Here is a 107,056-nt window from a genome sequence, read left to right as displayed (position 1 = left end):
TGCTGGGATGGGGCACAGGAACCAGGAGATGCTGCCCGTGGGACTGGGCCTGTGACATGGTGCTGCCAGTATTAGGGTGAGAAGGGCAAGTGAAAAACACACACCAGGACAGATACAGAAACTGTACAAAATGAGGATCAGCCCTTTCCAGCCTCCATTTCCAGCTTTCCAGACTCTTTTGCTCCAAGCACCAAGCTCAGGTTGCTGCAGCTGTGCACACACCAAATCAGCAATTTGTTCTTTCCCCACATCTCTGCTATCAATTTATTCAAGACAGACCCTTGACTCCTTCTCCTGGCCTCAGCTTCAGTTTTATACACCCTTTACAGGAACACTGTAGCAGAGTAAATTGCAAAATTCCATAGTAAAAATCCCTATTGTGTTTTCCAGTTTCCTTAAACTAAAATTTCTTGGGTTTAAAGTGAGAAGTGAATATTCAATATCCACGTTTTGACACAGACTACCGAATGAAGGAAAACAAGCCTTTTACTGTAGAAATTAATCAAATTAGGAAAAAACCTCGAAGTACAAGTCTATCATATCTTGATCTTTCATGTTAGAACCACAAGCTTATGATCAGCAACACATTGAAAGAGAAAAAAGCAAGGGGGAAAATCTGGTTAAAGTTTGTCATTTAAATTCACTGGGAAGAGATTTCACAAGCATTTAAAAAATAGATTTTTTTACAAAAAAGAAAATATTTATATTTAGAGAAATCGATAAGCCAGTACTTCAGAGTACCCAGTCACTGACTGAGAGCTATAACTTATGGGCTGTTTTCTGTGGCTGATGTATTAAATCCTTTCTGAACACTAGTGAAGGATGTAACAATTAGCAGCAAGGAAAACATCCTGTAAACCCATCCCATGGTTTTATCAAGGGAAAGAGCCGAAGTTAAGCAATCTTCTAACCACTTTAGTAAAAGTTGTTTGTCTGGATTTGTACCCTGAGCAGCCTGTCCCAGTGGAAGGTGTCCCTGCCCATGGCAGGGGGATGGAATGAGATGAGCTTTGAGGTGCCTTCCAACCCAAAGCAGTCTGGGGATTTCATGATTCCTCACAGCTCTCTCCACAAAAAAAACCAACCCAACTTTGGACGGCACTACCAATATTTGAAGGTTCTTTGGGAAAACGCTGAGGTCCTGTTCTGCACTGAACTCAGTGGAGCGTCTTCTGCATCTTGAAAGGAGAAGAGCAGCCCTGGAGGTGTCACACTGCAGGCTGGATCCCCCAGCTCCAAGCCCTGGTTCCACGAGGAGTGCTGCAGGCGTTTGAATGAAGCCATTTCCATGGCACAGCAGCAGGGCAGCAGAGCACTGGATCCCACCCGGCCTTTCCCTCACACGGAATTCCCACAAAGCCCAGGCGTTGTTTCTATCCCCGGCTCAGGCTTTTCCACACATTCTCCCTCCTCTCCCCCTTGGATTGCTCTCCAGGGAGCAGCAGAATGGCAGCAGCCTCCAAAGGACGACGAGCCCTTCCCTGTGCCGGTGACAGCAGCCGGGGCACACTCTGCCAGCAAGGGCTGATTCCCCCGGCAACCCTGCAAACAGAGATTGTCCTTATCCTCTCCGTGGAGCTTCACAATATGGCTGAATTATTTCGCTGAACAAGGGAGTCTTTCATGCATATATTCACACACCAAAAGCCTATTTACCTTCCCCATTCCTTCCAGCACACTTTCATTTGACTGATGTCTGAAGTCACCTCCAGTTGCCTTTGCAACTTGCTTGATCTGCAGGCAATCACTGGGAAATGCTACTGCCTTTTGTGTCCTCCACGTTTCAATCCGTTGCAAAAGTCTGTCTCCTCCATCAGATTTTTATGGAAAATGAACCTCATACCCAGCCCAGTGCATGCTCTGTGTTTATTTACACCATTTCTTCTCAGTGCCAAGCAGAGCAACAGATAAACGAGTTTCTTCAAAGTACTCCCCAAAAAAATGACGTTTGAATTTAAACACTTCACCCGCTAGAATGAAAAGTGCACAGTGCCTGGAATGACATCTTTCCCTCCCTGAGTTGCTGGATCTGCCTAATAATTATTCTGATTTAAGGACAATGTACAGGGGACAGCTGAACACTTTTGGGAGGGTCACCTGGACAGACTTACAAGTAAACATTTTGTTTAGGGGACAGGGAGCAAAACAGGACCATTGCTGCAAACACAGGATCTAACTGAACTTACAAGGGGGAAACAGGGAAAAAATGTTGGACTTCTGGGCCACTCCACAGATTTTGTGCCCACTGAAACCACCCCATTTCCACAGTGCCACTAACCAGTGTTGGCTTAGTGCTGGAAGGAGCTGTCATTGAAAATTTACATTCATGTCCATTCCAGAGCAGCAACAAAACATTCTTAAGAATCTTTTTTTTCTTCTTACATTGAAGAAAAATATCCTGTATTAATTCTAAACCAAGGAAGTGTTAATTGTTAGCATTTCTCACCATTACAAATTCATGACTTTTAGAGATATTTCTTGTAGTTTTTACACAATTCTGAAAAGTTCCTTGAATTCCAAACCAACTCTCATTGTGGAGTTATTTGCTGAATTCCAAAACAAATTTAGCCACTAAATGGAGAGAGATTGCACTGGATAAAAATACAAATCCTGCACAACTGTCCCTAATCAGAATCCCAATGGATCTGAGCCACACTTTGATACAATATTTGAATGTCTTCAAGCCTCAAGATTCTGTGATTCGTTGTCAGGAAGACAAAATAAAGCCAGTAACGATTACAAACCAACCTGTGAAATAATCCAGCCTCATTTGTGCAGGTAAATATTAACTGAGAAGGAACGAAAAGTTTGTTTAGTTCAGGGCTGGAGACTTAAAACAATGCTGTGCACGCCTGGGAAAAACCTGATGGCTCATTAGCACTCCTGTTTGGCTGAAGGGTCGGGAGCTTGGAGGTGCTGCCAGCCAGAGGCTACGGAAAAAGGCTGGATGACTTCCAGTGGCATTTTGATGGACGTCAGGCTGTTAGGGATGTCCGTGGCAATGTGGGGAAGAGATGCTGAAATTTCTTCTCTTTTCTTGGTTGGCATCCATTCCTCCTGCTCTTCATAGAATCCCAGACTGGTTTGGGTCGGAAGGGATACTAAAGCCCATCCAGTGCCACCCCCTGCCATGGGCAGGGACACCTTCCACTAGCCCAGGCTGCTCCAAGGCCTGTCCAGCCCAGCCTTGGACACTGCCAGGGATCCAGGGGCAACCACAGCTTCTCTGGGCACCCTGTGCCAGTGCTCTTCCCCCATCCCTGCCTCTGTGAGAGTCCCATCACTATGGAATTCTGACACAGAGAATGTTTAATCTGAGATTTCCCCTTGCTGCTTACAAAATGCAAAAAGTGACAGAGGCCACTCTGTGGTGGGATGTGTGACCCTCAGGACCCTCACAGGACCTGAAGCAGGGGAAATAAAGATGGGAGAGAAGAGTAAACAAGTTTAGGAAATAGCAGCAGGAATTTTTGCTCCTGATAAAAAAGAAAAGGGGTTGAGATAAAACCTCCCATCATACTATCAGCACAGGAAAATAAATGATCTACACTACATCTGAGTCCTCCTCGTAAACCAGCAAACCAACAGATCTTATCCACTGGAAGATGTCCTTGCTCATGGCAGCTGCTGGAACCAGACAAGCCTAAATGTCCCTCCCACCCAAACCATTCTGGGATTTTTATGGATGAATGTATGGAATGTCAACCACAGCAGTTGAAGGACTGCAGTAGAGCACACCCAGAAAACATTACCCAAGACACAACCCAAAGCTCACAAAAAGCCAGGGGTTCTTCCAAAATTTGCTGTTAAATCTGACACATCTTGAATGTTATGTTGGTTCTGTCACTTCTAAAGAACAACTGCTATGAATAAATGTGTTTATCTGCATCTAAAATGCTTACAGTTTAAAATTAAGCCCAAGTAAAGAGTCTCATTTTCTATCTTGCCTTCTCAAGAGTGATACATAATAATTTATGAGCTACTTATCTGTTAGGTCTTTACAGATGAAAATACCTAAAGGCAATAAAAAACAATAAGGCACAGAGAAAAATATGAGACGCGCGCTGCAATTCCCAGCCACAGTGCCAAGGTCTCTCCAGGACACTCACTGACTCCTGCAATTCCTGCTGGGTGAGAGAAAGGGCCAGCAGCTCTCCCTTGGTTTGTCAGCACCACAAAATCATTGGAAATCTCGATTTTCCTACTTTTAGATGCAGAGGTTTATTTTCTTTTTATTTTTACACACAGTTGTCCATGTTCATAACGTGAGCTGCGGGCTGGCAAAGGTTTTCATAGCCACAGCCCCTACGAAGTGGATGGATTGATAGGTAAATCCCTTGCCAATTAACCGTGCATTAACTAACTAATCTTAGAGCCTCGAACAGCACTCACAGGTGGACGGGGCCGGGTTAAGCTCGGGGGCTCAGTGAACAGAGGCACTGAGAGTGCCTTCTCCATGTTTTCCTTAAACTTACCTAGAGAATCCCGAAACCAAAAACAAAGCTGCTCAACTATTCAGTCATTCATGTCTTGTATCCATGTGCAGAATTCTGCTGCAAAAAGAAAAGACTTCCAGTTATTTTCCCTGCATTATCACTGAGAAGTAGAGAAAGAGGAAATCAAGCTTTGGGGTAAGACTGCTGAGGAAAATCTGATGACAAATGAGCAGCCAGGCCTTCCTGTAAGGGACGACTGAAACCTGTCCAGTTTTCCACTGAAATGATTTCTGTTCCAGGGTTAATCACCTTTTTTTTGCAGCTTGAAGGACGACTGTGGTGTCCCTGAGCCACTCATTCGGTTGCAGAGGTTCCTTGAGGGACGGCCAGGTTGCTCAGAGGCACCTGGTGTTAATGTCCTGCAAAAAGCTGTTTGTGCATCCAGGAGGAATGTCAGGAGTCATTAAATCCCCATTTGTTGGCCTCGGCCATCACAGCGTTTAGCACCTGGTGCTGGTCTGGGAAATGGCTTTCTCACCTCTGCGGGCTGGGGGGGGCTGCGACTGCCCAGGTTTTGCAGGGAGCAGCCCCTGGCTCCCGGGACTGCCCTTCCCACTCCGGGTTACATCGCTCTGCCAAAGACCTTCATCCCCCAGCAGCGAGGGGGGCTGGGGACATGGGGACACAGAGGAACCAAACTCGAGCACTGTGCTCTCCTCCTGCCAGCAGGCGAAGGCTGGATCTTCACATTCTTTTTATTTTTCCTAAACACCCTGTGTTTATTTAGATGCCAAAATACCATTGCTTGGCTATTACCTGTGGATTCATAACACCAAGTTCTCTGTTTTGCAAGAGCTTTCCTCGGTGTCCCACCACACAGGGAACTGGGAAAATATGAGCAAGGGCTGTTTTCCACTGTGAGGATTTGCCATCAGAGAACAGTGATTCAGTTGCATCCTTTAAGCCAACAAGTATTTGTTAAGTGCATCTTACAACACCACGGTCAATTATAAAAAACCATTTCAATGGAGCTGAATTTGGCAGTCTGACATTTATTACATTGCACAACAGAGCAGAAGAGCTGGCTTTGGTCACACTGTGGGACACAAATGTTGGAATTTTACGTTGGAGCGAAACATTCAAACTCACAGCAGAAGGATGGTTGGGGTTTAGTGTAAAACACAGTGTTAGACCAAAGTCTGTTCCTTCAACTTTTCACTCAGACTGATGGAAATTTGGCTGATATTGTGGGCAGTTATCACTGCCTGGAAGAAAAACATCTATTTTAAAGTGTGTGCTGTACAAAACACCTGAGGCTGCAGCCTTCAAGGCAGAGAGAGGCTTTCCGCCTCTGGGAGTGTGTAAAGCCCACAGCAGGCAACCCAGCGTCCCTCAGTGTTCACCTGCTGTTCACATCCTCACCGTTTTTAGCCATTTTGTTGAATTTAGGTCACTCTCATCACATTTTGCTGCTTGCAAAACTCACCCCCCTCCCCACTGGTACCAAATCATTTACAAGCAAAAAAACCAACCCTAACATCAACCCTTTCCTGACACAGGAACTAAAAAGCAGGGCAACGATTTGGGGGATTTTAAATACTTCCTTTAGCTGGAAATGTGCACTGGACCCCACGGGTGAGAAGAAAAGTGGGGTGGGTTTGGTCTTGAGCAATAACAGTTCATAAGTTGGACATAAATTTTAAATACATATATTGAACTGTATAAATACCTGTGTTCTTCATCTAGAAGATTGGATTTCCTGTATTTCAAACAGTTTAGACTGAAACACTGCTGCCTCACAGCACCCCACCTCTGCTGCTGGATCTTCCAGCTATACCAGCTCACAGCCGTGTGGCAGAGCATGGTGGAATCACCATCCCTGGAGGTGTTCAAAAACCACGTGGATGTGGCACTTGGGGACAAGGTTTAGTGCTGAACCTGGTGATGGGCTGGTGGTTGGACTTGATGATCTGTTAGGTCTTTCCCAACGTTAATGATTCCATGATCCTAAGATTCCAAAATAAAATAAAAGGAAGTGAGCAATAAAGACACAGAGGATCTCAGATGTCAGATTATTCTCTCGTTTATTTTCTGGAAGCCCTTGAAAAAAGAGACAGTAAGGACACAGAAGCAACACCAGAAAGAGGCCTGTGGTCTGGTGGGGTATTGAAACCTGCTCTGTATCACCTTGGAATAAGTTTCTTTACCTAAAAATGGGTTTAAAACGTGTTTTTAAACAAGGTGTTAAAAGAGGCTTGAAGCTGAGGGAGGAACAGCAAATGAGCATTACTAACTTCTGGACTTCTGCAAGGTGAAAAAAGTTCAGGACAGCTTCCTCCCAGCCTTACAAAGGGACATCCTAAACAAACTCCGGGACCGCCCACGGCACACGTTTGGAGTCAAACCTCCCTCGTTTCAGCCTCTGCTCCCGTCCCTCATCCCACCCCACAATCAACAACCAGCAGCGAGAGCCGCACGGAGGAGCAGAGGGACCTTCCCCTGCCAGACCCGATCCCAGCCCTCCAGGCTGCCTCTCTCTGTGCTGGCAGCATCCAGGGATTAATTAGTGCCAGAAGCAGGGGCTGACCGTCACACAAAAATGTCCTCAGGCAAATCCCTGGGGTTTGGTAAAACCGGACCAGAAGGATTTGCATTGAATCCACAGCTGCAAAGCATCAGTGTCTCTGCTTCCCAAACACGCTGGCGAAACACTTCCTTCAATCTCTTTTAAAGCCATGGCGTTAATTCCGGTTTGTGTTTTCCAAGCACACGCCCTAAACGAGCTGTGAGAAAACGTCTGGAAGGTGTTAAGCACCAGCGGGATGTGGAGGGTGCTTCCTAGTTCTCCTCCTCATCTCAGAACTTAGAGACCTGCCTGGCACATGTCCCGCGTCCCGTGCTGTCAGTGCTGGCCCAGCCATCCATCCCCCTCAGGCCATCCAAAAAGTTGGGTGAGGAGCAGAAATGCAGCTGTGTTAACAAAATGGTACCAAGCAAGTGATATGACTTTAGAATCATAAAATCGTGGAATGGTTTGGGTTGGGAGAGACCTTAAAGCCCGTGCAGTGCAACCCCCTGCCACTGGCAGGAACACCTTCCACTAGCCCAGGTTGCTCCAAGCCCCATCCTACCTGGCCTTGGACACTGCCAGGGATGGGAGGTGTAGCTTTACCGGTGTCGTTTATTCTTCAGTGGCAGAAGTTACAGCTTCACACCCAAATAAGCCCAGAGCTGCCTGTTTTTCCCTGCTCACTTTTGACTTGCCTAAAACAGTACACCTGGGTGAGAATTTGAGAGAGACACAAAGGCCAAAACCACCTCAATGTTTCCAGGTCTCTGTGGCCAGTTTGGCCACAGCCTTCAAGGAGGGCTCACTGGAAGAGCATTGTACTGATTAAAGAGAAAATGTTTAAGTATAAAGTTGGTTTGATGTTAGATTCCTCGAGGTTTTTCTGACAGGTCTCAGGAAAACTTCAGAAATGGGCTGCTGGCTCCAGGTGAAGACGGAGTAGCAGGGAAGCCCCAGGTGCTGCAGAACATTCTCCTCTGCAGACATCAGACCCGGCTCCCAGCCCAGCACCAGTGACCCTGTCACAGCTGGGATTCCCCTTTCAGTGCCCCATTTGTCCCCACCTGTTTCTCAGACCTGGCTGTATTTTTGGAACCCTCGAGATCCAGGTCCATTCTCCCACATGGGTCTCTCCAAGCTCATGTCTGCCTTCTTTGGGAGTTCTGTTCCCAAACATCTCCTGACCAAACCTAACGAAACCAGGAGCCTTTTGGCTTGGCCTTTGATCCCTAATTTCAAGTTGGTGGGGCTTGGCAGTCATGGGTTAAACAGCCACATAAGGAATTCCTGTTCCTGTTGGACCCAGTCCTGTGGGGTTTGGTTTGTCTAAAGTTTAAGGAGTCGCGTGTCTTTGCCTTGCCCCAGAGCCTGCTCCTCGCATGCACAGCAGTGCCGTGTTTGTGTTGCCATGGGGAATTCCTGGGAACCCGCACAGCCCCTGCCTTCCACCCTTCGTGAGAAGGGCCCTGTGTAACCTCCCGGGTGAGTCACATCCCTACACAAACCTGTCCATCCCAGGTGCCAGCAGCCAGCGAGGGGTGAATTTACAGCTCCAGGAAACGTCTGCTCGGCTTTGCTTCCAGCGAGCACCAGAGCAAACCCTGTTATGTCAACACAAGCGGTTGCACAACTGGCTCTGGCATTCGAGCGCACATCCACTCCCGTGCACGAGCGGCTCTCCTGGAAAAGCAGCTCTGTGTGCTCTGTCGGAACAGCTCTGCAGGTGACCGATCACACTGAGTGCTCAGGTTTCATCCCACAGACAAAACATGCCCAGGGGGATGGGTAAGGGCATTGGCTGCAGCCCCATTCCCTGACAAAGGAATTTTCTTCTCACCAACACAAACACACCGAGGGTGTGTGTGCTCCAGAGCTCCAGTGCTTCCCGGGTCCCTGGGATTTAGTCTTGAGCATTCACTTCTGCTGGTAAAGGAAAAGGTGGGCAGAGATTTCCAGAGCCCATCCTGGCACTGGAGCCTGTCCCAAGGTCCCAGGGAAGAGAAGCTCAGGGCCAGGCTTGGTGCTGGGTGTCCCAGAGCCCACCAGAGCTGTTCTCCAGAGGCCACCAGAGCTGGTTTCCAAGGAATTGAGCTCACCCCTAAAGCCTCACCACCAGACCTGCAGGGTGGCACTTCCATGTCCTTCAGGCATGAAGGATCTCCCATGTGCTGCCCCTACAGTAATGTTTGAAGTCCGAAACAATTCATTCTCTAAATCCACCTTTTTCTGCCTCCTAGGGATCACACGCTCGGTTGGAAAAAAGTACTGTGCACACAAAGCAGAATAACCAGGATTAAAGGGAGGGGAAAATGAGAAACAAAGGATTACATTTCAAGGTATGGGAAAACTCTCTGTGGCTGGTGTCACACCGTGTGTCAGAAGAGCGTTCTCCCTGCATTATTATTCTCCTTCCACATTACTTTTAGTAATGTCTAAGGAACTTCCCTGCTTTATAAGGAATCCAAGATTAAAGGCAGCAAAGACCCATCCTGTGCACTGTCAGTCTTGTGAGCTGCCTCACACCATCCAGCTGCGCCACATCCCTTCACAAAAAACCTGAAAATGGCCCATAAATTATCAAAATAAAACTGTCTGAAAACAGCAGCTGCCAAATATAGTTTTACTTTTTATCATCTGGTAACACTATGATAATATAAACTGTATAAAGCATGATAAAACTCTTCCATGAAACAGAGTAGGTACATATTATAAAATAAAAAATACAAATATTACATTACTGAAAGGAAATACAACATTTAAAAGAAAATATTACAATAATATAATGGTACCAGTTCCTTTCTGTATTCCAGAATTAATGGAAAATGTTTAAATTATCCAGCACTAAGATAAGTTACTTTTATTTTCTCTCTTGATTTTAAACATGCACTAACTCAAACAGAAATAAAACCTATTGATCAATAAAGGAAATGTTATTTAACCAGAGAACTTTGCATGTAGACTTGGACCAACCTGGGCTAGTGGGAGGGAATGAGATCAACTTTAAGGTCCCTTCCACCCCCAAGCATTCCATCATTCTTTGGTGCAGTGGCTGTTAAAAGAAATGCATTGTAATTATTTCCCTTCCCAGGGATTTACTGATTTTAGCAATTAAAGTTTTCAGAGGTGCAGCTGCATTTTCTGTGTGTTTGCAGAGTTACAGCAATACTGGTTGAGATGGCAGTAAAATAATCTCTGTCTATGCACAGTCTTTCATTATTCGAAGTACTAAGAATATATTTTTAAAATAGCCCTTAAGCCTTCACATTCTCACCTGGGCACGTTTTACCAATCCCCAGTAAACGTTGCCACTGTTCCTTTGCAGAAATGTGTTGTTTTAATCATGCTCAAATGCAAAATCACTGTCAATTTATGAAGAAACATTCTGATCAGAAGTACACAAACTGACAAATAATTTAATACATGGTTGCCAGTAGGTCAAGAGTTCAAGCAATGTAATTTTGAGGATTAAATAAGAAAAAGAAGATATCAGAGGTTTAGTTTTTTGCTGAGTGGTACAGGCATTCTCAAACAGCAGTAAAGTGGATTTCAATTTCTTTTTTCTAATTCCATCATACCCTTCAAGCCATGCCCAATTTACATCAATTAAAAATCAATTACCCCCCAAAGGAAACCAGTGTTTACAATTTTATAAGAAAACAAAAAGACACTGAACCCAATGATCTCCAACTAATTCCAGAGTTTTAAAAATGAGGACCTCAGCCTACTGAAATGTTTTTAGTTTTTAAAAAAGCAGTACAAAATGCTATTGGAACGTGAACGCTCACAAGAAGACGTGTTCAGGAGTGTTGCACAGCCCTGTGAGGAGCAGGGATGCTCCACTGAGGTCCTTTTGACTCCAGTTCCAAAGGCAGGAGCAGTTTCTGGGAGGGCACAGCCTCTACGTGTGGTTGTTGTTGAGGTTGCTCTTGTTGAAGAACCTCCTGGCCTCCACACTGCTGAGGGACACGGAGCAGCGTGAGGGGTTCTGCTTCCTGTACTCGATGCTCTCCATCATCGCCTCCCTGATCACCTGCAGGGAACAACACAGCCAGCAGGAAAACTCACATCTGAACCACTTTGAAACAGACACAAACAGCCCCTTCTGTTGTTAAAAGCTGCTGTTCCCACTTTTAGCCCTGCTCCATCACTGAACAAAGGGATCTATGAGTTTTATTACAAATAGTATTTCTTGAGTGTTTAAAACACTGATTTTAATGTGGTTAGTAAAAATATGAGGGAGGCCACCAACACCAAAGAAGTCACACAAAAATATACAGTATTTAAACAGCCTCAGTGAAACTGAGAAGGGTAAATCCAAACATTGAGAAAATCCGTATTTCAAGGATGTAGAAAGTAATTACTATATTGAGAAAGATTAAATCTTCACTTTTATTTCCTTTGTGCTGATGTAACAAGTTTTCTTCATTATATTGATTAAAACCCCCATATCTTTATCTGGGATGATCATTACACTTGTCAGATGTTGGGATCATGATGTCATGCTATGCCAACTATCAATTACAAATAATTATTACTGAGTTAGCTGATAAAGAAATTTCCTTCAGAGAAAATTTCCAGTGTCCTTTTTGTCCAATTACACAAAAAAACCCGAGTATAAAATCCTGCACATCATGTTTATATCCGCCACAGCCCCCTTTGCTCAGTTACCCTGAATGGCTTGTGATGGTAAAATGGCAAAACCAAGGCAAGAACCGAATGAGAAAATCAAACACTGAGGCAAAGCCCTGCACCTTCTGTAGGGCAGATTTAGGGCTTTACTCACATCACCCACTTCCCCCTTTAACAGTCCAGCCCCTTCAACCCCCATACTTACATCCATGTTTTTGAGGGTGTTGAACTCCATGAGGTCATGGAGCCTCTTGAAAGCCTCGTTGGGATACTGGAAGTTGAAGGTGGAGAAAGGTGTATCTGGATCATCAAAAATATCAAAGTCTGCAAAATCCTTCTCTTCCTGTGTTTCTCTGGGAACGCCTGCACAGGACAAATACAAAAATTCCATCTAAACATTAGGCCTGAGGATTTATTACCTTATTTTTAACGGCTCCTTCGAATTCCCTAAGGATGGCAGATAGAGTTCAAGAGTTGTTTCAGAGACAAAACATTCTTAGTACATAACCACAAAGTGATTCCAAAGGAACAGGTGGATTCAGCATCAGGAATTGTGAGCTCACCTGGAGCTTTGTACTTCCTGAAGTCGATGTTGGCCAGCACAAAGTGGATGATGGTTGGACAGTCCTTCTCCGAGGAGGTGTCCTTTGGTTTGAACACATAGCACTCCTTCATGCCCTCCCGGTCAAACACGTTGGGGTCTATCTTGGGGAAAGGAAGCTTGTTCATTTTGGCCCATTTTTCAGCCAGCAGGATTTCCTGGAAAGAGGAGAAAGACTCAGGTGCATAAAAGCCTCCACTGCAAAGTGAGGTTTGCAGAGACAGGGATCATGTGGGGTGGTTAAAGCAACCCATAAATTTTTAAATCTCCAACACAGGAAGGACATGGAAGGAGTCCAGAGGAGGCACCAAGATGATCAGAGGGATGGAGCAGCTCTGCTGTGAGGAAAGACTAGGAGAGTTGGGATTGTTCAGCCTGGAGAAGAGAAGCTTTGGGGTGATCTAATTGTGGCCTTGCAGTGCCTGAAGGAGCTGACAGGGAAAGATGGAGAGAGACAATTTACAAGGGATGGAGTGACACTGCCAGTTCCCACTGCCAGAGGGCAGGGTTAGATGGGCTGTTGGGAAGAAATCCTTCTCTGTGAGGGTGGTGAGGCCCTGGCACAGGGTGCCCAGAGAAGCTGTGGCTGCCCCTGGATCCCTGGAAGTGTCCAAGGCCAGGATGGATGGGACTTGGAGCAACCTTGGCTAGTGGAAGGTGTCTCTGCCCATGGCAGGGGTGGGATGAGGTTAATGTCCCTTCCAGCCCAAACCACCCTGTGGTTCCCAGGACTAATCAAGCCCATCTCAGCACGGATGACCCAGCAGGACAAACTGAGCACCTCACTCACCCTGCCCATGCTCCACCACCTGCCATGAGTCACAGGAAGGAATCTGATCTGCCCCAGAAACCTGGGGGTGAATTTACAGAGCTGACAGTGAGGGAAAAGCCATCCATAATTTTACTTTGCAAAGGAGTACCAGTGCTGTGGAAACCATGAGAGTTCCTAAACACCGGGCCATGCATTGTTGTACTCAGAGTCGATCCCTGCACACAGCAGCCTCTCAAAGCACACCGAGTGAAGAAATCTGGAAAACAGGCTTCTTTTCCCTCATGACAACTCAGTAAACAAGATAATTTGTAAATAATGACTCAAAAGCATGTAATGAGGGTGTGTGAGAGGGAGGAGAGGGAAGGTCAACATCTTTAATCTTGGTTTTCAATGAAATAGGACCCTTCCTTGGGCGGCTGTTTTGGATACGCAAGAGATTAAGAGATAGTGGGTGTAAAGTGATAAACCAAGGCTCGAGTCATTGAGTTCAGCTGGCTGATTTCCCCACGGGAGTAAAATATTAGAGTGCTACCATAGATACAAGCCCACTCCTGAAGTGCCATTTGCTCTTTGTAATGCACCAATGGGACAGAACTGGTTCCTGTTCCTGTCCTCTACCTCAGGAACACACCAATGTCTGCCTCAGCACACACCTATTTGTGCCTCAGAAACAATGGACCATTCCCTTCAACAGAGCCTTCTGGAAAACCTGAGGCACCATCTAATTTTCCCACCATTTTTTATTGTGTCAAGGGATTTTTTGCCTTTTGAAAATGACAGTTTAGAGGAAAACCTTCAGCATGCCACTTGAGTGGTAATTAACCTCTCCATGTTCCCTGAAACAACCCAGAAAATTGCAGCTGACAAAGACAGAATGCTAAGAGTAGCAGGGGTGACCATACACAGCCTTTTGCATGGACGCCACATGTGGAATGTTAAGAAAGGGAGGAAAAGGATGTTTCAGAGGCAACGGCAGTGCTTTGTCAGCAAATTTAGCTGCTGGGGCAAACATTCACGACAAAAAAAGGAGCTATATTCTTATGCAAATACAATATTAAAAGGAAGAAACAGACTCTGGGATTCAGCAATTTAAGGAAAAACAAAAGATCTCAAGCACTAGGAAGTCTCCTCAGTGCTCTATTCTCCCCAGTAGCCCCAAAAGACCTACAGATTACAGGAATGTCTCCTTTATATTCTCCTGAAATTTGTCTTTGCAGTTGGCAGCACTGGTCTCAAGCTCATTTTGCTACTGCTGTTATATTCTAATGTTGTTTGGGGGTTTTGTCACTCCATAGCAGCTGAAGGAGAAGTATTCTCTGTTCTAACTGAAACTTGTCTGTAAAGCAACAAGGAATGCCAGCTGTTTCTCAAACAGGAATGCTTTCTGAATTCTTTTAAAAATTATTTTAAAAATTCATTTGGGTTTGAAATAAATAATGCCTCTTTCTTGAGGATGGTAGAATCATTAATGTTGGAAAAAACCTCCAAAATCACACAGATTGACCAAATCCCACCATGCCCACTAAACCACAGCACAAAGAACCTCACAATAGTCTCTGAAGCACTACTTTTTGGTAGCAGTTACCAAAATGATCCGTGTAAAGGCTTTGGGATCAGCTGGAGCTGTATGGATGTGCAGGATGTACAGACTGACAGCTGTGCTTTCCACACCTGCTGCGGAAAACACTTAATCCCTGTTTTCCTGTTGCTGTTTTGCTCTGGCCTGGATGGATTTGAGTCCCATTTAAACCAGTGCTGGGATCATCCTGGTGAGATGTAAATGAAAAGTTAGCCCTGCTTCCAAAAGGTTATTTATTTAGCAATCCTGAGATGATGCATTTCTGCAAGATGATGACATGAAACCATCCATTTACATCACAGCACACAAAGAAGAGCAGCTGGGCAGAGGGAGAGTACGGCAGGGAAAATGACTTAATTGTTTAATTCTGACAGAAAATAAAACTCTGCAATCAGTGCCAAAGCAAAACTTCCATAAAAACAACTGACCTCCTACTTCAAAGGAATTTCATTATGCCTCTCTGTGCCAGTTGCCTCATGGAAGGCATGTAAACAGGAACTGAGGCACAGGGGAATATTCTGCCTTGACGTCGAAAGAAATATTCCAAAGCTGTAGATACAACAGCACCAAGGCCTTCTGGGACCATGTGGAATAGAACTGAGTCACCTTAAACTCCTGAACCCAGGAAGAGAAGGGCCTGTGTCACTTACTTTGAAAGGAGGGCTGGAATCACTTGGCCTGGCTGAGAAATCAAAGGAGATGATGAGATCCACACCTCTCTGGGGCCTTAGGATGAGCGGGTAGGGCAGGTTAAAGGTCAGCCCACTGTCCACGATGTGGATCTTCTTGCTCTTCACATCCAGGGGCTCATAGATCCTCTCAAACTCATCAGGATCTGCAAGGAACATGGGAAAACTGAGCCAAGCAGGGACAGCTGAGTTAAGAACTGAGGTTCTGAAGGGCTTTTCAGTGTCTCCCTAGGTTCTGGAGAGAGCATGCAATTTGAACTGCATAGTGTATCCCAGTTAAACACACCATGAACTCAAGTGTAACTAAAACTCTTAAAAACTGGAGAATGAGGTGAAAAGCCAGATCTGGAAGAGCCCTCAGGAGGCCAAGTGCACAAGGCAGACCCAGAGGTCTTCAGGCAAAACCAAAGGGGACAAAAGCCCAGGTTTGATCCCAGCCCTCCCACTTTCACTCCATCATCCCAAACAATCCATGCACAAAGGAAAAAGTTTATGGGATGTTAAGAGACAGCTGGGGGTGTCAGAGGATGGTCCCAGACTGCTCAGTGGTGCCAGAGACAGGATGAGGAGCAATGGCCATAAACTAAAACACAACAAGTTCCACCTCAACACGAGGAAGAACTTGTGTTCCTTGGAGGGTGCAGAGCCCTGGAACAGCTGCCCGGGGAGGGCCTGGAGCCTCCCTCTCTGGAGCCATCCCAAACCCCCTGGATGTGTCACCTGCTCTGGGCAGAGGGCTGAACTTGGTGATCCCCAGAGATCTTCCAATATTCTGTAATCCCTTCAGTGTCCTACAACCCCTGCCCAAACCTATTCCCCCAGGTTCCCTCCCAACCCCACTCTCCCAGTCCTTCCCAGCTCTCCCAAACTTGCCCAAAAAGCCTTGATGTGGATCTGCCCTCCTGTGACACTTGTCTGTGTCTACTTCTGCTCATTAATTTGGGACCATCAGGTCTTGTTTTCCAATCTGCACCAGACCTGACGACCTCACACTCACCACTCCACTAGGAACAAAGAGAAATAGTGACCCATATCCATAATTTAGGCACTGGACAGAATTCCCTGTCAGCCACTCACTGCTGGTGCTGTCCCAGTGTGGTCCCACCAGTTTTCTCTCTAAGCCCAACCTGATGATGTTTCTCTCTAACCCCAACATTCCCTCAGGTGCAGCTCAGGAAAAACCAATCCATTTCTCCTGGGTGTCTTCACACTTATCCAGGTCTCTGGATACTAGAAAATGAAAGTCTCTGGACACTACTAAACTATCCTTGCTGTACTTAAAACTTTTCCCCTGACAATCTTTTCTTGTTCTAGACCTTACAAATATTTCCAGTGCGTGGTTTTGCTTTTTAACAATAATCTAATGTCCATATCTGTAGAGGGCAGTGTAATGTAAGGAATGCTGGATAGGGAAATAATTATTCCTGCTATCATTGAATTTCCTGGCATCTACTTATTGACAATGGTAGTAATCTGAAAAAAAAAGAGTATTTTTGAAGCAAAGAAAATCCATCAAAAATAATTCTAACTCTTGTCCCTGTCATTTCAGAAGCAGCACGTTGTGAGCACCAAGCAAAATCTTAAAACAGATGATTTCACTTTTTATTTCTGTTGTTATTTATTAGAGGACCCTTTTCTAAGTAATGAGGCACTATTTTCCCACTATTTGCTTTGATTTCTAAAGAACACTTTTAAATCATTGCCTATTGCTAAAGGGCTAAGTGTGTTTATAAACCTATTTTAGAACCAGATATATTTCATAATCATGAATTAGCATAAATCAGTGAAAATATATTGGTATTTATGAAATTCATCACAATTAAAAAAAAACTGGTAAAAAACCCACACTGACTACAGTTCCCTTTAGCACAAGTAGATCAATTTGGTTTTCCCCTTCTTGTTTAAAGATAACATGTCAAATATAATGTAACCCTTGTTCTCACTAGAACCTCTAAAGAATTGCAAAAATATTTTTGTTCAAGTTTCATCTTTTCTTATGTTACAAAAATAGAATTTGAAAGATCCTTTAACCAAGGACAGCATCAGCTATAACAGTGTTTGTGATGGGAGTGTATTTCTGCCACACAAACTCCCTCCCAACACTGAGGAACGAGACTGATCCTATTGCTTACAGCCCTCGTGACTCTAAAACCAAATTCATCAAAATAATCTTATTATATTTTAAAGCAGAAAACATCTTAGTGTGGTCAATAAATTTATAACAACCATATAAATGGGTTCACATGAATTTTCAGCCTTTTTGGAAAGATGCATCCCTATTACCAGCACCTTCCAGTCCATCAAACAGCAAATTGGGACAAAATGTGAGGATGTGGCACTTGAGGACAGGGTTTAATGGTGGTGCTGGGTTGATGGTTAGACTTGATGATCTTAAAGGTCTTTTCCAGCCTTAACAACTCTGTGGGTCTGTGTTTACCAGGCCAGCTCCATGTTCAGCCAGCCCAGCCCTCTCAGCTTCCCAGCAATGGGATACACAGACTGGTATTTGTTTGGAAATCATAAAGAGGGCATGTCCTAGAGACCAAATCTGCCACAGATGGCAGCTCCAGTGGAAGGAGGGGAGATGAGAAGGGCATTTGCTACTGACGTCCATCTACTGCAACAGTTTCCATAAATACTGAAGTAAGGAAGCAGAGATTAGGGGTTATTTTCCCCCATTGTTATGCAGTTGGCATTTTCTCAAGTCATTCTGGTGTGTTGTAACATCAGAAAAGAAACAGAACAACTCTGAGTTCACAATGAAATCATTCCTGATGAAATAAGAAAATGCTCAGCATAATTTCCACAAATAGAGTCTGTGGAAAAGCAAAGCCAAGGGTTTTGTTTCCAGACCAAGCAGCTGGGATCTCTGCTGCAGGCACTGCAGACCCTAAATTCAATCCTCAGTAATGACTGTAAGACTGCCTTAGGTCAGCCACAGTTCATCCTCTGCAGAGGGCTTGGGACAACTGGAGATGGAAGTATTATTGATATCCTTTTTTATTCACTTATTTCTCCTTTGGAGTGTCTGGCAATAAAGGAGAGTAAGTCTTAAAGCAATACAGACTTCTCTGTGCACTCAAGCTGACAGGTAAACTGCCAGTGCTAGGAATAAATATGCACAGCTTAAATGCATCCAGTGCCATGATAATCTAAGGATTTAAATTTTACACCAAAGTCTCCCTTCTGTCTGCACCTCTGGGCTCCTCCATATATTAGGAAAATTCACAGCATTAAAATGTGTTTACACTCATCACACTACTGAATGATCACATTTTATATTAACTGCTGACATTTCAAGGGGTTTTTAACTATTCTTGACTATAATATTGCAACCACTTGCAGCTGTCAGATCTGAGTTGTTACTGCAAGTTTATGAGTGTGGGCTTCAGGTAACAGCAAAAAACTGCAGTCATGCCAAACTTTTCCCATTTTAACCCAAAGAAGTTTCAGGCACTCCAAAGTAATTGTGTCAGAGGTGTAGAGTTCCGTCAAACCAGCATTTTATTTCCACTGAAATCAAATCCCAGGAAGCTGATAGTTGATTCTGAAGACTATCCACGTGCCTTAATTATGCAAAATTCTCATCAACTGTCATTTTTTCCAACCATAAATTTCCTACCCACTTTCCTGCCTCTTTTCCAAGTACTATAAATATTAAGACTACCCAGTTGTAAACACCTCTGAGATGACAGAAATATTTAGAAAGTGGAGTCCAGATGGAAACTACTCTTCAAGCCCTGCATGGGATTTGTTGCATTCACAAATACACATTAGAGCACGGCTGCTTCTTAAGCTTTTAAATGACTGTTGCTTAATGAGCAGTTGGGACAATCTCCTTCCTCTGAATAGGAAATGAGGGCTGAGGGGAATGTTGCTGTCACCAAGAGATGGTTGGTAGGGCTGTGCTGGGAGGAAGAGCATGGAAGAACACCCCCTTCAGAGAGGTGGAGTTGTTCTTGTCTTGATGGATCACAGAATCATGGAATGGGTTAGGTTGGAAGATCACCCAGTGCCACCCCCTGCCATGGGCAGGGACACCTTCCACTAGCCCAAGTTGCTCTAAGCCCTGTCCAGCCTGGCTTTGGACACTTCCAGTGCCAGAAGAACACCAAGAAATTAATTGCCTTTCACTGGGCAGATTGCAGTGAACACTGTCCATGGCAAAGGCTTCAAAACCCTAATCAAACACAATTATTCTTCACAGCTCCTGTCCCACACACCACATCCCTCATGGAGTAGGGGAAGACTTTGAACTTCTTTTGCAAATTCGTATTTTTTTGAAATTCTTATCATCCTGGAATGGGAGTGGTTTTTCAGGTGCATCCACATGGGAAGAACACGGTGTCAGCAAAGTAAGAATCTATGAGCTGTGTCAGGGGAGGGTCAGGCTGGAGATCAGGGAAAGGTTCTTCCCCCAGAGGGTGCTGGGCACTGCCCAGGCTCCCCAGGGAATGGGCACGGCCCCGAGGCTGCCAGAGCTCCAGGAGCGTTTGGACACCGCTCCCAGGGATGCACAGGCTGGGATTGTTGGGGTGTCTGTGCAGGGCCAGGGGTTGGACTGGATGATCCCTGTGGGTTTCTTCCAACATTCATGGATTCTGTGATCCTACAAGTGAAGAAGTGAATTGCCTCCAGGGGTTTTTCAAAAGACAAAGACAGCAGATGAGCTACAAAGGTTTTGCAACAGGGAAGCCCTGCAGGAGAACAAGGAATGGTTTCATTTCCACCTTAGCATCAGTAAGAGCCAAGGAACAACCTGGACACCCTTTAGAGAAGGCCAAGAGAGTGAGAAAGTGGATGTAACAAAGGGTACCACACACAAAAGAAGTTTGATCCCCTCTGCCAAACCAAGGACCACTGTCCATCCAGTGGCTGTGCCACAGCCTGTACCAGGGGACAGGGCAGGGAGCAGACAGAAGTCACCGTGTGGTGCCCTTTGATCCTCCCAGATCCCTCACAAGCTCTGTTGCTGGACACTCCCCAGCGGTGCTGCTGTGACCCTCCTGGTGTGATGTTACCACGCTGGGAAGTCGCTGCCTCTGGCTTCATTAATAAACACACATCACGCCAGCGTTCTGGGAACTGACCTGCCACTGCTGCCGGCTCCTCCTCCTCCAGGGACTCCTGGGTGAGCAGCTCTGCCAGCGGGGACAGGGGGTAGCAGCTGTTGAGGTTCAGCCCCAGCATGAAGTTGTGCACCTTGCCAGCGCGGCCCTCGCGCGTGTTGAACAGGGCGCTGTCCCCCACCAGGGCCATCAGCATGCGCTGCACCCAGCTCTCCTGGCTGCTCTCCTGCAGCCTCTCCTGGCTCTCCTGCTTTGCCTCAGCGCTCTCAGTGCCTGCACACAAAAATGAAAGCAACCAGCAGTGATATTGAAACATAGCAAGTGTAATGCCAGAATTTCAGGGGCTACAAAATAAAGGACCTACGAAAATAAAACACTTCTTTCAACAAGCCAGGGGCGGGATGATGGAGCTTTGCTGCCATCATTTCAGAGGAGCGCAGAGAATCCATCAGCCAGTGAAACCTTCAATCTGCACCACAATAGTGTGGATATCAGGAAAACAGACTGGGAATGTCTTAGATGACCTGAGGAAGACTTAATTAGTCTGAGGGCTTTCTCTGTAAGTTCTGCTGGGCTCAGGGACAGACCTGAGCTGGTAAGAACCATACTTGATGTAGACATGAATTCATTTGGATGTGCATTGACAGCCTTCTCCATCTTTCCTGCCTCTTAGAAACCCAGCTTTCCTCAGGAAAGCAGTTAGTTTGCATAAAGGATAATGCTATAGCATGGGAATGCTAAAATACCTGAAAAGATCTTTACAGTAAACTGTAATCTACAATTAATATCTGGCTTTAATTAACTAAAGAGTACAATCAAAGATCCAGACTTAGATGTCTGCAGTTGGAGCTCGCAGTAAAAATGACCTGAACAGGTACCACCCTGCATTCATTCACCTGTCAAAACTTGACTTTTTTTGGGGTGTTTTGGATAAGAAAATAGTTCAGGCTCAAGCTTGATACTTTAAATCCAGCTTTAAAACTTGCCTCTTTAACCCAGGCTTTAAAGGAACTGAGTTTTATATAAGTAGCAAGAAAACAAGCATCAAAGAAGTCCAACACCTGTCCAATAGCACTCTATGGAAGCAAGAGGGATTTCCAAGTGTTTACAATCCCAGATTTGTTGGTTGTTCACTATGGCTACAAACTAGGAGAGAAATGTGTTTGGTGCTGGCTGTAGTGTTTAAACAGGAAATCCACACATAAACACAAAACGTGGTACCACCTACGATAAGGGGAGTTGAAGAAGCAATCACTGAGCTGAGTTAGTGACATAACTCCCTGTCTCACCATAGAGGATTTTCTTTTCTTCTGCAGATCCTGAAATGACAAACAGCTGCATCCCCATCTTTGCTCCACTTGTTAAAAATAAAACCAGGTTTTTGCAGGTGAAAATCACTCTTGTCCCCAAAATATCATGAAGTACAGAAAGCTGACTAACACCCCAGAAATATCCAGGTGCTTTAGGTACTTAGAGATAATTGTCAGTAGGATCTTTCCTTCCCACTGCCCAAGATTCCCTTTGTGGTTGTGCCTCTTCAGGGAACCTGGATTTGGGCATTGTTATAAACACCGTGCCAAACACAAAGAACTTCCTGTATCAGATGTCATTTGTAAAGGTGCTAGAAGACACCTGTGAACGCCTGAAACACATTAAACCATTATCAGGAAAGTATTTGATCAGGAAACCCTTGAAAACAATGGGTAGTGTTGGTTTGGGGGACTGGCAGCAATTCCAAGGTGCTTCTGAGCTCAGCAGCTTGCTGGAAACAGACTTCTGGAGAGCTCTGGCCCAGCAAACTACATTTTTGGGTGTATGTGGAATTCCAGATGTGTGAGAGCTGATGATCAGCTTGAGCAGGAGACATGAAGTCAAGCCCAGAACCTCCTGGGGTCTCTTGTTCTCTGTTTTGCTGAGCCACACAAAAGCTGATGGAAAAAGGAAATTATGAAATGAAATCTGAGCATTTCCTTACCTTTTGGATGCTGTGATTCATCTTCACTGTCTGAGCTGTCGTTGCTTACAAGGTGCTTTAGCCTAATATTTTCTGTGAAAGAAATAGAAACTCCTTTAAACTGATGGGGTTTAACTGGCAGAACACTTAAGAATTTCAAAACAATCTGAGTCATAAAGTTCTCACAGTCTTTATAATAGAAAATACAGCTGAAGAGAGTGGCTCTGCTGTGGACATTAGAATGTGAGCAGCAGGTATTGGCTTTAGCCCGAAATTTTTGGGCTGGAAAAGAAAATGTAACCCTGAAGCAGTACCTCCCACTCCTCCCCTGCACCACATGCCTGACACACTTTATTCACCTTCATTAAAATTTAGATGTTTTGCTTCTGTCCTCTCAACAACTCCTACAGAAATGTTACTGTGGTGCCAAGGTGCCACTGGGACAACTCCAGCTCTGCTCCAGACTGTGGTTCAAGCCACATGAATATTTTCACATCTGAACCCGCTTCAAAGAATAGTTTTTAAATGATATGTGAAATGAGTCACAGATGACAGATAACGTTCTGCCTCTCACTATGTTTCAAAAGCAGACTTTTCCATGATCACATTTATTGACAGGGATCCTCCATGAGGAGGCGTTAACACTCCTGAGGGGCCTCAGAAATAGGAACCTGAAGGTCTCATTTTCATCCATAAGTAAGAGATTATCAAACAGCTGAATTCCATCCATTAGGAGGCAGAGGCAGACAGAGGTTATTATTTAAAAACTATCTCAGTCTACATTTTCTCTTCTTGCTCTTCAGAAAGATCTGGCTGTCTAGGACAATTTATTTATTGGTCAGATCTTCCCCTGTGATGCTGCCTTCTGAATAGGAAACAAAAGTGTAAAAAACCTTTCATCATTAACTACATTCTCAGATAAACTCGATAAGTCCATCCAAACCAAGCCACAACTCTTTACAGTCATCTTGCCACTTGTGTGCCAAGAGTGAAACCAAAACCATTCAATTTCCAAAGGATCAGATACCAACAGGCTGTGATTAGAATGGAGCAATCTAACAACCCAGAGATGAGAGTTTAGGTGCATTTGCTAATCCCTTCAATAACACAGCCCAGTGTCAAGAGATGACACAAGTAACTATCAAATGTTTGTCAGCTTCTGCTCTCCAACAATCAGCATAACAACATAGAGAGAGGATTCTATTACCTTCCAGAAAAGAGCTGGATGTATGCATGTGACTGTCAGCAGCTCTGACTGATCAGAAGCAAAAGTGCAAGAAAGAACATTCCCAATGCTCTTTCTCCACCTCAGCAGCATCCAGCAGTGCCAGCAATTAAAGGTAATTAATTCCACATTCTTAAATGACCACCAGTGGTGCCACCCTTCCACAGAGGGAGAATCTTGCTAGTAATTGCTCTGCATAGAGGAATTATTTACTAAAATTACCTAATTCTTCTTCCATGGTGGGCCCTTTATTCTGAGAATTGGAGACACCAAGGACTCTGTTAAATAATATTGAAAATGCACTGCCCCAGACACCTGAAAGAGGAAAAATACACAATGAATGGTGCTTGGCAGAAGGAAAATAAACCCCACATATCTTAAAAAGCACTATTTAAGCAGTTGGTTGCTCTCTGAATACACCTCTGAGTTTGGAGTGGGCCAAGTCATAAGCTCAGATGTCCAAATCAGAACGAAAAACCATGGAAATAAGAAACAAATAAACAATGTGTATCCGTATCTCTGAAATCTTTCAAATGAATGTCTTCCAGCAGACTGAGAGCTCCACTTCTTGTCTTACACTTTCTGTGACTGAATTTAGAAGTCCATGAACTACTGAAATTGCTTTTATTTTCAAGCCTCTTCCTGTCACATACTCACCCATCAGGAAATGCAAGGGATTTTCGTTATATTTCTTCACCACTGTGCCCATAAAAAACTTGCTTCCAAACAGATCAGGAGACATGAAAGTGCCATACTTGGCCATTCCAATCTCATATGGACTGAATTCCACCCAGTCTGCAAAGTCAGAAACAAAATTGTGCTCAGTCAGAAATCTCACCCTGAATAGAAACAGAGGAGGAAAACACAGAAATGAATGAAACCTTTCTCCAAGCAAAGACATTTTAGTGAAATGGGAAGCCAAATAACCATCAGGAATATCAAATCAAGGTCAGTGATATCTCAGCAGGGGAAGAATCCTCATTCTCTCTTATCACCATAAACTTTGGTAAAAAGAATGAGGTTGGAAAACCAGAGGTATAAAAGGAGAGATCACAAATGAGGAACACACAATGACATCTGCTTTTCATCCCCTGCTTCAACATGATTCCCTGCCACATGTGGGTCTAAGCTCCAAGCTGCTTTTCCTTCACTGCAATTCCACCAAAAATATGGAGAGCAGTGACAGAGGTGGCACAACAATCACTGAATATCCCAAGGGTTGTGAAATATTCTAGGAGAGCTATTTGGATTCCACCCAAACCTAAAGTTTCTGGGGAAATCCAGTATCAAAAGGCAAAGCTGAGAGGCAGCTGATAATCAATTCAAACATTGCTAAAGATATCTTTTAAAAGTCCATTTTATTGAACAGAGAGCTCAAGAAAAATTCAGAATAAAATGTTCAAATGCATTTTCTGATTGGAGCAGAAAATTTCAGAAGTTATTTACATTCTACTGATGTAGGCCTTTGAAAATGGATCTTAGCTGACTTGGAAACACTTTGATACCAGTGGAGCTGCTTCCATCAGAGAATTCAGTTCAAAAAGGGAGCAAATAACAAGCAAAACATAACTTCTCTTTTTAGCATTTCACTCATTCATCTATTTCATCTTCCCTATCTTTAGCAGGGATTGATTTGACTCTAAACAAATCAGAAGTAATTCTGAAAAAGAAAGGCAAAAGAGAGCACTTTGAAAAATCCCCACATGTCATGGAATGCCATCCACCCTCAGGATATTCCTGCTGATCTGTGGAGCAGGTGAACTCTTGTCCTGAAAAGGAAAGATTTAATCACAACTGCTGGGAGTTTCATTTCACAGGGTAATGCTTATCTGAGCTAAGTCAAATACAACATCCTATTTTTCCAAATAAATCACCCACAAATCTTCACATTCACTGGAACCGAAGGAAATTCCTTTGAAGACCCAGTCCAGGAATTGCATATCTCCTTTTGGCTGTATAAACATGAATTGGCAGATATGTATTTAGAACCAGGGTGACAGCAAAGCTGAACTGAGAATTAGAATTAATTTGTGTTAGTCCACTTCCAGCTTGCATTTGCACTGAAGAAGATTTCTCAAATCACAAAGCCTGCTCAGGAAAACAAAATTTCTACCTTAAAATCAATGTAAATTAGGAAATGTAAATATTTCTGTTCAGGATCTAGCACCCTCTATAATAACAGAGATGTCAGCCTCAAAAGGCAAACCCAAGATCCACTAGCACAAGGAATACCTCTTTTTAGAGCAGAGTAAAGCCTTCAGGTGCTTCTGATCTTGCTTAGAGAAAGACATTATTAACTAAAGATCCTTTTGGTTTTAAAATTTACTGAAAAACAGAAGTTCATCTAAAATCCAAAATACTCCTATTTTCAAACAAAAAGTTATCAGTTTCCTAAGTAGCAAAGTTAAAGACACATTTTCCCATGAAATATTTAGCCTAATTCACAACCTCATTTTCATTTCCAACCAAAGCTTTGACAGCAACTTCTCCAAATAACTATTTCAGGAAATACAATGACATAAACCTGGAGAAACCACCTTGGCACTTCCCTTTTCAGTTCTGTATATAACTATATATAGATGCACACATCCTTATCTTTGTGTGGCATCTTCCACAACTGGACCCACTCTCAACTGAAGTTCCCAGAGAGGACTAAAACCGATGGAATAAATACAAGAAAAACGGATTTTTGTATTACCAACAGCACTTTACATTGGGCAAGAAGTAAAAAAGAGGCATTATATCTAATTTGTTTGTCTAATTTTAATCACAGAATCATTAAAGTTGGTAAAGACCTCTAAGATCATCAAGACTAATTGCTGATTTCACCCTTCTCTGAAAGAGAAGGTGACTGAGGACATTTTCCTTTCCCTGTTTGATACACTAATTTAAACATCTTTTCCCTGGTGGAGTCACCAGGTTCCTCTTTGGCTTGGCACTCCTATCTGAGTATGTGATCACCTATCCCTGAGTAACTTCTTATCACTCTGTCAGATTCCCAGAAGTCAGATGCAATTAGTCTCAGGTGCATTAAAAAAAAGGGGATTTTAGTCAGCCACACACCTCTCTCCTTGCCACAAGTGACTCAACACAGATTGGGAACACACCTGCAAACATCAGCTCTGAGACATCTGGTTTGACGTGCAGACAGGTGAACAGTGGCAGAGCACACTGGGCATTATTGATCTTCTCTTTCATGTTGCTCAGAGTGGTGTCCATCCTCTGCAAGGAAAGAAAGACATCCTGTAAAGGCTTGCTGATATATATATATATATATGATATATAAAAAATAAACATCACATGTTTTTATTTTGTATAAAGATCTGGGAGACTCCTCCTGTCTCTGAAATTTGAGAAAAAATGTAGGCAAACTCAGTTACTTCTATGAAAAACAGAAGAATTGGTAAAAGGAAGTAATCTGCCTGGATGCCTTTTTTCTGCACAATTAAGGAAGGAAGGAGTGGGAGGCAGGAAGAGGAAATATGCTTATGTTCCACAAGCCAAAGGGACATGCCCAAAAAGCAATCAGCTCTGCTGGACGAAGCCAGTGCTTTCCTTTTCTTACTCTGAAAGATGAAAGCAAGGAAATATCTCGTAGGAAGAATTAGGTAACGTTTTTCAACCTGGGCTGTTTCTGAAGAGTCAGCCACAAGGTAACTGAGAACACCAAATGCACTATGAGGAGGCTTTTCTATTTGCTAACCACCTGCATCTCTCCTGGAAAACATTCTGGAGCCTGCAATCAAATAAAGGCTGAAGTCATTATGATGCAATAGCACTGACATGTGTTATCTGTAAATAACCACCAGCCTGAGTGCCATTTTTCACTGATGTGTCAGGTTCTGATTTAAACTAAACATCTGTGCATTTGTTTCATCCCTTGGTAAACAGGGACTTCTAACCAACCTCACATAATCATTAACAGCCCTTCAGCATCAGAATTCTGCACATCTGCCACTAAAAGCTGTGCTGCCTCTTTTTCAGTGTTATAATTGTTTAAAATAAAACCCACTATCAGTGTACACTCATGAGAGATAGAAGTGTATAAAACACATCTGCAAATCTATTAACACATTTCAATCTTGCCACAAGACCAAATCCAGTTACTGCTCACCTGACTCATTTGAACTCTGAAGTCTGTGTGCCTGACTCAGCCAATCAGGAATTTTCAATAATAGAATACAAGAGTGTGAAGCTCTCCTGTTGTCCCTTTTCTCAAAAAACCAGGGGGATCTTTCAAGTAATTTTTTAAGCAAACGCTGTTTTTCTTATAGCAAAATGTGCACCCTTCGTTAAATGTCGCTAAGGTCATTCCAGAAAAAGGGTAGTGGTGGGAATGATGGAAGAGTTTGACAGCTTTAACAGCATCAGAAGCCGAGCACTCACATCGTGGATGAGTGTTTCCCCTATGAGCATCCCGAAGATGTCTGTGAAGGTGACGGGCTGCCCCGAGCTCTTCTTGTTCCACAGAGCCTCGATGTAGCGCTTGACCTTCTGCGGGGTGAGCAGCAGCAGGGGGTTGTGGCTCACGGAGTTCATCAGCTCCTCGTTGATCTCCTTTGGGCCCTTGGCTGGGAAATCCGGGTGGGAATACAGAGTTGACATGTACCTGCAATGGCAAACAGCCTCTGTGAGCATCAAACCTGCTGCAGAGTCAGCTGCCTGAAAGCTACAAATAGCTCATAAATGATTTGATACAATTACTGATTAAATCAGGTTAATTAACTCTCCATTCACACAGGAAATTGTCATTTCCTTTTTCTCAGAGCACAGAAAGCTGAGCAATTTGTTCTAAATATAAGCATAGGATCAAACACTCAACAGGCATTTCCATAATGTGTATGAAGTAAATGATTACAGTGTCCTCATTTTTCCAGACAGAGCATCCTAAGCTGAAAGGAGCTCTTCCAGCTGGCATAGCTCAGTTTGGCAGACTGGAGGTCTCAGGACAACACATGCAGTTCTCTCCCTGTAAGATGCACCTCTCTGCCCTCCAGTTCATTATCACTACTGAAAAATTCCTAAAATATCTCAGTGTATCACAGAATCCCAGAATGGTTTGGGCTGGAAGGGACCTTAAAGCCCATCCAGTGCCACCCCCTGCCATGGGTAGGGACACCTTCCACTAGCCCAGGCTGCTCCAAGCCCCATCCAACCTGGCCTTGGACACTGCCAGGGATCCAGGGGCAGCCACAGCTTCTCTGGGCACCCTGTGCCCGGGCCTCCCCACCTTCACAGGAAAGGATTCCTTCCCAATATCCCATCTAAACGTACTCTCTGGCAGTGGAAAGCCGTTCTCCCTTGTCCTGTCACTCCATCCCTTGGAAATTGTCTCTCTCCATCTTTCCTGCAGCTCCTTCAGGCACTGCAAGGCCACAATGAGGTCACCCCAAAGCTTCCCTTGTCCAGGCTGAACAATCCCAGCTCTCCCAGCCTTTCCTCCCAGCAGAGCTGCTCCACCCCTCTGATCATCCTGGTGCCTCCTCTGGCCTCTCCAGCAGCTCCAGGTCCTTCCTGTGCTGGGCCCCAGGGCTGGGGCAGCTCTGCAGGTGGGCTCTCACCTGAGCACAGGGGCAGAATCCCAATCCCCTTCCTGCTGCCCATGCTGGGGGCTCAGCCCAGGGCCTGAGGGATGGATATCTGGGACGGATATGGCCCCACTTTCCAGGAGATGATGCTTCCATAATAAACTGAAGCACAACAACTACAACCTGTGCAGAGAGTTAATTGACTGTGAGGATGTGGAGAGGCATATAATGAGTTTGTTACTGAGAAACAAGTTAGTTTTACTGCAAACAAAGCTCAGACACACAGGGTCATGCCCAGCCATTTCTGTGACAGCACAACCAACCCTGTCCCACATGGGCTGCCAGGACTCGATCCATGGGCTCCAGGTCAGCTCCTGGGTGCAGGGAAAGGGGAATGCAGCTGGAGAAGTCAGCACAAGGTTGAAGCAAGATGGCAGAAAAGCACTGCTCCAAGGTTAGGCATGCAGCTGAGTGGACAAGCAAAAACCTGCCTCTCCAGGAAAGGAATTCTCCACCCTTCAGGAAAAAAAGAAAAGAGAATTATTCCCAAGTGATAGACTGCATGGAAAAGAAGTAAAAGAAAGGGAGTGCCTAGGTGTCAATTTGTTTATTCAACAAGCAAGGAAAGACTGAAGGGTGACATCAGAGAGCAAAAGCAAATTTGTTCAAACACAACTGCCTCCAATCTGTTTCTGACTGCAGAAGTTCAGATAATCTCGCTATTTTAACTCAGATTTTATAGGTTCACATTAGACCAACTACGTATTCACCCTTGGGTTATCCCCAAAGGAGACCTCACAGCCAGCAGACTGACATCTGTCCTGAGCAGGGTTGGCAAACCCTTCCCCAGAAACACAGGGAATGTTTTAATACCACGCTGCACTATTCCATTGCTCTTCATCCACCTTCTGCTCTCCACAACTGTGACCAAAGTGCATCCATCTCTCAGTGGACAGTGATAAATCTGCCCCCGCCACCAGTGATAGAAAACTCAGGTTCCAACCTTTTGTAGTCCAATCTAAAGGAGAAACTGACTCTAGTTCACAGACACTTCTGGCATTTCAAAACCTCCTGGCATTCTGAAAGCTTGCCTCTAGTCTGGGAGGGGGGAAGCAAGCTTCACACAATGAAAAATAATTGACAAAAAAACCCATCCAAGGAACAGAACTGATCATTACCTCCTTCAGGAGTCAACTTTGGAGTTAGAGTATTTGCATGGAATTAAAATTCAGGTGCTTCCTTAGAGCTAAATCAGATGATAAAACTCATCCCAGGCAGACTCCCTGCTCGTTTATATTCCAACAAGTCTTTTCCTCTCACAGAAATAAGACATTTGTTTAATCTCATCACTGAGTCTGAAAGGATCCTGGAGGTTTCTGCTCCAGCCTCCTGCTCAATGCAGAGCCAGCCTAAGTCAGATGAGGCTGTGCTCAGTCAAGTTCAGCTTTCACATGAGCACTGCCTGAGTCAGACTGAGAAGATGACACTGCTCCCAGCCTACTCAAGTGAGGATGGCTCAACACATTCCAGTGCTTGGCCACTCTCACTGCAACATAGTTTCCCTAAGAGTTAATCCAATTACTCCTTGTCCTTTCTCTGGGCATCTCCAAAAAGAGTCTCTCTTCTTCACAGTGACTTACCAGGAACTGAAGACAACACTAAGATCTCCCCCATCAATACCTGTGCCTGCTCCTCAAGGCTAAATGAAGTATTTTAAAATTTTAGTATTTTCTAAATTAAACAGTGCCAGTGAGACTGAGACAGGGTAATCCACAGTGGGATGCTCTGCAGAGTGGCAGCCAGGCCCTAGACGTTCCCAGTAAATCCACCAGGATTTTACATTGGGTGTAAAACGGAGCAAAAGATCTTTCAGTGATTTTGAGGCACTCTAAAAGCCCTCCCAAAGCATACAACATATTTTGGGTTGATATTTTGGGTCATCAGCTTCAAATCACAAGGGATTTTTTTGGTTTTTCACATTTCATCAGGAAAATAAAACAACACATGTTGGGCATTGATATAGAAATGCAGGTGCATATGTGTGGCACCTCTTTCCATCCGTTCTTGCTCTCAAAGCTCCTGAAGAGCACCTGGAGCCTGAGCTGTCCTTGCCCTTTGGGGCATTCAAGACACCTCCCCCAGCAGAGTTGGACGTGTAAAATGTGCTGTGAATTATAACCATAGAAATAAATCAGCTCTCGTGCCAATTCCTTCAGAACTTGCTGCAGAACAGTTGAGGATAACCAAGAGGAAAGCCTTACCAGGTGGATCCAGAGAGCCCAGCAATGTACGTGGCACAGTCCAGGACTCCTGACTCAAAAAGTGCTTTCATGACTCCAGCAAAGCCCACCATGGCCCGGAACCCCCCTCCCGAGCCCAGCACGGCGATCACTGGCACCTGCAGGGATGAGAGCAACACCACCACCACATCAGTGACACGGGACACACCAGGAGCATCCAGTCCAACCCCTGGACACCCCAAGAAGAATTAGAATTTATTTGAAGAAGTCAGCACTTGTAGCAAGATTTCTAAACAAAAGTATACTCAGAATTTCTTTAGAACTGTCTGTCCTTCTTATCCACGATCCGAAATAGAGGAGATATTAAATTTAGTTATTACATGAACTGTTCAGTTACAAGACCACAGAGATTTTTAAAGCAACATAAACACCAGGTTTAATCCAATTCATATCATTGTGACAGAGCCAATGGCAGTAAAAGTTACTAATGAGAAACAGAACAGAAACAAATAATATTTTGATTGGGAGTTTAAAAACAAGTTTTATAACAAAAACATCCAGTATTACTACACAGCATGAAGACAGTCTCAATTTTACCACCACTTTGCAAAAACTACCAGAGAGGTAGCGGGAATGTATGTGGATCTGGACAACTACTCAGCCACAGAGAGAGGAGTGACCAGAACCAGGGATGGTTATTGTGGCACCAGGTTAAAACTGTGTCCACAGGGGTTTATTTTACACTCCTCTCCTTCTTACTGCCCAGCCCTGACATCCAGGCTGTTCCCCTCAACTGCACAGCTTCCCCAGGTATCTAAAAAGAAGACAAAATAAAATAAAAATGTACTTGCTCCCACCATCACATGTTTTGGCCTAAGCAAAGGGCCCATCTGGTTCCCAGTTTCCAAAACCCAGGAGGATTTTCCACTGTTCAGCGGTGGCAAAGGAACCACCTCTTGGTTGTTACTGAGCATAAAAAGAATCACACAGCTGTGCCAAAAGCCCCTATCTGATCAAACTGCTAATCTGCCAAAAATCTCCCTGAAAGGCAATTTCAGGTGCCTATAGATGGAATTAGTGATAAAAGGATCCATGTGACTACAGAGTCCTGTTCTTTCTGCAGACTCCATGCTTCAAGCCATGAGACTCCCCTGAGGACTGACCGTCACAAGGAAATGCCCATGAACAATGACCAAGGCACTCAAGACATTTCTTGAGGCTTCCACTCCCCAAAACTGCTTATTCTTCATGCAGTGAGATTATTTTGTTACCTCCTTCATAAGTGTTCAGCTTTAGTAATAGAAACCACAGGTATTCCCTGGCCCCACATTCATCGTGCAGCTTCAGAGATACGGATCTATCCCAAAAATGACACAGCCCAGGGAAGGGTTTGGGATGTGTTTTGTTAAGCCAACGCCCCAATAACGGAGCAGCTGCTTTGAAGGAAGAGCCATGTCAGTAATCACTCCTTTAATAACGTGGGGAAACTCTGGAAGCTCCTCAGGAGCACTGCTCACTCAGCCTGAGCAGACACATCCCAACAGAGTGGAGATGTCCCCTGCAGGTGCGAGCCTGGAGAAAGTATGTGAGAACACTTCCAGAGCACCTCTGCTCCACTCATCAGTGCACAGGCACCAGGGAAAATGGGAGTGTTCCTCCAGAGGCAGAGGAATCCGCTATGGAGACAGGCTGGGAATGTCCAGGAGAGTCACCAACATCCTGACTGCAATGCTTCCTGGATCCACAGGCACTCTGGGCATCCCAGATTCCTGCACTGGGAAGGGTGGATACAACGAGGGGAAAGTGGATTATGGAATCACAAAATCATTCAGGTCGGAAAAGACCTCCAAGATCACCAGGTCCAACCATCAGCCCAGCACCACCACCATGTTCACCACTAAACTTTGTCCCCAAGTGCCACATCCACACATTTTTTTAATTCCTCCAGGGATGATTCCACCACTGCCCTGGGCAGCCCCTTCCAAAACTTTACAGCTTTTTCAGCGAAGAAATTTTCCTTAATATCCAACCTGAACCTCCCCTGGCCCAGCCTGAGGCCGTTCCCTCTCCTCCTGTCTCTGTTCCCTGCGAGCAGAGCCCGACCCCCCCGGCTGCCCCCTCCTGTCAGGGAGCTGTGCAGAGCCACAAGGTCCCCCCTGAGCCTCCTTTTCTCCAGGCTGAGCCTCCCCAGCACCCGTGCATTGCACAGTAAATAAATAAATCTTTAAAACGATGACAAAAAACAACTGAAGAGAAGCACCTCCTGCACATTTCCCCTCATTTATTTCAATACAAGCTGAGCTGCAGCATAAATCAAGTGAGGCAGATTCAGAGTCCTCTCCTGCTCTGCAGAGGAAGCAGGCAGGTTTGTCAAAACAGCTTTTTAGCTCCAATTCAGTTTCCAACATGTTTAAAGGCACAAAACAGTAAAAACTGAAATGAAATACACCCATCCTGCAAGTTGCCCTCTAGGATAAATAGGGCAGAGGCAGGGAGGGGGGAAGGAGCTGCAGCCAGAGCACCCAGAGCCAAGAACCAGGAAACCATGTCCTGATGAAGAACAGAGAAAAGAGGATACCAAATGCTGCACACTCCTCTACTGAACCCTAAATCCTTTGTACAGAACCACCAGCACATGAGATCACTCAAACCAAAAGGTTCTTAATCATATCTTCCAGTAATCAGGCAAGAAAAAACTGAACCATACTACATCTTGTTTTGGGAACAAGTGGCGCAGATGTTTTTATCCAAATGCCCTGGAAACACGGTGCACAAAATCTGAATATCTGTGTCAGAAAAAAAAATGCCATAGGGCACACAAATGATTATTAAAAAATTGTTCTGCAAATCCAGTTTGTAGAGAACTACATGCTTTCTTTAGAAGATCACGGTATTTTTAGAAAATTGCTTGAAGAGGCAAAAATTATAAAAATAAACTGAGCAACAATGAAAGTATGAGAAATCTCTGTGTTTCCAGAATGTGCCTAAGGATTAAGTTAGCAAATTTGGAACTACTCACTTCTCCATCCAGACATGTATAATGAATTCAGAGGCATTAAGTGTCTCCCAGCATCCCTGCAAAGCACAAGCTACTCAAGAGATAAAGCAACTTGGGTGAACTTTGAGTAAGTGACTTGTCCAAGATTAAACAAGGCCCACAGACAACTGAGACTACTCAATGTCTCCCAACTTCATGTTGAGACTCCAAACATCCAATAAATCCTCCTGCTATCTTCCATCTCTAGCAATAAAAGTAAAACTGCAGTTTAATTTGAACAAAATAGGTTTTTTCATTGCTAGAAACAGATAAAAATTCTGACAAGTCAGCTTAGAAATACACACTTGGCATAAGAAAAACGGAGGATAGCTACAGCTACTGTCTGGGAAGATGCAATTGAACTGATAAAATTTCAGTATTGGAGACAGTGAGGGATACCAAGGGAAGATGATGACACAAAGAATAAGAGATCTTACCTATCCTTTGCCATAATTCATGCACAGATACCACCTGCATGGAACTGAGACCTGAGGCACTGAGTATCACTCCAGTTCCAACTGGAGCTTGGCAGAATATCCACATCCTTTCTGAGGAAGATCCTATTCTGCTCTAGGTCACGCCAATGTCCCACTGACAGATTACCTACTCTGATAAGATCTGCATGTGTTAAGATTAAAATAACTGAACTGAAAATTAGGAAACCTTGAAAATGTTCCTTCACAATACACACAATTTATCTCACTCCAATTAAACTATGTACAATACTTGTTAAATTCTTTCATGTTCCTCAGAAAGTTCACATAAGAACATTTCATGCAGCAAGACAGAGTTCAAAAGTACACAAGAATGAAATATTTACCACCTGCCCAAAACTTCATGGAAATTCAAAAGATACTCTTCAGTGTTGGTTGCAAAAGAGTGTCACATTCTGCTTATACTAAAAATGCAAAAAAAGGAATCAATGCCAATGAAGGAATAAACCCAGATTAATTCGTGGACTCTGTTTATTGCTTGACACCCCCACAGGCACCAAGTGTTCCTGTCACAATTCAGGGAGCAGCACAGGAGAGGGAATGAGCAAGGAAGGAAGATGATGAAAAAGCTACAACAAAATAAGTAGATCTGGACCAAATGGATTCTTAATTAACTCTAAATAATGCATCACTAAGAGCTCAGTAGGATCTGGCTCCTCTCCTCACTGTGGTGTGAGGCCCTGGCATGGGGTGCCCAGAGAAGCTGTGGCTGCCTCTGGATCCCTGGGAATGTCCAAGGCCAGGCTGGAGAAACCTGGGATAGTGGAAGGTGTCCCTGTCCACGGCAGGGGGTGGCACTGGATGATCCTTACAGTCCCTTCCCACCCAAACCATTCCCTGATTCTGTGATATGACCCAAGCCAGCATCAGCCCACTGAGATCTGTTGGCTTCCCTTCCTCTTGGCTCGGTTCAAAGCACCAGCAAGTCAAGGAAAGCTGTACTTTCCCATGTTTCAAAGAAATAAAACTTCATAACCCTAATCCAGTAAAACTGGCTCAAGGAAAAGAAGGAAGGAAAGAAATAAACTAATTTCCAAGCTGACTCTAAATTTAAACCAGCTCATTTCCTGCCTACTCTTTCAGAGATGAAGGTCACAGAGTATGGGATGGGTAGTGGGCATGCAGGGGCACATTCTGTGCTGGTTGAGTGCCCAGAGCCACTGCAGGATTCAGCAGATATTTCACACACCCTGAAGCACTTTTCAGATGGCAATCTCCCTTCAGAGCCAACACCTTCACAATGTCTGGGATTCAAACAGGAAAAGTTGGAGCAGTTTGTTTAGAGGGCCAATGAATCACAGAACCCCAGAATGATTTGGTTGGAAAGGACATTAAAGCCCATCCAGTACCACCACAATGCCACCCCAGGAACACCTTCCACTAGCCCAGGCTGCTCCAAGCCCCGTCCAACCTGGCCTTGGACACTTCCAGGGATCCAGGGGCAGCCACAGCTTCTCTGGACACCCCGTGCCAGGGCTTCACTCCCTCACAGGCAAGAATTTCTTCCTAATATCTGATCTAAATCTCCCCTTTTATAGTTTAAAACTGTTCCCCCTGGTCATAAACTTTAATCTCTAACTTTAGAGCCAAGAAAAATTACTCTCCAGGCTAAACATTGTATGTTCATAGAGGAAAAGAATTTTTATTATCTACAATCTTTCTACATCGAACTCTTCCACCTCGCACACCTCATTCCTTCCTCTCACAGGCAAATGAAGAATTCCAAAGGGGATGCTAATCCTGATGGGAACTCTCCAAACTTACATCACGGGAAGTGGTCAGGTTCTGGCTGTTCTCCTCCCCTAGAAACGATTTGATGCTGTGCATGATGTTGTCTCTGCGCTGCTGCCGGAACCTCTTCTCCTCATCGCACAGGGCCATGCTGAACCGCAGGTCCGTCGAGGAGCTGTTTGGAAAAGGGACAGGCTGGTACAAAAGGCTCAGTTCCAAACAGGATCACAAACATCACCGTGGGAAATGAGCAGATATGAGCAGAAATTCCTCATTCACTTACATAAGATGAAACGAAATTGTATTTCTCATGTGACACCATTCATCAGCTCTGGAGTGATGGAGGCCAAGTACAACACGTCTTTGAGACATCCATTTTATATAGAACTCATTAAAAGGAAATAATTAAATACAGCAAGCGAGTTCTCCACTCACATACAATTATAAATCTTACAGCACAGATCATACTGGCATACCACAGAAAAATCTAAGCCCTCTTCTCTGTATTTTCCCCCACATTGTGGGATAAAACATGTACACAAGCCTGTGTAAGGATCTCGGTGCTGTACATAAATGAAGGTACAACTTCAGCTGCCACTTCTCATGGACAGCAGAGAGGAGTGGACAAATCCACCCTGGTACCCACTGAAAAGCACACAATGGTGAAATGGATCCATTTAGGCTCAGAGAATGATTCCCCAGGTTTTTAAAAAAAACTAGTATGTAATAAAATAATATAATTAAGAAAGGGGGGGAAAAGACTCCCTAGAAGCAATGTTCCATGAAGATATTCACAATCTGCATGGCTATCAAGGAATAGCAGCAGAACTTGATAAGATCCTTTACATTTCAAAGCCTAAGGAGAAGACACAGCCAAGCATGTTCTGTTTATTTAATGTCAGAGATATGAAATACTTGTAATGTACAAAGCCTGGCTGGTTCAGGGTGGTCTCAACCACCCACAAATGCATTTTCCTAGTACAACAGGATGAGCAGAAATTATCCCCGGGGAATGCTTGTCAGTCTCTGGAGGTATCAGGAAAGAGTTTAACTTTTACAGTGGTCCGTGGTGCTATTTATAGTTACAGACAAAAAATGACTCCTTAAATGCCTTGCTCTCAGGAAATCATTTTTAGATTTAAAATACATTTTTCTGATTATGCCTCAAAGTGATTTTTGGTCTTTCACCATGATAGGTGAAGAATGAGGGAGAAAGGCAGCTAGAGAGGGGAAAAAAAGGGACAAATAAAGGTAGATATCTGCTTAGCTTTTACATGGAGAACTCCTGGCCCTAATCTTCACCTTTGCCTTCAGCACTGTGTGGTATTTACATTTAAATACATTTTAGGGGCTCTGTAACAGCAGTCATAGATGCTGGAAGTTAATGTGAGAGGCCAAGTTCCCAGAGAAGGTGAAACAGTGAGGATGAAGCTGCACCTGAGCGAGGTCTGTGGGTTTTTTTAGGGACAAAGCCCTCGAGAAGAAAAGCCCTTCACATAAATCAGGCTGAGAGATTGACACAGGATGGCCTCACCCTGCAAACATTTGGAAGGGTCACACATCTTAGTCCCAGTAAGGGTGTTTAGTCAATGACAGAATTACAACATGAAAATAAACCTCAGTTGTAAAAGTTCCTCTTTTTTACAGTAGCTGGTATTTCTACACTACAACAAGGAATTTTTGCACTCTACCTCACATGTTTTTAAGAAAATCCCAACAGGGTGGGACTCTTGGGGTGTCCTGTGCAGGCCAGGAGTTGGACTTTGATGATCCTTGTGGGTCCCTCCAATTCAGGATATTCTGTGATTCCATGAAAATTTTAATGAACAATTTAAAAAAAAAAAATTCCTTTGCTGCTGGTGTATTTTCACCCTTTTTTTTAAAATATGAGATACTCACCATACCTCCAGAGACAATTCCAAAGTCATTTCTGTGACCTAAAGAAGGAATATTTAAATATGATTACAGCACTTAGAGAGGGAAAACCCACAAACACACCTGGAACATCAACTACTACTGTCAGAATTTTTCCTTTTTTTTCCCCCTTCTTCACTTTTTTTAAAAAGGAGGATATTTTTGGCACATGTGAATGAGATTCTTCTCTATGGATTTTTTTTTTAAAGTGCACAGTGTGATTCCAAAATACACCACTAGCACTGAATAGAGTGGAAAATGATGGTAAGTGCTGACTTTCATTCCTCAGATCCCACTGTCTTGCCTTTCTTGAACTGCTAATCCCTTTCTGACAGTGCTACTCATCTCTGTCCTGAGGGGATCTGATTCTCTTCACCCACTTGTGGCTGGCAGGAGAACCAGGGGATCACATCCATCTGCCATCTGTGTGAGGGAATCACTGCTCTGTGTTCCACAGGAGCCACCAAGTGTCTTTCCACAGCTAAATATGCCTTACCTAGCAGTCAGGAAGGGTGGTTGCTTACAACTTGCTGAAAGATGCAATGAATGTCACTGCACAATGGCTTCACTTGCCAACCACACTGAACTCCCTGGCCACAAGCTATGGGTTGGCCTTTCACAGAGCACTGAAAGGGCTGCCTGCAGGCAAGAAGTTAAAAAATTATGATTAAAGCACCAGTTCCCTGTCAGGCACAATCCAACAGTACAAGGGTGAGGAACTAAGACAGAATGGAGAGGTATTTTCTGCTCCCCAGACTCTCTCCTGTGCAATGGCCAGGCTGGTGCAGCCCTGGAGGAGTGTGACAGACTCAGCGTGTCCTCCACCTAAAACCAGATTCTCCTCCTCACCTGGGGCATGTGAGCACCAGGCATGGAGCTACAACACCCCAGAATGACCCTCAGACAGCAGTGAAGGACATGGGATGCAAAGCTGCCTCTGACTCAAACATCCAGGCCCAATTCCTGAAACAGGAATTGCAAATGAGGCAGAGCATGAGCAAGCTGAGGGGAAAAAGAAGAGGCAGAGAAACAACAAAGGGAGGACACGAACAAACACAGTGAAGAGTTACCCAGGAAGCACTTCAAAGGCAGGGAAGCAATTACATTATTCCCCACCTGGTATTACTAATTTAGAAAGCACTCCTGAAACCATGCAGTGATCCAATGCTTACAAAAATGCATGCACATGAAATAAACCCTTGGAGGGAAGCATTCCAATAGGGAGATATCATGGCTTTTCTACACCTTACCCAGACTGCCACAGACATCTCAGCAATACATGCTATGTACACATTGTCTACATCGGGTTCAACCTGACTTCATCTCCCCTTAACTATTTGCTTATAAATTTCAGAGTGTATTTGCCTTTTTTGCACTGGTTTTTTCCCTATGACTCCCTACTAAGCTTTGCTAAATGCTGATGAGAAGTTAAAGCAAGGCAAGGCCTTGTACTAATGGAATGAGCTTTGTGAACTGTGTTTGCAAAATGTATTCATCAGCTCTTTCTCACTGCCCCACCTCATGCCTGGCAGAACCAGGACCCGTACTCAACCCATGCTCCAGAAGTCCAAGAGTTACTGAGACACTTAGTGAAATAAAAATGCAGAAACTTCAAACAATGCAGTAATTTTAAAAAAGAAAAATAATGGAAGGTATCAAAATTCCAACTGCCCTAAGGCTATGCCAAATTAAATGTTAAAACTAACATATGAAACTCTCTGGTTTCCAATAAATAGGCCTTTAACCAGTTATTTGCTGTAACTACGCTTTTAAAGTTGCACCACATGGAAAACAGGAGAGTGGTGACAAATCAAGATCTCTCATCATACAATAAACTACAGCCCAAACCAGCGATGCAGATGCTATTTATACATTTTAATACATGCAGAACAAGCTCAATTCCACCCAGATTTAGCCAGGAGTTACTGTGCAGGCAGACAAGCCCTGCTCAAATGACTCCATCTTGTTTGCAGATGCGTTTAAAGGGAATAATCCAATTACTGCATCATTGCATGTTAACCAGGGCTGTGTTACAACAAGCCACTTACAGAAAGTGAAACATGTAATAATAAAAGAATTCCTTCAGCTTTCTGGAAGCCACAGGCAGCAGCAGGAGGGGCAATGCAGCAAACTCTGAGTAACCTCACACTCAGGCCATAAAAGTAAACTGCATCAAGTAAGGAAGAAACTGCTTTTGGCAGAGAAAGTTCCAAACTAGACTTCTAGAGAGGATTCTTTCAGCAGGGACACCAAGGCATTCAGTGGCACTGTTTTGCTTAATTCTCCTCTCAGCAGGGCTGTAAGAAGATAAATAATTAAGGTTTAACAGTGTCTTTAGGCTCCGTGTTTATCCATGGGCAACAGTGAATGCTCAGAAAACTTCTGACCAGGGCAAAGTCATGAATGTCCAACTTACGTCATTGAAAGTTAACTGGACCTCCTTCTTCTCTCCCAGTTTCAGAGAAGAGATGGGAAACGTGGATGTGCCAAGAGTCTCATCCATAACATAGTTGGCATCCATGAGAGTAACCTGGAAGAGATCGCTGGGTATTCAATTCTACTGCAAGAAATCCCTTTTTCATTCCATCAAACCTATTCCTGAAGTAAAAAAAATATATATATATATGGAAAAAGAATGGGCCTGACCCAACCCAGTCAATGCCCAGTGCCAACAGACATTTCTTTTAAACCAGGATAAGCTCATGGACAGTGGAGGTGTCACTTCAAGGAACTGAATTGCAGGAGTACACCAGGATAATTCATGAAGGGATGTTCATCCCAGCACCTTTCTGGCAGCAAATCTCACCATCTTTCTAATACCTTCAAATTCTACATATAAAGCACAGTACCTTTACATTTCCAGTAAGTAAAATTTCCCTGTGGAGAAACTTGTATAGTTTTAACTGTGATAGGCCAAAAAAAACATCCAGCAACTTTTCAGAGAAGATGGAATCCACACACCCCAGCCTTGACTCTACAGACCAAGATTTGCAGTGATTTGGCAAAGAGTGCAGCATTCCATTTTACACAAAGCTTCTCTCTGTATCCAGCCAGACCTTCAAGTCTCTTCTCAAATCTTTCATGCTGGAGCAGACCTTTCCAAAATGTGATAATACCCAAAGATGGATGTGGATATGGCAGAACACCATCCCATGCTTTTGCTCTAATCCATGTGGATCTAGGTCTAGCAGACTTTTTTTTCCCCGGTGGCTGCCTTCCAAGTCCTCAAGTAAGATATTCAGAAAGAATTTCAAATTATCATTTACACATCTCCAGACTCATTTGACTTATGGGGTTTTTTTCCATTTTATGGCACTGTATCTTCTAAAATATCACATGTTCATGGCTTGGACTGTATCTTTTGTATAAAACAAAAGGAGTCAAGATACAATCACTTGAATAATTAGTTGCTACATCTGGGATCAGCCTCTTCTCAGCTATAAAGAACCTTCTTCATCCTGTGCCACAAGCAACACTTTGAAATTATGAATTCTCTTTATTTTAGGAAAGAGCTCATTATTTTAATGGTACATTGCTCTGTTTCCTTGCAGAACTTTATGCCCATTCCTGCAATCTCTGAGTGCTGTCTCTTAAAACCAAAAGCAAAAACTTCATAGTGGGATTTTGAAGAGCTGCTCACACTTCAGAGGGAACTGCACTTGGGATAGAATTAAAGATGCAGATTAAAACAATGCGAGGAGTCACAAGGATTGTGGCGTATGAGCTTCGGAATTCACAGAGGGTTTGGGTGAGGAGGTGATTTTACAGATTTCTGACACTGTACTCCATTGCAGAATCTTGTCTACATTACCAGGTCCACAATTAACCCTTATTAAATGTTATCATCTATTCTTGGCAGACAATTTTCATGAAATTTCATTGCACTAGCTCAGAACCAGCAACAGCCTTTAGTTACTGTAAAGACACATTTCCAATTTCTACCTATAATCCATCCTGCTGTATTTGCGATTTTAGTAATTTTATCCTTTCAAAACCCTTAAACCAAATTTTGTCCTCAACAAATTCAAACATTCCTAGGGAAGTTGCCTAAGTGTAAGGGAGGGCTCAGAGCAGGGCCCAGGCTCTGATCCAGGGGGCCCAGCAACGGCACCGAGGAACAGGCAGGAACTGATGCCCAGGAAATCATTGTGAATTCCCTAGTATCTTTTGTCTCTAGTGCAGGATGCAGGTGATAGTTCTTCATGATCCACCAAGCTGACCATAGGTGTAATGCCCAAACTGTAGAGCCTTCCCCAGGAACACAGGGAGCTTGTAGGAAGCACAATTCCCTTTCAGACCCAAGGTCTGATGGTCACAAGGAAAGCTCAAGGAAAACCTTCACAGGCTGCAGCCTCTGTCCCAGTTGGCCAATTTAGACTGAAGTCTGTAAGATTGGGTCAGAAGAGAACAGATGTCAGGGCCATCCTCTATGAAGAACAGAGCTAACAAATGACTAGAGCTAACTTTAAATCCTTGCCATGCCCACTTAGACCTAACATTCAGCTCTTGTGCACAGCCTGGAGAAGTTTAACACACTGAGACTGAACAGTGGCTTGGCCAACAAGGCTGCACATGGAGTGGTCCCCAGAAGAGCTCCAGGGTGGGCTCCAGGCAAGAAGGACACAGCAGAACCAGCCTTTTGCTTTGTCTCCCTGGGCAGACACTTGACTTAAGTCCCACCTATTCCCTGTCCGTAAGAGCTGAATCGGGGTAGGAAGAAGGGAGTAAATACTCCATGGCTGATGTGAGGAATAACAAGCTACTGTCCCTCAGGAGCTGTCCAAGAGATGACTCACAGGCATATCTTGTAATGCCTCTCCAGGCTACTCCTTGAATAATTCAATTTATCCAACACCTCTTGCTTAGCACCATGGCTAAACTCAGATTTAACGTTTTAAACAAAGGGGTAATCTTGAGACATCAGATGCCACATGTGTGTAAGCCACTGTTATTTTACCCTTCATCTTCCCAGCTCAACCATGGGATTTACCTCCAGAACATTCTCCAGGTTGGGGTCCAGAATGAACTCGAAGGTCTCGTTCCATGTGGGGTTGACGTCGTTGTTGAAATGCTTGGTTCTCTTCCTGCAGTCAGGGGCGGTGGGGATGAACAGCTCCACGTAGGGATCTGGAGTGTCAACTGCGCAGCAGAACACAGGTCAGGCAAGGGAAAACACCAGCCTAGGCTGGAGTAATAGATACAATTGTGTGAAACCACAGATCCCCTCATGGTCAAGGACAGAAGGATAAGCAACTCTGTAAGTTACATAAATGTAATGACAGGAATGATACAATGATATCAACAATTCCCCCAAAAGAAACATTAGGTTTCTAGGAGGAGAGGGGAAAAGCCTTGAGCAAACAGAATGGTACAGGGACTGAGTCAAGTTTATTGGGAATATGCAAAAGTCTGGCAGGCAGTGGTTAAGTGTTTGTAAAAGCTTTTACTTCTTCCTCTCTTTCTAGCCTTTAATGGCTTTGGCTTGAGTCACAGCAGCAAGTATCCCACAAAACAATGAAAACAAGCAGTCTGATGTGGGTTTTGGATCCTCTTTCACATTTTCTGGTTTGGGCATGATGGAGGAAATCAGTCACAGCACTGCAGTGCTGCACGCACCAGAAGGAGTGCTCAGCTCTGAAACACTGCCACCACCACAGCTCTGGGGAGTCAGCACAGGATCAGGACCTTATTTACACAGTATGTTTGAACAACAAGTGCGCAGAACCCCAACAGGAAACAGAGATATGGCAACTGCAGCTGATAGGAATTACCAGTGGGGGAAAAGGAAACATTGGCAAATCCCATTGGATGTGTCTAAAAATAGCCATTCCTGAGAGCACAAAATGCAGCCCTAAAAATCCACTTTCTAACAAGTTAAAGCATGCAGGGGTTTTCTGTACAATGAGACTTTTCTTTGTGTCAGATTGGGCGAGGGCTCCAATGCTTCCCAGGAGAGCAGGGGAAGTTATTTCTGTGGTTGTGGTGGATCACCAAAAGTCTCCTACTCTGCTGTGGTAAAACACCCACATCTTTCCAGCACAGAATCAAGGAATCACAGAATATCTTGAGCTGGAAAGCATCCACCAGGATCATCAATCCAAGCCCTGGCCCTGCACAGGCACCCCAACAATCCCACCCTGTGCATCCCTGGGAGTGGTGTCCAAACGCTCCTGGAGCTCTGGCAGCCTCGGGGCTGTGCCCATTCCCTGGGGAGCCTGGGCAGTGCCCAGCACCCTCTGGGGGAAGAACCTTTCCCTGATCTCCAGCCTGACCCTGCCCTGGCCCAGCTCCAGCCATTCCCTGGGTCCTCCTCCCTGTCACAGAGAGCTGAGATCAGAGCTGTCCCTCAGGAGGAAGCTGAATCCTCTCTTCCAAGTTTGTCCTCTGGTTTAGTGAAATGTTACCAAGCAAACCAATGCCCACCACAAACAGGAACCTATTTCTTACAGGCTTCTTTTTGAAAGAGACTAATTCCTATTACTAGGAAAAGCAAGTCTAAACATTCCTCCTTGTATACACTTTAAGTCCAAAGATACCTTTTTTCAGCAAAGCCAAATTTTAAGAACTCTTGGAGTTCAATAAAACTTTATCCATGAGATTCCTGAGGCCCAGAGAGATTTCTCCCTCCTGCTGGAAGAAGAAGGAAAAGAGGAAAACAAAGGAGTTGGATAATTTAAAATCAAATCAATTGTCTTTTGGGGAAAAAAACCCAACCTGACCAAACAACCAAAAAAAGGGCTTTTGGAAATCACTCTGGAGGTTCTGAATGTGTCCCCAGGCACATCCTATTCAATTTTATTCTAATACAACTTCTCAGGAGTTTTCCACTGTGCTCCATACCTGTGGGGCTCAGCTAATTGCTACATTGAGGTGGTCTCAGTGCTCCCTGAGTAATGAACAAGCAGCTATTTAAAGCTGGGGATCAGTGTGGAAAGCCTTTAAATAGCAACCTTTATCATCTCCTGAGGAATTATGTCTGATCTTGTCTCTTCTTTATGGGCAGGGGAACTGGGGGATCAAGCCCCAAGTCTTTCCTCACCAGGCAGATGTTCCAACTTGCCAACTTTTCCATTAGTTCATTTCAACTACTACACAAAGCTCTGCCACAAAAAAAGAATCAAGAATCAAAAGAAACAAGGCTCCTTGAAACCAAAAATCCATGAAGTGACAAGGTCTCATTTGCTAAGTCTTGATAGCCAGCATGACTCTGGCAATAAACACCCAGGCTTGCTCTGCCAAGAGATTAAATTTGCCTACAAAAACCTGGATTTTAGCCAAAATCCTGATGGCTGAGCAGAGTTCTGGGCAAAACATCAATGGCTCCCTCTCCATTCAGTTTTTCATGTGATTATGTGATCAGCCCAAACTCTGTTACAAAAATCTAATTGTTCTTACCAACACAAACAGCAAATGGTTTCATATCCATATTTAAAACCCCAAAGCATGTGGAAACCCCAGACCTGCAGATCCATTACTAACTTCCTATCAGGCAAACCCTGGTAAGTGTTGAAACAGAAACTAAACCTAAGGCATGGATCAACTAAACTTGGAAAAATCAGTCTTGGCAGTTCAGTCTTGCCAAGTCACCCCACTCCATGCCTTCATCAGCTTTTTAACCCAAGGCAGAGATTTAATCACCTGCCCTTTCATGTTTGAAACTTTATTTGGAGCTATTTTCAGTTAAGAAAATGAAAACCTATTATTTTTTAACTTCCTTCTTCAGATGAGGAGAAAATGCACTGGAAGACTGCTTGCTCTGATTAAGATATTGCTATAAGCTATAGTAAATACTTTTTTAAGCTATACCATATTAATTAAAACCTCACTCCTTGGATGGAAACCAAAAACTACCAGCAACCTGGCAAGTAACACAAAAGTATTCACTTAATGTATTTCAAAACATTCAAGTTATCAAATGCAGATGAAACAGCCAGTGTGCACCCTTGCCATAGATGTTTTCATTGCTGCCCAGGCTTCTGCTAATTGATTTGCCATGTAATGTTAAAAAAACTAAGCTGAAAATGTAAGTAAAAATAGCTTGATCACCGCTGTTATCACAGAATCATGGAATGGTTTGGGTGGGAAGGGACCATAAGGCTCATCTCACCCCACCCCTGCCATGGGCAGGGACATCTTCCACCAGCCCATGTTGCTCCAAGTCCCATCCAACCTGGCCTTGGACACTGCCAGGGATCCAGGGGCAGCCACAGCTTCTCTGGGCACCCTGTGCCAGGGCCTCCCCACCCTCCCAGGGAACAATTCCTTCCCAATATCCCACCTAACCCTGTTGTCTGGCAGTGGGAAGCCATTCCCCATTGTCCTGTCCCTCCAGGCCCTTGTGCCAAGTCACTCTCCAGCTCTCCTGGAGCCCCTTTAAGCACTGGAAGGCTGCCATCTATATTTTGATTTTAAAAGGAAGAATTGTTATGGTGTATGGGTCAAAAGCTGATGTTTAATCACGACAAGAGACTTATCCATGTCTGAGAATTATCTCTGTCTGAGCCTGATGACCCTAAAAGTCTTTTCCAGCCTTAAGGATTCTCTGTAGAGGCAGCACTGTCAGGGAATTGCTCTTTTGTGGCAGCAGCTGCCTGAGATACCAAGCACAGCCTCCTGAGCAGCAGCACCTGGGGGAATTTGCATTTGTTCCCAGGACACTTCTGAGGAAAGGAGAGTTTCTGCACAGCTCAGCCCTGCTCGGGCTGTTCCTTATGCAAGCACTGCCACTCCATCCCCATTTCTCAGGAACAAGGCAGGCTGAGCTAACAATTAAGCCAAGTATCTCAAACCCTACCTGCACACTAAAAAAATACAATTAAGGCTTTCAGCATTGATGCCAACGAGGGTCCTGCAATTAGCAGCTTGGAGCTCAATGAGGTCTCGGGGTAATTAACAAAATGTTGGTGATAATTCAGATTTACAGCCCCCCCCAAGCTCCAGGGGCTGAAGACACACATCCAATAACAAGAGCAGAGTCAGCATCTCCACTACTGTTTTTAAACTGCTGCCTTAGGAATGGCTGAGAGGTAGAAAGTAAGGATTCACTGACTTTTCCTCATTTGATTTATCTCCTGGTTAAGTCATGGCTAAAGGATTCTCCCCTTAAATTACATTATGAATCACCAAGTGAAACACACAGTGGACAGTAATAAGGGTCAAACATTTTCACAGTGAAAAGTGAGTAATGTTTTAAGCAATCTGGCTATTAAGGAAACCTGTAAAATTTTCTGCAGTGACTGGAAACTATTTGATCTTATGTTGTTAGTCTGGTGAGATGGATGTCATCAGGCCTCCATATGAATATGATTAATATTACAGATATATGATTTATATTTCAGTCATTCCAATTTCAATTACTTCAACAGCATAATTACCAAAAAGAAACTATAGAAAGCCTGTTCAAATATAATACTACTATATATATATATATATATATATATCTCAAAATAAAAAGTGGTAATAACCCTTAATTTATCCACCACTAAGTGCAACCCCATTGATAAAAACCTACTACGTCCCCAATGACCATCTTTGTGTATTTCCCACCATTTTTTTGGTTTGCTGCACTATAGTACAACTTGTTTAGCACATGCAGCTGAGCAGCCTGGCTGAGGTCAAGCCAATAATGGGAATTGCTGGATGACCTCTCTTTTGTCCAAGGAGAAGGAAGCTAAACAACAATAGGATTTCTATTCAAATTGTGAATTTTGTGGGGCCTCACAGTGGCACGGAACTATGAGTTGGTGTCTCTGCCATTGACAAGAGAAAAAGTAATAGATTTTAAATTCATGGGTTTTCCCAGTTTCATGTGATTTTTCAGTTTTTAAAAAGGGAATTCTTAAAAACTGTACTTATCAATAAGTGTCCCTCCAACCATGGAACAGATACTTGAGATGCTCCACACAAATCCACAGTCTAGCAGTAATGCAGATGCCAGGAGATCTGTCAGAAGGCCACAGCAACCTAAAAACCCCAGGAATAATCACTGCTGCTTGTGTTTAAGGCACCACAGGGAATGCCAGGGCTGGTGGCTTTGGGGATTTTGCAAAGGGGTGATGCAGTGCCAGATTTCATGAGCGGAAGGTGACTCCAAGGGAAGTAAGGCAGCTCTGAAGCAGCAGCTATGCTTTGAGAAATACTGGGATTAGGTAACACCTTCATTAAAAATTATTCGTGCCTTTTATGACAGCGCTTTTCATCTCTGGTGTTACTTCAATGGAGGGAAGAACCAGCTCTCAGCACAGGCACTGCACTATCACCCAGTTTACTGGTGCAGGACACCACTGCTTCCACTGATCCAGCCTCGAAAGGGTAAAAAAAACTCAAACAAGTCTGCTTTTGGTCAAACCACATTTGTAGAAGCGCCAAGAGCAAAGAAACATTGTCTTCTCTAGGTTATCTGTACAGGCCTCTTTGCAGATACACTCTGAAAAGTGACTGAAGCATTAAACAAAATAACATTTTTCTAGTAGTGTGCCAGAGTCTAAGGGGTTTAGGGTTTTTTAATTGATTTAAATGCCTAGTTCTCACTGTTAAACCAGTGAAACCGGTCACTCCATGTGTTGGTTTTGCAGGGCCTGGTTTTTGGCAGTGGGGGGGCCACAGAGGTGGCTGCTGTGAGAAGCTGCTGGAAACTTTCCCCATGTCCGACAGAGCCAATCCCTGATGGCTCTGAAGATGGACAAGCTGCTGGTCAAGGCTGGGCCAATTGCAGAGGCTGCTAACACCTCTGTGATAACAGATTGAAGAAGAAAATCAGAGCAAAGTGTGCACGGACAGTTTTTTCCTGGCCAGAGAAGAGGAGGAGGTGAGAACACCTGAGGGGAACAACACGGAGGCACCGGAGTCAGTGGACAAGGAGGGACACGAGGTGCCCTGGGCACCGGAGCCAAGATTCCTCTGCAGGCTTTGGTGAAGATCGTGGTGAAGCAGCTGTGCCACTGCAGCCGATGGGGATTCACCGGGGATGCAGAGATCCACCCACAGCCCCTGGGGATCCACAGGGGATGCAGAGATCCACCCACAGCCCCTGGGGATCCATGGGGGATGCAGAGATCCACCCACAGCCCCTGGGGATCCACGGGGGATGCAGAGATCCACCCACAGCCCCTGGGGATCCACCGGGGATGCAGAGATCCACCCACAGCCCACGGGGATCCACCCACAGCCCACGGGGATCCACAGGGAATGCATTACATTTTTCTCTCCTCTGCCCAGCTGTGGCAGGGGAGGGTCAGTGAGTGACTCTCATGGGTGCCTGGTGTTTAGCTGGTGTCAAACCATGACGCTCCACCACCAAAGACACGAGCAAGACAGAAGGAGGCCTGGCTCAACTCTGACTGCGGGTCCATGGAAATGCCAGACCTGGACAGGGTAATTTGGTCTGCAGTAAGTACAGGCATATCATCACATTCCTGCTGAATTACTCCAAAGCCACAATACGATTTTTAGTCCACGTTTATGTTATCTGATGGAGTACAGATTATTCTCAGTCTGGCATAAACTCTGCTAATACAAATTTACACTGGCAGCGTTTTCTGAATCTGCAGAGCAAGTTTACACTGGGTCTGTGTTTGGTATCGGGAAGCTTTAGAGGTTTTGGACTCTCCCAGCAGCCCCAGAGCTTGATTTCCCATATTGCTGAAGTGCAGCCTCAGGGCCTGTGAGGGAGAAGAGTCTCCTCCCTTGACTTTTTAATTCAGACAACTGTCAAGAATGCTTTAAAAGCTCAGCATTGAGCACACATTCCTTGGATTTCAACTGCCCTGTAACACTCTTGGCCGGATGCTTTGATAAAGCCTGTCACTAAAAACCATCCTCCACAAAAGTGTTCCTTCCTGTGGTGACAAACATGAGAAAGGCTGATCATTTTCTCCCTCCCTTTCAGAACACGTTCAGTCAGAAATACATAAAGGAACACTCCTGAGTTGTAAGAGCTTTTCTTTGGTACAGACGGATCTGTGGGACAGCTGGAATCCTACAAAGTGCAAGGCAGTACCCAGATGATGAATCACAGAATGGGTAAGGCTGGAAAAGATTTCCCAAGATCATCGTGCTCAACCACCAGCCCAGCACCATCACTGTGTTCACCACTAAACCTTGTCCCCAGGTGCCACATGCACATAGTTCTTGAACACCTCCAGGGATGGGGATTCCAACACCTCCCTGGGCAGCCCGTTCCAAGGCCTGACCACCCTTTCCATAGAGAAATTCCTCCTGGTGTCCAACCTGAACCTCCCCTGGCCCAGCCTGAGGCCGTTCCCTCTCCTCCTGTCCCTTGTTCCCTGCGAGCAGAGCCCGACCCCCCCCGGCTGCCCCCTCCTGTCAGGGAGTTGTGGAAAACCAGAAGGTTCCCCCTGAGCCTCCTTTTCTCCAGGCTGAGCCCCTTTCCCAGCTCTCTCAGCCACTCCTGAGGCTCCAGATCCTTCCCCAGCTCCATTCCCTTCCCTGGCTCCAGCCTCTTAGTATCTTTCTTGTCGTGAAGGGCCTCAAACTGACCCCAGTTCACATTCTTCAGCTCATGCTTTTAAAAAAACATTTTCAGAACTAATTAAAAGTCTCCTTCAGGCAGCAACCTGCAGAACTCCTTACCCAAGGAGCTGTGGATGAGAAGACCTATGTGGATTCAAAGAAAAGCAGTGAATTTTCTGCAAGAGAAACTCAGTGACAGCTGATTACCCCAAAGGCACATCCAGCTCAGGGAATCTCACTGAAGGCAGCCAAGGAGACGAGAGGATCAGTGGGAAGTGTCACATTCTTACCCTGTTCATATTTTTCCTTTACATCTCACTATGACTGATGTTCTTCGCAATTCTCCCTTGGATCAGGCATTAGCCCAACCCTAACACTCCTGCGAAAGGGGATGAGAAGGAAAAGAATCGAAAGCAAGAAAAAGTTAGATTATGACAGGGGACAAATGGCATAAACAGAGGGAGCCTCCTCCTAAATGGAGGGAGTGAAAGGCTCAAACCAGAGGAACAGTGGTGTCCACAGGTCCTGGAGGGGAGCCCCACCAGGAAGCTCCGCCTGGAGACAGGACAGCACATGGAACAGAAGCAGCTCCCAGCTACCACGACGCTCTGGGGCTGGTGACAGCCTGGCAGGGCCTGGAGCAGGGCCAGGGGGGTTCTCCAGCCACACAAGATGGATCCTGAGCCAGCACTGCTCCATGTCACCACCACAGCATAACAGAGTCATGGGAGAGCTTCCTCTAGGACGGGAATGAGTTTTCACCAACCTCTCACAGGAACAGGTCTCCCCTCAGTAACTCCATGGCAAGCACTCACAGAGAGAATTTCTCATCAAAACGATATTTTTGCAGCTGGGAAGAGCAGCATTTTCTCCATCAGTTTCACTGTGGAACACACGAGCCTGTTTCTGTTTCCAACATGACTTCCACCTCCCAGCACTGGCCATCCCCACCAAAGGGAAAGGATACTGGGTGTGCCAAGGAAATGGAAATCTAGCATTTGGTTGCCCCAGTGTTAGACTGAGATCTGCAGTAGACATCTTGAGCAGTTGCTAGCAGCACTTTTCATTTAAGATTTTTTATTTTATCCATCTTTCATGGATCCGTATTTCAGCCACATGAAGTCCTGCACATGTAGCTTGTAGGATGTGGAGGATTGGCCAACTCTGACCTACTTTTCCCAGGCTGTTAGGCTGGAAAAGGGGAGCAGTTTGGCTTGTTTTCCCCTTGCAAAAATCAGGACCTGCTCCAGGGCCTTGCAGGAAGAGCCTTATCTGATGGCACTCCGACAGGAAAGTGCACTGTAGCTGATTCAGGGTGCAAGACTGGCCCTGCTGTGGTCCAGAGAACAGCTGGATGAGTCCTGAATGAGCTGCTCATAAGCATGAGCTGCTCAATAACACAAACTATAATACAACCAGGCAAATCTCCAGTTCCTCCCTTTCAGCTAGGCCAGGTTTAAAACCCTGCTCACACCTGCCTGGACTGCCTTGACTCGCGTTTAACCAAGCCACCTGCAACCCCAGGAGCTCTGGCTCACAGGGAACAGCCTCAGGGCACAGGGCTGTGAGGGACAAACAGTGGATGCTGGACATCCCTTCCCCATTCCCAGATCCCAGAGCCAGGGCCAGACAGGTAAAGGTGTGCTCCCATCCCAGTTTCCTTTGGAGATGCAGGAAACGATGAGGAAGGGCATCTCCTGGACTTGGGGGGATGTCCACAGCTGCCTGCAGTGGGCTGACCATGCCAAGAGCTACTCAGGAGCTGCTTCTCAGCTCTGTTTGGGCAAGTTTTGCAACCAGAGCTGAGCTCTGGTGACTGCACTGCTCCCAGCACTTGTTTATCCGAGCAGCTTAACTGCAGTGGAAATGCATCCTTGATTCCAACGGGGTGGACAGCAACTGGAATAGAAGCTGAGTACCAGTGCTGCGAGCTATCAAACTTTAAACACTTTTAAGAAGGGAATTTTTTCCTAAAAATACCCAGAATGACACCGTTCATTACCACAGCATCAAAAGAAGATGAAGCAAGGAAAAGCTGCAAATCCCAAACAGGATTAAGCAAGATGAGTGATCATTAAGAGCAGAGTCACACAACTGGTTTCCTTTGTATATGCCACCATTTGTTGTGAAAGCCAGAACGCTTCTATCTAGATAGAAGACAAATTTTACAATGCCTCCTCTGACCCAGTTTTCCACCAAGATCCCTGAAAATCCAGAAGGGGAGAGATGCTATGGAAAGGAGACCCAGTTTGCAAGCATTTCTCTTTCACAATGCTGCAGTTTGGGACTCTGGTCTTTTTTCCTACAAGTTTTTGTACTGTCATGGAAGTAAGGAAAGGCTCTACAGTTCAGGTGGCATCTGAGTAGACTCAAAACTACACATCTACTATAGAAGAACTCACTGGGGCAGAGGCAAGGTCTTTTTCAAGAGGTCCAGAGAAGTGATTTTACAAGGTCTGCAATCAGCAGCAAGCTAAGCTATTAAGATAATGAAATCCTCACCAAAGCCATGCAGATTTTTTGATATTTCACCTTGTAATAGCTTTATATGGCAGGTTTTGGGCAGCAGGGGCATAGAATCCTAGAATGGCTTGGATTGAAAGGGACTCATACCACTCCCGGCCATAGGCAGGGACACCTTCCACTAGCCCAGGCTGCTCCAAGCCCCGTCCAACCTCGCCTGGGACACTGCCAGGGATCCAGGGGCAGCCACAGCTTCTCTGGGCACCCTGTGCCAGGGCCTCACCACCCTCACAGGGAACAATTTCTTACTAATAAATTTTTTTGTCTTCTTTTTCATCGAACTGTGTTTCTGCCAGTTCAGCAGGGTCCAGTGGCTGACTCCAATCCCATTTACAGCTGGTACAGGGATGCAGCAGGAAAGAAGGAAAGGTGTACAGCAGGAGGTAGGTTTAGCTTTATTTCTGACTATGTTACTCTGCTACAATTAACTGGCAATAAATGACAGTCATTTCCTCAAACTGAACCTGTTTGCCTGTGTGGGTAAGAGGTGAGAGATGTCCCTGTCCTCATGCTGACCCTTACATCATGTTCTCGCCCTGTCCTGTTGACAGAGGGAGTAACAGAGCGGCCAGCCAAGGTCAGCCAGCACACCTCTGCTGCACTTACTCACCTCACAAAACTTCCAGCCTGGAAACGAGCGGAGCACACCTACCAGAGCAGCAGCCTCTAAACCAGGATTTAAACCTTTGTAAAGCTACAGCTGCATCACCTGGATGTTGACAGGATGGTATCCAGGGCATGGGAATCACCCGGACAGGGACACTAAAACTGAAATGAGTGACACCAGTAAAGGAAGGACTTCCACAGAGGCAACAGTAAATGGGCAGACACCTGAAATAAGAGACTTGAATGAACTGCTGGGAAGGAAAGGGTCTGCCCTCAAACTTCTTTTGCCCCCTCCCCACCATCCTGGGTGGTGAGTTCTTACAGGAAATCTCATTTATCACCCCCACACACAGATCCACAGAATGACAAAATGGCCTGAGGATGACACAACCACTTACACTGCCCATTCATGAAGAGCTCAAGAAATCTTGGAAAACTTTCTAGAAATACTGGTTATCTTCCCAGCCTGGGCTTGAGGAGACAGAGGTGTGGATGGCCATGACAGAGGAGTCAGGGCCTCCATGCCACCCATGGAGTGGGGCACCACACACACCAGACCTGCCAGCTAAAACTCCTTGAGCAGAGGTAGACTTCAGAGCCTCAGGACGAAAAATATCACACAAAGCACTTCAGCGTATTTCATAGACTTAGATTTGCTCAGATCTCTCAGAGCTGTTCCAGAAAGTCTTGGAAAGGCTGATACGGAAAAAAAACCAGCAAAACATACAAAATCCCTCATGTTCCCCCAGGCCTCCATCACCCCACAACGTAAAATTAACTCTCTTATTCCCAGAGCATCTCTGGTTCATAACCCGGAGCAACAACAGCAGAAAAAATTTGGGGCAATCCCCCAGAAGAGTCAACAGCTTGGGAGCATCCATAAGGGGAGAGCAACACTCAGGCACCCACCCCAACCAGGGTTCACATGTGGTCTGTCACAGCCACCTTCCTGTCCTTGAGATAAAAAACCCGATGGGAAAGTTCAGCAATTCCCTCAACAAGTTTCATTTTGGGCAGTAGGCAGATCAAATCAAATAAAACAAAGATATATATACATATAGGTTGGCACAATCAACTGTAAAGGCCCTTCCCCACTCACAGCTTTAAGCACCTCCTCATAGCAATTAACACAATCACTCATTTGATCAGGTAGCTGCCACGCTCTAGTAACAGGGAATAAAAACACTTTTAATTTTCCCAAAATTAAAAAAAGAAGCAAAGATCTGTTTTTCTCACTTTGGGGGATTTGCCAGGACCCCAAGGACCAGCCTTGGGTCCTTGGAAGCTCACCCAGAGATGCCCCAGACTGGGGGTGCCTCAGGCTACTGAGCTCTGGCAGCTGCCTCAGAGAAGAAGCCAACCAGGTTTCAGTGGCCCCAGAGCATCACTCTGGCAGGTTTGATCAAAATAAAATATTCTTCCTCAGCAGCTTCTCGATTTTGATGGCTTGCTAAGACAAGAGGGTTTTTTCTAGAAAAAAAATTCAATTATATTGATGGATAGTATTTGAAGTTTATACTTCATAGGACAGTACTTTATACAGGACAGTATTTGCTCTGGTGCACAAAGTTGCCATGATCTCCAGGCTTTCATCACCCTTTAGTCTCCCTTTAATATCATATCATGGGGCCCCCACTTCAACTTCCCTTTTTTCCCTTTGCATGTTGCCCCCACTGTCTCATGACAGACGCCTGTGTCCAAGAACCCGTGTAGAACCTGTGTCTTTCCATTTAACTCATCTTCTTACACACACACAAACTCACAGGCTCCTTGTTCCTCTCTTCCAGCACTTTTCCTGAGGTCTTCTTATCTAAAGACCACCATATAGATGAAATTTTATATATATATATATATGTATATACACACACACCCCCACACCCCAATGCATCTTCTCTGTGTGCTCCTACCCCTCACCCCACAGGGGATGACAGATAGCTTCCCTTTTTCCCCTTTGCCAGGGCTCCCATCTCTTCCCTTGTACTTGTGGCTGTTGAATATCCCCCTTTCAAGTATCCCTCCCACAATTTTAGCATCAACAGTAGACTTCAGTTATGAAAACCCCCTGAAGCAAAGCTGTGGGTCAGAGGAGCTGCTGTAGTTTGACCCAAAAGTAAGTTTCCAGGAGTTGGGAAACACTTGTATGTCCAATCAGCTTGATGGGAGAGCAGGAGCCAAGAGTCACACTCATCCTTCCTGCCCCAGCCTGCAAGCCTTGGGGAGCACTGGGAAAAGGGAGACATGGCCTGGCAGCAAAGCAGTCAGATCTAAGGAAGCAGGAATATTCTTTTTGCAGATTCAGCCAATATTCTCTCCCTCTTCCCCCCTTAAGAGAAGAGCAGAGCTGTTCTTCTTAGTGGTTTCCTGTTCAGCTGCAAAGTCCAGAGGCTCAGCAGACTCCCAGAAAGAGGAAGAAGTGCTGGCATCATCCATCTCCCTACCACAAGATCTGCTGACCCATTTGGGTGGGTTTTTTTAAATGGCCTTACATTTTTTCTGCTTTCTGCACTGACTCAGCAGAGCTCTGGGCTCTTTCTTTCCCCCACCAAACCACAGCCCTGTGAGGAGGCAGCAATTTCCAGTTTCACTGCACTCACACAGCACTTCTGACTGAGCCAAAAAGCTAATTGTAGGTGTTGCTGGCTTGGAGGCAAATCGCTTACAACTCACTCAGCCTTTCTGGATCAATGGAAAGAAGGAGCGGCAGATCTGCTCTCCGAATGAGAGTGAGCAGCGACACGGGGACTCTGCCCTGGCTTTAACAAGGCAGACAGAAACCCACCACCAGCCCACTAACAACCATTTAATGCACAATGTGTCACCACATCCCCCTGCCCACGGCAACAGGCTCATGGAAGAAAGGCAGAACAGAAAGAGAAATACTCACGCATGTCACCAATGGCTCCTTTGGTGACATTTGTGGCTTTCCTTACTGTCACAGTGAATATGTGTGAGTACTGGTGTTCCACCTGGAAGTCAGAGAGTGAGAAGTGATTAAGCTCCAGAACCAAAAAAAGAAACCCCATCTATCAAAATAAGGTTTCACTGTGTCCAAAAACAGAGAGAGAGAAATCACCCAGTCAAAATGTAAGGGAAACTCATACTGGATAGAGCATCCTAAAGCTGAACTGCACCCTGGAGCTTTACCAAGAGGTACCTGCACTGGGGCTGCTGGATTTTCCTGCAGCCACACCTACTAATCTCAACCAACAACACTCCCCCTCCCTCACCACAGAACCTGCTCCGAGGCATTTAGTCAGGCAGGAACCACTGGGTATGGCAAGGGAAAAATAAAACCAGGCTATTTTACAGCTTGTTGTGGTAATTGCCTTCCCTTGCTAAAAAGAATGGCAGGAATTACTTCAAAGTCTGTGTTCTGGAATAGATAAATGCACGCTGCACACGCAAGGGGTAGAGTTAGTGCTGTACCTTCTAGTACATATCAATATTCAGTGTGAAAGCATCCTCAAGAGACAATGTAAGGAAGGTGCAAAGCAAGCTGTTAAAACAGTCACCAGCACATTTCATGCAATTTCTGAAGGTTCCCATTTCCTGCAAAGCCCAAACACAGCAGGAGCTGCCTGCCTAGGAGCAGGTGTGTCCCCAGCAAGCCAGGGAAGTAGGAAAAGATGTGAAATTAAGAAACAAAAAGTAAAAGCCTTAATAAAAAGAGGTCACCAACTCAGCTCTACTGTTGCTTTATCTGCATAGCCCAAAGTTTGACCAACCTGCTGGATACCACTGAGAATCACCAGCACAGACTGCAGGACAGCCAACAATGGCTTTACAGGGACACAGAGACTGGGAGGAAATGTGAGGTATTAAAGCCAGGATCAGGTCTCACACAATTGCATATTTCCTATTTTTTCCTAACCACCCACCAACCTTGTGAAGTACATTAAAATAAACACAGCCTATCAGTCACTGGGAACAAAACAACCAGGGAGAAGGCCACCATCAGGAAATTCACTGAAATTTATTGAAAATCATAGACAATAACCCTGCTACACGACATGCTCATTCAGGCTCTGCCTGGTGCCTTCTTGCTAATTTTCATCTGGACGCTTCCTTTTCTTTTTTTTTTTAGAACTGGTTGTTTCAGGCAACCCTTATTTTGTGTCTACAGCTCACACCCAGAGACCTGAGCCAAACTGGATCCCTTTCATACAAATATAGAAAAAAGTTAATATCTTATAGGTTACATATCATTTTCTCAAAAAAAAGAAAGCCAAAATTAATCTCCTAAAAACAGCAAAAGTGACTTGTGAGTACTTAAGTGGCACTTGAGTCAGGACTCATTAAAAAGCACCTCCAGTGATACCAACACAGCTCCTGCAGAAGCCTGAGGTGTGCAAAGGCACGGCCACATCCCCATGGCAAAGGCTCCAGGAGAAAATGCCCACAGTGATACAGGGATGACTTCACTGCAGCCACTGCCTGACCCAGACACCGAGTTCAGCAGCTTTATCTGGCTGTAATCACCCCCACGCTCTGCCAGCTGCTGGAGGCTCCGGCCAGGACTGTCTGCCTGGCTCTGGAATTTTCCCCTGGCAGCCACAGGAGTTATGTGGATCCAAGACCAAGTGAGCAGGCAGGGGAAACTGTGGCAATACCAAGCGTGGTGCACTGAAACCATCAAGGCACAGCAAGTGGTTCAGCAACCACAGGAAGAGGGAAATTCAGACTCTTCCCAATACTCTCAGCGGGATGTTGCTCACCTCGAAAGCATCAGACCCAGCAGAGAGGGTTCAGCTGTGGGAACCCAAAGTTCCTAAGGAGCAACACCTATTTAACAGCTTTCCATGGGCTGACATGAAGACATCCCAATGACTGAGTGACATCCATCACCTTCTGAACTGCAGCTTCAAGATGGATGAACAGGAAGGAGGATATGACTTCTCCCTGAATACATTTCTGCCTCTGCCACAGGGCAAAAAAATCTCCAGAGTTTTCCTCACAGTAGGGTAAATGGGGATTTTTGTGGGTATCTGGGAAGGGCTGGGAACACAACCATGTGAGGTCACCCCAGCTCTGTCATTTACCCTGCCCCAAGTACTTTTACAAGCTGTGACTCTCCAGAAACCACCGGCTCTCGCTGCCCCCTATTTTCAGTTTGCTGTCTGAAAATGCTCAAAGCTGCTTTATTATCTCCCTATTATATTATCTCCCAGGTATGTCAGATTGATGAAGTTGGTTTCACAACTGGCCTGTTTCCTCATACAGACTGAAGCATTTCCTTTGTCATATCCAACCTTGTAATTAAAAGAAACAGCCCAAACTACAAACACACAATCCGCCTCCTTTTTCTCAGCTGTCAAGAAAGAGCTTGTCCTCACTGGAGACCACAAATCAGAGATCACTGAGCACTTAGCAGGGAAGAGGAGTTGCAATTAAGTGACAAGGATGGGACATGGGCGTGCTGGGTTTAGTTCTCAGCTGATAGGTGAAATTCATGTGCACTTCTGGTGTCCCACAGCTCTGGCTGGAAAAGGGGGATACTACACAATACTCCCTGGCAACAAGCACTCTGTAATTTGCTTGCATCTCCCATACGTCTAAACTCACATGCCTAAATTCATATGTCTACCATCAAAGCAAGGCCAAGCCATCACTTACCAGTTTCTTCTCTTCCCAGCAGCACAGGGACCATCACTATTTCTATTACAAGCTGATAATTGTTTTACTAATGCCATCACAAAAACTGCTTTTTATTGACTCAAGCAGCAACCAACCCCCGTCATTCCAGCTGTTGTACTGCCAGGAAAATTAAGTCTGGTTTAAGACTGGGATCCTCTGAAAGGCACGTGAGAACACAGAGGCCTGGCAAAACAGAAAAGCAGTATCTTCTTTCCCTGTGCCTCACCCAAAACAACACACTGAGGATTGCAGTTATACACAGTTATTAATATCTGGCCATAGCCACACACTTAGAGGAAATTTGCCACTACTGAAATAAACAATCTCCCTCTTAGGGAAAAAAAACCCAAAAAAACCCACAAATACACACAGGAAGCTCTAAAGTCTAGATCTCTTCTTACACCAAAATAAATGTTTTTTCATGCAGATTAAGTGCAAGCGGAAATTAGGGCAATTTTCCACTTAGGGGCCAGTTTCTAAGGAGATCAAAAGGCCTAAATGTCCATATTTCAGAAGATTTTTTTTTTATTAGATTTTCAAAGGGAGTTCTGAAGAAGCCCCTTGAAAACACCACGATAAATGCATTGACTCTGAATGCCTTTACAAATCCAGCCCTTGCTAGTTTAGATGACTAAGCTGCATTTTCTCATGTGACTTATGTTCACCTTAAGTCTTGATAAAAATCTGTACAAACTCCTCAAGTACTTCTGAAAAACAGATGATGGTAAATAAATCACTTAAACCTTGCAACACTGAGAGAAGCAACATCTACATTCCTTTAAAAATCTAGGACAGGTTACAAATTTCAAAAGCTCACAATTAACTCCAGGGCAAGGTGTCCTTGCCCATGGCAGTGGGGTGGGATGGGCTTTAAGGTCCCATCCAACTCAATCCATTCTGGGATTCCATGGATTTAAAAAACTAAAACACACTGTCCAAAGTGACCTCGCTTTACATGTGTTTCATTTCACTTCCTCTTTCTCCAGAAATTTAGAGAGGAAAGGAGAAAAGAAGTTTTCACTGTGCCCTGTCTGAATGTGGGTTTTCTGAGTTATGGAAACTCAGGTGGACAGTGTTCACTATTCAATCCACAAGGTTTTCCATGACTGCACAGCCATGGTTCAGCATCTCCTCTTTTCACACCTGACCTCAGCTCTCCATCTCTTACAACTCCTGCTCCTGCCTCCGTTGTTCCTCTCTCACCTTTGAGTGCCTTCCTTCCCCCCAGTAACATTTCCCTAATTATCTGCTTTGCTCTCTTTTAGATGTCCCTGTGTTTGTGAGCAAACACCACCCCCTTCCCACCAGGGGCTGGGACAAGCCCCAAGATCTCCCGTAACACAGGCGGGTTTTCCCTGCCGCCCTTCCGGACGTGCCCAGAAAGGCAGGGATTTGCATGTGTCCAATACCACATGTGTAATATTCCAGAATGCTGAGTCACGGAGCGGAGCTCCACCAGGACACTGGCATTCTGTGTGCCAGGCAATCAGGAGGCCTTGGCACAGGCAGACTGCACAAGTATTAAATGGGTTTACTTCCTTCATGTTAAGGACACTTGAGCTAACAATGGGGCTAGACAAATGAAAATATTTGCCTGTTTACTTAAGTAATTAATTTTCATGGAGTCCATGCTCTTCTTTCACAGGATATTACAATTAAGACAAACTTTTATGCACACACACAAATTTTATCTTGAAGTCATTTTTCCCATTCTTATAATATTTATCCCCCATATCAAAGTAAATGAAGATGTATTACACACTTGAATTCTTTGCATTTTTGGTATAGTCAGTTCTGTCTGCACCTGCAGCAGCTTTCTGAACATTTTAATTTATACCTCAGAGTCTTTCATAAAATGAGAAGAAAAGAAATCATCAGAAAACATGCAACAGTTAGCACAAGGACTTCTGGAAAATGCAGAATCCTTTTGAGTAATTTAATGCCAACTATAATTTAAATGCAAGATTTTGCATTGATGTGAGCCTGCTGCCCTTGACTGTTTGAAATTTCAGTAAAATTTTCCAAGGGATTTCAGTTTTCAAATTAAAAAACTTCAAAGATTTCCATTCACTTTCCAAGCAATTAAAGGATCAGCTCTTGCATGAACAGTGTTGATTCTGGAATTAGCAACACTCCCACAGCAACAGTTCAGCATTCCCAGAGAGCTGTAACTACATTTACTACACACACTTTTCATTCATTATATTATATATGTAGGACAGCTCCATTTTGTTGATTATTGGTATCAAAAAGTCTTTTTACGTCAGTGAATCGATAAAATACAACCGAGTGCCTCAGAGACCTCTCCCATAAAGGTACAGATCATTCCAAGCAATCCATCCAGGAGAGGGCACTGATGCTGAAAGGAATTAAGTCAGTATTGTTTTTACACAGACATCACCCTGAGGTTTGCCCTCCCTCCCAGCAGTTCACAGGACTGGCGAGGGAGTAAAAGCCAGTTTGACATCTGCTGGCTGCACATTGATGTGGAGGATGTGAGTGCACGGGGCACAAACCACAGGGCTGATAAGAGATCACTTCTAGGAAGCTCAGGGAGTATTTTTAGCCACGTAAAACACTGACAAGTGTGTGGCAGCTATTTCTGGGGACACCTCACTGGTGCTACAGTCAGCATGATGCTGTTACAAGAAGCCCCTGATAGGAACACGCCCAGCATGGCTCCAGATTTCAGCTTGGGCAGGAATTGCTGTTCCAGTGTTTGCTTTGGAAACTCACTTCCAGCACAGCTACGTGTGAACATCCCAGTGGTCAGTGGCTGCGCAGCCACGGGCTTGCCCCGTGAAGGGCAGTTCTACTCCCACTTCCCTTGTCCCTACTTCTACACCTCCACAGGCTGAGCTCACCTTGGGCCAGTTCTAACAGCACAGAACAGATTTTCTAACCCTTCCATGGAATCCCAGAATGGTTTGGGTGGGAAAGGACCTTAAAGCTCATCTCACCCCACCCCCTGCCATGGGCAGGGACACCTTCCACTGGCCCAGGTGGCTCCAAGCCCCGTCCAACCTGGCCTTGGACACTTCCAGGGATCCAGGGGCAGCCACAGCTTCTCTGGGCACCCTGTGCCAGGGCCTCCCCACCCTCACAGGGAAGGACTTCTCCCTAAGAAATTTTTGTCTTTGCTCATTCAGGAACGTCCATTGGCTCACTGCCATCCCAAGGGTGTGACAGCTGGGACAAGGATGCAGCAGGAACACTGGAATAAAGCAGGAGGAAGGGAAGCAGGGGAACAGTGTGCTGCTGAGTGGCACAGATCATCTCACTCAGAGTTTGCACGATATATTTTGAGGATTCTCTTTGAACCAACATTACTGATATACACCAGTTTAAGATCTAAATATCCCAACTTGTCAACTTATCCCTCCATTCATACTAATGAAAAGGAAAAGAGTACAAAACCCCCCGCCCCAAAACTCCACTGTAAGGAAGAAAGCTAGACACACCAACCATTTCTTGAAGGAAATAGTAATAACTCCAGTGATATGTGCTTATTGAGAGTAACTTCCAGCAGGGAAGTCATTATACAAGACAGTAGATATCAGAGAAGATGGTGTAGATATATATAAGATTCAGCGCTACTTACCACAATGTGTTGATAAGGATCTATAATAGACATTTTTGCCTTCGTTTTTATTCAAGACAACTGCCAAGTATCTATTTCAATCCCACACAGGAGAGGCTTCCCCTTTTTTCAGAGCAGAGTTCCCCTTTTTTCAGAGCAGAAAGGTCCTTTTTCTAATAAAGAAAAAGATATAATTAAAATTAATCTGTTCCTTTTAAACTGTATTTTACAGAGCAAATCAGTTCCTACTCTTTAGGACGGTTTCCACAATTTGTTTGTTTACCAAGAACTTAATTTCACATAAGCTATGGAGATACAGGTATTTACCTGTCCGAGCTGGAGAAATTTCTCGTGCCTATTTCCTCTGCCTCAGGGTAAGAGCAGGAATCAAGTCTCTTAAATTCCAGTCATTCCAGTGTTTCTAGCAGCTCTACAGATAAACAAGAAAGGAATACATTTATTCCTTAAATACATTGTAGTATTTATGCTTCCACCCATTACAACCCTAGTTAGGATTGTGAGCTCTGCAGGAGCAGCAATATTGCCCTCTGTAAATCCGAGAAGGGAATTACAGCTGGAGCTGTGTGTAACCTCCCAGCCACCTCGGCTGTCTGGAGATGCTCCAGAGGCTTCGAGGGGCAAACTGCAAACCAGCTGGCAGGACTTCAACAGGCTCTCCATAGGCCACTGCTTTCTGAGCACTCTGTGAAGATCAGGGGCCACCAGAGGCCTTCAACTTCAGAACTGTTTTCAAGCATCAAAGTAACAGAGGTTATTCCTTTCTGCATCTCTAAAAAACCCTGGGAACTGCTGGACAGGATCAGTTCTCAGATCCAGCTGGACCACAGTCAGACCTGAACCACCAGCAGAAATTTCAAAGAAACAAAGCACCATGTGGGGTTTTCTCTCGAGGGAATGATTCCTAATCCTCAATTCTGAAATGGCAGGATAAGCCCTAAACAATGATTTATGTCACTCGCAAATCTTTGCTCTTGAGCAACTGCATGAAGGCATTATAATACAACTTTAGTTTCTTTATGATTACTAGAACATTACAATATCCTTTCTTTAATCATTGAATTATTAAGGCTGGAAAAGCCCTCCAAGATCATCAAGTCCAACCATTAATCCAGCACTGCCAGGTCCATCATTAAACCATGTCCCAAAGCACCACATCCCACATGTTTCCTGAACACTTCCAGGGACAGTGATTCCATCACTTCCCAGTCATGCCTGACCACCCCTTCCTATCAGCCCTAACAACAGTTTGAGGCTAGGGATCACCCTGGCTTTATTTATTCATTTTTATCTGAGGAAGTGTGAATAAGAAAGACTTCAGCATTGGAGAATCGTGGTAAACGTGCCCAGCCATATCAGTTCTGGAGGAACTGCTGCCAGCCTGGAAGGCAATCCAGAAAAGGGAACAACAGGAGCTACCCAATCACCGTAATGGAGAGGAAATTTGCAAAACCTTAAATACACATTTCCCCTAAGTGCACAGCCAACTACCATGCTCGTTTTGAGAGGATACACAAAACCAAGCCAAGGATACTGCTCTGTCTGGGGAAATAAGAGAACAGGTTAGACCCAGGACGAAAAGCCTGGTTTGAGTTAATGTCCTGCATCCTAAAGGCAGAGTTCCAGTTCCCCAGATGATCCCTCAGCTGGCTCAGACATGAGATCATGCTCTCTCCCTACAACCCCCCGCCTCATTTGTTTCAACATCTGCAGGAAGCGCGTTCGTGGTGCTGCAGACAACAGTCTCTTTGGCTACGGGGCCAGGATGAGTCCCCAAGCGCCATCTGCCCTCCATGCTGGATGAGGCAAGGATCATGCAGGCGGACAAAAATGCGACCACGTCATCAGCAACTGCATCCCAACACCCGCCCAGAGCATGGGCCACAGGCAGGGCTCTCAGCGGGGACAGCAGGCCCAGGGAGCACAGAGACCTCCGTGCCACACACGAAGCCTGGGATCCCGGGCTCCCACACAGCTCCAACAAGCAGTACGGCACATCCCAGCCCTGCCCATGCTGTGTGACTCCAAATAGGAGCTCCTGGCTTGCTGTGTTAATCAGTCTCTCAGGATGTGATAAACACAGGCAGGTACCCGAGCACAGGCCCTGGTGCCATTTCAGGGGCCCAGGGATCCATGCTCTTCCCAGAGCCAGCAGGACATCTCAAGAGAAAGCAGACATTTAAGTGACTTGAATACTTACAACCCTTACAGTGGATTTAATTCAAATGAGTTAATTACACCACACCCTCTGGAAACTCACACTACATTATCCATGGAGTTTGGGTAAAGCACACGAAGACATTTCTAGATCTAAAACTCGCAGTGTGGCAGCAGAGCAGGAAATACAGCACTAGCAGGAAATCCCAATTACACTCATCAAGAGCTGTGAAGAAAGTCTTGAAGAATGTTCACTGCAAACATCTGCAGCAAATAAAGCTGTGATCCCAAAATTATCTTGCTTAACACTTCACCTACACACTGTCCATCCCATAAAGCCTAATGGAAAAGTCTTAATGGAATCACAGAATGTCCTGAGTGGGAAGGGCCCCTCAAGGACCATCCAGTCCAACCCCTGGCCCTGCACAGACACCCCAACAATCCCAGCCTGTGCATCCCTGGCAGCGGTGTCCAAACGCTCCTGGAGCTCTGGCAGCCTCGGGGCTGTGCCCATTCCCTGGGGAGCCTGGGCAGTGCCCAGCACCCTCTGGGGGAAGAACCTTTTCCTAGTATCAAGGAAAACCTTCCTCTGGCACAGCTCCAGCCATTCCCTGGGTCCTGTCCCTGGTCACAGAGAGCAGAGATTGGAGCTGCCCCTCGGGAGCAGCTGCAGCCCCTGGTGAGCTCTGCCCTCAGCCTCCTCCTCCCCAGGCTGACTGTAACTAATTCAGGGCTGTATCGCAAGCACACACAAAGTCCTGCACTTGAGCTGGAGCTGGTGAGCCCAGCCCTTGGCAGATGTAGGGGAAACAGTGCCTCTAAACACATCTTCAAGGACACTCTGATAGTACCAACAGAGATTGTTTTGTTTCCCTGATATCTGGTGGTATCACACCATCTGTGACTGCACTGTTGCCGGGGCTGACAGCATTCCTTCCTAAAGGAAAAGCACCTCACAGACAGCACCACCAACATTAAGCTGGCCAGACTGTTTAACTGTATATTATAGGAAATCAAAAAAGAGATGAAGTTAATTGGAGAACAGAGGGTTGTGTGGAGACCTCCCAGCAGCCTTTCAGGATGTGAAGGGATCTACAAGGAAGCCAGAGGGGACTCTGCATCAGGAATTGTAGTGACAGGAGTAGGGGGAATGGCTTCAAACTGACTGAGGGGAAATTTAGGTGCGACATAAAGAAGAAATTCTTCCCTGTGCACAGGGTACCTAAAGAAGCTGTGGCTGCCCCATCCCTGGAAGTGTCCAAAGCCAAGTTGGATGGGGCTTGGAGCAACCTGGGCTAGTAGAAGGTGTCCCTGCCACGGCTAGGGTTGGGACTAGATGGGCATTAATTTCCCTTCCAACCCAAATCATTCCATGACCCTCTGATTCGCACTGTTTTATTAGCCAATGTCCAAGTTTACAAACTACACAGCAAACAGACCACACTTTAGCTTGGCCCTGTCATGGAGAGACAGCCTTTCCCTTTCTCCAAGCGCCATAAATCTCAGCCTGGTCATGGAGAGCCAGCCTTTCCTTAAATGCCTAAATCTCACCTTCACCCAAAAGTGAACTCTGCTTCTGTCAGGACAAGGGTGTTCCATGGCTAGGCACAGTTTCAGATGCCATCAGTACCAAGCTGTCAGTGGATAGCTGGATCCCTCCTTGAGTCAAGAGACTTCTGTGATCTCAGATCCTTCTCACTTGAGGTGACAGACTGAAGTGGAGAAGGGATTATTGTCTTGGAAGACTGACTGTAACAAAACAACTCAGAAAAAGAAGCTATACACACACACACACACATACACACATTATTACTGGAACATTTTCATTCTCAGTAAACTTTCAAACTCAGTAAACAGGTAATTCAATCATACAGGATATATCAAAGATAAGAATAATGAGATTTTTCCCATGCTGAGCACAAGCTTACTCCAGAGTTAGTCTCACTGAGTGGAAAAGCTCTGAAAATGAGCAAACACAGCACAATACAAATATCATCACCAGAATACGTCCTCATGAGTGTAAGAAAAATCATTAGAGGGAGGTTGTTTATATCAAGCTGTCCAATTCTTCTTCAAAAATCAAAGACACGAAAAATTTTAAAAATAATAAGTGTGACTCACCAGCACAGTCATTAACTTTCAATCTATTAGGAGAAGAGTAAACGGTAGAAAATAAGCTAAGTAATGACTCAGGCTTTTTGTATGAATGTCACCCTCCATTTCTATCAAATCAGATTACAGCATTTTATTTGGTTAGATTGATCCTGTGATTGTATAACAGAAATAACAAATATGCTGTTTCTACATGACTTTGCCCAGCATCCTGGAAAATCACTGTAATGTTATTTCTTAATTTAGGGCTTCCCACACAAGGAGGAAGGATTACCTCTGACTCTATGTAGAGCACCCATCACTCCACTTCCACCACAAATGGAAAAGTAGATGCTCTGTTCATGTGCCAAGTGGACCCATGGGCCAAGGCCAACAGGATGAGGGTCAACAAGGACAAGTGCTGGGTCCTGCCCTTGGGTCACCCCAGCCCCATGCAGCTCCAGGCTGAGGGGAAGAGTGGCTGGAAAGCTGGAAGAGGCCCTGGGGGTACTGGGGACAGAACCTAAAAATGAGCCCAGGTATGCCCAGGCAGACCAGAGGCCAATGGTCACTGGGCTGTCCCAGCCCTGCTCCGGCCACGGGCCCAGGGCAGTGACTGTCCCCTGTGCTGGCACTGCTGAGGCCCCTCGAGTGCTGTGTCCAGTTCTGGGCCCTCATGGCCAGAGAGACCTTGAGGGGCTGGAGCGTGTCCAGGAAAGGGAACAGGGCTGGGGAAGGGGCTGGAGCACCAGGAGTGGCTGAGGGAGCTGGGAAAGGGACTCAGCCTGGAGGAAAGGAGGCTCAGGGGGGACCTTGTGGCTCTGCACAACTCCCTGACAGGAGGGGGCAGCCGGGGGGGTCGGGCTCTGCTCGCAGGGAACAGAGACAGGAGGAGAGGGAACGGCCTCAGGCTGTGAGGTTGGACATCAGGAAAAATTTCTTCATGGAAAGGGTTGTCAGACATTGGAACGGGCTGCCCACAGTGGAGTCCCCATCGCTGGAGGTGTCCAGGGAAGTGCTCTGATCTGGCTGACAAGATGGGGATCGGTCACAGGCCTTTTCCAACCCCAATGACTCTGTAGTTCTATGACTGCTCTCCCCATGCCTTGCTAAGGAAACATGGGTGGGTGGAAGGATTCCGAGCAGAACGGCAAAAAGCTCAACCTTTGTGCCACATTTTTGGAGGGACACTGTGGGGTGAAGCTCATCAAGGAAGTTGACACAGCATAGCTAGATAGGAGATTTTAAGATTTGGAAACCACATTTGACTTCCTGCTATAGGGGAGGTAATAGATGAAAAGCTAGTGAATATTTTTCTAAAGATGACCTGTTGGCCTGTAAGGAATTACTGAAAGTATAGGTGACACAGCAACAGTGGAAGGAGGGCTGTAAACACTCTAGCAGGGCTGAAACTCTGGAAAAGTCCCAACAATCACCACCAGTTCAAAGTATCACCTTCTCTAGTGCTAAAGGCTACTTCAGAGGCCAAAAGTGAGGAAGACAGAAGTCGCAGAATTATCAGGCCACTGATACACTCCATGTTACAGGAGGCAAGGCCAGGGGAGTCAGGGGCATCAGACATGGTCCTTTAATAAACTTGAATTAGGCTGGATTCAATCCAAGAAAAAAAAACATCCTCCCTATCTTACATTCTGCAAGGAATGGCCTCCCCAACAGGAATATTCAAGAGGCTGGAAGCATCTCTGCCTGAATACCCACACCTGTGTCATATGGGCCATGGAAGTTCCCTGGACAGAAAACCCAGCCAAGTGCTATAGTTTCCCCATGGACACCATCTTTAGGTCTGCGGAAGAGGCAACTGATTCAGGGCACAATGGTTTATGTTACAATTATCCTGCTTACGCAAAGGAATCTTAACAAGAACCACTCGCTGCAACAGCCTGTGGGGTTATGAGAAAAACCCATGTCGCCATACGTGAACTCACTGTATGGCAAACTCACAGAAGGATTTCAACGTGAACTGAGTGAATTCCAAGTAAGGAGTTCATCTATTCCAGGAATGAAATTGAGTTAATACCTTTAAATAAGTGTTCTCCAACGTCATATTTTACTTCAACTTAAATCGCACTGGAAATAAAAAACGGCCTTGAGAGGGAAAAAAACAAGCTCAGCTGAGAGATGCCAAGAATACTCTTTAAAAATGGCAACAATCACTATCCTTTCCTACAGAAATCAAAGCCACAAGGCAGAGTGTTTAGATGGCAGAGTCTCAAAACTGGTGAAAAAACCTCAGGCAGCTGACCAGTAATCCCCACTGTGTGGGTCAGGCTTATGTGGGAACCAGCTCACTTGTTTTCCAGCAAGAAGAAGAGATAAAGAATGTGAAAAATCTGATGGAAGTTCCATGAAAAAGAATTATTAGCATATAGACCTAAAACAATTACAATGTACTACTCAAGTCCACCTATAATTTGTGTCATTGCAAGACCATCTCCGCAGGTAATTTACTACGAGCACAGTGCAATTAGGAAAAGCAGATGGAAAAATGCCCAGCATTTCTGTACATTAGGAATTTGGAAACTACTTATTCCACAGTTAAACTTTTCATCATATAATCCTGGAATGAAGTGGGTTGGAAGGGACCTTAAAGCCTATCCAGTGCCATCCCCTGCCATGGGCAGGGACACCTTCCACTACCCCAAGTTGCTCCAAGCCCCATCCAGCCTGGCTTTGGACACTTCCAGAGATGTTTGACAGTTATTTGTTTAAAGGTATTTTCACTTTTGGAAGCCCAGCTTAAGGCTCGCACTTGAATTCTGAGATACTGGGTGCCCCAAGAACCTAGAGCCAGGCTCTCTGAAATGGAAAAACTCACTGCCAGTGGCAGCTTCCAAAGTCTTGCCAGGAATGCAAACACTTATGCAAGAACTCCTAAAATTAAATGATAGACATCTCAACTGCAACACCTGACCGGGCAGAGCTTTTTCTTGACTATGTTCCTTTAAAGCTCATGTGAAGGGGGGAAGGAAGGAAAAAACCTCCCCTGCATTTCTTTCTTACCTGGAGCATTGGCAAAACTTTCCACTTGCTCTGCTGCACTGTGGTCAAGAGTTGCTGCCTGCCAAAAGCTCAGGATTCCCCTTCCAGAAGCCTCACTGGTACTGTGGAAAGAACTGTTGCTGCATGATTTAGAGGTCTAGAATCAGCCTCCAAAAATCTCATTCCAAATCCATCCCTGTCCCTTGGGGACAGCATTGACCTCAGCCAACTTCTAAGTATTTCTGGGCCAACATCTTTTAAAGATTTCATTGAAATCACGAGGGTTTGGTTCTTACATATCTTTAACTTATCCACGCCTTCATTCCCCTTCTTTTGCTTCCCTGCTGTAAAGTAGGAATGGTTTAAAAACAAAAACCCTAGGGAAAACATTAGAATTACCTTTTGTTTAAGTATTTATGGGGTTTTGGGGGAAGAAACCAACATGCAAAGGTGCCTGATCCACTCAGGCTTCAACTGCAGCTGACAGTCCTTCTGCACTACAGTTATGCAGTGGTTTCACACAAAAAACCAACAAAACCAGCTAAAAACGGAAAGAGCTGGTAAAATTAACAGCAGACTTCTGGTAAGGTAACGCACGCAAAACAAATTTAGCTGAACATAAGGTCAATATTTCCTTTCAATATCTGTTTCACTTTTTTTCAGTTCAATTGGTATCAACTTTGGGGATTTCCTGGCATTTTTGGCACAGGCTGTAGCCCCGGCCAGCACACCCAGGCTGCTGGCACTGCCAGGCTGGAGGAAGGGCTGCACACACAAGGTGTGTTTTGTCATCTCCCACTCGTCATGTCTGCACAATGTGACTCAGCTTTCTGGTTTTGGGCTCCTCACTCCAAACACGAGCTCTGGTCATCGTCTGCAGCGAAGGGGACAATTGTGCAGCACTTCCTTTGGTCTCTACGGCACTTAAAGCATGACAAAGTTGGAGTGACTCAAGGAAATCTGTCTGGACTTTCTAGTAAAAGTAGTCATGAACAAACTTCTGATGCTGGCATTTTTCAGCCTCTTTAAATGCTGCAAGTAAAATTTATATGGAAATATTTTATGGCTATTGACAAGCTGGAGTCTGAGTAAGTAACATAAATATATGTTTTACACACAAAGACAAACATAGACATGCCCAACGCATATATTATATTTTTGAGAGGAGAGATTAAGTACTTCCATAACAGTGGTCTTTGTCTTGTATCCAACCCTTGGCTGCTGAGCAAAGCCAGACCTGGAGCAAACCCCACCTAGCTCCACACAGCCAAGCCTCTGGCCAAGCAGACCTTCAGCCCTGGATCTGAGCTGTTACACAGAATCCCAGACCGGTTTGGGCTGGAATGGGCCTTAAAGACCATCTCACTCCACCCACAGGGATGCCACTCACTATCCCAGGTTGCTCCAAGCCCTGTCCACACTGGTCTTGGACATTTCCGGGGTTGGGGCAGCCACAACTTCTCAGGAGCAAGCAGCTCCTGAGCTTCCAGCTTGTGTTTGAAGGCAACCTCATTTTGGCAAAGATTTGCTCAGGGGATTTGACTTTCTCCACAAGCCTTGGCTGGGCTCTGCTCCACCCTCCTGTCCTGCTGGAGAGGGTGAGCAGTGGCACCTTCCTGCCCGGAGACCACACTGGGAGCAGTGCCTCACTGCCTCTTCCTGGGCTTCCTCTTTCTGTGCTGTGGCTCTCACAACTTCCCCAAGCTCTCTGTTCCCTGGGCGGCTCTGCCAGCCCTGCCCAGCCAACAAGGCCGTGCTCCTGCTCTTTTCCAAGGGCTTCAATTTTCTGCCCCACCATTTCGGATGGATTCAGAATGCCAACAGTGAAAACGCTGAGCTGTGGCATGAGCTCCAGTGCCACCCCTGCTGATTTAGGAAAAAAGCTTTGAATCAGGTGCCACTTCATTTTTAGGTAACTGTTATTCACACAGCCAAGCCCTGAGAGGATGAAGGGAAGGACTGAAGCCGAAACAAACTGATGCCGAACATTCCCAACTAAGGCTTTGGAGATAGATTAAAACTGGAAATAACATCTTTATACAACTCTTGGAAAATTTTCTCTATCATAAGCAAAAAACAAATAATTTTCTCTTTACTGTAATGTGATTCTGCCAGTACCAGAAGGTTAATTCCATCAGTGGTTACATAAAGCAGAAAAAAACCACAGAACTAACACAACCCATAAAAACACAGCAACTTAAACATGGCCTTCAGGAGTGTGACACAATAATTCTCAGTCACTAAGGAGCCACAAACGATGACTTCAAAAGTAAAAGGGAGGAAGAAACCCCAAATTTACATATCCCCTTGTTAAAAGAGCTTTGCAAAATCAGGGACACAAGGGGGACTTTCATGCTTCTCTCTGAGGCACAGAGGATTGGTTCAGGAAACTTAAATGAACTATGACTACTCTCTTACCAAACTACCTAAGCTTCTAATTTAACTATTTCTTAAGACACCGAGGGCTTACTACCTCCTTTGCCAACTCAAACGCTCTCTCAGCATATTAAACACCCATGGACGTGTTGGCTCTGTGGTAAAAGGGAAATGACTGACACGTTACAGGGCAGAGATTATATAGCACAGGTGTTTGAGCACTTTTCAAGAAGACTTTTTGTAAAGAAAATGTCAATTTGTCAAAGCACTAAGCTGTCAGAAGAAAACGACATCAGTTTAAATAAAACTCTTTGGGGGAAGAGTTTAACCCCATTTATACCCAAAACAGCAGTTAAATGTAAACAGCCACTAAGTGGCCAGTAAAGGTCACTCTCAGCTGTGGGAGAACAACTTTCCCTGCACACAGCATTCCTTTCAGATGGTGATTTTGATTCGGATTTGACTTAATGCCTCGGAAGAAGCCATTTAATTTCACAGAATCATAGAAGGTTTGGATTTGAAGTGACCTTAAAGCCCATCCAGTGCAACCCTGTGCCGTGGGCAGGGATGCCTTCCACTGTCCCAGGGCGCTCCAAGCCCCATCCAACCTGGCCTTGGACACTTCCAAGGATCCAGGGGCAGCCACAGCTTCTCTGGGCACCCTGTGGCAGGGCCTCCCCATCCTCATAGGGAAGGATTTCTTCCTAACAGCCAATCTAATTTTCTCTATATCAAAAACACCCTTATAAAAATATAACCTGTGTTCTCCAGGCCACAGGGGAGTTGAAGAGCTCACTGAGTAACACACTGAGTTAACGAATTTGGGATTCTTGGAAAAAGGAATTTAAGTATCAAAAGCAAAATAACACTTGGAAGCATGTCCCAGCTGAATGTAATCACTCATCAAGAAAGCCTGTGTGGACATGTGCTATTCCAAGTGGAAAATGCCAGAGAAATGCAAGATGTTGGCAGGCTTTGCCATTAGCAAAGAGCTGGTTCTCATTACCATCAGCACAGGCTTCACAGCAGCTCCTTAAGGGAACCTCACAGTGCCTGGGAAAAGCAGAGAGTCTGAGAGTATCGTCCCTGAAACAAACAAAACCCCCTAAAAATACACCAGATTTAGAGAAACCAGGACCTGCTTCCCAGCACCCTCCTCTTAGCAAGCTCCTGTTCCCTTTTGTGGCAGGTTTTTCACCAGCACTGTCCTTAAGTCACAGCTGTAGGGCTTTGGTTACATGGGGAGAACTAGTTTCTCTTCACAATACAACAGTCCCCAAACACCAGGTTTGTGAAATTTACAGAGTCCTGCCCTTATCAGGAGATAAAGGGGTGTTACACTCAGTTCTGTGGTTAGAAACTCTTTATCCATTCTCTGTGGATTAAGGAGGAAAAGGATTCAAACAGAACAGCAGCACATGAACAGTTGGTTCTGTATTTTATAGAAATTATCTAGGACAAGAGATGGCCACTGTTGCAATGTTCACTTAACACACACCCATATTTATGAAATTAAAGAACAGATGCTCCTCAAAAGTCTTTTAAAATTCTCCATTATAGGCCAGTTTTGAAAAACAGAGCACAAGGCAATCAACCAGAAAGCTTCTACTCAGTTACATTCCACCGGTTTACAACCACCTTCTCCCCAAAATGTAGTTTTGTGCTGTTTCTCCCAGGACTGCCAGATGAGGCAGCAGCTGCTGGCTTTGCATAGAGCTCCAGTTTTGCATCTGGGGTCCAAAGGCACAGTTTTTGGGATGGAGCATGCAAAGTGATCGAGCATGCCCCAGCCAGAGCTGCTCCCTGTTCAGTGCAATCACCCACAGGTGCTGTTTGCTTTCCCCTGAGATGGGACAGAATGAAACCTCTGCTTGGGGACATTTGTTTTTAGCATCCATTTGACAGTGCAGTAAGTTAAATGCATGAGTAACACAGTTTTAGGAATCAAACCCTATTTATAATCTCTACCCTTGAGAAATAGACATGGTAGTGGGGAGGGGGGGAAAAAAAGCATCACCAAATCAAAAGTAACCTCGCACCGAACCTGTAAGGCCAAATCTTTCTATTTAATAGTATGGCCAAGGCCATACTGGAGCAGATGGGATGAGACAGCCTGGACATGTGCATCCAATTCTTACTCCATCAGCTCCATCTATTGCAACATTCCACTTACCAGTCTTGTCCTTCATACATGTTTAATAAAATGCAATTCCTTGGGGGCTGGGACTGCCACTTACCACAAGAAATACATGCTTGTACAGATCTTACTGTAAGATCTCTGTGTGTGCACAAGCAAGGGCCTTTATAATCCCAGTAAATATAAAAGGATCATTTATTACGGAACTGCACATTCCTAAACATCTTGGCAAAGGATATGAGCACTGATATTACTAGTAGGAAAAGAAATTAAGAGTCTTACTGATTTATGCTGAAATCATTCTAAGGAAAATACGAGATGAATATAAAAGATGAGTCAGTTCAACAGCTTTACTATCAGGTAACCATAAAAACACACAGGTGACTGATACATCTCAAATAGTTCAGAACTTGTGTATGTGGAAGCTTTTGACCCTGTATTTTCTGTCTCCTTCCTAAATTTTCCCTAAATATTTAGGGAAGCTGGAAAGATGGAAAAACAAAGATTTTTGTTTGCAGGCTAAGCTGTACTTTGAAAAATACACTTTCAGCATCCTAAGCTGAAGCAATGTTTTTATCAGGAGAAAAAGCAGCTCTGTATCCTTCTCTCCAAGTTACCCATGCTACCACTCATCTGGAAGGAGATTAACCATCACAATTAAAGAGGGCTTGGACAGCAGCCCAGCTCAGAGACCACAGGCAGGATCCACTCATTCCAGCTCCAACACCATCCCCAGGGACTCTACCCCTCGCACAGAGCAAAGGGCACTCCCAGCACATCATCCCTGTGCTCTGGGGGATCTCTCTTTAGAATCACATGGATTTTATCATGGAAGCACCTGTTTTTCCTCCAGGGATCACTTTAAGAGTCTGGGACACTCCCACACTGACTCCTACTCCGGCTGTTTGTCAGTCTAGATCCTAAAAACATCCTTCCCTACACGTGCCGAGAATCTTGGAATTCCCAGCACGCAGCAAAAGCGTGAACTGAGATGGAAGTGTCATCCCCACAACCCACTCTCTGGGAAAGGAAAACGTTCTGGGAGAAAAGCTGCAGTGTCTGTGTCCCCCTAGCACAGCTGCCAGCTGAGACAGGACCAGCACAGGCTGAGGAAAAACCACTGCTGACAGCCCATAATGAACCCGTGAGAAAACGAATCAAATCTGTACAACTATCAATATATGGTTGATGTTTTCCCCTCACCAACACTGTGGGTTTATTTTTTACAGGAACTGTGTCATACTATATAACGCCACAGAATCCCAGAAGGGACCTTAAAGCCCATCCAGCCCCACCTCTGCCATGGGCAGGGACAACTTCCACTAGCCCACTTTGCTCCAAGCCCCGTCCAACCTGGCCTCGGACACCTCCACAATGTGTTCAAGCTGGAGAACTAATTGAAATTCCTAAAAAAAGTCCAAGAATTCTCACTTGCAGTTATTGCCACAATATTTTCCACTTTTAAAAATTAGAGAAAAGATTAAATGCTCACTACTTCCTTTTACTTCTCCCATAATCTGTTTTAAAAAAATATAATAATATTGGAAGCTTCTCGATGCTTTGTTTGGTCCTGCTTTGGGGACCACTCTCCCTTGTCCTAGAGCCCACCTCCCATCCCTGCCTCATGAGCTGAGTAACTCTGCTCCAGACGTTGACACACAGGCTACTGGAAATTGGTACAGTCAGGAAATTTGGGTCATCTCTCTGAGGTAAACAGTAAATGAAAACACTCAGGAAAGTCTGAATACCAAGGTGGTGAGGGGCTGCTTTTTTTCTTATTTTAAAAAAGGAAGAATTCTTTTGAAAGTATTCTGTTACTACATCACGTTATTATAACCTAGGGCAGTGATGAGGTAATTTCCATTACCAAGGCAGGTTCTGGGATTTGTTTTTCAGACTACTGAGAAAGACACAGTTATATCACAGTGCCACAGCAAACACAGACAAGAGTTCATCACCTTGCAGCGAGATCCTGCTGCCTGTTCCCATGAAATCAAAGAGAAATCCTTCCACAAATTATGTGGAGCTTCTGTTTAGAAAAAGACAAATGAAATAAAACCAGACTGGTTGCAAACTCAGTTTAAAAGTGTGTCTCCTGAGTGGCCCCCAGGCCTTAACTGGAAGCTGAATCCCTAGCTGAACCAGAGCTGTAGGGAAGGACCTGCTCTTATTGCTTAAATGATGTCCAGACTGTAAGGCACCAATATTTTTGACAGGTACTTGCTCATCAATGTCAACTAAACAATTAGTTAAGAATTCAGTTTTGCTCCCCCAAGACCACTCCCCCTCCTCGGAACTGCCCTGAAGGATAGGGACACTCTGCTCCACAGCAGTGTTATGTGTCAGGTAAAAAGTAAATCGGAATTTAATCTCTCAACTCCACACATTCACCACAGACCATACAACACTCGGAGCTTTTACCTCTTGAGCTAGAAATTTGCCATGGAAAACTAAGTATTTTCTCATATTTTGTAGTCAGTTCTCATATACTTGAACTTCTGGGTACAAGGGGGAGACACCTTCTCTGGATGCTGCTTGCTTCTATCCCTGGTATTTTCCAGCCCAAGCCATTCAATTAACTTCACGTGATTCGAATTCACAGTTCCCAAGTCTCCAGTTCCACTGCCAACGCTGTCCTGTTCCAGCCTACATGGAAGTCACTGAAGTTGCCACATGCCTGGATGTTGCACATCAATTCAAACACTCCGACAGAGCCATTCCTGTTATTCCTGCAGCAATGTGCATCTGGAAGGTCATTGCTGCATTGCACTTGGGTTTGGCCCTCAGCATTGTCAGGAAGAACTGAGGTTATCCAAAGTGTCAGTGAAGTTTGCTCAATGGCTTTGCAGGAATACCTCTGAGGGAAATACTCAGTGCTCACCCCAAGCTCATTATTTTTCCCCTCTGTAGGATGAAAATGCACGAACTGAAGGGAAAAACTAAGGCAAAACCTGAAATATTTCTCATACTAGCTGGTTTAGGCCAACTGGCAAAAGCAACCTATTCAAAGTGTCATGAAAATTATACCCATGATAACAATGTTCAGTGGAACATATTCAAGTTAAAATGAAATCAAGTATGCAACCCTAGTGACGCAGCAGCATTGGATAACTTTTCTTTTCCTCCCCGTTTTTGTTTTGTTTTGTTTTTTTTTTGGTTTTTCCTCTAATTTTTTTAAGAAAAACAAATCATAAACAGCACTTGGTGCCAAGAGTCAAACTGGTGTTTTCCCAGTGCAGATTGACTGGCCATGCAGGAGGAGATGCATTGATGGGATTTGAGCATAAATCAATATTTGCATTTCTCTTTTGTTATGGATCCCCACCATAGGGGAACAAGAGAGTGCAGAAAGGTGGACAGGGCCAACGTGGAGATTTGGAGAGACAACAGTGCTAGAAGAGCACTTATCTCTACACTGTATATTGAAAACCTCTCACTAACAAAAAGGAACTAAAATAAGCACGTTAATTTTAGATTCATGCTTTCTGTCTGGAATCCTGAGCAGGCTGAACAACTCTTGGTAACCACAAAGCAGCTGATCCCATGCATCAATAGTTTCAAGTGCATCTCACCCTACTGAGGTGCGGAACAGCATCTTCTGCCAGGAACATCCACTGCAGTTAAGGTCCTACCCACACCACTGCTCCTCCCTTGGGGTTGGAGCTTTAACCGGGAGTCTGCATCCCATCATCCACATGGCAAGTTCCACACTCAGCAGTTCAGGCAGCCGAAGGGATTTTCCCCAAAGGGAAGGCACAAGGTGCCTGTGGACAAGCTCTGGGCAGCCCCAGCTCACACCAGTTCCCCAGGGAAGGGGACAAACCCCAGTGCAAACCCTGAGCTGCTGGGGGGGAGCACGACCACCAGCACAGGAACTGGTCCCACCACTGAGGCAGCAGCTTCTGCACTGGTGCAGCAGGACGGGCCAGAGGCCGGACAGGGCAAATACCCTGCACCTGTTAAGTGCGGGAGCCGGGTCCCAAAGAGGCACACGGAACCCCCATGAAAACCAGGGTGTTCCAGGCCAGGTTGGACGGGGCTTGGAGCAACCTGGGATAGTGGAAAGTGTCCCTGCCCGTGGCAGTGGTTGGGACTGGATGGGCTTTAAGGTCCCTCCCAACCCAAACCATTCCGCGATTTTGGTCCATGATCACACCAACGTAAACGAACAGGAACCTGCTAAAGGCTGTGGCCAGGAACTCTTACAGGCATTTCTCTCACATCAGACCCAAGAGAAAAGCTGTTCTCGCAGGCATTTTGCGGAATGTTCCCTCTGCAGCCGCCCTGCCGCACTTCCCCACAGCTCCCACGGCCGACTGCTTTACCGCCGGTGCCCGTGCCGGTGCCAGCCGCGGGGACGGCCCCGGCTGGGGACGGAGCTGCGGGACCTGTGCAGGGACCCCGCGGTCCCGCTCCCACCCCGCTCCCCCCGCGCTGCCTCCCCCGTACCTCTCGGAGCCCTCGCGGCCGGGGGTGTCCTCACAGGGACCGTTCCCCGCGGGGGCTCCGCCGGCCCCGGCCCGGCCCGTCCTGTCCCGCCGCGGGGGCGGCTCCGCACCGGCCCCGGCGCCGCTCCTCGCCCGCCCTGCGGCCACTCCAGCCGCGCCCGGCCCCGCTCCCACCCCGCGTTGCCCCCGCTCCCACCCCGCGCTTACGGCTGCCGGGCTCCGCCAGGCGCGTCCCGCTCCCGCCGCGGGCGGCTCCGCGCTCCGGGTGGGGAGGGGCCCGCGCCGCCGCCGCCTCTTAAGGAGGATCCCGGCGCTGGCCTGGGTTGGTGGGAGACAGGGGATGTGAGGGGGACAGGGAGCGTCAGGGGGAGCAGCGGGTGGGAGAGGGCACAGGGGGTCTGAGGAGGACAGCGGTGGGGCTGTGGTGGCTCTGTCCCTCCGGGCGCTGCGGTGACCGGGCCGAGGGGGACGGAGGAGCCCTGGGCGCTGCCGTGGGGAGAAGGGCGGGCGGGCAGCGCTCGGCCGGAGCCGGAGCGAACGACTGATGTGACAGAAAATTGTAATCAAATAAATAGAAATTGCATTAAAATATCCCTTGCTTTAAAAAACCCTCGCTGTCGCGGCGGTGGTGGGTGTTCCTGTGGGAATATGCCTTCCGCAAGGTGTTTGATTCAGCAGGTGTGACCACAAAACACTTTCTTTCCCTGCAAGTACCTCGCGAACATTTGCAGGTGTAACACTTTCACTTACTGACTCTCGTCTTTGAAAGGATGAGTGTTGAAACAGCAGTGACTGCCCTGTGAACCTCGGCCAGGTCCACCAAGGTGTTGCTTGATCATTCAGTTCCCTTTGGTCCACGTTTACACTTCCATCTAAAAAGTGGAATTTCGAGTCACTATTGATTCTATCAATTTTGCCCTTTGTGATGATTAAAGACCGTAACATTCTCTTCCATTCATTCACATTTTTTCTGTTTTGCTTTAATGGACTTAAAATTGAGGTGTTTTGAAATACGTCTAAATGAAATATATGTCTAAATTGCATTGTATTATTTGCTGCATCGTTTCCTGCTCAAGGGGGAATGGCCTTAAGCTGAAGGAGGGCAGGTTTAGATTAAGAAAGAATTGTTCCCTGTGGGGGTGCTGAGGCCCTGGCACAGCGTGCCCGGAGAAGCTGTGGCTGCCCCTGGATCCCTGCAAGTGTCCAAGGCCAGGTTGGACGGGGCTTGGAGCAGCCTGGGACAGTGGAAGGCATCCCTGCCCGTGGCAGTGGGTGGGACTGGATGAAATTTAAACTTCCAACCCAAACTATTGCATGATTCTATGATCCTTTGTTTAACACCCAGAAAGGTATTTGCCACCTGGGCTTTTGGACTTCACAGTGAGTCAGGGGGAGAATCTGACAGGCTCAAACCTCAGCTGCTGCTCGCCCATAACTTGCACTCTCAACGTGACACCTCTCAAAGACACCAGTTCTTCCCCAGACACACCAAAAGACGAGACTGAGTTTCACTTCCACACTGACGTCAAGCTCTTTCCAAAGACCCATTTTTACACTGGGGCTTTGCACAAACTCAGTGCCTAAATTGGAACTCACTTCTTTGAAAAACATGGTCATAAAAAAGCAAAGATAAAGGGGGGAAGAAAAAGCTTAAATGACTCAGCCGAGACCTCCTCAAAGTGCAGCAAACCAAAGGATACTGTTCCACAAGTGAGGGGCACGTAGGTGGCATTCACATTGTATTAACCAAGTTCCTCAGTGTCTGGCAAAGCAGTAGCCACAATTAGAGGACAGCAAGCCACTCCTTGGCACAAAGCAAGCCAGAAACCTAATTTTCTCCATCATCTTACTGGTCCCCTGCTGTGATGCACTGAGGGACTGAGCCACTCTGGCCACTACTGATGACCCAGTGGTCTGTCTCATTTGTGAGGGAAAAATGCAGGGTAGTGCTGCCCTGTAAGGGCTGTCACAAAGAAGGGCGAGTTTATGTTTAGAAAGCCAGCCTAGGACTGCCAGCTCAGAAAGCGCCTGTTTGATGTGGCAGCCTCCTCCTCCACGTCCTCATTGTGCCCATTTGAGGGAACATTAACCAGAAAAATGCAGTGAACTCATGATGGTGCCATTATTTGGGTCCTTTTGTCTTCCACGTCAACCACTGTCTGAAGACCACCTCGTCTCTTGGTAGGAAAGGACGCTGAAATGTGTCAGAAGAGCTCAGTGTTGGTCTGGAGACATGTAGAGATGACAAAAGCATTAATAAAATTGTTCTCATCGAGTTAGTTACCCTTTCCCCTTTGACTGGGGATGGACCAGCAAGGCTGAGGGTCTGACCCCCTTGTCTGTGCTCTAAATCCCCCAACTGTACTGATTTGAAGTGTCCAAGAGATGCCCTGCTGAGCACAAGAAGAGCAGAGTTCCCAGAGCTCAGAGGTGACCCTAAGTGCCCAGGGCAGGTGTGAGCCACATTCCTGGGGGTCCTCCTGCTCCAGCGTCTCCCTGGCACAGCTCTGCTCCAGCCACAAACTTGTGCGGAGCCACGTGCTGCTCACAGGCCTGACCAGCTGCCCCTGAACTCTGCCAAGCAGGGGGCATCTGCAAACCCAAGATTTATCTCTGACTCTCTTTCTCAGCATTTTAAATCTCTCCAAAGCACAATTCCCAGGGGACGGCTCTGGTTATAATTTTTGTGGTTTTACAGATAGCAAATGCTGGAATAAACACAACCCCCAGCAAACAGGGGAACTCCGGTATTTCCAACAGAATTCCCAGAGTTCTGATTATCAAAACTCCAATTTCTCCCTGGCCAAGGAAACAACTCAGACTCCTGATAAGGAGCTGAGTAACTAAAAGTCAAAAATTCCTCTTCCCTTCTGGTTGACGCAAGGAGAAATAAAAAGCTTTTTTTATATATTATGACTGTTCTTGTTATTTCATATAATTTTTTTTTGTCTTAATCCTGTTTCTTCAAGAAAATTATGGGTAGGGTTTCATGATTTTTTTTTTCCCTGGGACAAAGGAAGTTTAGCAGCTGCTTTCCCCCATCCCTCATTCTTCCCCACCCACTGCAGGTCCTGTGCTGTGGGGTGCCCCACCAACTAACCTTGGAATGGGTTAAGAAACCTCTTTCCATTGTCTTTGATGTGAAGCTTGTTTTTCTAATTTCAGGCTATTTCAGTCCACTAAGAGCTGCCTGCTGCAGTGTCCCTGCCCCCATGTGCTGTGTGTGCGTCCGGAGCTGCCAGAGCCCCCCGACCTCGCACTGCCTCCTTGGCCTCCCTCCCTTCCCACAGCTGCTCCGCAGGGGAAACGAGCCCTGGGCTGTGGTGAGGCAATGACCGGATATGGAAAAGGGCCTTGAGAGGCACTGAGCACACAGAGCTCTCTTCTGAAGCAGAACCATAAGGGAAGCCATGCCAAATTACAGGGGGCCTCTTAGTGTACCCTCGAGGGCACAGCTTCAGGCAAACCATGGAAAAGGGAGAGTGGGAATATCAGGAAAAACACACAATTAAGTAAACAAAGAGGGGTATTTTGTCAGCTGCTTCACACCAACCCACTATTTTCTTCCAGACACTTCACCATGTATCAGAGAAAAATCCCTCTTTGATCAGGCTCACAAACATGAGATGTTCCATGGAAGGCTGACATTTGCTCTTGTCAAGATAAAATCTCTCTCCTCCTGTGGTGAAAATCATTAGCACCATGAGGTGAGGGGGGGACTGTAACTTGCTATTAAGATTTCTGCTAGGGAAAAACAGCCATTTGCTTATCCATTGCATATCCTGACATGGTTTAGCTGGGGTTCTGCCTAAAGCAGGATTTTCAGGCTGGTGCCTCCTATCATTGACATCTGGCAGAGTAAATGCACTCCTTATTTCCACTTTACTCCTCTAAGACCATTAATCAGATCTATCAGGGCTGCAGAAAAATGGCATTTCCTCTAAGCCAATTTGCCCCTGCCCTTACTTCCCCACTCCCACATGGAAACATTTCCCCTATGCCATAAAAAATAAGTAATAATTCTGGAGGACTTTCCACTGCGAATGAGAAAAATTTGCACCAGAAGGGACTTCTGAAGGGAGTTCTCAATCAGGTGTTTGATTCCTTGATATTCCTTCCCTTCTTTCTCTCTGTGCTTCCACCTACATGGTGGTTTTCTGGGGCTGTGGCCGAGCCACCCATGGCACTTATGGAAACAAACATAAAGGGCTAAAATAACAGCAAGTTTCAGACACAATCCTGAAATATCCCCTGAGTGCTTGAAGTGCAGCATGTCGGGGGAAACCTTCATATTGAGGGAGAAGTCAGTCCCTGTAATTGCCTGCTATTGTATCTGTGGTGTCTGGCCTCATAAAACAATAGGATCACAGGAGAACTGGCTGGAAGGCACCTCGGGAGGCTCCTATCCAACCTCCCCCTCAAAGCAGAGGAAGCTCTGGGGTCAGACCAAGTTGCCCAGGGCTTGATATTCCCAGCTTTTTTTGGCAAGAAACTGACTTTTCATGTGACTTTGACCTGTGGCTTTTCAACAAATTAGAATAATTTTATACCCAGACTTATCCTATTTATACTTGGACATTTAAAATGAGATTTTATTAAAATATATCCAGGAGTACCACTTACATTATGGATGTAAATAAAGTAGCCTCAGTCTAAAAATCAGTCACTAAAAGAGGCAATAGACAAAAAACCCCAAACATTTTAAGAACATGAATGGCATGGAGCTCATTATTCTGAAGATCTGTTGTCCTCGCTGTCATTTCCCACCTGCCTTCTTGCCCAGTACCTTGCTGACAACTGTGCCCAACAGTGAGCATGATTTCCCCTTGAAAAAATCATGTGGCTATCACATATTTATTGATGTAACTTAATGTTCCCTGGGAAGAAGTGAGGTCTCACAGGTGTAGAAGTCTCAGCTCTGTCCTATAACCATTATTAGAGGAAAAAGTCAGTGCAAACAAAAAGCTACAAGAAATAGAATTCAGCTTGAAATTCAAACTAAATATCAGTAACTAATGAAGACCTTGTAATGAATAAAGAAATCAAAAGAAATTAAGTCAACCCCACTCCTAAGAAGTGCAAAGAACTCCCCCAAGTATGACAAGAAAACTGAAAGGAACCTGGAGATTATATTGGAGATACACTTTTGAGGAGATATATTTCCATTAAATAGCTGAAGGTGTTGTTTGGACAACCTTGTTTGCCCTTTTGAGAGTAACGGCACCATCAACATTCAGTTCACACTGTGTTATTAACATCATGGGTCGCTGGGTTTATGGTTTATTCAGGCTCTTCAAAGACAACACTCCACTTAAAAGGTAACTTGCACATTTCCTCTCCCAAATGAGGCCATTTCTTTCTAATGCCTTCCTTTTCTTTCCATGCAGCCATTACTCTTCGGCTTCTCTGTTGACTAAAATCAATCTGAGCTCTGCTGTGACCACAAGAGACTCAGTTCCACATCAGAAATTATAATGGAAACCCAGGAGCAGTGCAAAACTCCAGGTGCGACAGACCAACAAGAAGCTCTGGAGAAATGTGTTTGCTGAGTTTTGCATCTTCTGTTGATAAACTCTGCCTTGATCTCTTTGGGTTATTTTGTCCCCATTGAATTCCTCCTGAATTCTCATTCTACATTGTTTGTCTCACATTCATGAACTAAATTAGACATGAAAACCCCACATCAAAGACTGATATGAGACACAACACCAGGCAGAGAGCTGGGTTTATTTTAAATATGCCCTAATATTCAGGAAAGTTCCTAGATACCATCAAAGTTTTTGACTATCAGGAAATCTTATTCTCTAATGCCCTAAATCTATTACATTGTTATGACAAAGGCAAAGCACTTAAAAACGTTCCCTTACCACAAAGAAACGCTCTGTAAAACAAGTTAAACTCAAACAGGACAATTTTCTAACCAGTAAGAGTTATGGACCCTTAGTCCTTTTCCATCACAGGAAACAAAGATATTTTTGTGTGCTGAGGCTGAATTTGAATTTCCAAAATACTTCTAGAGCAGCAGAACCTCAATGTACTGATTCAGACTGGTACCAAGCATTAAATAATCAAAAATAAGTCTTATATGGAACAATCTCCCAACCTGCTGTTTTGGGAAGAATTGAATCCAAATTTGAAGAATACAGAGAGAAGTGAACAATTTTTTACATCTGCAGAATGTAGATGGAAAAAATGAGGAAATGGTATTTTATTCTCGCTTGGTTTTTGTTTGACGCTAAGGAATAGATCAGCTGGAAGTTCAACATGTTTGCCTCAATATACAAATAAAAACAAGGAAATCAGGAGCCAGCTGTTTCTTGGGGATTGTACAGACTTGCACATCTCTCCTTGAGAAACTATGAAATCTTTTCTTTATCTTAGAAATGGTCAAAGGCACTCTGGAGTAAGAGCAAACCTAAAGATTTCTCACTGACAGCTGAATTCATGAGTTGCTGTTCCTTATCAGATTGATCCTTGGCAGTCAATTCTACGCAGGGATGAATATTTCCATTACTTATTTCTGAAGTGGAGGATCCTTGTGATTAAAGACATCTGCTCTCAGAAATAGCTGGAAAACATAAGGATGAAGCAAACATCACCCACACCACGCTGCCCGGCAGCAAGCCATCGCTCTCCCCAGAATAACAAACTGACAGATCATTTTGCAAGTAGAAGTTAAGAAACAGAAGTAAAACCTGGAAATATCCAAAGCCACCATCACACAGAGATCAACACAGAAGAGCTGAAAAATACATGGTGCATGCAGAAGGACTTTTTTACAACTCTACAGACAAACCTGGGCATTCCAATACAGCAAGCAAAACGGTGCATTTCCTGTCTCAGGACCTGACTATCCCAATTAGTCTTTTTGCACAATGTTGAGTTACAGAAATACTCTGGGTAATTTTTCTCTATCCTCCCTCATTCTCCTAAACTTTGGGGTCTACTGGCCACAGCCTGGCATCCCTGGTGCTGCTGCTCAAGGCTGTATGAGGCAAGAAAAGGCTTCCAGCCCTGTGGTCTCTGCTCTGCAGCTCTATGCTGTATGCTGGCACTGAGAGGTTGGGGGTGGGGGGTGGTCTAAGGCAGCTAAATTCCTAAGGAATCCTAAGGAAAATCTCCTGGTGGATGATTCCTAAACATGGGTTGTGCCTTGGGATTTTTACTCATTACCTAACACAGTAAGGTCACACAACTGGACCCTCCCAGGATAAGGTAGTTTTTTGTCACCTTAAGAAAATTGAGGAGATCCCTATGATTCTGTGAATAAGGGGGCTTCTTCCCCACAAGCAGTTTCTCTCCTGGGAGTGCCTCTCTCCACAACCCTGACTTTGAACTCCAGGTCTGTCTCACCCACTGCCTTGGGGGAGAACCAAACATCAGAGTGCAGAACACCAGCACAGGAGGGTCAGGCTGGAGATCAGGGAAAGGTTCTTCCCCCAGAGGGTGCTGGGCACTGCCCAGGCTCCCCAGGGAATGGGCACAGCCCCGAGGCTGCCAGAGCTCCAGGAGTGTTTGGACACCGCTCCCAGGGATGCACAGGGTGGGATTGTTGGGGTGTCTGTGCAGGGCCAGGGGTTGGACTGGATGATCCCTGTGGGCCCACTCAGGATATTCTCTGACCCAATGATTCATGTCTTATCTACTCACCCGTTACAAGTATCACTATCTACTGGAAAAGAATACACAGAAATTTGCCAAATAAAACAAACCTTATACAGGAATTAGTAGAGGATGTTATTATTTGATAGAGCATAATCCTTTTTATTAATGACTAAATGGGTGCAACAGCTTAGTGCTCAATGATTATGCTTCTTTACATTCCTGGATATTCTCAAAATAAATTCTGTGAAGGGATATAACTCTCTATTTACCATGAGTCCAACAGGGCTTACTCCTGTGGAGGTGCCAAGTAAAACAGCTGAAGCAAAAATACCCACAGATTGAACCATAAGCTGTATTTTTGTCAGTATGTGACACTGGAATGTTTCAGTATGACAAACCAGCCTGCTAGTGGCAGAAGAACACAGTCCTGTGGCACTTGCAGGAGCAGGCAAGTGAATGAAACACATGAGAAAAACAGCACACAGATAATACTGGTAATTTAACGAAGACCCCGATGAAGAAGCATCATGATACCAAGGAACTCAAGTATGCAAATTGTTAGAATCAGGATGCAGAAAATAAGGAGAACAAAGCAGTTCTTGTGCTTGAGATGTTTGAAGAATTTCTCTTTTCTTTGTTCCACCTTTTGTTTGGGGGAATTCCACCCAGCTGTCCTGGTGAAACATCACTGACTGCAGAGCAGGGCCCTCACCTGCAGCTGCACCCTCCACTCCTGGGCCTGCAGACCCCGACCTTCCCCCTTTTGCTCTGCTTGCCCATTTTTTTAAACACAAAAGTAACATAAACCATCACCAGCATTCACCAAGCGTTGTCAATACCCAGACCTCAGCAAGCAGCCACAGCAAACCAGCCCTGAAAGCACATTCAGCACAGTTTACATCAGCATCCCCTCTCATTTGATGCCAAGCACGCAGAGCTTAATCCAGCCCTGTGCTTATCAGAACAAACCCTTGTTTCCTTGCTGGCCACCTCTTCCCTTCCCATGTGGGAGTTTGGCATCTCATTCAATGAATGTAAAAATATTCCTGCTGCCTTTTCCCTAATGAGACCTCTCCCTGTATACCCCCAAACAAAGCTTCCTGTGGAGACAAATTGTGCCAAAGCTGTGTAAAATCTTGCCATCAATCCTGCAGCCAGCTCTGGTTCTGAATACGACTTGGCACTACATTTTTATTCTATTGTGCACACATTTGCCAGTGGGATTGTACACCACATAAAAATGCATGGAGGCTTTAAGGACTTCTGTTTCAGCCCGGGTTTAAATCAGAAGAACTATGAGGTGATGGAAGCTTCTCTAGTCAGGACATCACTTCAGCCCTGTTGAAGTCCCACTGACGTCAAAGAAATGTAAACATGTGCTTAATTTTAATTGTATGCTTAAAGGCTGGTCTGAAATGAGTCACAAATGGCCACCTTCTCTATTTGTTCTGAATCCTGTGGGATCATTTCCATCAGAAGTAATTCTCATGTTCACACATTCATTTTTCTAAGACCAAATCCTTTCTCCATTCTCTATGTGTAAACCATCCTAAGCCTAACCAGGAGAAAATCCTAAAGCCTGAGTACCTGACAATAAAAAACTTCATTTCTTATAATAAATTGTTGAAAACAAACCATTACCATGCTTAATGATTAATTTGCTACGTCTTTGGTTTTCAGCTTTGCCTAAGGCTGCAGGCTGCTCTTCCAGGCCATTACTTGCTACAAACATCCAATTTCCTACGTGTTTCCTTAGGATTTATTATAACACTACTGAGTGGTAAAGGTCACCAAACAAGTCCTTCTGCCTGAAGCCTTTTCCACCCATCCTCCACCTTTCCAGTTTGGTTCTCAAGGCTTCCAATTTCTGTTGTGTCTTTAGTAATATCACCCATCAGTAAAGAATAGACAAGAATGTTATCATTTATGGAATATACAGAATCATGGAATGGTTTGGGTTGGAAGGGCTCTAAAAGTTCATCCAGTCCCACCCCCTGCCATGGGCAGGGACACCTCCCACTATCCCAGGCTGCTCCAAGCCCCGTCCAACCTGGCCTTGGACACTTCCAGGGATCCAGGGGCAGCCACAGCTTCTCTGGACTACCTGTGCCAGGGTCCCACACTCACAGGGAAGGATTTCTCCCCAATATCCCATCTGTCTCTGCCCTCTGGCAGTGGGAAGCCATTCTGTGTGTCCTGTTCCTCCATCCCTTGTCCCAAGTCCCTCCCCAGCTGTCCTGGAGCCCTTTTGGGGGCTTCTCTTCTCCAGGTGAACACCCCCAGCTCTCCCAGCCTGGTTCCTGTCACAGACTGACTCCACAGTTAGTTGGTGTCACTGCAGGCAATGGGCATTCCCTGCTCTGGCTACTCTAGAAGGACACGTCCCCCTCTGCTCCCAGGCCAGCCCTGACCTCAGGCTCTCATATCACAGCTCTCTGCCATCAAGCACGTGAGAAAAGGCAATTAAAGTGTGTCCTGCTACCTAAAATCCCACTGTCATTGGGATGGAATGTGTGTTCCAGGCAGGGCTGGAGGGATTCTCAGGCGCTGAGATAAAACCCTCAGAGCAGCTGTGCTTGGAGAAGCTCTGGCACACGGAGCAGCCCCGGCTGCTCGGCAGGATGCTGTCCTCCAGCAGCCGCTCCCAGCACAGCACTGGGGGGACTGGCCCAGCATGGCTGGGAGGAAGAGAGAACAGGACAGGGCTTTTTCCCCTCTCTCCTGCTTCTCCCAAAGCAGTTTGTGCCTGCTTTGCTTCTTGCTACCAGGCCGCCCCCTTCCTCATGTGCTGCTCAGCACCCTCTGATGTTTCCATCGCTTCCCAGAGAGAGAATGGGACGATCTGCAAGACATTATTTTCTAAGCATTCCCTCCCCTGTCTCCAGATGAATATTTCCTCCATTACTTCATCTGCTATTTTTAAAGACACCTGAAACTCTTCTTTCCCCATCCAGTATGCCCATAGAAGGTGAACTGTCATGGAGCCAAGTTATACTGTATATTTACCTACTTTATTACCCTCTCAGAACTCCAGCCTTCCAGGCACTTACCTGGTTTATTTCTGGCTCTGAACTTCTTCCAGCTCTTCTCTGCTCAGAAGGGAATGACAGGATCTAGGTGGAATTGCACTAAAAACCATTACATCCCACTCTGGTACAGGATGGGACCAACCTCCAAATCATACTGGGTTAACTTCCTAATAATTGGGAAGTTAGTTCTGTAAGGAAACCGTAATTATTGAACATCTTTGATTTACTGATCAAGCTATTATCAGCCTGCTGGATATTTCAAGGAGTTTTGCACTTGAGATGGCAGAATTGCATTTTTCTCCCTTTTGAAAATGCTTCACTCAAACTCTGTTTCATACTATGCTGTCATCCATTCAGCCAGTAGTTTTGTAAAACTCTGCTAGGAAGGGATGTTAGAATTCTGAAGGGGCATATTACTATTCCTGGGTATAAAGAGTTGGTTTTAGCCCAAGTTTGCACAAAACAACACCTGAAGTTTTGAAAGTTTGATTCACTTTTGAAGTCTTAAAAGCATATCTTCGATCCAGACCTTTTCTTTTTGAAATTTTTATTCTTCAGTGTAAAACATCCAGATGCTTTATTGTTTCTAAGAATGGAGCAGTAATTCTAACATTCTTGAAGGTCCCAGTGCTTGCAGTTCTAACTGAGCTCAGGTCATAAATCCAGGTTAATAGTGCTCAGAAAATCCCAAGTAGTCCAGCAATCACAGAGGACCATTAGCCAGGAAAGATTAGGTAGAAAAAACTAACTGCTCCTTCCCTGATGGAAATTATTTCCAGTTTAAACTCATCACAGTGGTAAAAGCTCCACAGAACTGAAAGGATCCCAAGGAGGAGATCCCTGCACTGAGGCTGACTTGGGAACTGTTTGTTCTAGCAAAGGACTCTGCTCCTCCTCCATGCCAACTCTGACAGTGCCAGAACAACTCCGTGTTTTTACTGCAGTTATGCAAGCCTTGGATTGTGCCTGGCACACAAATATTCTCCAACTCCCTTCCCAAATTAGTTAAATACCCGTGCCTTTTCCCCATCCGCAGCCTGAAGTGATTGGATGGGAATGCAGGAACAAAGGGTGAGAAGGAAGATCATGAATTCCATCTACCATGGTTAATTTTATCTTCTTTGAGTGCAACAGGCCCCTGGTGCAAATAGGGTGCACAGAGCATGGTGAAATTCTGAACCCATCAGCACCACACAAAGCCTCTGCATCCATGTCATCCACTTGGGTTAGGGGCTTGAAATATCCTATATCTAAATCAACTTGACTGCAAGTTCCTATAGTGGTTAAGTAAGATTTTATCTATATTTTATCTAAAATTTTATCTACAGCCAGACCTCTCCAAAAGCACATGCTATAGATTTCTTAGCCAGACTGGAATTAACTCTAGAGCTTCAAATACACCAAATAAAATGTTCACAGTGGGCTCTCAGAAAACCCTGTAAATACAGGTTTATGTGGCTGGATGTGCCACATACGTAAATACACCCCCACATCCTCTGTATCTCTATAAATGTATCTGTCCAGGATAGTATGAGCCACAAGCAGGCACAAAAAGCAAGGCAAACACAACCTGCATCACAGTGGATAATACTCATTACTGCCAACCAAGAAAGGCAAAAGATACCAAAGGAGAAATACTCACCAGCTGAGGTTTCCCCTATACAACTGGACATGCTCAGGTTTAACAAATTCACAGAATCCCAGAACGGTTTGGGTTGAAGAGACCTTACAACCTATCCAGTTTCACCCCCTGCCATGGGCAGGGACACCTTCCACTAGCCCAGGTTGGTCCAAACCCCATCCAACCTGGCCTTGGGCACTTCCAGGGATCCAGGGTAGCCACAGTTTCTCTGGGCACCCTGTGCCAGGGCCTACCCACCCTTAAGGTAAAAATTGCTGCCAAGAAAGCTGGAAAGATAGGAATGATGCTTTCCATCAGGATGCTCATCACTCTCTAGTAGCCAGATGCTCCTCTGTACAGCAAAGATGTCCCTGCATCCTTGTTGATTCCAGATTTAATTTCACCTTGCTAATGTTCAACAAATGCTGCCAATTCTCGGGTATTTTCACAGGACCTGTCCAGCTCTTCCCTCTGTGAAAAGACAACTTAGCTGAGTTATCAGCTCTAATTCTCTTCTCCTCTTAGATGCTGCTGATTTATCTTGACAACTCACAGCTGTGATCCTGCTCAGCCAATCCTGTGTCTCTGCTTGCTGGAACAACTGGGAAATTTGATCCTTTGGACAGTGACAGGCACAAACCTAAGATACAAATGCTACTTTGTGGTGGTTTTTGCAAAAAGAGGTACAAGATACAGCCAAAACATTTGCTGGGAGCAAGACATTAGGTGGATGGTTAGGGATCAATAAGCAGGATCAGGATCCTAAAACTTCAGCTGGAAATAGGCTGGCTTTGACAAAATTGAGGTCATACTCAGCTAACAACATGCCAAGCAGCTGAGAGCACATGGGCAAGAGTCATCCTGGAAGGAGGGGGTCATGGATTCATGTCTGGAAAGCCAATAAGCTGGGGCTGAGCATGGATATACCTGAACAAATGTGAGTACAATATTTCCACAGGTAAAAGACAATTCACTTGCAGACCCCTCCTCATGCATGGAGTGACCTGAAAATTTCTCTTAATTGAAATGTTTTAGGAGGGCCAATCCAGTGAGCACAGATCACACCTGTTAACCAGAGCTTGCAGCCACAACCCTCAATCCATCTTGTTGGCGAGATTATTTGCACTTTGTGACACAGGCTCCCACTGCCCCTGCTTCCCAGGTGTGGTGAATTTGGTAAGAACTCCAAAGTGTGCCCCTGCCCAGGGGACAAGGCAGAGGTGACAAACCAGTCCTGTTCCTCTGCTCTTACACTTGGGGGTTTGGCACCAGAACCTGAACAGTTCTCACCAGGCTGCATGTGAAGCTAATGGCAAAAGCCTAACTTTAATCTCAAAGTCACCCTTCCTCTTCCAGCTCTGAAGAACTAGTTCAATTGTTTATTTCTCCAGGGATATCTTGGATAAAGCTTAAGGTGATAACACAGTGCCTCACATAAAAGGGCAAACATAAAAATTTGTGACAAACTAGAAACATGCAACACAAATAATTACCCACTTCCTAATATTATGCTTTCTTTTAAATAAAACCCTATATTCCCCCCATGTTCTGTCAGAAGAAGTGAGAAACTTGATCACAAATACAGAAGCTTTGAGACTGAGATTAGGTGAAAATTTGAGAACATTCATACGATCCATAACATCATTAATAGCAAAGACAGCAGTGGGCTTGCTCTTAAGAATACACATCTCCTTAAGCAATTTATCTCTGAGCCTAAGGGAGAGCATAAATATCTATGGTTGGTGTCTGGAAATACACAGATGGGTCCTCACCTTCTCTGAAAGAGGCAGGTCACACGTTGGAACAGCAGCAGAAGCATCACAGGAAATCTGTAACACAATGCACACCTGAATGATTTTTGTTCTGGGGCTTGTGTCAGCAGCTTAAACCCCCAATAAGCTCCCATTCAATTCCCTCCAGGTTCAGCGATTCCTAAAGCTTTCCCAGTAGAGTCCCACTTGTATTCAGTCCTATTTTTTCACCCTTACAGACGTGTGTGGCTCTTCAGAGCTGAGTACATCAGACTCTACTTTTCCTCATCATAATTCTGTGGATTGGCACAAGGTTGTTCCACTTGCAATGTAGATATTCACCAGACAGGATTAAATCAAAATCCTTCATAAGCCCAACCTTATTTCGGCTCCACCTTTCCCATTTTTAAAGTTGTAAGGAGACAGCCCAAAAAGAGTTACTATTTCACCAGATGTGTGGATAAATTTTGTGTTCTCTCCCAAAAATGTTCATCTGTTTAATATTACTTATTTTTGGTTTTTTCTTATTTACAATTTTCTCTGTTTAAATAAACTTTATTATGCCTTACACATATTTATCTAGTGTAGGAACCCAGAGTGCCAAGAATATTTCTCTGCCTGTTTTTAAGGGTTCTTACCCCCCTGAACAACACTGTTTTAGCTTCAAACCTTGGAAAAAACTACCAACAGTCAGACAAGAACTAGAAAATACAGTGGTTGAATTAGGTGATAGACTGCTATGTAAGATTGTCACAGGGGGAAAAATTTAAAGGCTTTGGGCTTCTCTTTATAGTAAATAGATAAGAGTTAAAAATATCAAAATGGAGGATTGTTGTTGTTCTCTAGACCTTCTTCTCCTTCTTCTCCTACTCCATATTCTGCAGTAAAAGTAGTTTGGAATGATTGGATAGAAAATTCTGCAGTTCCTGCCCGTGTTACTGAATAATGGGTAGGAAAGTGAAAATAATGTACGTTTTTAGTAACTATTGGTTAAAATATCTTTAAAAGGCTGTGTAAATCTTGATAATTGCTCTCACTCCTACTTTTCCTCCTTCTATGCTGTACCTGGGTCATGCTAGTGGCTCTGTTCCGCTGATAAGACTTAATAAACAACTATCTAGAAGCATTGAAACTAAAGAAGACGTCTCACTTCATCTCTCAAACTCCTTGCAAGGACTTTCAGCAAATTCTCTCCCATCAGAAGAGACTCAATTTATGGGACGGTAAAGTGTCAATCTAGTAAAGTTCATAAAACATAAGTACTGGAAGCCTGGGAGAGGAGATAGAACAGGGCATGTAATGCACATCACTATCCATGGCTTGCACATTCACACCAACATCAGGAAAAGGTTGTGGACTCCCCATCCCTGGAAGTGTCCAAGGCCAGGCTGAATGGGGCTTGGAGCAACCTGGGATAGTGGAAGGGGCAGGGGGTGGAACTGGATAGGCTTTATGGTTCTTTCCAACCCAAACCATTCTGGGATTCTAAAAATGGACTGAATCATAAGTGTGTCCACACCCAGCTGAGAGCAACTTGCTGGGCATTTTCAGTTGGTAAATATTTTGAAAACCAACATCTTTCCTTTTTGATAACGAAGTGGGAAAACAATGGGAGTGAGAATCTAAAGACAGATGATCATTTTTGGTCTTGCTTTCACCTTTATTCTCTGGTAAAACAAAAGAACAACATCAAGCCAAAAATGATCACCTAGCCATGCCCATATTGCTTAAATCCAGTCTCTGAGCTGAAGACACGATCCCAGCAACACAGGGATATCCTGGTGTTCCAGAGCTTGCAGCTCCCTGTCATCCCCCGTAAACTTTTCTGGAGGTTTCAGGGGTTTCTGACAACCTCAGGGAGCTGAACAGCTCCTGTAACAGGAGGGCAAACAAGGCTCACACAGCTCCCAGCCCAGGTTATGTCATATGGACAAAAGGAGGAGGTGTGACCTCAAAGAACGACAGCAGTGGCTATCACTCCTGCAATATTTGTATGGATTATTTTAGGATGCACGTCAATTCAAATTTGTCATCTCATTTGCCTAGTGGCACTTTATTCAATAACTAAACAAACTATTTGTGTTAGCATTTGTTACCTTCATGTTAATTATTACCTTTCAAATAAAGCTTTTCTTCCTTTTTTTTCCCCGGAGGGTTTTATATGCATCTCCCCTTAGCCACAGTACCCAGCAGGTTTACTAACTCAAAATCGTGGGTGGGCAGGCACTGGAAGGGGCTGCCCAGTCCCATCCCTGAAGGTGTTCAAGGAATGACTGGATGTGGCACTCAGGGCTCTGGTCTGGCTGACAAGAGCTCGTTGGGCTGAGTGCTCTGGTCTAGCTCTGGTGATCAGTCACAGACTGGACTGAATGATCCTGGAGGTCTTTTCCAACCTGAATGATTCTGTGATTCTAAAACCTCTCTAGGAAGCCATACTTCTAATCCACCCCAGGTGCATGGAAAGGGCAGAGGGGTGAGTCCCTTTACTAGGCTGGACTAAAATAATTTCAGCTCTCGTCAAAACAAAGCACTTTGCATATATTCAGGAAAAACCATTGCATTTTAAACAAAAATTATGCAAATGTGGAATACATTGTTTGCCACAAGCTTCAAATATGCTATTCCAGACCTGGAAATGGATATGGATATGCCAGGGATGGCTGTATTTAAAGACATGTTCTTTAGCAGTGCTCCTGCTCATGAATGCCTGACTCCAGGCACAACAGGGATTAGAGCTCAGGGACGAGCACTCCATCCCAAAATCAGGACTGATTCCACATACTGGTAATTTAAAAAGAAGGTTTAAAATGGCTAAATCAAATATGAAATTCAAAGTGAGAGAAAAAGATTCACCTTAAGATAAGGAAAAAGCCAGTTTTTGGTGGAAAAGCCAGTTTTTAATGCATGGGAGATGAAGACTTTATTAATATTTTGCTTAAGCATCAGAGCAAAAAGGAACAGCTGCGAAAGAGTAAAATTAAAATCACTCTCCTAATTAAGTTGGAATCAGAACACCTGGGAAGGGGATGTTTTGAAATGCTCACCTGGATGAAATCCGAATGGCCTTAGGGTACAGAATGAAACACCTTACCTCAATCAACACAATTTTTGATGACTGCAAGCCTGAAGTCATGGAGGGTTTTTTGCATAGGAAGTGGTTCCAAGTTAGATAAGTGTTATCCAACAGTGTATGAAACCATTGGATCTGAGGAGTTCTGCAGACAGGCTTGTCTCACTCCTGTCCACCGTGAACATTTTAACTGTCCAGATTCTGATGCTGTGCCTAAGTTCTTTATTTCACACTGATCTTGCACTGCCTTGTGCTGAGGATGACTTCCAGGTAATCAGCAATCACTAAAATATTCCAGCTCAAGGATAAGTGGAGCATCCAAATCATTGCAATGTAAATCTCCAGGGGGCTGCAGAGACTTGTTTGGGAGTAGATAACAAATCACCTGATATGAAAATATTGCATGCCCAGTGAATGCAGCACACAGAAAAGGATGTAACCTGGTTACATGGTGATTCCTGCTGTGCTTTGCATTTGTTGGGGGCTTTTTCCCCGCTCAGCATTGCTCACAGTCCTGCCTTTACTCATTTACATTCATTAGTGCTACAGAGCAGGGAGCAAGAACCCTTGGGCAAGGGGCCCAGCATTCCTACTGCTCAACTATAACAGAAATGTTCTACAGGTAAATATTTCCCTTCTTTCCTACGCTCTGGAAAGTCTATAAACATTTAAAACCCCCAGGAGCTAAGTTGCAACACTTCAGAATTATTCTGTGTGGAATATTTGATGGATCTGGGCAGGAGCTCCAGCCTTGCACAGCCAGTGGAAGTTCACGAGGTCTCTCTTGCCACATCCACACTTCCATTCCCAGCTACCCCACACGGGCCTGACCCCAGATCATCCCAGTTCATGGAGTCCAGGAGAGAGGGTGGAGGAGTGTGTTTGTGGTGAGAGGAGCCACGGGGAGCTATTTGCATGGCAGCTCTGACCCTTACCGTGGAAATTGAGTCAAGAGGAAACACAGGCGCTGCACAGAGTCAGGTGTTCTTTCCCCAGAAAGAGCTGGGAGCTGCAGGCACAGAAACACTCCCTGGAACAGCAGGGAATGGCAATTCCCACTGGCCCTGCCTCCAGCTGCAGGTCTGGACACCACAGAAGGCCTGTCCCAAGCCTGTGACAGCCTTTGTGACAGCTGGAAACAGTCACACGCAGCAACTGGCGATGCCTCAAAGAAGCACCAGCCCAAAATTAGCTGCCCAGACACAGCTCTGTGCTGGTGACATAAACCCTGCTATTTCTACCCAAACCTGGCCTCCAGCCCACTGGTAACTCTCTCCAAAACAATCCCTGGAAGAATTCCATCTGAAATGAAACCCCAAAATAACACACAGCACCAAACACTGCAAAGCCCTCATTTACTTAATGAACTCCCTCCAAGCAGCACACAGAGAGGCACCAGCACAGACTTTCCACAGCTGCTGGAAGCCACTGAACCAGACAAGCTGATTGTTTTCTGTTGGGTTGGTATGAGTTATCTTCTCTACACCGGGGGTCAGGATGAGAAATAAATCCCAAAGTATAGTCAGGACCGCCTCTGAATAAACAAAAAAATAGTGGAAGAGAGTCACATCGATATTAAACCAAATTTACAACTGCTCCACAAAGCAACACCATCAAAATTCATGATATAGGATGAGTTCTGTGGAGGACAATAATTAGAACCATAAATTCACACACTTTACTTGTAAAAACAGTAATTCAGCTAGACATAAGTTAGTCCCTAACCTGGACACTTCAGTTCCTGGAACACTCTTGTGCGAGAACACATCCTCTTGGGAATCATGGTTGGACGTGATGGTCTCCAAGGTCTTTCCCAGCCTTAAGGATCCTGTGATCCCCAGTTCTGTTCTTTGCAAAGGGCTGTTCCTGAAGGCACAAGGTACACCTGGCTGGCTTCAGGTTCCCCAAGACATGCAAATGGAAATGATAAGCAGATGGCGTTCCTGAAGAGGGATGACTGACACAGCTCCAGCACTGAAAAGAGACATGAGATGTCTTTCCTGGCAGATATAAACTCTCTGGCCTGTAGGTCTCTTACAATCACTGCAGGGCTTGTAGCTCCTTAATTATTTTCTATTTCTGTAATTTTGATCATTATACATTTTCCCTAACTACATATTCTAGGGAGAGGGGTCAAAGCCAGCGAGGCTTTATCTCCTGATGAGCATCTCCAGGGCAGTTTCCCTCGGAGGCTGGATTTTAAGCCCAGCGAGCTGGCCAGGTTTTTATGCCATTGCATAATTGGCCGTCTCAAAAAGCAGAAAAGCATCTGAACAATTTCCAGATGATTTGCCTTTGCTTAGAGTCATATGTCTTGGCAAGACACAATATGATGTGATGTCTCCTTCCCAATAATTTAATTTCACTTTGAATAAAGCAGAAATTTCTCCAGTTTTTCTCTCCTGAGATGTTCATTGTCTTGATCTTGTTCTGACCTGACCTGTTCTGACCTGAGTAGTTTTACTCACAGTATTTCTTCAAGTGTTTCCAATTCCCACTAGTAACGACAAATAATTTGAGTTTCTAGAGGCCTGTTGTGGAAAAGGATCATGGGGCACAGTTTTAATCTGGTTGCTGAGTCTTTTTCCCTCACCAGTAACCAGCTCATTCAATATCATTTCATCCCTTTTATCTCTTAATTTCTTCCTTTTTTTTTTTTTTTTTTTTTAATGTAAGGGTGTGCTGGAAGTGTGGCAAAGTGACAAGCCATTGGAAAACAGTCCTGATTTAATTCTGGACGTGAAGATGAGTAGAAAGGAGCCTTGGGAGGTTGGGTATACTGCAGTGGGCAGAGCCTGCTCCGGGAGCCTCCCCGCCCTGGTGCAAGCCACAGCCATAATTTGTGCGGGCACTGTCCATCCCAAGGGCTGCTACGAGAGCTGTGTCATGGAACATTCTTCTCTGGCTGACACCAGATGACTCCTCCAGCCTCCAGCTGGGAAGAGCTCAAGTCAGTTTTAAAGAACTCAGTGTCTCAGTATCAATATTTGAATCCCCTCTACGCCCCAGGGAAGAGCCCGGGGGTTCCTTGGTGGCACCTTCCCTGTGGGCACCGAAGGAAGGGTCACAACAAGGAGCTGCAGCGTGGAGCTTCTCCCTTCTCAAAGCACTGGATGTCATTGCTCTGCGGAGACCTTGGAGCTCCTTCCAGTGCCTAAAGGGGCTCCAGGAGAGCTGGAGGGGGATTTGGGACAAGGCATGGAGGGACAGGACACATGGAATGGCTTCCCACTGCCAGAGAGCAGAGATAGATAGGATATTAGGAAGATTGTTCCCTGTGAGGGTGCTGAGGCCCTGGCACAGGGTGCCCAGAGAAGCTGTGGCTTCCCCTGCAAGTGTCCAAGGCCAGGTTGGATGGGGCTTGGAGCAGCCTGGGCTAGTGGAAGGTGTCCCTGCCCATGGCAGGGGATGGCACTGGATGGGCTTTAAGGTCCCTTCCAGCCCAAACCATTCTGGAATTCTGTGATTCCATGAAACCATGAGTTCACAGACAACGTTACAAAATCCCGCAGAGCAGAGCTTACAGCAGGTTTTGCACTGTTGTAAACTGATCTGGTAAATGCTCTTGGAGGAAAAAAATTCTTATTTTAGAAGTAATATTTCCTTTCTTTAAAGTGAATGAAAAAAGAGGTTAATGAATAAAGCTAAATAAACTTTAGTACCCAAAGGCATGTTTTATGCAAGAAAGCATTACACTGAAACAATTTTCCACTCAGCAAAACCTACTTCAGTTCCCCTTATCCAGTTTAATGCCCATGTGCTGGAAGCAAAGGAAAATTCCAGATGATTGTATTTGCACAACAAAAGGGCATCAGGCTGGATGACAGATTTCACTAAAAGTTAAGCAGGAAGTTGCTAAAAGAAAATTTCAGCATCTGCATTGAGGAGCGAAGTATTTGGAAATCTAAGGAGGGTTTTCTGTGCAGGTTTCCCACAGAAAAAAAGCATTTTTATATACAATGCTACTAAAAATGGCACAGCAGAAGCAATTACGTTAATGTGAGCTGCAGCCGGTGACCAAAAGCAGATAAAATGTCAGCTGACATTACCTTAGGTAAGGCAGTTACAAAATTTCATGACGTATTTCAGAGCTCCCTGTGATCAAATGTCCACATCCGAACACATGGAGGCTGCGTGAGGAAAAACGGGCTCTGCAAAAAATCCCAGGATCACAGGCGCAGGGAAGTTCACAACTTGACTTTGGTAACAATTGCCAATAACAATTGCCAATAAAGAAAACATCCTTTTCTTCAGTCAAGGAACAACAAAAAATATTTTCCATTTTAATAGGTACCGCTTATATAGGGAAAAAAAAATCCCGTAGAGGAGTGTATCCAAACAAAGTCTCTGAAAAATTAGTTGAAATTTAAAAAACAAGTTTAAAAAAATCCACAAATCTAATCCAGAGTGTGGCTGCCAAAATCTTATGTTTATCTAATAGCTCATGTTTATGGCCTTCCCCTTTAAATTCACCATAAAAAGGCATTAAAAGCCTTGTGACCTAAAAAAAAAAGGGACAGATCGTAGCTAGGATGAAGTTTTCAGTCAGCCTCTGCCTCAAACTACCATAAAGGATAAAAATGTTGTGCTTCATCCTCCATTCACCTACACTCCTTGGAAAAAGCTTGTCCTAGAGAGCTTCGAGCTGAGTTTAAGTCATTTAGGGCTTGTTTGTCAGGAACTAGTCAGGCAGGACTGAAGTTGTGACTACCAAGAGTGCCAATGAGGAAAGGAATCATGTCTAATCCACTTCATCTGAACAAACAAAACACAGTTCTGAAAGCCATTTCTGCATGGGCTTCATTCATTCTCTTTCATTTAAAATCAATGGGAATTCAGTGTCTGGGCACCTCCCAAGGAAAGAGCTCAGCCTTGCTTTGGATCAGGTGGAAATCCACATTTAAGCTGAGCAAAAAGGAGCAATTGTGTTCCTGTGTTCTTTTCCTCTCTGGTTTGGTAAGAAACTGATGTGTATCACGTCGCAAGCAGTGTGCAGATGCCCTGCAGTCATGATATAATACACGTATCTGGCAAAGAATTTGCAAGGCAAACAGGCCTAGGAGAAACCTGGGCACCATACAGCACCGTACAGGTGTCTCATTTCACATCTCATCTCTGCAGGTAAATCTCATGTAAAGTCACTCTTCTCACCTGTTTCATTACAGCCTTTGATTTGTAACTGAGTCTGTCAAGAATGCCAGGGGATTAAAACAAGAACTCGGAGACATTAATAAAAACAGAGGCTTGGAAAGGGTTTGTTGAGCAGGGCTTACTCTATGCAGATGTTAATGATAAAATACAATCTTTCATATTGGAAAGCATTCCTTAGAGCTCTTACTGGCTTGCAAATAAAACACAAGCTGTGGATTTATGTCATTTTCCAGCAGCTGAAGTCCAAAGGGAAGCTGCTTTAAAAAGGGAATAAAAAAGGGGTGTGCTGATTTGGGCACAGCCTAGTTTTTAGTAGTGGGGGAGGGCCACAGAGGTGGCTTCTGTGGGAAGCTGCTGGAAGCTTCCACCATGTCCAGCAGAGCCAATCTCTGATGGCTCTGAAGATGGACTTGCTACTGGTCCAATTAGAGGGGTTGGTAATGCCTCTGAGATGACATATTTAAGAAGACAATCAAAACGGCGCGGGGGCAGTTTTCCCAGTGGCGGTGAGCCACTGCTGGGGCATCCTGGCACAACCCGTGGCGAAGCACCACTGTGGCTGCCGCCATTTTGGTGCGGCCCATGGCGAACCCCACCTGCCTGGCCGTCCCTAGCCAGCCGTGCCACGGGCAGAAGGGCAGGGGTGGCAGTAGCTTCTCCTCCCCAGCGCCCCACATGAAGAGAGGCATTAAACAGCACCAGCACTGCAGCGGCCGCCACTGTCTGTGCGGTGGCAGCGGGGCCACGTGGCCAGCAGCAGAAACACGGCAAGCGGTTCCCCGACGCAGAACCTAGATGAGATCAACCTCTTGGCACTGCGAGATGCTGCAAGAATCTTTGAATTAGTGAAACTTGTTGACAGTGATACCTACAAGCAGCAATTTTTCTTCTAGTCAGAGAAAGAGAAGGAAGTGAGGACATGTGAAGGAGAACAACATGGTGGCACCAAGGTCAGTGAAAAGAAAGAGGGGGAAGAGGTGCTCCAAACATCAGCATCTAAATTCCTCTGCAAGCCATGGTGAGGATGATGGTGAAACAAACTGTCCCCCTGTAATCCAGGAAGTCCACGGGGGATGCAGAGATCCACTTGCAGCCCGTGGGAGAAGTGCTCACGCTGGAGCAGATGGATACCAGAGGGTGATCCAGTGGGAGACCCGAAGAGAGAGAGAGGGCCCCTGCTTCCAGAGATAAAGAGAGCCCTTGCTTCCAAACTAGAGCAGCCTTTCCTTAAAAGACTGCACGCTGTGGATGAGTGACCCACACCACAGCAGTTTTGGGAAGACTGCTCATGGGAGAGACCCTATGGCATAGCAGAGGAAAGAGTCCTCTCCCTGAGCGAACAGAAGATCCCAAGTAACGAACTGACCAAACCTCCGTGCCCTGTCTCCCTGCACTGTCGGTGGGAAGGAGGGAGAGGCTGGGGGGGAAGAGGTGTTTTAAAGGCTTATTTTACTTCTCATTGTCCTCCTCTGACTCTGTTAATAATAAATTTACTTTATACCTTTAAATTTGAGCCTGTTTTGCCCTTAGAATATTTTCTCCCAATCCTTATCTAAACTCATGAACCCTTCGTTTTTTTCCCCTTCTCTGTCCAACTATAGCAGAGGAGAGTGAGTGAATGGTTTTCTTGGGAGCCTGGTGTTTTAACCAGTGTCAAACCACAACAAAGGGGACTCAAAGTTGCTCAGGTCTTGCCTAAGTCTGATGTAGATTTTTGTGCCACCCACCTATTTTTTTGTACATTTAAAAAAAATATAATTCCAGGAGTAAAAACAATCCCAACTGAAGCTGATTTGGATAACAAGGTATGCTCCATTTCCCTACATAATGACTGATGTCCACAGGTGCCCCCCTGAGGTGAGTTCCTAGCTCACCCTCCCGCTCCTGGTCCCCCTGGAACAGGTGTGTGCGTGCAGCCCCAGCCTGTGCACAAACATTCCTTTCCAATCACTGTCCATGGGATTTCTCCTGAGGGCAAGGCAGTCCAGCCCCCAGCTCTCACACCCTCTATATTCACATGTATTTTTGCCTGGAACTGATTTGTGTTCTGAACACTTCCAAAATTGCAGTAGCCTGGAAACCCCATAAATGAGGCACCTTGTCACTGTGATTTTCCTGGGGAAAATAAGCAAACCTCCCTTGTCTCCAAGCCAGGTAATTAGTACTTTTGTTTTCCAGTACAACCCAGGGTGCCAATGAAACTGAGACCCAAGTGACCAGAGTGCTCCGTGAGGACACAGCAGGAAGAGACAGACAAGTGCAGCGCAGTTGCCTGGCCAGGGTGATCCCATGAAAGCACAAAGCAATTTCATAATCAAACGTCTGTTAACAGAGTTCTGATACTGCAAAAGGCACAAACAGGAGCTTAAAGACACCGACTTCCCCCGGAGGTCCTTCAGTTCTCAAGAACATTTTCAGAACATCCAGGATTGTTATCGTATCCGTGTCCGATCAGCCTTGGAGTGTGCTTGCTTCCGGAGCAACGTATCCAAAATGAGAGAGCAAACTTCAGATTGAGCTCCTTCTGCCATAAAAGAGCAGGAAAAAGGCACAGAGCAAATGAATCTGGTTCACCTCTCAGGAAACTACTGCGCTGTAAAACATGATATTGCCACAGTCACAAAGGGATGGAAAATATTTCAAACAAATTAAAAAGGCTTAAGGATAAATTAAGTGCTAATTCAGCTGAGTTCAGCTGAGCCATTGCAATATGGAGCCGCACCAGTGCCGAGGGACAATGTTTTCTCTGCTGCCACTGCATTTCCCCTTCTTTTGATAGCTTTACTGAAGCATGTCAATCCTTACAGGTCACCATATCCTCTGTCCCAAACCGTTGCCTTGGAAATTTATGCAGTTAAACCTAAAAGAGAAACAGGAACAGCTTCAGGGAATTGCCTCCTCCAGAAATGTCAGCAAATGCAAAAAGGCTGAGGCTGACGAAGGTTCTTTGTTCCAAAGGCTACTTACCTGGACCAAAGGGTACTTCAAGTAATAGAAAGAAAAATAACACTAATTCTTTGCAAAGATAGTTTATGTGCAAAAAACCAAAAGAGCGCTTAGTTGATGCATACAATCTCCACCTGGTGGTGAATCCGGCCACAGCAAACTTCCATTTCAAAGAAAAATTCTCTTTCCCACATAAAACCAGTTCTTTACCCGAGACAGTCCCAAAGCAACAAGTGGGGAAGGGTAGCCGTCAGAGAAGCAGCACTATTGTATCTCCCTGATTTTTCATTATTTTGGAAAGCTGAAGAGTCCCTTCAATTCTGCTGCAGCTGGCAGGCACACAAGTGACCTTCCCCAGCCAAAATCAGACTCGAGAGAGCTCACGTCACACTGTATGCAGCATTGGCTGGGAGGTGGGGGAGGCTGACTGGTTTTCCAGCTGCAGAAGTACTGCTTCCCAAGGGGAATCATTCTCTCCAAAGACTGGAGTTCTGCCCAGTTTCTTGGTTTACATGTTGGTTAATTATAATAATTGAAAACTTTAAGCATCATCAGTTATCTATCATCTCCAGGGTCCTCTAACTCATAGCACAATATTTGTATTTTCATTTCATTTGTATTATCATTTTAGGGGCAATTGTCTGGCTGCACACAATTACTTCAGTTGTCCCCTTAATGTTGCCAGTTCTACATTCTAGAAACATTTTCCTATGCACTTTATTAAACACAACATCTCATTTGCCTGCTGTTTGCAGTAAAAGTCTTCTCACGTGACAGCATCCACAAAAGCTTTGTGAAATGGAACAAAATCAGTGTGAGATGGACACATGAAATGTATGAAAATGTGTGTAGACCCTTGATCTATAGTGCTGGGAATACTATAGCCTGATCCACTGGATAACCAGCATTCTGTAATTAATTGATATGGGTTATGCAGGAACAAAACATGACCTTTTTTATACTTGATAAGACTGAGCAAGACATGGATGTGGCCCCTGGTTAAGCTGGGGACAGGCTGCTGACAGCCATCCTCTGCTTGAGTGTCTGACCCAGCCCATGGTTTCTGCATGCAAATGTATAAATAAATATTGTCTGCCTTCTCTTGATTATGCAGCCTTTTGTGTACCAGTCCTAAAACATCCAGAAAGACCCACTACAGATGTACACAAATTACTCACTGACCACAACACACTTTGGGGCTAAAAATAAGATTGTGTTTAAATCGGCCTGAATCCACTGTCAAGTCACTGCAATTTGCAATTCAAATCCCATCACAAGCTATCTTTGTTGGAGCAGCAGTGGTTTTTTGGAGTTTGATGCTGACCTCGAGGGCGAAAGTGCAACTCCCCACTGCACGGTTGCACAACCGCATGACATCCTCCTGCTTTCATCGTCGCTCCTCACGCAAGAGGGACTAAAAATAGTAGCTAAAGCGTCCTAATTAATAAAAAATAATCTATGACCAAAAGATAAAACATTCTCAAAGATATTAGGGAAATTTTGTTTACAGTGCAACTATACGGGGGGCGGGGGGAGGGGGGGTTAGGGGGGGTGGGAAGTGGTGGTGGTGAATTTTAAAGGAAAAGCGCTGGGGAAAAGCCATTGTTTGTTCCAAAAATGCCTAATAACAGGATCTGGTCTTGCCAGACACACTAAATTCCCTAAAACTAAACTAAAACTAAATTCCCTCCAGCATTCCTTCCTTCCCGCTCTGTGTGGCGCTTTGCAGCGCGAGTGCTCTGCAGCTCGTGTGTGATCACAGCCCTCCGATCTCCTGCCTAATGAATTAAATACATAATAAATGGTCCATCAGCGGAACCCCGCGCTGGCAGGAGCTCGTTGTGGCGGTGCCAGCCCCGTGCCGTCCCTCAGCCGCCGACAGCGGCCGCCCCTCATACCTGCGCCGAGCGGGGCCGGGCCGAGCGGGGCCGGGGCGGGCCGAGAAATTCCCGGTTTGGGCTTCCGGCCAGTGACTCAGCCGCGCTCGCTCTGCCCTGGCATAAATAGGAGAGGGGAAGCAGGGGCCGGCACAGAGAGCTGCCGAGCCAGCCCCGCCAGCCCAGCCCAGCCCCGCCATGCCGCTGCTGCCCCTGGCCCTGCTGGCCGCGCTCCTGGCCGCCGGCCGCGCCGGTGAGTCCGCCCCGCGCTCCGCATCAACGCACGCTTTGCCTTCTTGCTTTTTGTGCTCCTCGCTCTCTTGCCATTTCTCTGGTGTGTGTGTGGGTGCCAGGCCCTGTGCGGGGTGATCTCCCCTTCAGAGGGAGCAGCAGACAAGAGGCGAATTCTTGCGCTTTTTAAAGCTGCTCCCTGGTAGCCCAGAGGTTACCGTGGATGGATGGATGGATGGATGGATGGATGGATGGATGGATGGATGG

At 45.3% G+C, this 107,056-nt stretch overlaps 2 protein-coding genes across 10 annotated transcripts in view; one reads left to right on the top strand and one right to left on the bottom strand.

The window, feature by feature from the left end:
- Positions 1-9,606: 9,606 nt before the first annotated feature.
- On the bottom strand, positions 9,607-79,808 carry PLA2G4A (phospholipase A2 group IVA). 9 transcript variants are annotated; one of them, XM_042033865.1, is made up of 21 exons: positions 79,510-79,615; positions 70,569-70,669; positions 67,008-67,168; positions 63,609-63,711; positions 63,303-63,454; positions 56,952-57,033; positions 43,458-43,606; positions 40,884-40,997; positions 38,453-38,490; positions 36,587-36,728; positions 31,313-31,449; positions 27,910-28,132; positions 26,631-26,745; positions 24,181-24,318; positions 23,746-23,838; positions 22,320-22,391; positions 20,366-20,617; positions 15,237-15,421; positions 12,198-12,393; positions 11,840-11,997; positions 9,607-11,035 (listed from the first exon to the last, which is right to left on the bottom strand). In XM_042033865.1, the coding sequence occupies exons 5-21, from the start codon at positions 63,333-63,335 to the stop codon at positions 10,904-10,906; spliced, it is 2,259 nt and encodes a 752-aa protein (XP_041889799.1). In that variant the 5' UTR covers positions 63,336-63,454; positions 63,609-63,711; positions 67,008-67,168; positions 70,569-70,669; positions 79,510-79,615; the 3' UTR covers positions 9,607-10,903. The 9 variants fall into 9 exon arrangements, with proteins under 9 accessions (XP_041889799.1, XP_041889803.1, XP_041889804.1 ...); XM_042033869.1 differs by lacking the exons at positions 70,569-70,669; positions 79,510-79,615 and adding an exon at positions 79,716-79,759; XM_042033870.1 differs by lacking the exon at positions 67,008-67,168.
- Positions 79,809-106,708: 26,900 nt separating this feature from the next.
- PTGS2 (prostaglandin-endoperoxide synthase 2) overlaps positions 106,709-107,056 on the top strand; it is a 7,621-nt gene continuing 7,273 nt past the window's right edge. The window contains exon 1 of the mRNA XM_042033920.1: positions 106,709-106,811. Coding sequence (XP_041889854.1) covers positions 106,757-106,811 — 55 coding nt within the window. The 5' untranslated portion in view covers positions 106,709-106,756. The remainder of the gene's footprint in view (positions 106,812-107,056) is intronic.

The sequence above is a fragment of the Corvus kubaryi genome, unplaced genomic scaffold, assembly GCF_017639235.1.
Source record: "Corvus kubaryi isolate FWS band 111438036 unplaced genomic scaffold, C.kubaryi_AGA036_p1.0 37361, whole genome shotgun sequence".
In the NCBI taxonomy this organism is placed as follows: domain Eukaryota; kingdom Metazoa; phylum Chordata; class Aves; order Passeriformes; family Corvidae; genus Corvus; species Corvus kubaryi.
The sequence above is the reverse complement of the archived record's forward strand: the minus strand, read 5'-3'. Positions and strand labels throughout refer to the sequence as shown.

What these genes read in the sequence shown, in the direction of transcription:
- PLA2G4A (XM_042033868.1), bottom strand. Translation starts at nt 63,335, where the DNA reads ATGTCTATTATAGATCCTTATCAACACATTGTG. An exon ending in GAATTGTCTCTGGAGGTATG is followed by an intron (nt 36,729 to 38,452) that starts GTGAGTATCTCA and finishes TTTTCCAAACAG; the next exon opens with CTCCTCGACGGACCTGCGGT. An exon ending in GGGCTCTCTGGATCCACCTG is followed by an intron (nt 28,133 to 31,312) that starts GTAAGGCTTTCC and finishes TTGCCATTGCAG; the next exon opens with GTACATGTCAACTCTGTATT.